Source organism: Nicotiana tomentosiformis, chromosome 4, assembly GCF_000390325.3.
Source record: "Nicotiana tomentosiformis chromosome 4, ASM39032v3, whole genome shotgun sequence".
Classification (NCBI taxonomy): domain Eukaryota; kingdom Viridiplantae; phylum Streptophyta; class Magnoliopsida; order Solanales; family Solanaceae; genus Nicotiana; species Nicotiana tomentosiformis.
Window position 1 is genome coordinate 134,872,961 of NC_090815.1, and position 144,179 is coordinate 135,017,139.

General features: G+C 37.5%; 5 protein-coding genes and 1 long non-coding RNA gene across 9 annotated transcripts; 3 read left to right on the forward strand and 3 right to left on the reverse strand.

Moving 5' to 3' along the window:
* Positions 1–17,073: 17,073 nt before the first annotated feature.
* On the reverse strand, positions 17,074–18,467 carry LOC138910551 (uncharacterized). The gene is made up of 4 exons (XM_070201792.1): positions 18,155–18,467; positions 17,903–18,042; positions 17,387–17,710; positions 17,074–17,187 (listed from the first exon to the last, which is right to left on the reverse strand). The coding sequence occupies exons 1-4, from the start codon at positions 18,465–18,467 to the stop codon at positions 17,074–17,076; spliced, it is 891 nt and encodes a 296-aa protein (XP_070057893.1).
* Positions 18,468–19,932: 1,465 nt separating this feature from the next.
* Positions 19,933–25,278, reverse strand: LOC104114657 (L-ascorbate oxidase homolog). The gene is made up of 8 exons (XM_009625151.4): positions 24,986–25,278; positions 24,733–24,842; positions 22,514–22,784; positions 21,576–21,678; positions 21,127–21,472; positions 20,651–21,013; positions 20,490–20,568; positions 19,933–20,373 (listed from the first exon to the last, which is right to left on the reverse strand). Exons 1-8 carry the CDS (start codon positions 25,121–25,123, stop codon positions 20,161–20,163), a joined length of 1,623 nt encoding a protein of 540 aa, XP_009623446.1. The 5' UTR covers positions 25,124–25,278; the 3' UTR covers positions 19,933–20,160.
* A 22,807-nt stretch (positions 25,279–48,085) lies between these two features.
* On the forward strand, positions 48,086–62,136 carry LOC117275712 (uncharacterized). Its single transcript, XR_004505912.2, has 3 exons — positions 48,086–48,313; positions 48,767–48,970; positions 61,916–62,136. It is a non-coding gene; the product is annotated as an uncharacterized lncRNA (long non-coding RNA).
* A 1,468-nt stretch (positions 62,137–63,604) lies between these two features.
* Positions 63,605–90,450, forward strand: LOC104100120 (ubiquitin-like domain-containing protein CIP73). 4 transcript variants are annotated; one of them, XM_070200295.1, is made up of 18 exons: positions 63,605–63,901; positions 79,503–79,654; positions 79,958–80,075; positions 80,872–80,976; positions 81,077–81,198; positions 81,290–81,358; positions 81,600–81,737; positions 81,836–81,905; positions 81,983–82,137; positions 84,913–85,077; positions 85,158–85,229; positions 85,344–85,467; positions 85,592–85,750; positions 85,932–86,086; positions 86,183–86,332; positions 87,687–88,280; positions 89,829–89,984; positions 90,065–90,450. In XM_070200295.1, the coding sequence occupies exons 2-18, from the start codon at positions 79,526–79,528 to the stop codon at positions 90,125–90,127; spliced, it is 2,544 nt and encodes an 847-aa protein (XP_070056396.1). In that variant the 5' UTR covers positions 63,605–63,901; positions 79,503–79,525; the 3' UTR covers positions 90,128–90,450. The 4 variants fall into 4 exon arrangements, with proteins under 4 accessions (XP_070056396.1, XP_070056395.1, XP_070056394.1 ...); XM_070200294.1 differs by having other exon boundaries at positions 63,606–63,901; positions 79,488–79,654; positions 85,592–85,765; XM_070200293.1 differs by having other exon boundaries at positions 63,606–63,901; positions 85,592–85,765.
* Positions 90,451–97,986: 7,536 nt separating this feature from the next.
* Positions 97,987–102,011, forward strand: LOC104100122 (alcohol dehydrogenase-like 7). Its single transcript, XM_009607292.4, has 10 exons — positions 97,987–98,145; positions 99,081–99,217; positions 99,315–99,361; positions 99,711–100,036; positions 100,309–100,391; positions 100,466–100,541; positions 100,840–100,904; positions 101,228–101,323; positions 101,406–101,570; positions 101,688–102,011. Exons 1-10 carry the CDS (start codon positions 98,085–98,087, stop codon positions 101,805–101,807), a joined length of 1,176 nt encoding a protein of 391 aa, XP_009605587.1. The 5' UTR covers positions 97,987–98,084; the 3' UTR covers positions 101,808–102,011.
* LOC104100123 (neutral ceramidase 2-like) lies at positions 101,948–108,165 on the reverse strand. Its single transcript, XM_070200297.1, has 9 exons — positions 107,869–108,165; positions 106,641–106,849; positions 105,445–105,760; positions 104,698–104,952; positions 103,898–104,156; positions 103,506–103,631; positions 103,314–103,377; positions 102,915–103,084; positions 101,948–102,649 (listed from the first exon to the last, which is right to left on the reverse strand). The coding sequence occupies exons 1-9, from the start codon at positions 108,069–108,071 to the stop codon at positions 102,050–102,052; spliced, it is 2,202 nt and encodes a 733-aa protein (XP_070056398.1). The 5' UTR covers positions 108,072–108,165; the 3' UTR covers positions 101,948–102,049.
* Positions 108,166–144,179: the final 36,014 nt, after the last annotated feature.

The following is a 144,179-nucleotide window of genomic DNA, read 5'->3' on the forward strand; positions in this document are numbered from 1 at the left end:
AGTCTCCTGCTTATAAGTGTGGTGTACAACACACCTATAAACAAGACTTTACTAGACACGGCTTGTAGACTCCCTAGGATAGAACTGCTCTGATACCACTTTTGTCACGACCCAAACCGTAGGGCCGCGATGGGCACACAGTGCCTTACTCAACCGAGCACCAATGTAACATATCCTTCTTATCACACCATCATGGAAAATGGGCCAGAAAGGCCGTCATGAGATAACAAGAATTAAACATAAGAGAATACTCGGCATGGGATGACCCAACAAGATATAGAAGATTATGCATGCGACATACGGGCCTAAAAAGCCGACATGATCATTTCTATACTCAAAACATAAGACGACAAGGCCATACAAGTATCCATATACATGACATCTGTCTACAAGCCTCTACGAGTACATAAATTTCATAAAGTTCGAGATATGACCCCGCGATACTAATAAATACATGTCCAAATCATACAGACCAGATAGGAAACTCCGGAGCAAGTGGAGTGCACCAACACCTTATGCTGAGCTAATAGCCTTCTAGGAGGACTCTCAGCCTATCTATCAGGACCTGCGGGATTGAAACGCAGCGTCCCCAAGCAAAAGGGACGTCAGTACAAATAAAGTAACGAGTATGTAAGGCATGACAATATCTGTTGGCTCCCATAGGGCATAATTAAGATGAGTGTGGCCAATTGTATATAACTCTATTACTGTTTAAAGTCACTCATAATGCTTGTATTTCTTTGTCTGAATTGCAAATAGTGATAATCTTCACTAATTGGGTACCTTGTACCCTTCTTCACCTTGCTTCTTTTACTTGTTGAAACTTGTATCTACCTCATGATTCTCTTATTACTTTAAACCATATGGGTGGATAGATATTCATGCCTTAGGGATCCTTATCAAGAAGCTTACATGTCTTAGTACACACATGATCTACTAAAAACCTCACATTTACTCATCATAAGCTTGATGCAAAATCGAGTTTCTCTGACTCAACTCTTCCACAGCCACAGTCAATCTATTACCAGCTGTCTTTCTAGATATAGGTATCGTCATATTACGAATAAAATAAAATTTAGGAGTTTGAATTCTTACAACTGAGCTCTACCACACGATCTAAAGTAAGAAAAAAGAGTGACAGTCCTAAATGCCATGTAGTCTCCTGCTTATAAGTGTAGTGCACAACACACTCATAAATAAGACTTTACTAGACGCGGCTTGTAGACTCCCTAGGATAGAACTGCTCCGATTTCACTTTTGTCATGACCCAAACCGTAGGGCCGCGACGGGCACCCGGTGCCTTACTCAACCGAGCACCAATGTAACGTAACCTTCTTATCACACCATCATGGTAAATGGGCCAGAAAGGCCGTCACGAGATAACAAGAATTAAATTTAAGAGAATACTCGGCATGGGATGACCCAACAAGATATAGAAGCTTATGCATGTGACATACGGGCCTATAAGGCCGACATGATCATTTATATACTCAAAACATAGGACGACAAGGCCATAAAAGTATCCATATACAAGACATATATATACAAGTCTCTACGAGTACATAAATGTCATAAAGTTTGAGATATGACCCCGTCATACCAATCAATACATGTCCAAATCATACTGACCAGATAGGTAACTTCGGAGCAAGTGTAGTGCACCAATACCTTCTGCTGAGCTGATAGCCTATTAGGAGGACTCTCAACCTGTCTATCAGGACCTGCGGGATTGAAATGCAGCGTCCCCAAGCAAAAGGGACATTAGTACAAATAAAGTATCGAGTATGTAAGGCATGACAATATCGGTTGGCTCCCATATGGCATAATTAAGATGAGTGTGGCCAATTGTATATAACTCTATTACTGTTTAAAGTCAATCATAATGCTTCTATTTCTTTGTCTAAATTGCAAATAGTGATAATCTTCACTAATTGCGTACCTTGTACCCTTCTTCACCTTGATTCTTTTACTTGTTAAAACTTGTATCTACCTCATGATTCTCTTATTGCTTTCAACCATATGGGTGGATATATATATTCATGCCTTAGGGCTCCTTATCAAGAAGCTTACATGTCTTATTAGACACGTGATCTACTGAAAACCTCACATTTACTCATCATAAGATTGATGCAAAATCGAGTTCCTCTGACTCAACACTTTCACAGCCACAGTCAATCTTTTACCACCTGTCTTTCTAGTTGTAGGTATCGTTGTATTACGAATAAAATAAAATTTATGAGTTTGAATTCTTACAACTGAGCTCTACCACACGATCTGGAGTAAGAAAAAAGAGTGATAGTCCTAAATGCCATGTAGTCTCCTGCTTATAAGTGTGGTGCATAACAAACCCATAAACAAGACTCTACTAGACACGGCTTGTAGACTCCCTAGGACAGAAATGCTCCGATATCACTGTTGTCACGACCCAAACCGTAGGGCCGCAACGTGCACCCGGTGCCTTACTCAACGAAGCACCAATGTAACGTATCCTTCTTATCACACTATCATGGTAAATGGGCCAGAAAGGCCGTCATGAGATAACAAGAATTAAACATAAGAGAATACTCGGCATGGGATGACCCAACAAGATATAGAAGCTTATGCATGCGACATACGGGCCTATAAGGCCGACATGATCATTTCTATACTCAAAACATAGGACGACAAGGCCATACAAGTATCCATATACATGACATCTATCTACAAGCCCCTAAGAGTACATAAATTTCATAAAGTTTGAGATATGACCCCACCATACCAATCAATACATGTCCAAATCATACTGACCAGATAGGTAACTCCGGAGCCAGTGGAGTGCACCAACACCTTCTGCTAAGCTGATAGCCTACTAGGAGGACTCGTCAGTACAAATAAAGTATCGAGTATGTCAGGCATGACAATATTTGTTGGCTCCCATATGGCATAATTAAGATGAGTGTGGCCAATTGTATATAATTCTATTACTGTTTAAAGTCACTCATAATGCTTGTATTTCTTTGTCTGAATTGCAAATAGTGATAATCTTCACTAATTGGGTACCTTGTACCCTTCTTCACCGTGCTTCTTTTACTTGTTGAAACTTGTATCTCCCTCGTGATTCTCTTATTACTTTAAACCATATGGGTGGATAGATATTCATGCCTTAGGGCTCCTTATCAAGAAGCTTACAAGTCTTAGTACACACATGATCTACTGAAAACCTCACATTTACTCATCATAAGCTTGATGCAAAATCGAGTTTCTCTGACTCAACTCTTCCACAGCCACAGTCAATCTTTTACCAGCTGTCTTTCTAGATATAGGTATCGTCATATTACGAATAAAATAAAATTTAGGAGTTTGAATTCTTACAACTGTGCTCTACCACACGATCTAAAGTAAGAAAAAAGAGTGACAGTCCTAAATGCCATGTAGTCTCCTGCTTATAAGTGTAGTGCACAACACACTCATAAACAAGACTCTACTAGACGCGGCTTGTAGACTCCCTAGGACAGAACTGCTCCGATATCACTTTTGTCATGACCCAAACCGTAGGGCCGCGACGGGCACCCGGTGGCTTCCTCAACTGAGCACCAATGTAACGTAACCTTCTTATCACACCATCATGGTAAGTGGGCCAGAAAGGCCGTCACGAGATAACAAGAATTAAATTTAAGAGAATACTCGGCATGGGATGACCCAACAAGATATAGAAGCTTATGCATGTGACATACGGGCCTATAAGGCAACATGATCATTTATATAATCAAACCATAGGACGACAAGGCCATAAAAGTATCCATATACATGACATATGTCTACAAGTCTCTACTAGTACATAAATGTCATAAAGTTTGAGATATGACCCTGCAGTACCAATCAATACGTGTCCAAATCATACTGACCAGATAGGTAACTTCGGAGCAAGTGAAGTGCACCAATACCTTCTGCTGAGCTGATAGCCTACTAGGAGGACTCTCAACCTGTCTATCAGGACCTGCGGGATTGAAACGCAGCATCCCCAAGCAAAAGGGACGTTAGTACAAATAAAGTATCGAGCATGTAAGGCATGACAATATCTGTTGGCTCCCATATGGCATAATTAAGATGAGTGTGGCCAATTGTATATAACTCTATTACTGTTTAAAGTCAATCATAATGCTTCTATTTCTTTGTCTGAATTGCAAATAGTGATAATCTTCACTAATTGCGTACCTTGTACCCTTCTTCACCTTGATTCTTTTACTTGTTAAAACTTGTATCTACCTCCTGATTCTCTTATTGCTTTCAACCATATGGGTGGATATATATTCATGCCTTAGGGCTCCTTATCAAGAAGCTTACATGTCTTATTAGACACGTGATCTACTGAAAACCTCACATTTACTCATCATAAGATTGATGCAAAATCGAGTTCCTCTGACTCAACACTTTCACAGCCACAGTCAATCTTTTACCACCTGTCTTTCTAGTTGTAGGTATCGTTGTATTACGAATAAAATAAAATTTATGAGTTTGAATTCTTACAACTGAGCTCTACCACACGATCTGGAGTAAGAAAAAAGAGTGACAGTCTTAAATGCCATGTAGTCTCCTGCTTATAAGTGTGGTGCATAACAAACCCATAAACAAGACTCTACTAGACACGGCTTGTAGACTCCCTAGGATAGAAATGCTCCGATATCACTGTTGTCACGACCCAAACCGTAGGGCCGCGACGTGCACCCGGTGCCTTACTCAACCAAGCACCAATGTAACGTATCCTTCTTATCACACTATCATGGTAAATGGGCCAGAAAGGCCGTCATGAGATAACAAGAATTAAACATAAGAGAATACTTGGCATGGGATGACCCAACAAGATATAGAAGCTTATGTATGCGACATACGGGCCTATAAGGCCGACATGATCATTTCTATACTCAAAACATAGGACGACAAGGCCATACAAGTATCCATATACATGACATCTATCTACAAGCCCCTAAGAGTACATAAATTTCATAAAGTTTGAGATATGACCCCACCATACCAATCAATACATGTCCAAATCATACTGACCAGATAGGTAACTCCGGAGCCAGTGGAGTGCACCAACACCTTCTGCTAAGCTGATAGCCTACTAGGAGGACTCGTCAGTACAAATAAAGTATCGAGTATGTCAGGCATGACAATATTTGTTGGCTCCCATATGGCATAATTAAGATGAGTGTGGCCAATTGTATATAATTCTATTACTGTTTAAAGTCACTCATAATGCTTGTATTTCTTTGTCTGAATTGCAAATAGTGATAATCTTCACTAATTGGGTACCTTGTACCCTTCTTCACCGTGCTTCTTTTACTTGTTGAAACTTGTATCTCCCTCATGATTCTCTTATTGCTTTAAACCATATGGGTGGATAGATATTCATGCCTTAGGGCTCCTTATCAAGAAGCTTACAAGTCTTAGTACACACATGATCTACTGAAAACCTCACATTTACTCATCATAAGCTTGATGCAAAATCGAGTTTCTCTGACTCAACTCTTCCACAGCCACAGTCAATCTTTTACCAGCTGTCTTTCTAGATATAGGTATCGTCATATTACGAATAAAATAAAATTTAGGAGTTTGAATTCTTACAACTGAGCTCTACCACACGATCAAAAGTAAGAAAAAAGAGTGACAGTCCTAAATGCCATGTAGTCTCCTGCTTATAAGTGTAGTGCACAACACACTCATAAACAAGACTCTACTAGACACGGCTTGTAGACTCCCTAGGACAGAACTGCTCCGATATCACTTTTGTCACGACCCAAACCGTAGGGCCGCGACGGGATCCCGGTGCCTTACTCAACCGAGCACCAATGTAACATATCCTTCTTATCACACCATCATGGTAAATGGCCTAGAAAGGCCGTCATGAGATAACAAGAATTAAACATGAGAGAATACTCGGTATGGGATGACCCAACAGGATATAAAAGCTTATGCATGCGATATACGGGCCTATAAGGCCGACATGATCATTTCTATACTCAAAACAAAAGACGACAAGGCCATACAAGTATGCATATACATAATATCTGTCTACAAGTTTCTACGAGTATATAAATTTCATAAAGTTTGAGATATGACCCCGCCATACCAATCAATATATGTCCAAATCATACTGACCAGATAGGTAACTCCGGAGCAAGTGGAGTGCACCAACACCTTATGCTGAGCTGATAACCTACTAGGAGGACTCTAAACCTATCTATCAGGACCCGCGGGCATGAAACGCAACGTCCCCAAGCAAAAAGGACGTCAGTACAAATAAAGTATCGAGTATGTAAGGCATGACAATATCTTTTGGCTCCCATAGGGCATAATTAAGATGAGTGTGGCCAATTGTATATAACTCTATTACTGTTTAAAGTCACTCATAATGCTTGTATTTCTTTGTCTGGATTGCAAATAGTGATAATATTCACTAATTGGGTACCTTGTACCCTTCTTCACCTTGCTTCTTTTACTTGTTGAAACTTTTAATTACCTCATGATTCTCTTATTGCTTTAAACTATATGGGTGGATAGATATTCATGCCTTAGGGATCCTTATCAAGAAGCTTACATGTCTTAGTACACACATGATCTACTGAAAACCTCACATTGACTCATCATAAGCTTGATGTAAAATCGAGTTCCTCTGACTCAACTCTTCCACAGCCACAGTCAATCTTTTACCAGCTGTCTTTCTAGATGTAGGTATTGTTGTATTACGAATAAAACAAAATTTTGGAGTTTGAATTCTTACAACTGAGCTCTACCACACGATCTAGAGTAAGAAAAAAGAGTGACAGTCCTAAATGCCATGAAGTCTCTTGCATATAAGTGTGGTGCACAACACACCCATAAACAAGACTCTACTAGACATGACTTGTAGACTCCCTAGGACAGAACTGCTCTGATATCACTTTTGTCACGACCCAAACCGTAGGGCCGCGACGGGATCCCGGTGCCTTACTCAACCGAGCACCAATGTAACATATCCTTCTTATCACACCATCATGGTAAATGGGCCAGAAAGGCCGTCATGAGATAACAAGAATTAAACATAAGAGAATACTCGGCATGGGACCCAACAAGATATAGAAGCTTATGCATGCGACATACGTGCCTTTAAGGCTGACATGATCATTTATATACTCAAAACGTAGGACGACAAGGCCATACAAGTATCCATATACATAACATCTTTCTACAAGCCTCTACGAGTATATAAATGTCATAAAGTTCGAGATATGACCCCGCCATACCAATCCATACATGTCCAAATCATACTGACCAGATAGGTAACTTCGGAGCAAGTGGAGTGCACCAATACCTTCTGCTGAGCTGATAGCCTACTAAGAGGACTCTCAACCTGTCTATCAGGACCTGCGGGATTGAAACGCAGCGTCCCCAAGCAAAAGGGACGTCAGTACAAATAAAGTATCGAGTATGTAAGGCATGACAATATCTGTTGGCTCCCATATGGCATAATTAAGATGAGTGTGGCCAATTGTATATAACTCTATTACTGTTTAAAGTCACTCATAATGCTTGTATTTCTTTGTCTGAATTGTAAATAGTGATAATCTTCACTAATTGGGTACCTTGTACCCTTCTTCACTTTGCTTCTTTTACTTGTTGAAACTAGTAATTACCTCATGATTCTCTTATTGCTTTAAACCATATGGGTGGATAGATATTCATGCGTTAGGGATCCTTATCAAGAAAATTACATGTCTTAGTACACGCATGATCTACTGAAAACCTCACATTTACTCATCATAAGCTTGATGAAAAATCGAGTTCCTCTGACTCAACTCTTCCACAGCCACAATCAATCTTTTACCAGCTGTCTTTCTAGATGTAGGTATCGTTGTATTACGAATAAAATAAAATTTAGGAGTTTGAATTCTTACAACTGAGCTCAACCACACGATCTAGAGTAAGAAAAAAGAGTGATAGTCCTAAATGCCATCTAGTCTCCTGCTTATAAGTGTGGTGAACAACACACCCATAAACAAGACTCTACTAGACACGACTTGTAGACTCCCTAGGACAGAACTGCTCCGATATCACTTTTGTCACGACCCAAACCATAGGGCCGCGATGGGCACCCGGTGGCTTACTCAACTGAGCACCAATGTAACGTATCCTTCTTATCACACCATCATGGTAAATGGGCCAGAAAGGCCGTCATGAGATAACAAGAATTAAACATAAGAGAATACTCGGCATGGGATGACCCAACATGATTTAGAAGCTTATGCATGTGACATACGGGCCTATAAGGCCGACGTGATCATTTCTATACTCAAAATATAGGACGACAAGGCCATACAAGTATCCTTATACATGACATCTGTCTACAAGCCTCTACGAGTACATAAATGTCATAAAGTTCGAGATATGACCCCGCCATACCAATCAATACATGTCCAAATCATACTGACCAGATAGGTAACTCCGGAGCAAGTGGAGTGCACCAACACCTTATGCTGAGCTGATAGCCTACTAGGAGGACTCTCATCCTATCTATCAGGACCTGCGGGATTGAAACGCAGCGTCCCCAAGCAAAAGGAACGTCAGTACAAATAAAGTATCGAGTATGTAAGGCATGACAATATCTGTTGGCTCCTATAGGGCATAATTAAGATGAGTGTGGACAATTGTATATAACTATATTATTGTTTAAAGTCACTTATAATGCTTGTATTTCTTTGTCTAAATTGCAAATAGTGATAATCTTCACTAATTGGTACCTTGTACCCTTCTTCACCTTAGTTCTTTTACTTGTTGAAACTTGTATCTACCTCATGATTCTCTTATTGCTTTAAACCATATGGGTGGATAGATATTCATGCCTTAGGGATCCTTATCAAGAAGCTTACATGTCTTAGTACACACATGATCTACTGAAAACCTCACATTGACTCATCATAAGCTTGATGCAAAATCGAGTTCCTATGACTCAACTCTTCCACAGCCACAGCCAATCTTTTACCAGCTGTCTTTCTAGATGTAGGTATTGTTGTATTACGAATAAAACAAAATTTAGGAGTTTGAATTCTTACAACTGAGCTCTACCACACGATCTAGAGTAAGAAAAAAGAGTGACAGTCCTAAATGCCATGAAGTCTCCTGCATATATGTGTGGTGCACAACACACCCATAAACAAGACTCTACTAGACACGACTTGTAGACTCCCTAAGACAGAACTGCTCCGATAACACTTTTGTCATGACCCAAACTGTAGGGCCGCGACGGGATCCCGGTGCCTTACTCAACTGAGCACCAATGTAACATATCCTTCTTATCACACCATCATGGTAAATGGCCCAGAAAGGCCGTCATGAGATAACAAGAATTAAACATGAGAGAATACTCGGTATGGGATGACCCAACAGGATATAGAAGCTTATGCATGCGATATACGGGCCTATAAGGCCGACAAGATCATTTCTATACTCAAAACAAAATACGACAAGGCCATACAAGTATCCATATACATAACATATGTCTACAAGTTTCTACGAGTACATAAATTTCATAAAGTTTGAGATATGACCCCGCCATACCAATCAATACATGTCCAAATCATACTAACCAGATAGGTAACTCCGGAGCAAGTGGAGTGCACCAACACCTTATGCTGAGCTGATAGCCTACTAGGAGGACTCTAATCCTATCTATCAGGACCTGCGGGCATGAAACGCAGCGTCCCCAAGCAAAAGGGACGTCAGTACAAATAAAGTATCGAGTATGTAATGCTTGACAATATCTTTTGGCTCCCATAGGGCATAATTAAGATGAGTGTGGCCAATTGTATATAACTCTATTACTGTTTAAAGTCACTCATAATGCTTGTATTTCTTTGTCTGAATTGCAAATAATGATAATCTTCACTAATTGGGTACCTTGTACCCTTCTTCACCTTGCTTCTTTTACTTGTTGAAACTTGTATCTACCTCATGATTCTCTTATTGCTTTTAACCATATGGGTGGATAGGTATTCATGCCATAAGGCTCCTTATCAAGAAGCTTAGATGTATTAGTACACACATGATCTACTGAAAACCTCACATTTAATCATCATAAGCTTGATGCAAAATCGAGTTCTTCTCACTCAACTCTTCCACAGCAACAGTCAATCTTTTACCAGCTATTTTTCTAGATGTAGGTATCGTTGTAATACGTATAAAATAAAATTTAGGAGTTTGAATTCTTACAACTAAGCTCAACCACACGATCTAGAGTAAGAAAAAAGAGTGACAGTCCTAAATGCCATGAAGTCTCCTGCTTATAAGTGTGGTGCACAATACACCCATAAACAAAACTCTACTAGACACGGCTTGTAGACTCCCTAGGACAGAACTGCTCCGATATCACTTTTGTCACGACCCAAACCGTAGGGCCGCGACGAGATCCCGGTGCCTTACTCAACCGAGCACCAATGTAACATATCCTTCTTATCACACCATCATGGTAAATGGCCCAGAAAGGCCGTCATGAGATAACAAGAATTAAACATAAGAGAATACTCGGCATGGGACCCAACAAGATATGGAAGCTTATGCATGCGACATACGTGCCTATAAGGCCGACATGATCATTTAAATACTCAAAACATAGAACGACAAGGCCATACAAGTATCCATATACATAACATCTTTCTACAAGCCTCTAAGAGTATATAAATGTCATAAAGTTCGAGATATGACCCTGCCATACCAATCAATACATGTCCAAATCATACTGACCAGATAGGTAACTTCGGAGCAAGTGGAGTGCACCAATACCTTCTGCTGAGCTGATAGCCTACTAGGAGGACTCTCAACATGTCTATCAGGACCTGCGGGATTGAAACACAGCGTCCCCAAGCAAAAGGGACATCAGTATAAATAAAGTATCGAGTATGTAAGGCATGACAATATCTGTTGGCTCCCATATGGCATAATTAAGATCATTGTGGCCAATTTTATATAACTCTATTACTGTTTAAAGTCACTCATAATGCTTGTATTTCTTTGTCTGAATTGTAAATAGTGATAATCTTCACTAATTGGGTACCTTGTACCCTTCTTCACCTTGCTTCTTTTACTTGTTGAAACTAGTAATTACCTCATGATTCTCTTATTGCTTTAAACCATATGGGTGGATAGATATTCATGCGTTAGGGATCCTTATCAAGAAAATTACATGTCTTAGTACACGCATGATCTACTGAAAACCTCATATGTACTCATCATAAGCTTGATGTAAAATCGAGTTCCTCTGACTCAACTCTTCTACAGCCACAATCAATCTTTTACCAGCTGTCTTTCTAGATGTAGGTATCGTTGTATTACGAATAAAATAAAATTTAGGAGTTTGAATTCTTACAACTGAGCTCAACCACACGATCTAGAGTAAGAAAAAAGAGTGACAGTCCTAAATGCCATCTAGTCTCCTGCTTATAAGTGTGGTGAACAACACACCCATAAACAAGACTCTACTAGACACGACTTGTAGACTCCCTAGGATAGAACTGCTCCAATATCACTTTTGTCACGACCCAAACCGTAGGGCCGCGACGGGCACCCGGTGGCTTACTCAACTGAGCACCAATGTAACGTATCCTTCTTATCACACCATCATGGTAAATGGGCCAGAAAGGCCGTCATGAGATAACAAGAATTAAACATAAGAGAATACTCGGCATGGGATGACCCAACATGATTTAGAAGCTTATGCATGTGACATACGGGCCTATAAGGCCGACGTGATCATTTCTATACTCAAAATATAGGATGACAAGGCCATACAAGTATCCTTATACATGACATCTGTCTACAAGCCTCTACGAGTACATAAATGTCATAAAGTTCGAGATATGACCCCGCCATACCAATCAATACATGTCCAAATCATACTGACCAGATAGGTAACTCCGGAGCAAGTGGAGTGCACCAACACCTTATGCTGAGCTGATAGCCTACTAGGAGGACTCTCAGCCTATCTATCAGGACCTTCGGGATTGAAACGCAGCGTCCCCAAGCAAAAGGAACGTCAGTACAAATAAAGTATCGAGTATGTAAGGCATGACAATATCTGTTGGCTCCTATAGGGCATAATTAAGATGAGTGTGGCCAATTGTATATAACTCTATTACTGTTTAAAGTCACTTATAATGCTTGTATTTCTTTGTCTAAATTGCAAATAGTGATAATCTTCACTAATTGGTACCTTGTACCCTTCTTCACCTTGCTTCTTTTACTTGTTGAAACTTGTATCTACCTCATGATTCTCTTATTGCTTTAAACCATATGGGTGGATAGATATTCATGCCTTAGGGATCCTTATCAAGAAGCTTACATGTCTTAGTACACACATGACCTATTGAAAACCTCACATTAACTCATCATAAACTTGAGGCAAAATCGAGTTCCTCTGACTCAACTCTTCCACAGGCACAGTCAATCTTTTACCAGCTGTCTTTCTAGATGTAGGTATTATTGTATTACGAATAAAACAAAATTTAGGAGTTTGAATTCTTACAACTGAGCTCTACCACACGATCTAGAGTAAGAAAAAAGAGTGACAGTCCTAAATGCCATGAAGTCTCCTGCTTATAAGTGTGGTGCACAACACACCCATAAACAAGACTCTACTAGACACGGCTTGTAGACTCCCTAGTACAGAACTGCTCCGATATCACTTTTGTCACAACCCAAACCGTAGGGCCGCGACGGGATCCCGGTGCCTTACTCAACCGAGCACCAATGTAACATATCCTTCTTATCACACCATCATGGTAAATGGCCTAGAAAGGCCGTCATGAGATAACAAGAATTAAACATGAGAGAATACTCGGTATGGGATGACCCAACAGGATATAGAAGCTTATGCATGCGATATACGGGCCTATAAGGCTGACATGATCATTTCTATACTCAAAACTAAAGACTACAAGGCCATACAAGTATCCATATACATAACATCTGTCTACAAGTTTCTATGAGTACATAAATTTCATAAAGTTTGAGATATGACCCCGCCATATTAATCAATACATGTCCAAATCATACAGACCAGATAGGTAACTCCGGAGCAAGTGGAGTGCACCAACACCTTATGCTGAGCTGATAGCCTACTAGGAGGACTCTAAACCTAACTATCAGGACCTGCGGGCATGAAACGCAGCGTCCCCAAGCAAAAGGGACGTCAGTACAAATAAAGTATCGAGTATGTAAGGCATGACAATATCTGTTGGCTCCCATAGGGCATAATTAATATGAGTGTGGCCAATTGTATATAACTCTATTACTGTTTAAAGTCACTAATAATGCTTGTATTTCTTTGTCTGGATTGCAAATAGTGATAATCTTCACTAATTGGGTACCTTGTACCCTTCTTCACCTTGCTTCTTTTACTTGTTGAAACTTTTATCTACCTCATGATTCCCTTATTGCTTTAAACCATATGGGTGGATAGATATTCATGCCATAGGGCTCCTTATCAAGAAGCTTAGATGTATTAGTACACACATGATCTACTGAAAACCTCACATTTACTCATCATAAGCTTGATGCAAAATCGAGTTCTTCTCACTTAACTCTTCCACAGCAACAGCCAATCTTTTACTAGCTGTTTTTCTAGATGTAGGTATCATTGTATTACGAATAAAATAAAATTTAGGAGTTTGAATTCTTACAACTAAGCTCAACCACACGATCTAGAGTAAGAAAAAAGAGTGAAAGTCCTAAATGCCATAAAGTCTCCTGCTTATAAGTGTGGTGCACAACACACCCATAAACAAGACTCTACTAGACACGGCTTGTAGACTCTCTAGGACAGAACTGCTCCGATATCACTTTTGTCACGACCCAAACTGTAGGGCCGCGACGGGATCCCGGTGCCTTACTCAACCGAGCACCAATGTAACATATCCTTCTTATCACACCATCATGGTAAATGGGACAGAAAGGCCATCATGAGATAACAAGAATTAAACATAAGAGAATACTCGGCATGGGACCCATCAAGATATAGAAGCTTATGCATGCGACATACGGGCCTATAAGGCCGACATGATCATTTATATACTCAAAATATAGGACGACTAGGCCATACAAGTATCCATATACATAACATCTGTCTACAAGCCTCTACGAGTATATAAATGTCATAAAGTTCGAGATATGACCCCGCCATACCAATCAATACATGTCCAAATCATACTGACCAGATAGGTAACTCCGGAGCAAGTGGAGTGCACCAATACCTTCTGCTGAGCTGATAGCCTACTAGGAGGACTCTCAACCTGTCTATCAAGACCTGCGGGATTGAAACGCAGCGTTCCCAAGCAAAAGGGACGTCAGTACAAATAAAGTATCGAGTATGTAAGGCATGACAATATCTATTGGCTCCCACATGGCATAATTAAGATGAGTGTGGTCAATTGTATATAACTCTATTACTGTTTAAAGTCACTCATAATGCTTGTATTTCTTTGCTTGAATTGCAAATAGTGATACTCTTCACTAATTGGGTACCTTGTACCCTTCTTCACCTTACTTCTTTTACTTGTTGAAACTTGTATCTACCTCATGATTCTCTTATTGCTTTAAACCATATGGGTGGATAGATATTCATGCCTTAGGGCTCCTTATCAAGAAGCTTACATGTCTTAGTACACACATGATCTACGGAAAACCTCACATTTACTCATCATAAGCTTGATGCAATATCGAGTTCCTCTGACTCAACTCTTCCACAGCCACAGTCAATCTTTTACCAGCTGTCTTTCTAGATGTAGATATTGTTGTATTACGAATAAAATAAAATTTAGTAGTTTGAATTCTTACAACTGAGCTCTACCACACAATCTAGAGTAAGAAAAAAGAGTGACAGTCCTAAATGCCATGAAGTCTCCTGCTTATAAGTGTGGTGCACAACACACCCATAAATAAGACTCTACTAGACACGGCTTGTAGACTCCCTAGGACAGAACTGCTCCGATATCACTTCTGTCACGACCCAAACCGTAGGGCCGCGACAGGATTCCGATGCCTTACTCAACCGAGCACCAATGTAACGTATCCTTCTTATCACACCATCATGGTAAATGGGCCAGAAAGGCCGTCATGAGATAACAAGAATTAAACATAAGAGAATACTCGGCATGGGATGACCCAACATGATTTAGAAGCTTATGCATGTGACATACGGGCCTATAAGACCGACATGATCATTTCTATACTCAAAATATTGGACGACAAGGCCATACAAGTATCCTTATACATGATATCTGTCTACAAGCCTCTAAGAGTACATAAATGTCATAAAGTTCGAGATATGACCCCGCCATACCAATCAATACATATCCATATCATACTGACCAGATAGGTAACTCCGGAGCAAGTGGAGTGTACCAACACCTTATGCTGAGCTGATAGCTACTAGGAGGACTCTCAACCTATCTATCAGGACCTGCGGGATTGAAATGCAGCCTCCCCAAGCAAAAGGGATGTCAGTACAAATAAAGTATCGAGTATGTAAGGCATGACAATATCTGTTGGCTCCCATAAGGTATAATTAAGATGAGTGTGGCCAATTGTATATAACTCTATTACTGTTTAAAGTCACTCATAATGCTTGTATTTCTTTGTCTGAATTGCAAATAGTGATAATCTTCACTAATTGGGTACTTTGTACCCTTCTTCACCTTGCTTCTTTTACTTGTTGAAACTTTTAATTACCTCATGATTCTCTTATTGCTTTAAACTATATGGGTGGATAGATATTCATGCCTTTGGGCTCCTTATCAAGAAGCTTACATGTCTTAGTACACACATGATCTACTGAAAACCTCACATTTACTCATCATAAGCTTGATGCAAAATCGAGTTCCTCTAACTCAACTCTTCCACAGCCACAGTCAATCTTTTACCAGCTGTCTTTCTATATGTAGTTATCGTTGTATTACGAATAAAATAAAATTTAGGAGTTTGAATTTTTACAACTGAGCTCTACCACACGATCTAGAGTAAGAAAAAAGAGTGACAGTTCTAAATGCCATGTAGTCTCCTGCTTATAAGTATGGTGCACAACACACCCATAAACAAGACTCTACTAGACACGGCTTGTAGACTCTCTAGGACATAACTGCTCCGATACCACTTTTGTCATGACCCAAACCGTTGGGCCGCGATGGGCACCCGGTGCCTTACTCAACCGAGCACCAATGTAATGTATCCTTCTTATCACACCATCATGGTAAATGGGCCAGAAGGGCCGTCACGAGATAACAAGAATTAAACATAAGAGAATACTCGGCATGGGATGACTCAACATGATTTAGAAGCTTATACATGCGACAGACGGTCCTATAAGGCCGGCATGATCATTTCTATACTCAAAACATAGGACGACAAAGCCATACAAGTATCTATATAATGACATCTGTCTTCAGGCCTCTACGAGTACATAAATGTCATAAAGTTCGAGATATGACCCTGTCATACCAATCAATACATGTCCAAATCATACTGACTAGATAGGTAACTCCGGAGCAAGTGGAGTGCACCAACACCTTCTGCTGAGCTGATAGCCTACTTGGAGGACTTTTAACCTGTCTATCAGGAACTACGGGCATGAAACATAGCATCCCCAAGCAAAAGGAATGTCAGTACAAATAAAGTATCGAGTATTTAAGGCATGACAATAGTATATAAAAGACATGAAAGAAACATGTAGTAAAGAACTCAACTTGTAATTCTGAATAGCTCTGTGAATCATGAAAAATTTATAATGTCATGCATGTGCATATAAATGCCATACCATGCAAAAGTATATGCGTACATAACATCATCAAGCCTCTGAGGGCATCCCATCATATCATCTCAGCCACTGTGGGTGAAATTATCAGCATATACCAGCTGATCAGGTAGTGGTGCGTATATAATACCATAACCTTTCCCTCATACCCCATATACATATATTATATGCGTATATAACGTGATCTGGTCATAGGTCAGTATACATCTATAAATGAATGTAGTGCATAATGAAATAAGTCAATAAGATTTTTCGAAATGTCATGAGATCAATGAACAGAAAGTCTTGATCTTATTTCTGTCAATTGCTTCTCTCAAAATGTACAGCCCAGCATTCTCCTTACTAATTCCCTTCACCCTGCCACTGTAAAGGTCCTAAAACAAAACAAATTCAGGGAAGAAATTGACTGAGCATGAGAGTTCCCTGGTTAACTTGGACACTGACAACAAATTGAATTTGAAGTCAGGTATGAACAACACATTACTAATGGACTCAGTTCCAAATAGGCAGGATTCACCAACCTATTAGACTGTAACCTTATCTCTTGTAGGCAGATGTTTTTTCCTTAGAAACCTTCCTAGTATGAGCTACATCTTTCAATAAGTTTTCAGTTGCTGCTATGTGATATGTAGCACCTGAATCGACAATCCATTCATTTGCAAAACTAATAGTCATTAAGCAAGTAGCAATACCTGCCATATTAGCTTGGGCATCAGAGTTATCTTTGCTCAGTAGTCCTAGGATTTGTTTGTATTGCTCCTCGATAAAGTATGGTCCTTTTCCATCCAGAGTAGTCTGTAAATCAGCAGCTGCTGAATAACTTTGGGACTGAACATCAGCACTTCCAGCATTTCCACAGATATTATTCACAGCATTGATAGATTGTTGATTTCCAAACTATCATCCAAAATTGCCATTACCTCTACGAAGCTGTCCACTAGTGTTGCTATTGTTAAACTTCTTTTTTCCTTTAAAATCTCCAGGATATCCTATGATTTTATAGTAGTTTTCCGTTGTGTGACCTCTAAGTCCATAATGTTCACATTGCATAAAAGGTTTCTTTCCCCTATAACCTTGACCCATGCCAACTTGCATGGCCATTGGATCACCTTTTTTTTTACCCAAAGAGCTCAAGCCAGAAGAGGAATGCTCAGACTCATCTTCAATTACCATAGCATATGTCTGATTAAGAGATGGCTCATTGGATTTTAGCAAAATTTGTCTCCTAGCTTGATCATAAGAGTCATTTAGGCCACTTAGAAATTGTAGTAACATTTGTTGTTGTAGGTGTTCAGCATACTCTCTCGAATTAGAAGCAGGCATCATACTCATTTCACAAACCTTTCAACTTAGTGAAGTAAGCAGAGACATAATATGTTCCTTGAGATAAAGTAGCAATAGCTCTGTGAATTTGAAAGATCCTCATGCGATTGACCTTATCAAATCGTTCTCTTCGATCTTCCCAGACCAAATGAGCATTTGAAGCATATGCAATTCCACTAAGGAGTTCTGTTAACATTGTGTTCATGAGCCACAAGAGAACAATTGCATTACACGTTTCCCACTGTTCATGCAACTCTGTCTCACATGACTCATTTGTGCAAGTGCCAGTCACAAACCCTAGCTTTCTCTTCCATAATAATGCGATCTTCATCGTCCTGCTCCAAAGGCCATAGTTCTTAGATCTGTTAGCTTCACAGGGATTAGAACAACGCCAGGAGTGTTCGATGGACTAAGGTATAGTGGATGTGCACAGAAAATTATTGTTTCTGCCATTGAAGAATTCAATTTTGAAAAATCACTCACTAAATGAAGGATCGATAAACTCGAGGATACTATAAATCACACTAATGAATTTGCGCGGATTATCAGTAGCTCTCGCTCTAATGTGCACTTGAATGACAAGTCCTTTAATGGAGGAAGCTTCAAGAGAGGAGAAGAAGAGAGCATTTTTAGACAAAATGAAAGCATTTGATTCATTAAGGACTGTACAGGTGGTTATATACAGAACTCCACTAACCGACTCACTAATTAACTTAACCAATGGGACGCTGCAACATCACCATGACTAACTACTGCTAACCAACTATTAACTAACAGACTAACATCACAAATGCAAAGTAACAAACTAACAAAACAAGTCATAATAAATGTGGACTATAAAAATAAAAATAAAAATAAAAATCAAACAATCAATTAAAGTGGACAAGAGAGAGTATGCAGTTATTTCTATGATACTTAGGTGAAATTGAGTTGCTGTTTGATTAACAAAATTTTATTTATGACTTTTTGTAATACTTAAACAAAGTTATGTGATTTTTTTGGTTACAAAAAATAGTTTTAGTAATTTATACAACATTAAAAGTAGCTTTTACTAGTGAATTAACTCAATTATAAGGTTGACCACTTGACCTTCCATATATAAATAATGCAGTCACCGACAGCTGGAATCCAAACTAACTGGGTTAGTAACCAAATAGAAACATAAAGAAGGAAAGAGAAAGAAACGCTAATTATCCAAACACTTAAAAAGAAGATGGTGTTTATGGAGGCGGCTAATGAAAATGGTTAGTATAAATTAATGCTGAATTTCTCAAAGTTAATGTTGGGAGAGCCGTAAAAGTTAAATGCTCATCAAATTTGCCATCAAATTTGGTTGAGGATTCAATAACTAGTCGCTTGTCAATGTTCAAATACATTTATTATGAGCATTGGTTAGGTTGTGAGTACTTGTGACCTACAAAATGTTTTTGCCACATATTCAAACTTTTTATGCTATGCTAGATTAGAACTTTTGAATTTACCAATAAAAAGTAAAGCAGATTTGTCAACGAGCGATTCATCCTCTAATAGGAAGTAACAAGAGAGTTAATTTGCTGTTTTCATCTCTTTTTCTCTCTTCAAATCTTGAAACATATGTTGGACTATTGGAGCCCAAAAATCGGTAAACCATATGTTTTGACCATAACTTCTAGTCATACGAAGTCGCTTTTATTAGGAATTGTTTTACCCGTAATATAAGATTTTCCAACGTGAATCTAAATTTAGTTGGCCAACAATGCAAATACCGAAAAAGAAAAGGAAGTAAATGTAGAAAGCATCAAATCTGCATATAGTAATGGAAAAAAAACACTTCATTTTAATACAACTAAAAACAATGAGGAAAGAACCAAATACAAAGTTCCGTGGAAAGAAAGAATGAGACCTTGAGTTAAGGTCATTCAAATTAGCAGCTAGTAGTACACCAATGGCCATAGTAGTAGTAGTAATAAGATATTACTTCTAAAACTCGCAATAATAAGGACTGTATAAATAAAATTCCTCTCTATTAGAATTGCAAGCTTTGCTTAAAGTGGTCGTGTGTGCCGGCCAGCCACTTTGCCACAAAGACGAGCGTTCCTTGGAATTGGATATTCGTCTCTCAAAGACGTTGATGTAGTGTAAACTCTCATGTATAATTGTTGTCCAAGGTATTGTCGTGCCCAAAATTCAGTCCTTAGGTTCCACATTCCTACATTGTCCAATGCAATATATATTGCAGTCCATGACTTGGGATACACCTGTGAAATTATAGCGAGTAAAGTTCCAGTGATCATATGTGAAATTAACTAGTGTTCCTTGCCCCTAAACAAGTGACTTCAAATTCTTTGATTTTTTTTGTTCTTTTTAATGTTACCTGAGTTGTGTAACGTGCAACTGCATCACGAAGATTGTACCCGTTTCTACTAGCTTGAGTCCACTGCCCTCCATCCATCCTGCATATAACATCAAAATTAAATCAAAAACAAGATTCAAATAACACGCATATGATAACAAAAATCATTGATCACTACATACCCTACAACCCAAAAAGAGTAGCCATTAAGATGCCAGCTTTGGACGATGTCCTCAGTGTTCTCGAATACAATCTCAATGAATTGCCTGTAATCAGCGCCTAGAACAGACGTGTCTAGGAAAATTCCTCCACCACTTGGAGCATCAGATATGCTTCCAACGCGGAATCCACCAACTTTGAAGTAGTCCAGAAGCTTGAGAGGAGTATCAAGTGGCACAAACGACACGCTGTTGACTGCATATCTCTGCTTGCCATTCACTTGACCAGCTGAGCTAGCAAGTCTGATGGTTCGGGTTGTGTTGATCATACCATAATGGTATGAACCTTGTGGATTTGGCCTTGGTCCACTTGCTGACAAGTTTGTCCTAAAATACATAATCAATAACCAGGTTATACGAACAGTTAATGTTTATCAGCTACTTTTAATCAGCTAAGCCAAACAGCTTCCACATATAGGCTCAGTGGAAGTTGGCCATACCTGATAGAGCGGGCTTGGTTAAGGGACCAATCAATTTGGATGGTAGGACCACCAGGAGGAGGACCGGAGACGGGGGTGTTAGAGTTGCTATAGTGAAGTACACCGGTGGTGGTCAGGACTTGAGATGTAAAACGCGACGAAACAACAATGTAGTGGTCTTTAGCTTCTTGATCAGCTGTAATGAGGACAGAGTAGGTTTGCCCAACATGAACATCAAGTGAGGAATAGGTAGTTTGCAATGTGTGCGTTCCCTCTACTTCAACTAATTTCATCCTGTGTCCTTCAATACGGAAGTTAAGTGAATTTTGTAATCCAACATTGGATATCCTCAGTCTATAAGTTTTCCCTGTTATAAGAAAAACTCAATGTTAGATTTTTCAGAAATGCGATAACATTAGGCTATGAATTTTCACAGATTTTAGTAACCAATATTCATCAAATTTTTTTACCTTGCTCAACTGTGAAAGAAACACCATTAGGTCCACGTCCATTGATAAGAATGCCATCAGGGAAAGGCAACTTCTTTCCTCCATCAAGAATTGCTTTCAAGGCCTGTATAATAGGATATTCAAATAATAATTTTGAGTTTCTATCACTGAATTTTTCCTCGTGCAGAGGGTCTACTGGAAACAACCTCTCTACCTTCACTGTAGGGGTAAGGTATGCGTACTCACTATCCTCCTCAGACTTGTGGAATTATATGTAACTTATTTTTTCACTTTATTTAATTTGGTATTGTGATAACATGAGTTGAGGTTAAATAGGAATTGAGAATTCATATAGACGACAACTTATTTATAACTAAGGAATAGCTGTTGTGGTTGTTGTAGTTTCTATCACTGAACAATGGCTATATTTTTATTTGATTTAACTCAACTCAGACTTATATATCTACATTTCTTTTTCCAAAACAATAACCCTAGCCCTTAAGTATTGGAAGTTATAACTTAGTTGACAAGTCTAGGATCAGATGAACATTACAAAACCATACTTCTTTTTGTGTTTAAAGTAATTGTAGAGATTTACATCTTTTTGACTCTGCTCAATCATATTAACTCAGTATAAGAAGTTTGGTTTGAGAATTAAAAGAAAAGGTATAATTTCCTGTTGATGTCTCCTATGGAGCCCGCAATAATAAAAGACTTAGTCAAGGACAGACCAAGCAAGTAATGGCCCACGAGAAAAAGCACACTATATTCCAAAAATGCAACAAGCCAAACAACATTACTACTTTACCTTACCGACACTCAAGACATTAGACAACCCCTTGTCCACATAACTATTTGTACATACAATATACAAGTGTCCCTATGTACTTACAAGAATTAAATGCATTTTAACGAGTTTAACTTTTTATACGTTAACAGTATAAAATAAATATTCGTACCGTATGATTCTTTTTGTACCAATCTCCAATGAGGAGAGTGTAATCGTCTGCAGGATCCGGAAAAGGGACGGGGATTCTTGGTCTGCTGAGAATTTTAATTCCTCCAAAACCACCAGCAGCTTTGTGAAATGCAAGAGAAGGAAAATAGTAATAACTCCCTATTTGATCTTTCATTTGTAAAATGTATGTGAAATTCCTTCCTGGTGGTATTGGGCAGGTTGTACCGTATACTCCATCTTCAAATGAGTTTCTCCTGTTTTGTATTCCATTCCTACATGTATGTTCCAAGATGTCAATTTAAATCTTTAAATAAGGTAATTCAGAAAATATTGTAATATAGTAGAAGGGCATTGATTTATCTAATATTTAATATTTAATAAGATTGTAGGGTCAGAAAATAATAGAAACAAAAGAGCTGAAATGGCCAACACATTTCAAGGACAAAAGCACAATCCTCAAAAAGACCAGAGGAAGATGTATTTGACACAGAATTAGCAGCAACTTTTCACATGGATATCACATGATCTACCGACTAGTTATATTCAATCTAATATTTCAAACACTCATCATTTGCTCAGCAGACGAAAATAACCATGTGATTTTGCATATATAATGAGAAAAAATCCACGTTATTCAATTTTATTTTTTCCTTTAGCGTCCAATATTTGAAAAATTCACTTGCTGGATTAATCTGAATTCATGCTAAATAAGTTGTTACGGGAATATAACACTCTCTGATATTAAAATTTATATTTTTAAGGCTCGAATTTGAGATCACACCACATTTCAATTATGGGATCAAAAACATTGTTGCTTGCATCGCTGTTTACAACAACAAAACAATCCAGTGAATTTCTACTAGTGATGTTTGGGGAGGGTAGGACATACGCAACCTTATCCTTCCACGTAAGGGCAAAGAGGCGGTATAAATGAAAAATAATTTGAAAATTATACAGCTGGATAAGTGACTAAAATGTGGCCAAAAATCACTAAACACGATGCGTGGCGTATAAATTTAGACAAAAGTCAAGATCCAAAAACCAATTCATAATCCGACAATGTTGATGTCAAGCCCATGTGGTACTTTCTATTTTCGTTGTTAGTTGAATCCAGCAGTGAAGCAAGTGGTGAACTTGTCTTCCAAATCCTATCTAAACTACAAAATAACTAATTCCACACCAAATTTTCTGCACCAGTGAATTTCATTGTCACCAAATCAATCGATTTTAAGATCAGATCTACTACTTGTTCTAACTTGTATGTCACTTCTTCTATTTTGAACTTATTCACTAGTACTAAATCTACTAAACTACAAGAGATTGAAGTTTACCCAAATCAAATTATTTCTTTATAATGACGCAATAATAATCAGCTAAATGAGAAGGAATCAAATGAAAAGAAAAACGAAAGACTCGCTTATATCCAACTAGACTCTTTTTTGCTAGTATTTGGGCAGAGTGTACCATTTTCGACTTTAACCACATTTACTTATTTGAACAATATTTAGAAAAATGTAGATCTATACTAATATCCATTACCATAAACTAGCACAGTCGCTATACAAAACAATTTATATCCACTAATTTAAGAATCTCCAGTCTGCCTCTCGTATTAAAAGGTTGACAGACATATAAGAATACATGATCTAAAGTCAGTTGGTTTGAAAATACGTCTATCTTATTGAATATATATATTTTAAATTTTATGCTTTTATATATATTTATTTTTCAGCAAAAAGTAAAAAATTTAGTTGAACTTAAATAACTCGTCCTAAAACCGCCTTTAACTAAAGAGTGAGATCTGACTACAGAAACTTTAGAACTAGACACCTACCTAACTAGATCGAAAAAAATTAAAAACAATATACCTAAAACAATGGAAATGAATGGACATGAGAATTGTAAAGCCCCGAGGCATATCAAAACTTACATATAGGGAATGGAGTTGAATTAAGAGACGGAGACTGAATTTAAAATTTATGGATACGAAATTTTAATTATTTTAAGTTATTAGATTTTAAATTAATAATGGCCAAATCCGAAACCTATGCACTAGCTCAGGCCCTGGAATTCAGGACCCAAAATGTATTCAAATCGTGATACTTTGAAGACCAGCATTATCATTTTGCAAGGCATTTTTCAATATGACACATGATATATTATGTACTAATTACTTAATTAATGTTTGAAATGTGAGAAAATGGAAGATTAGTAAATTACCAGGAAAGAAGAAAAGGCTCGTCCAAGCTGTTGAAAACGTTGATAATGAGATTGTCATTAGTAACGGAGTAAATATCAGGACCAGGAAATTGGCCATTGATCAAAATTCCCTACACAAACAGAAAACAAAATCACAATTTGATGAGCATATATGATCAAAACAACCCGAAAAAACCAGATCCAGAAGAGAAAACACACACACACACACACACACACACATTCTATTTTAAGAAACTGAGGAAAAGAAACCAACCTGTTGAGGAACTCCAAGAGGATAAATAGTGCCATAAGTAACATTCCACTCGAAGAATCTATACGGATCCTCTGCTAATGTATTCGCAATTAATCCTACCACTAAAAATGCCGCTACTGCGAGTTTTAGCGGCACCATTTCTTCTTCCCTTTTTGTTAGACTGAAATTTGCTATATTAAGAAATAAACTGGAAATAGAAGGATTTAAATGAAGAAAGAGTGAGTTGTGGAACAAGGGGTTGGGGGGGGGGGGGAGTGGGTTGGAGGGAATTAAAGTGAAGGTGATGAAAAGGGCATGGTATATTTAAAAGTGCGGTACAGACTACTACTAAAAGTCAAGTTGGCCTAGCAGTATGCGGCTACTAACACATCGCTACGCTAGATATGTGATTAAATGGACGAGATCTCTTTATCATATTTTAATTAGATATTTAACTTAGAATGATAGTGATAAACTGGACGAGAATCCTTCGCGGTTATTTAGATGTCTAATATTCCAGCTTTAGAATGACAATGACGAGCTCCCTTCACCATTAGTCACGTATTTCAACCTTAGAATGATCATGATGAAATGGACAAGATCACTTGATTGTTAATCAAATGTCTAAGATTCGAGCTTTAGAATGACAATGATTAAATAAACAAGTTCCTTTCACCGTTAATTAGATATCTAAGGCTTGAACATGAGAATGAAGGTGATGAACGTACGGGATCCCTTTATCATTAATTAGATATCTAAAATACGAGGCTCAGAATAATAATGATGAAATGGACGAGAACCCTTCACGATTATTTAAATGTCTAATATTCGAGCTTTAGAATGATAATGATCAAATAGACGAATTCCCTTCACCATTAATCACATATTTCAACCATAGAATGACCATGATGAAATGGACAAGATCACTTTAATTTTAATCAAATGTTTAAGATTCAAGCCTTAGAATGACAATGATTAAATAAACAAGATCTCTTCACTATTAATTAGATATCTAAGTTTTGAGCATGAGAATGATGGCGATAAACGTACGAGATCCTTTCATCGTTAATCAAATGTCTAATAGATTATTTGGCAAGCTTCTAAAAGCAGCTTAATTTGAGATGTGCTTTTTTCAAAACTACTTTTGGTGAGAAATAATTTGTATTTGATTAATTGATGTGAAACATGGTTATGAGCAGTTATTAGTGTTTGACCAAGTTCTTAAAAAGGATTTCTAAGAATATTTTTCTCAAAAAAGTACTTTTGAGAAAAAATTACTTTTTTTTCTTCTCCAAAATTGCTTTTGCTTCTACTCAAAAATATTTTTTTCTTCTAAGAGCTTGGCCAAACAATTCAACTTTATACTTTTTTTTATTGTTCGAAAAAATTCGGCCAAAGAGGCTATAAGATTCGAGCAATACTTTTTTTTTGGTCAAAGGTATTTTTTTTCTAAAATTAAGGTGTTGGGCCAAACTTTTGAAAGGGAAGAAAATATTTTTGAGGAGAAACAGAAAAAAGTAGTTTCTCTCTAAAAGTGTTTTTTTGAAAAAAATCACTTAGAAGCGTTTTTTTAAAACTTGGTCAAACACTAATTGATGCTTAGAAGAGTTTTCTAAATTAATTAGCCAAATATAAATTATTTCTCGCCAAAAATACTTTTGAAAAAAAATATTTATCAAAAAAGTAAAATGTGGCCCTAAGTGAATAGTAGCCGTGAAAAAGAGAGGGAAATATTGTGGAAAATTTTCAAATTTACAACTTCAAGTCTGTAACTGAGGAAACCAAGAAATATGAGAAATTATATAAAAAGGCTGTTTGATGTGTCGGTGATGGGGTCCACACGGTACTAAAAACAGTAGTAGTAAATATATGACCCCTCCACATGCCTACTACTGACTGCTGTCTTCGTTTCCTTGGTCCGGCTTATTGTCTGCTGTTACAATTTGGAAATCTCAATAAAGACATATAATAAGAAATTACCTGCGAAATCCAAAATTTTATTGCAATTTTATTCATTTTCAGATATAAATTCATACTGAGTTTATTGTTATCATTATTTTTGTTTCATGTTTAAAAGTCTGAGTTCAACTAAACTGTATGGGTCAAAATTTATCGTCGAGCATTTAGGATGAGGTAGCGAGGGATGAGTCAATCGAGGTCGATCAGAAACGGCGAAGCTTGCCGTCACGATGGCAACAATGGCCGAAGTCGAGCACAGTGGAAAGGGCTATAACGGCTAGTTTTTAGAATAATATAATAGGAAAAATATTCTAAAGAATATTCTGGGCACACATACTATTAAGGTTTTGTAGGGATATGTCATATATAAAGAGGAAAAAGATAGGAAAGAGGAGCATGTGATTTTCACTGGATAAGAACAGAATTCTAAGAAAAATTTTCTCTCTTGTAAAAGATACAAAGATTATTTTTTTATCAATATTCTTGTTTATATTATTCCACATTTTTCTATCAGATCCGAAAATAGTTCGAACATTCTAGGATTTATCTATCACTTATCATTGTCACGAGAATCAATCATCCGGTTCATTCATCATTGGGTGAAACAATTCTTTAATTTACTTAAATGTCATTTATTGTCATTTATTGGTATATACACCTCCATTATTACTCATAACTTTTGGAATATTTAATGTATGTTATTGTCAATTTCCCACTGAGTCTGTTCCACATTATCCACGTATTCTGAAATTGCGTCTAGAGATATTATCATTAACTAGGTTTAACCCATTATTACACAAACACTATAGTTTTAACTGAAAGTTATACTTTTTGATTAAACATAAACCCGTTAAAAATAAATAGCATACGCGTTGATAAAAAAAAAATTGCAGACTTTATAATGTGATTATATCAAACAAAAGTACGAGATGATTACTGAAGTGTTTGTTATTGTTTGTATATATGTTTATTCAGAAACTGTGATAGTAAGAGGCCACATTTATCCAGTAAATAGTTACTGATATACGCACAAACCGATTCAAACAATATTATTTTTTAAGGAAATAATTATATTCACAATTGAGTGAAAGTTTAAAATGTCCTACTAATTTTGATTTGATAAAACTAAACATCTAAATGAGGCAAGTACATAACCTGTAGTTTTCGAATCGAATCTCGTGGCTAAGTGTTATCTTTCAAATTACATTCGCTCTAATTTTTTCCTATTTCCCATCGGTGTTGGTAATTATATTGTTGCAATTTGGATTTGCATCAGAAAATCGTACAATAAGAAGTAAAGTGCTCCCTAATAAAAGTGATTGCATGCTTATGACTCAAATTGAGACCTTTTATTAAGGATGAAAGAATAATTATCACTATATCACAACTGTTATTGGTATGGTAATGGTGGTACTTTCGGGGTCGTTTGGTAGGATGCATTAGATAAAATATTGCATGCATTAGCTTTGTATATTCATAATACCTTGTTTGGTACACCTTTTGAACTTATGCATTAGTTATGCAAACATTAGTTATACACCTTATTTGGAATTATTCTATGCATAACTAATGCATACGAAACCATGGTATTAACAATGCAATGAGTTTTAATGCATGCATTAGCTTAGTTAAAGATAAAATTATCCTACAAAATTTATGATTGATTAAAATATATTATTATATTAATGCGAGTTTGAAATAATCCAAGAAAGTGAAAAATAAAAGTATATCCCTAGTAAATAAATAAATACTTAGCATATTTTCTTTTTTATAAATAAATATTTAGTTCTATACTACAATATATGTAGACAAATCAAATAATTTTTTTAAAACCTTGTTCATATAAAAACATTCTTAAGCATATGTTTCTTTTGAAAAAATAAAGTGATGGATTAGTTATGAGGGTATTTTTGTAAACAAACAATTCTTTTAGAAATTGTGCAATGCTTTAATACATCAAATCAAATAATGGATATAAATTATTTAAGCATAACTAATGCCAGTATAACTAATGCTAGCACAACTAATACATCATATTCAGCACTATTCTTATACACGCTATCAAATTACCCATCACATTAATTTGACAATTAATGTTATGTGTAGTTGATTTTTCCCTTTTTTTCTATTTTGGAACCACATTTGGTTGTGGAGTTTGGAAAGAAAGGAGAAGCAAAGTGCGATGGATGTAGTCATAGGAAAGTGCATGTGATGAGTTAAAACACATCTCACTTTTCGATGATTGATTGCACATTTGCTCTTTTCCTTTTACTTTCCTTTCTGACTTAAAACACCTCATTTAACTCACCCCAGTCCAGCCGCTTCCAGCTGCCATTTTCTCTCCAATAATATTTAGATCACAGAATTTAAGTCAACAATTATTAAATCCAAGTTTACTGGGAGTAGTTTTATTGGTATAGCATCTTGGCACGAAATTTAAAAAAAAAAAATTTTAAATTTGTGGTCTTAAAAGTTTAAGGGATAAAAGTTTTACGGGACCATAATATTTTTGCGGTCATAAAAATTTTTCATTGAGGGTAAAATGAAGAGTTTAAAGTTGAATTATTTTCAAATTTAGAAATGTACCATTTATTTTGAAACAGAATAAAAAGAAAAGTACATCATCTAATTTGAAATAGATGGAATAATACATTTGTGGGAGTAGTCTTTGACAATGTACGGTAGTGTACAACAACATACCCAGTGTAATATTATAAATAGAGTATGGATAAGGTAGCATGTTCGCAGACATTAACCCTACCTTATTGAAAGTAGAAAGGATATTTTCGATAGACTCTCGACTCAAGAAAAACCTAATCACATCAGTATGTACTATAGTGTATTTGATCGTTTTTACGATGTACTCCCTCCAATTCAAAATAAGTGTCTACTTAACCATCTACACACTCCTTAAAAAAATACTAACTCTTAAAAAAATTAGGTAATTCGACTGAATTATCCCTAATTAATTTCATGTTTAATAATATCATAGAAAATTATAGTAATTTAAAAGACTATTAAGAATACGTCGATAAAGGTAATTCTGAAAAAATAAGGTTAATTCTTTTCTTGATTTGATAAGTGGACTCTTATTTTGAACCAACAAAAAAAGGGCTAAGTGGTCACTTTTTTTTTGGAACCGGAGGGAGTATGATCATTCTTTTTGGTTTATAAATGATATGACTGTGATAATACGTTTTACCCGTATAAAAATTTAGATTCTTGCGATTTTACTATTGCCCGCATGCCAAAGACTGAATACATGTGAAGAATTTGAGTCCAATTAATAGCTTGTTTCGCCACGCTTTTAAAATCTGTTTATTTTGATAAATATTTTTTTTCGAAAGTATTTTTAAAAAAATACTTTTTGTGAGAAATAGTTTATGTTTTGCTAATTAATTTGGAAAGCACTTTTGAGCAACAATTAGTGTTTGGCCAAGCTTTTAAAAAGTGTTTCTACGTATATTTTTCTCAAAAGTACTTTTCAAAAAAGTATTTTTTTTTTTAGAGAAACTATTTTTTTCTACTTCTCAAAAACTGTTTCTGATTCTGCTCAAAAATATATATTTTTTCCTTGAAAAGGCTCCAAACAACTTAACTTTGAGAAGAAAAAAAATACTTTTAACAACCAAAAAAAAAAATTTGGCCACCAAAAAAGTTTGGCCAAATTGAAGGTATTTCCTAGTTAAGAAACCTTTTACCTGAAAAGCAGGGACAGAGATTTGACGTTGAACTTTGTACATGTAAAGTTCACGCATTGACATACGATGTCACTGTAAGAAAACACTAAAAATACCCAAAGACACACAGAGATAGTAACTATATTCTAATCACGTGGTGAATGTATTGAAAAAATGAATACATGAAATGGATTTTGTCTTTCTATTCAGCCAAATGTTGATTTTTTAATAAAATGAATCTGTACGTGTTCGCATGATAGGTAAAGACGTAAAGTTTATGTTTTGAATATTAACCGCCCAACTCCATCCCCATAAAAAGAAATACTTCTAGTTATTCCAAAATGTTGAACTTAAAGTGCACGTTATGCTATGGACAAATACTTTCTTTAAACCGAGCTTTGGACATAGATTTGGTTGAATTTAAAAAAAAAAATTTTGAAGTTGTGTTGAAAAATAATTTTTAGAAGTTAAAGTTGTATTTGAACATGTATTTTATTTGAAAAAAAGTTAAAGTTTTGTGAGTGGAAAAAATATTTTCACCCAAAAACTGCCCTAAACTAATTTTTGAGAACTTGAAAAAAAAAATCAATTCAATGAACAAACAGTGTTTAAAAAGAAAATAGCCAAAATTTATGGTCAAACGGGAGTTATGTTTCAATACCATTAATACGACAGATGGATCTGTGACTGTCAACATATAAAAGATTGCATAACGAAATCAAGCAAAATAAGGGGTCTTTTTCTTGTGGCTGTGAGAAAGAGGAGAATTAAGCAAATTACATAGCAGAAACTAGAAAGTTTACGATGAAAATACATCACATCATATGGTGAATTAATTAGGAGAAGGCATAAGAAACATTCTAGTTGAAGATTTTATTTTAAATACAAAAGGTTCATAAAGGAAAAGAATGTCTTAAACTTCCTTTAATTGCAAAAGGCAAGAAAAATAAAAAAGGAGAGAACATAAGTATGTACAATGATTTGCAAACAGTTGGCCGTGGTATTGATTTTGTAGAGACTTTCAAGGTAAGGCAACATCCTAGAAACTTAACTAGCTAACTGTATTGTAGTGCCCCTTTATAAAATGGCCAAATTTGCAAATGCCACTTAATGCATGTGCAATAATTGCAGACACCATGAGTTTTTTAGCCTTATTCCTGATAAAAATACAGCCCGATGCACTAAGCTCCCGCTATATATGGGATTCGGGGAAGGGCCAGACTATAAAAGTAGATCTATTGTATGCAGACTTATCCTGCATTTCTACAAGAGACGGTTTCCACAATTCAAACCCGTGACTTTCTGATCACGTGATAACAACTTTACCTAGTTATGCCAAGGCTCTCCTTCGGAAAGCTTAATGACTAATGATCAAAATAATTAAAAATTAAAGGAATTGAAACTTGAAAGAAATACACATGTTTGCTTTGCTGTAACGGCAAAGGTAGGAAATAAGAAACAGAGATACACATTCCTTTCTTTTTTAACAGAGATACACATTAGTAGATGTGGAACCAGTCAATGTTTTGATAATACTAGGACCCAAATTGCGCAATCAGTGGCCATTTTCGTGTCCATGTGAGAGAAAAAAAGAACATGGCAATGAAAATGAAAGATTTTGGACTCATGCTTAGATAGCCAAAGGAAAAAAACATTATAGTAGTACTTGCAAATTCAGCACTAAGAACAACATCCGAATTGACATGATGCTTGTGTTTGATTTACTAAAATGTCCTTAAAAAATTGACTTATTTTGTTTCAGCTAGTTATAGTCCCAACCCAAGCAAAATGACAAATGTACTTCAACACCAACCCCTTCAAGGATCGTGAAATTATGCTATGACAAGATTGAGTTGGTCTAATGGTGAGCACCCTTCACTTTTAACTAAGAGGTTATGAGTTCGAATCATCCCAAGAGCAAGGTGGAGAATTCTTGGAAGGAGGGAGCTAAGGGTCTATCAGAAATAGCCTCTCTACCCCAAGGTAGGGGTAAGGTTTGCGTACACACTACCCTCCCCAAATCCCACTAGTAAATTATCCCCACTGGTGAGATTATATTGGGTTGTTGTTATTGTTGTATAGCTGGTAAAAAAATGTTCAAAATAATTCTCAGAGGCACAAGTCACATGAATCTCTGCTACCCTCAGGCCGTCAAAAGAAAAAGATGCCTTCCAACTATTGAAGTTTAATCCAGTTCTCAGAGCAATTAAAGATCATGCTCTTTTAAAATCAAATTTTGCTGACCTATGTTTTAAACCAAATATGATCCATTGGCTTTCAACAATGAAGTATACAGTACTAAATATATCACAGCAAATTAGTGGCCGAGCCAGAATTTTTCTAAGGGGGGTCAAAATATAAATAAGTATGTTAAAATTGTCAAAAAGTCCCACATCGGTGGATGACAATTTTGAATAGAAATTTCACTCTATAAAAGGAAGCCTAATGTTTAGGATTTAAGTACACCTCTCATTTGCCTTTGTTATCTTCTTAAGGCATTTGTATCTTCTCTCTTTAGTATTATTTCACTTGTAATTTTAGAGTGGAATAAAATATTAATTGTGTCCGGGGAAGTAGGCAAAATTGGCCAAACCTCGTAAATTCTGGTGTTCTTTTATTGTTGTCTTATTGTCTTGTTTATTATTTAGTAGTTGTCATAATTTTTGGTATAGTAGTTATGACTCATTCACACTATATACATTTGGCTTCCGCAACAACTGGTATCAGAGCCAAGGTACTGTCTAAGTATGCTCTGTGGTTACAGTATAGTCTGATCTTCCACATCAGAAAAGATCTATCTTGGTAACTGAGTCAAGGTTCTGCCTGAGTATGCTCTGTGGTTGCAGCTTAGTCTGATCTTCCACACCAGAAAGGAAATAATCTTGATTTGTGTCGTCAGCTACTAAATAATATTTGTGTCAAAATGGGAGACGATAAACAAGAAGAATCTACATCAAGTGTCAATAATACGTCATCGTTGGCATCTTCGCTTATGATAAGAATTGTGTTAAATGCGAAATTTGCAGTAAAAATTTTTGACGGGTCAGGACATTTTGGGATGTGGCAAGGCGAGGTTCTAGATGTTCTTTTTCAACAAGGGCTAGATCTTGCCATTGAAGAAAAGAAGCCAGATGTTATTGGAGAAGAAGATTGAAAAATTATCAATCGTGTTGCTTGCGGTACCATTCGATCCTACCTTGCTAGAGAGCAGAAATATCCATACACAAAGAAAACTTCTGCAAGTAAATTATGAAAAGCATTGGAGGATAAATTTTTGAAGAAAAACAGTCAAAATAAATTGTACATGAAGAAGAGACGGTTTCGCTTCACCTATGTTCCTGGTACCACAATGAATGAACATATCACCAGTTTCAATAAGTTGGTCACAGATTTGCAAAATATGGATGCAACTTTTGATGACGGTGACTTGGCCTTGATGTTGTTGGGGTCACTTCCTAATGAGTACGAGCACCTTGAAACTACTCTACTCCATGGAAATGACGAAATTTCTCTCAGAGAAGTTTGTTCGGCTTTGTACAGTTATGAACAAAGAAAGGGAGAAAAACAGAAGGGCGGAGAAGGAGAAGCACTAATTGTGAGGGGTCGTCCTCAAAATCAAACGAGGACTAAGAAGGGAAGATCCAAGTCGAGATCTAGACCCAGCAAAGATGAATGTGCCTTTTGTCGAGAAAAGGGGCACTGGAAGAAAGACTGTCCGAAGTTGAAGAATAAGGCCAGACATAACAATGGAAAGGCCATTATGGATTCAAATGTAGCTGATTGTGATGATTCAGACTTCTCATTAGTTACAACAGAGTTATCAACATCATCAGACATATGGTTGATGGACTCGGCTTGTAGCTATCATATGTGTCCCAACAAGGACTGGTTCGTGAATTTTCAAGAAGGAGAATATGGAGTCATCCACACAGCAGATAACAGCCCTCTTACCTCATATGGCATTGGTTCAATAAGATTAAGGAGCCATGATGGAATGATCAGAACATTAACAGATGTTCGATATGTACCGGGTTTGAAGAAGAATCTCATATCTGTGGGAGCCCTAGAATCAAAAGGGTTCAAAATCTTTGCAGAAAATGGAGTGATGAGAATATGCTCCGGTGCACTAGTGGTAATGAAGGCCAATCAGAAGAACAATAACATGTACCGCTATCGTGGTAGTACAGTTATTGGGATAGCGACAGTGACATCCAATGATGACAAAGAGGCAGAAGCAACCAGGCTATGGCACATGCGCTTGGGACATGCTGGAGGGAAATCCTTGAAAGCTCTATCTAATCAAGGATTGTTAAAAGACGTAAAGACTTGCAACTTGGAGTTTTGCGAGCATTGTGTCAAAGGGAAACAGACAAGGGTTAAATTTGGTACATCGATCCATAATACTAAAGGCATTTTGGATTATGCACACTCTGATGTTTGGGGTTCTTCCAAAATACCTTCATTGGGTGGGAAGCACTATTTTGTAACCTTTGTTGATGATTTTTCCCGAAGAGTGTGGGTGTATACAATGAAGAGGAAAGATGAAGTGTTGGAAATTTTTCTCAAATGGAAGACGATGGTGGAGAATCAAACAGGCAGGAGGATCAAGTGTATTCGCACAGACAATGGAGGTGAATACAAAAATGATCATTTCAATAAGGTCTGTGAAAATGATGGTATCGTCCGACACTTCACTGTCAGACATACACCACAACAGAATGGAGTGGCAGAACGTATGAACCGGACTTTACTGGAGAAGGTACGGTATATGTTGTCCAATGCTGGCTTGGGCAAAGAATTTTGGGCTGAGGTAATTACATATACATGCCACCTCATTAATCGTCTACCATCTACTGCCATTGATGGCAAGACACCATTTGAAAAATGGTATGGAAAACCTGCTGTAGATTATGACTCTTTGCATGTGTTTGGCTCAATTGCATACTATCATGTGAAAGAGTCAAAATTGGATCCGAGAGCAAAGAAGACTATATTTATGGGGATTACTTCTGGAATCAAACGATACCGCTTAACAGAGACAAGGAATATTATATTCAGCAGAGATGTTACCTTTGATGAATCTGCCATAACAGATAAGGTGACAGTTGAAGATGTCAAACAAACTAGTGGTGCATCAAAGCAGGTGGAGTTTGAGGAAAAATTTATTTTTCCTACGCAAGAAGCAGAGGAGAAAACAAATGAAGATTACCCTCTAGAAGAAGAGCCAGTAAAGAGGGAGATTCCAACTCAGGAACCTCGACAACAACTTGAATCAATAGCAACCAACAGGCCAAAAAGGACAATAACGAAACATGTTCGTCTCATAGAGACGGTTGCTTGTGCAACCTCAATTGTAGCTGATGGTGTTCCTACCACTTATAAAGATGCAATCCAAAGTTCAGAAGAAGATAAGTGGAGGATTGCCATGAATGAAGAAATGCAGTCCCTTCATCAGAATCATACATGGAAATTGGCCAATCTCCCGAAGGAAAGAAAGCAATTGGGTGCAAATGGGTATTTGCAAAGAAAGAAGGATTTCCTAACCAAGAAGATGTTCGCTACAAAGCAAGATTGGTGGCCAAAGGATATGCTCAAAAGGAGGGAATTGATTACAATGAAGTATTTTCTCCAGTTGTAAAACATTCCTCCATTAGAATTATGTTGGCTTTGGTAGCACAGTTGGATTTGGAACTAGTTTAGATGGATGTAAAAACTGCGTTTTTACATGGAAACTTGGAGGAGGAAATCTACATGACTCAGCCAGAAGGATTCAAAGTTGCTGGAAAAGAAAATATGGTATGCAAACTTGAAAAATCATTGTACGGATTGAAACAATCTTCTAGACAATGGTACAAGCGATTTGACAAGTTTATGTTGCGGCAAGGGTACAAGAGAAGCAAATACGATCATTGTGTGTATTTGCGCAAACTTAATGATGGTTCCTTTGTATATCTTCTCCTATATGTTGATGATATGTTGATAACTTCCAAGAATTCGGAAGAAATTGATAAGTTGAAGATTCAACTGAAGGAGGAGTTCGAGATGAAGGATCTGGGTGAGGCAAAGAAAATTCTTGGCATGGAGATAATAAGAGATAGACGTTCAAAGAAACTCTGTTTATCTCAGAAAGAATATTTGAAGAGAGTACTACAGCGTTTTGGCATAGATAAGAAGACTAAGCCAATTAGTACGCCACTTGCTCCCCATTTTAAGCTAAGTACTACTATGTCGCCAAAGGATGAAACTGAACATGAGTATATGTCAAGGGTACCATACGCAAATGTTGTTGGTAGCTTGATGTATGCAATAGTTTGTACGAGACCTGACATTTCACAAGCTGTTGGAGTTATTAGCAGATATATGCATAATCCAGGAAAGGAGCATTGGCAAGCTGTAAAATGGATTCTACGGTATATTCATAGTACTGTAGATATTGGGTTAATTTTTGAGCAGGAAGACAATCGGTCTGTAGTTGGATATTGTGACTCAGATTTTGCGGGTGATCTGGACAAACGAAGGTCAACTACTGGTTATGTGTTTACTTTTGCAAAGGCACCAGTTAGTTGGAAGTCTACTTTGCAGTCAACAGTTGCTTTGTCTACAACAGAGGCAGAGTACATGGCTATTACGGAGGCTGTGAAGGAGGCAATTTGGCTTCAGGGGTTGCTAAAGGAGCTTGGTATTGAACAAAAAAATATTACAATTTTTTGTGATAGTCAAAGTGCTATTCAATTAGCGAAGAACCAAGTTTATCATGCAAGGACGAAGCACATTGATGTTCGGTATCATTTCGTACGAGAAATCATAGAAGAAGGTGGAGTCACGGTGAAGAAAATTCATACTACGGAGAACCCTGCTGATATGCTGACAAAAGTGGTGACTGCGGTCAAGTTTCAACATTGTTTGGATTTGATCAACATTGTTGAACACTAAAGATTGAAGATGAAGACACAACCAAAATTTGTTATTGAGAGAAAATTGAAGATGTGGAATTTTGCCAAGGTGGAGATTTGTTGAAATTGTCAAAAGTCCCACATCGGTGGATGACAATTTTGAATGGGAATTTCACCCTATAAAAGGAGGCCTAATGTTTAGGATTTAAGTACACCTCTCATTTGCCTTTGTTATCTTCTTAAGGCATTTGTATCTTCTCTCTTTAGTATTATTTCACTTGTAATTTTAGAGTGGAATAAAATATTGATTGTGTCCGAGGAAGTAGGCAAAATTGGCCGAACCTCATAAATTCTGGTGTTCTTTTATTGTTGTCTTATTGTCTTGTTTATTATTTAGTGGTTGTCATAATTTTTGGTATAGTAGTTGTGACTCATTCACACTATATACATTTGGCTTCCGCAACAAAGTAAGCATATAAAAAAATGAAGGGGAGTCAACACAGAGTATATATACATAAAAATAAAATATTTAACCTATCTACGCGGTATAATTTTCCGACTAAGGGGTGTCATTTGACTCCCCTCGCCAATGAGTGGCGGAGTTCTAAAAACCTAATCTTACATAGTTCCTTACTCTCTCGCATGTCACACCTATTTCAACGTGCAGAAATCTGCATACATAAAAGATGACCCAAAAGGTAACAGCATTCAACACCAACTAATGCAAAGAAAGAGAGTGAACACTGCAGTAGTCATAGAGCTAGAAACAGCTGAGCCAGGACAGCAACTGTTACTTTAGGGGTTACTTTAGGGACGTATAAAGTGAAACCAACAACTACAATTTGGACAAAAAACCAGTTTAATCCCACACGTGAGTGGGGAGAGTATTATGTACGTAGAGTTTACCCCTATCTAAGGAATGTAGAGAGATTGATTCCGATTTTTCCTTGGCTTCGTAAATGAAAGTGAAACCATCACTACATGAAAAGGGAAAACAAGAGGGGGGGGAGGGGGGGAGGACCATACACTACGGAGTCTACTAGGAGGATTAAAAATTATTGGCGCATTCAATAAGCTTCAACAATACAAAAAACAACTCAAACTGTCATAATACAACAGTAATCGGCATTCGGCAACAAGAGCTCTCAGACTGAAGATAGACAAAAAACAATTCTAATCTTAGTCAAGAATTAACTGCATATTATGAATGATGATAAGTAGCAGATATTTATGAATGATTCTGCTTTAGTTTGACTGAGCTGAATGTGCATTCCAGACGTGACATTACCACCCCCAAACTTAAATCCGTGATACCAGAAAATAGTCAACAAAATTAAAATTTCAAACTAATTATCATTACATCTGCAATACCTAAAAGTAAATCTTCATAAACTTATTTTACTCCCTTGAGTAAAATTAACTTGCAAGATGGAAACTTCAATTTGAATATTTATTCACCTACCAACACAGAGATCGATTATCTTTCACGATACATCATCTAGAAAACCACATAACATAGTCCCAATCAGCTGCAAAATATATTTCTCAGCTTCTACCAATAGATTATTTGCATCGTTTAAATTTGATGATAGACCTTTCAATGTCCAGAAAATAGAATATAGTTTCTCTGTGTTCTTTAAACGAGTTGCGAGATTAAAGAAGTATGCCAATTGGCAGATGTCTTGAATCATTATAGCTCACTCAAATAGAACATGTCCCTAGAGAACAACTCCAGTAGTGGAATCCCCAGATTTCACATTCCTTGGGAATACCATATCATTATTTCAAGACAAATTCTGGATTTCAAGCAAAAATGACCACTGTACTTCCAAAACCTTACTACACGTCAACACCAACCCCCTCAAGGATCGTGAAATTATGCTCCAATCCACTGTTGACCGTCACCATTTTTGTCTTGAATAGCTGGTAAAAAAAATGTTCAAAATGATTCTCAGAGGCACAAGTTACATGAATCTCTGCTACCCTAAGATGCCTTCAAACTATTGAAGTTTAATCCAGTTCCCAGAGTAATCAAAGATCATGCTCTTTTGAAATCAAATTTATCTGACCTATGTTTAAAACCAAATATGATCCATAGGCTTTCAACAATGAAGGATACAGTACTAAATATGTCATAGCAAATTCTAAAACCTAAGCTCACATAGTTCCTTCCTCTCTCGTGCCTACTCCACCGTGCAGAAACAACAAACTGCATACATCAAAGATGACCCAAAAGGTAATAGCCTTTAACACCAATTAATGCAAAGAAAGAGAGTGGACATTGCAGTAGTCATACAGCTAGAAACAGTTAACCAAGGACAGCAACTGTTACTTAAGGGATGTATAACATGGAAGTGAAACCATCACAACATAAAAAGGGGAAAAAAGAAAAGGGGAGAGAAAGAGAGAGAGAGAGGACCATACACTACGGAATCTACTAGGAGGATTAAAAATTACTGGTGCATTTAATAAGCTTAAACAATACAAAAAAATAACTCAAACTGTCTTAATACAACAGTAGTCAGCAATAAGAGCTCTAGGACTGAGGATAGACAAAAAGCTTTTGTAAATCTTTTGCATTTCTTTTTGTGTTATCGCTACCATATTTTATGGGACAATATGGGATTGGACAAGAAGATTAAAATGTAAAATGTCTTGACAAAACAATTACACTAATCCTAACTAAACTACGGCAATTAAAATGGGCAGCAAGAATCGAGGTGGGAAGCACATAAAATAGGATAATACTATTAAGGGATAGAAAAGGGGAACAACATGCATATGAATAAGATGCAACAATCTGTAGAATGATTTGACCAGAAAGTGGAATACTAAATGGGAAAAAAGGCTTCAGCAGAAAGGCATTTAAGTCAAAATGGAAGACACAGCAATAAGTCAAAATCTAAGAGAGCAGTATAATGCTTTCTCATACAACTCATAGTAATGTTAAAACAAGTTAATACACTTTTATATTATCAAATCAAGTGGTGATTCATAATAGTCACAACAAATGTTGCCACTCTCTATGGCCAATTCAAAACTAATGACGCCTCGTGTCAGAAGGGATCTTTCAACCTCTTATCCAATTTTTCTCCTGCTAACCAGAAACTTGGATGGAGGATAAATTTCCAACAAAATCAAAACCATCAACATGCTTGAAGGCCCAGAGTCCAGACAAACGGATAGATACGGAGAGTGCATACCTAAACTCGGCCAAAAGTGCATAATTTCAAAATTTTAACTACATTTCTTATTGTTGTCTAGTTTCGATTTTCTGTTTGCATTACTTAGTGTTAGTTTTGTATTTTCGCTTTAGTTGTCAAATTGGTTTGTTTGTCGTTGCCCCTTCCCTTTTCCACGGTGAACCGAGGATCTACCGAAAACAGCCTCTCTGCCTTTTAAAAGCAGGGGTAAGGTCTGTGTACACTCTACCCTTCCCAGACCCCACTTGTGGGACTACACTGGGGGTCTATTGTTGTTAACTACATATCGAATTGACCATGGTACGGCTGACAATCTTATAACAAAACGTAATCATCAACTACGATGAGAGTTAATGTTGGAGGCTTCAAATAAAAGATGCGGGAAGCTAGGCTCAGATGGTTCGGGCACGTACAGAGGAGAAGCTTGAATGCCCCAGTAAGGAGATGTGAGCGGTTGGCTTTGGCGAGCATGAGAAAAGGTAGAGGGCGGCCCAAGAAGTATTGGGGAGAGGTGATCAGGCAGGACATGGCGAGGCTTCAGATTTCTGAGGACATGGCCCTTGATAGGAAGGTGTGGAGGTCGAGCATTAGGGTGGTAGGTTAGGAGGTAGTGGAGCTCTTTTCTACTTCGTACTGGGTGAGAGGCTAGTCTAATAGGGTTGTATCCTAGACTGCTAGTAGTTATTGTTGTGTCCACACTTTTCTTCCACTTTTCACAGTATCGAGCCTTTCTTACGTGTTACTGTTATTGCTTTTCATCTCCATAGCCAACCTGATGATCATTTTAGAATGTTGCCACTCTCTGGTATTCCTTTTAAAATCACCTGTTGTTGCGATCACCTGCTAGAATTATGCATAAGTGTTTCCATAGCATTTCTTGAACAATGAACAATACAATACCATCGAACAAATGCTTAAAATAAAAGGAATTGAGTCTGAAATTTTACACCATCAGTGTAATTTAATCTGCTACAAGTGGTTACTTATCATTTATTATATGTTACCAATTAGTGCTTATTACCTGCAGTTACCTTTTAACTAACCTAATTGTGTAATATTTTTTACACCGTCAATGCATAAAACATAAACTCTCATAAATTTTGAAATATGTGAAGACAAAAATCTTCACGTTTAACACTCTATGTCAGTCTACAATACTCCTAAATCCTAAAATCCATAAATTCTGTTAATAATTGAACATCATATATCAGATGTATATGAAATATAAACTCAGGTAGAACAACACTACTCAACTGTTTTCAACTGTCATCACTCATCACCAAAGAGGCATTGAAGGCGTGCAGCAAAAGTACCAGTGGGCTCCACAGCAGCTTCAGCAAAGAGGCTTTGCTTGATATTATTCATTCTTAAAACAAGGCCTTCTTGTTCTTCCTTTAACGAAGCGTTATCCTCCATCAGATCATTTATGCGGTACTTTTGCCCAAGCGATCGTACGCTAAGAAGAAGGATTCCTGTCATGGCGAAGAATTGTATGAAGCTGTTTTTCCTCTTCATTGCATTTGCGAAGAAACCTAACGATCTCTTATGGCTCTGATAGCGACCTGCAGTGGCGGAGCTCGACGGTGGTGTAGGGATAGCCATCGTCGGGAATGGAATTCGGCCGGTTTATAAAATGGGAGTCCAACAATTGCCGCATTGACCGTATATATTTAGTCAACTTTTTGCAACTCTTTTTGTGTTAGAACCTGTTTGGCGAAGTTTTTATTTTTATTTTTATTTTTTTGGTAAAAAAGTACTTTTGGGAGTAAGTACAAGTAATTTCTGAAAAGTCGAAAAAAATAGTTTATTTCTAAAAATAAAAGCAGAAGCATTTTTGTATTGTTTGGATGATTGTTACATGTCGTTTCATAATGTATTGTATTTTTTATTAATATAATATTTGGATAGATTGTATCGTTTGTCGTCATTTCATGATGTCACATACCAAAAATATGAAAAATAAACTTGCAACATTACTAAGAAAATATTAGATACGAAGTAGAAATATTATATAAAAAAATATGGTAAGGGATAAAATATGATTATTTAATAATAAAAAGGGGGCAAAATGAGAGAAAAAGGCAAAGTAACGACGCCACCACACCAAATATGTTGTTACATAAAGTGGCATTTTTCGTCGTTACGTAATAACGTATTTAACGATACGATACAATAAAATTTAAGTAGCAATCAAAACAAATATTGTATTTAAAGTAACAATACGATACATGTAACAACCCATCCAAACAAGTTGTTAAAGTACCCCCAATCACATAAACTCGTCTACACTCTCTCTCTCCCGAACCATCATCGGCGCCTCTATATTGAAGATCATGGACAACAAGTACAAAGAGAGTTGGAAGGTTCACAAGCTAAAGGAATTGAAGAAAATAATGTTTCGTCGAAAGTCGACAAGTTGGGAATGTTATAACATGTACTTTTGTGGTGAGACCAGTGTGTTTAACATGATAAGCAGGTTATGTTATGAGTTATGTTAGTCGTGTGTTGTGTTTTGAAGTCAAGCGAGTGGTGAAACAAAAGTCGATGAAAGTCACCATAAGTTACGTTCATAAGTTTTACTGAAATTTTGGGTCAAATGTAATTGTGATTTTCTCCCAATATACTTAGCTATCGTTTGGCCATAGATTCCCAAATTTGTTTTGAAAATTCTGATTTGGGTGAAGTTTGATTTGAAGATGAAAATGTGTTTGGACATGATTTTTCAAAACATATTTCACTTTTTATTTGAAAAAATATGAAACGTGACTTATGGGTACAAGCTCAAAAATCTATCACAAATACCCAATAGTACCAAACAAACAAACTTGTTATCTTGTATATACATAACCTTCATTACTCAGATTACACATAGGAAGTCATTACTCATATTACACATAGGAAGTCATTACTCATATTATAATCATGCCTACACCACAACGTACAACTAAAATAATTAGCATCAGCGTTTCATGCATTAGAGTACAACATAACAAAATAAAAATAACAGTTAGCTCAATTTTTCTTTAAGTCGTTAAACCATTCAACTTGATTTTTTTCGGTCATATGAACGAATATCTTGCGAAAGTTGGGGTTAAGCAAGAAAGGCATTGCTGGTGAAAAATTTTCGTCAGCTAAATCATGTTTTTGCAAGACAAAGTGCAAGTGGGTAGTCACAGCTTCCTCAGAGTAGATATCAATCTCAGTTTCTTTCGAGAGCAGATACAAAGAAAAAAGCAGGAACAAGAGCAGAAATTGAGGTGATTATTTAAATGTGGGCTCTTTTACAAACTATAAAAGTCTGGGGTAATATTTAAAAAATATAATGGTCATGTTTTTGCCCAAAATCAGCAATTGAGGTAATTTTTGGGATTTGGGATCTTGCCAAAATATGGGCAAAATCTATGGCCAAATATGTGTTTGCCAAATAAATCCCAAATTTATTTTGGCAAAACTCATGGCCAAACGGGACCTTAGAGTTATGGGGTGTTCCACCCATCAAATTGAAGATCTATGAGTCTATTTTCTAGTGCATTAAACCATTTGTCAATACGATATCGGAGTAGAGAGATATAGGCATTTTTACGAGACTGCGCAGACTGTCACCTACTTGCTTAAATGAGAATCCAAAAATAGGCCAGTTCGGGTCGTCCAAAAATGGACCAGTTCGGGTCGTCCAAAGAGGCCTTTAAAATGGCGTGGGATAACTATTTTTTAACATGGTATTTAGTTTTTATCCAGTATTTTTAATGCTGAGCACAAATAGCCACTACTCTATTAAAATTAATACGAAAAGACTTTGTTACCCTTTCTTCATGAGTGTTGTGTAAATATTAAGGACATAGTGTCCTTAATATTTACACTGCACACATGAAGTTAAGGACGTCGTGTCCTTAACATTTACACTACATATATGAAATTAAGGACATGATGTCCTAAAGTTTAACAATGGAAGGTGCAAATACATGACACTTTGTCTTTAATATTTACACAACATTCATGAAGTTAAGGACACCATATCCTTAATCTTTACACAACACTCATAAAGTTAAGGACATTATGTCCTTAATATTTACACTACATACATGAAGTTAAGGACGTCGTGTCCTTAACATTTACACTGAACATTTGAAGTTAAAGACATAATGTCCTAAAGTTTAACAACGGAATGTGAAAATACAAGACACTTTGTCCTTAATATTTACAAAGTATTTATGAAGTTAAGGACATCATGTCCTTAATATTTACACAACACTCATAAAGTTAAGGACACTATATCCTTAACATTTACACTGCACACATGAAGTTAAGGACACCATGTCCTTAACATTTACACTATACATATGAAGTTAAGGATACGAGGTCCTAAAGTTTAACAACAAAAGGTGCAAATACAAGTTAAGGACATTATGTCCTTAACATTTACACTGCACACATGAAGTTAAGGACATCGTGTCCTTAACATTTACACTGAACATTTGAAGTTAAGGGCATGATGTCCTAAAGTTTAACAACGGAATGTGCAAATACAAAACACTTTGTCCTCAATATTTACATAGTATTTATGAAGTTAAGGACATCATGTCCTTAATATTTACACAACACTCATAAAGTTAAGGACATTATGTCCTTAACATTTACACTGCACACATGAAGTTAAGGACACCATGTCCTTAACATTTACACTACACATATGAAGTTAAGGACATGAGGTCCTAAAGTTTAACAACAGAAGGTGCAAATACAAGTTAAGGACATTATGTCCTTAACATTTACACTACACACATGAAGTTAAGGATGTCGTGTCCTTAACATTTACACTGAACATTTGAAGTTAAGGACATGATGTCCTAAAGTTTAACAACGGAAGGTGCAAATACAAGACACTTTATCCTTAATATTTACACAGTATTTATGAAGTTAAGGACATCATGCCCTTAATATTTACACAACACTCATAAAGTTAAGGACACTATGTCCTTAACATTTACACTATACATATGAAGTTAAGGACATGAGATCCTAAAGTTTAACGACAGAAGGTGCAAATACAAGTTAAGGACATTATGTCCTTAACATTTACACTGCACACATGAAGTTAAGGACGTCGTGTCCTTAATATTTACACTGAACATATGAAGTTAAGGACATGATGTCCTGAGTTTAACAACGGAATGTGCAAATACAAGACACTTTGTCCTTAATATTTACACAGTATTTATGAAGTTAAGGACATCATGTCCTTAATATTTACACAACACTCATAAAGTTAAGGACACTATATCCTTAACATTTACACTGCACACATGGAGTTAAGCACACTATGTCCTTAATATTTACATTACACATATGAAGTTAAGGACATGAGGTCCTAAAGTTTAACAACAGAAGGTGCAAATACAAGTTAAGGACATTATGTCCTTAATATTTACACTACACACATGAAGTTAAGGACATCGTGTCCTTAACATTTACATTGAACATATGAAGTTAAGGACATGATATCCTTAATATTAGCACATGGGTATTTTTGTCCGGGCGGGGAAAAAATTATTAAGTACTGGCTAAAAAATAAATACATTTTAAACGGTGGCTAAAGATTAAAGACATCTCTAATTAGTGGCTAATCATGCACTCCCCCCTTCATATATTAGACTGATAATAAGGCATAATAACCAGACATAAGCTCTACAAAAATCCTCCCAAAACTTGCTCACAAACCCTAATTGATTTTCTTTCCCTTTCAAGCTCTAATTGGATGTAAAACATAGAGTTTGAAGAACTAAGATATGAGCTGAGTTATCCAACAAATAAGGTAAATTTACTTCTCTCTTTCATTCATTTTGTCTGCTGTAATTTCATGGTAAGTCGTTTTACATTTGTAAGAACTCACGGGACAGTGATCGAAAGTTGTGAGTTCGAGTTATTCACTTGTAACTGACTATTTTGTGGATTGTTTTGTATTGTTGTTAAGCTGCATGTTTTACTACTATTTCGTGGAGTTTTGGAGGAGGAATGGTGTGGAGAAACACCACATAAATGCAGGGTGGAGGTCTGATCGTTCATCGTAAAATTTTCGGGTTGTTTGACACTACTACGGTGATCGTTTTGTGTATGAAGAGATTGGGGTGTGTTTGACAGTTTTGTAGTATTTTATGGTGTATATAAGGTTGGAAAATAATGTATATATGTTGTTATTATTGCGTTCTTGTATTGTTGGTATTATATTGAATTTGGAGGAAGTAAGGATTATAAAGGAGTTGCTCGCCGTTTTAATACAAAATAAGCTTGTCGTTCGTTGTGCGATAGTTGTACCTTTCATAACTTAATGATATTATTATTATCGGTGTTGTCTATTATGGTGCGAAGAGGCGAGTTCAACTTGGTGATTGGAAAGATTTTGATAAGATATGTTAAGGCTAATTCATTCCTTCATTTTGGCATGGTCTCGTAACTACATGTGTTTGATAACGAGGCATAAAGAGAAGTTTATACTCCCGAATTTATATACATTATCCTAGTCTCATAAATTACAGTATTCTCCCTTATTGAGACTTTATATTCAATTGAGTATTGTCTTCTTCTAGTCAAGAGAACATAGGGTCTATATATATATACAATACTACAATATTTTTACCACCATCAAGCTATAATCGGTGGGCAGGCCCCTATTGGGCAACCTCTGATCAGATGGTAAGTTATATACCGAGCCTACTGTGGACGAGCACCTATGAAAGAGCCTAGGATAGCCGAGATACAGATCCTAGTATGGCCGAACACCTACGAGCGAGCCTACTGCGGCCGAGCAGTTACACGTATCGAGCCTTATAGGGCCGGGCATTTATTTTACTTACTATATTAAAGGAGTTGAATCAGTATCAGGAGGTAAGTATATCTCCAGATCATTTTTGACTCCCAGTTACTTTCAGTTATTATATTATCAGTTCAGTTTGAGCTTTCAGATATGTTATTGCCTTACATACTCGGTACATTATTTTGTATTGACGTCCCTTTTTCTAGGGACGCTGCATTTCATGCGCGCATGTTCAGATAGACAGACGGGTAGACCTCCCCAGTTGGTGTTTCCCCAATTCAACCTGATCGGTAAGCTTCAAGTCCTTCATAGTTATCGGGTTTAAGGTTTCGTGTACATCTTCTATATGTATGTATATATGTTATGGGTAGGTCAGGGCTCTGTTCCGATCACAATACATCCCTCCGTAGAGACTTGTAGACATATCATGTCAGTTAGTGTAGTATGCTAGGCTTGTAGGCCTGGTATGTATATTTTATTAGTTTGTCAGTTGTAGTAGTTATGACGACTTTGTCGCCCCAACTTTATATTGATGTTATTATGACATTATATGTTCAGAGTCCCTTAGTCGCAAGTTGGTATGCTAGGTTAGGTGAGGCACCGGGTGTCGGTCTCGCCCTTCAGGTTCGGGGCGTGACAAAACCAAATCATCATGGTGGCACCGGCAGCGTCAACACCGAAAAATCCCTTTAAGGCTAATACTAGTCTTGCTAATCCTCTAGGGTTTCTCAAATGGTGTTCGAGTTCATCGGCAGAGAATTGAAGATGTTCGTCTCGTGAAAGACAAGTTGGAAACCGATTTTGTATGTAAACTTTCACAATGCTACTTCTATTCCTTTTGATATGCCTGATTAACACTAATTTAACTTTTCGATGATGTCTGAAGTTGGTCCTATCCCATTGATCTGTCGATATATTTGTTGATACTAAATTTCAGTTTAATTAAACTTTGGTTGGATCATGAAATCTTATAGTAGCAATTAGCAAAATAGTTGTATCAATTACTTCAATTTCACATTATAAGACCAACTAGCAAAATAGTTGGTCCTACTGAAGCAGTTGTTAAAGAGTTGGGTAGTTTCCTCAACACATTGGCAAGGAATGAGACCTTATGTCCTCTTAATGTATTTGATAGGAGGAAACTATACACAAAAAATGATATCTGGAAATATATCAAGACTTGAAGTTCCCAGCATTCAATAGTATGGATGATATTTCATGTTTTTTATTCTAACCTAATTGCACTAAATTTATAGGAAAAATATGACACTCCTGAAGAGGCGAAAACATGTGTTTTTGAATCAATTCAGACTACCCGGAGAAAGTATAAGAATTAGTTGAAGAAAAATCACTTTGAAACATATGAGAATGACGAGTTTCGAATGGAGAATATGTAGGTAAATGTTTCGAAGTCTCACTTCAAGGATCTTCTTGAATATTGAAACTCCGATCCTGCCAAGGTAATTACATCCGACTTTTATGTGACCTACTTTTTGCACGATACATATTTTGGAGCTTTGTATATTCTTAGCCTTTTTCTTACTGCTTTGTATACTCAGTTTGTGTTCCCGATACTCTCATTTCTTCATCATATATCCACTTTGTATTCCTACTAGATGGTTAGAATCTAAAATGTAATGACTCAGTTGTTGCAAAGGTTGTTAAATCATGGTATCACCATGTCTATGTTGTTTCTAACAGATTAACCTTGTTTGACACACTGTGCTGCTGTATATTTTAAGCAAAACCAGGTCTTCGGAAGATGCTTCCTACTTTAAACTAGGAAAGAGCAAGATTTATTGTTTGAAGATGTATCTGACTACAGCTTTGGTCTGTAGAATGAGTCAGAGAAAATTCTTATATGCAATCAGCCTTATTCTTTTTTTTTTGGTAAGTATGTATAATTCACACGAACAGCATGAAACTGCCGATGATACAAAAGTACATAGGACTATCTCTCTTCAACTCAAGGATTAAGAGAGTTCATCGTTGTGTCATAAATGATTTACAGTTTTTAAATTGCACCAAAAAGCTAAAAACTATAAACATCTAAACTTTTTCTTTCCTTCTGAGTATCTAGTCTTTCTTTATCTCCGAACTTTGCAATGTATACAGAAGGTGGTAGTTCAATAGAGAGTTCTATCGGCTTCCTATGTTTTTCCCTCCCATTTATTTATAGTTTCCTTTAAAGGCCCTTCACTGCCCATTGTACTCCTAAGAGATAAAGGAATAACTCCATATTTGCTTTTAGCCCTTTCCAATTCTGGAAGACAATGTAGAATCAAATGGTTTATAGCATCATTACTAGTGTTCCTGCTTTAATCTGAGTCTTGGTTGACTATTCGTCTTAGTTGAACCCTGTAGTTTAGACCTGTTCAATTTGAAACTGGACTGTGCAAGTGCAATATTTCACACTAATCCGCTTCATTTTTTTTGTTGATTTATACTGCCTGGTTGTGCATTGTTTGTCATAAATATATTATTCTACATTGAGATGCAGTAATTTCCTATATTTGAGACAAAAATATTATCTTTGTGATGGAGCAAATTGTCTCTTGGATTGCCTAATCGAAAAATTTATAATTTGTACCATGTCTAGATGAAATTCTCCCTTTAGACTAGGCTGGTAGGTCTTGAATATTGTAAAACCAATTAACATCACTGATATCAGCCCCTTTATTATATCTACAAGTTTATTTGCTAAAAGATATACTGAAATTAAGATTTTATGTAAGCTGACGTGAAAGAAAAATATGAGTAGTGTCGGGGTTAGTCATTGTAAAATGTACTTGGACTTGTTCTGTCTTCAAAGTAGTCTACACGAACAATTCATTTCAATATCTCTAAATCAGAGCTCTCTGTTAGCTGAGTTCTTCGCCATACCGAAATGACGGACGTTGTTATTACTGCTATTTTATTATATTTGGAGCTCCAATTTGAAATAGAACAGTGCAGTTGAATGTTACTCTATGCGTGCTTCAATTATTATGGAGTTTCAAGATTAGAGAAAGGATGATAAACATAAAAGATTTTTACATGGTTCTTTCCATAACCATGTAACTAGAAGCTAAGAAATAAAAAGCAACCTATCAAGAAAGCTAAGAAAGGTAAAATTTGTAATCTATCTTATGTTGTTTGTGGACCTATTGGTAGGTTTGCCGTGGATGCTATGATTGTGTTATCACAAGCTGGTTTTTGTATCAGTTCATGATTTTCATAGCTAATACTTTCGCATATTATTTTAATTACTCCAAGTCAAATCCAAGTCCTAATAAATTGGGGTTGCCGCATAAAACAGTGTATATTTGAAGTTGTTTTCCATTTCAGTTGGGGATGAATTCAATTCATGGTCTTACCCTTTAGCCCCTTTGAGTATTTTTGCTAATGTTGTTGAATTGTGAGCTATGGGGGTACTTATGGTTGAAGATGTGATGGTTTATCTAAAAAGTAGTCATGTTCTTGAAGCTTTTGGTGGGTTCAATGTGTTTTTCTATGGTCTCGGTGTCACGACCCAAATTATCCTTTCGTAAGGGGTCGTGATGGCACTTAGTCTTTACGACTAGGCAAGCCTAATATTACGAAAAATATAAAAAAATACAACATTTTAAAGATAAACAGCATATTATAAATAGCCAAGAGTAGCACCAATCGGCATATACAAAATAGTTTCCCAAGACCCGGAATATCACTAAGTCACAAGCTGCTATAATCTATATAACTCTATACAAAAGTCTGAAGATAATAAGGAAAGTCTCTAGACGGGGGAGTAGAAGGGGACTCTGAAAATCTGCTGATGCAAGCAGAAGTACCTTGAAGTCTCCTAGAATCAGCAGCACGCACTAACTCCAAGGCTGATAGCTTGTACCTGGATCTGCACACGAAAACATGTACAGGAAAGGGCATGAGTACACCACAATGGTACCCAATAAGTGTCAAGCCTAACCTCGGTCGAGTAGTGACGAGGTCAGATCAAGGCCCTACTGGAGTAAAATATAATAAATTAAACAGTAAAAGATATAAGTAAAATTTACAGTAACTCACTGGCCCCCTCTGCCCTCGCACCTGCAACATAAGGGCCGCACCTGCGGACATCTCTTCCACTTCTACGCATCTTGCGCATTTGCGAACAGCCTTGCGCATTTGCGGGCATCGTAGATGCGGAACTTCCTCGCACCTGCGACCCCAGGCCAACTCTCAACTTTCTTGCATCTGCACCTGCAAGCCTCGCTTCTGCGAGGCCGCCCTGCGGACTCCCCACCGCAGGTGCGAAAACACCAAAACCAGCATAAATCATAAATTCCTCTAAGTCCAAGCTTTCACCCGTTAAGCATCCGAAATACACCCGAGGACCCCGCGACCTCAACCAAACATACCAACCAATCCTAAAATACCATGCGAACTTAGCGGAGCCTTCAAACCACGTCGAACAACACCAAAATTATAAATTAAGCACGGATTCAAGCCTAAGAATTTAAAATCTTCCAAATTCTACAACTGACACCGAACTACATCAAATCTAGTCCAAATGACCTCAAAATTTACGCACATGTCACAAATAGCACTACGAACCTACAGCCACTTTCGGAATTCCATTCCGAGCTTGATATCAAAATTTCCATTATCAGCCGAAATCGCCGAAAAACTAACTTTCGCCAATTCAAGCCTAAATTGACTACAGACCTCCAAAACACATTCTGGACGCGCTCCTAATCCCAAAATCACTCAACGGAGCTAATGGAGTCGACAGAATTCCATTCCGGATTCGTCTTCATACAGTTCCGACCACGGTCTAAACTCTAAGGCTTAAACTCACAACTAGGGACTAAGTGTCCTAAAACTCTCAGAATCTCATAACCAATCACTCCGGCAAGTCCCAAAAGTAGAAAAAAATATGGGGAAAGCAGATATTAGGGGATCGAGGCTCTAAATCTCAAAATGACCGGCCGAGTCATTACATCCTCCCCCTCTTAAAATAACTGTTTGTCCTCGAACAAGTATAAAGACATACCTGAAACTGTGAAAAGATGAGGGTACTGGTTGCACATATCCTGCTCGGTCTCCCAAGTCGCCTCCTCGACCGGCTGACCCCTCAACTGGACCTTTACTGAAGCAATATTCTTTGACCTGAGCTTTCCGACTTGCCTGTCCAAAATGGCTACTTGCTCCTCAACATAAGATAGACCTTTATCCAACTAGACTGAGCTGAAATCCAATACATGAGTCGGATCACCGTGATACTTCTGGAGCATAGACACGTGGAATATCGGGTGAACTCCTGCTAGGCTGGGAGGCAAGGCAAGCTCATAAACAACCTCCCCAACTTGCTACAATAACTCAAAAGGACCAATGAACCTCGGGCTCAGCTTGTCTTTCTTCCCGAACCTCATGACACCCTTCATAAGCGATACCCGAAGCAAGACCCGCTCACCCACCATAAATGGCAAATCACGAACCTTACGGTTTGCATAACTCTTCTGCCTAGACTAGGCTGTGCGAAGTCTCTCCTGAATCACCTTCACCTTATCCAGGGCATCCTGGACCAAATCTGTACCCAACAATTGGGCCTCTCCCGGCTCAAACCATCCCACATGGGACCGGCACCGCCTACCATACAAAGCCTCATATGGTGCCATTTGAATGTTGGACTAATAACTGTTGTTGTAAGCGAACCCTGCAAGTGGCAAGTATTGGTCCCATGACCCTCCGAACTCCATCACACAGGCACAGAGCATATCCTCAAGAATCTGAATCGTGCTCTCGGACTGCCTGTCCGTCTGAGGGTGAAAGGTTGTACTCAGCTCTACCCTAGTACCCAACTCCTGTTGTACGGCTCTCCAAAACCGGGATGTGAATTGTGTACCTTTGTCTGAAATGATGGATACTGGAATACCATGAAGGCGGACAATCTCTCTGATATAAATCTCAGCCAATCTCTCTGAAGAGTATGTAGTCAACACCGGAATGAAATGGGCTGACTTGGTGAGCCGATCCACGATCACCCAAATAACATCGAACTTCCTCAAAGTTCGAGGAAGGCCAACCACAAAGTCCATGGTGATCCGCTCCCACTTCCACTCAGGAATCTCTAACCTCTGAAGTAATCCACCTGGTCTCTGATGCTCATATTTAACATGCTGACAGTTGAGACACTTGGCCACAAAGCCATCTATATCCTTTTTCATTCTTCTCCACCAATAGTGCTGCCTCAAGTCCTGGTACATCTTCGCGGCACTCGGATGAATGGAGTACCGCGAGTTATGGGCCTCCTCAAGAATCAACTCCCAAAGCCCATCTACATTGGGCACACAGATCCGGCCATGCATCCTCATCACACCGGCATCACCAATAGTTACATCTCTGGCATCACCTCGCCGAACCCTGTCCTGAAGAACTAGAATATGAGGATCATCATATTGGCGCTCCCTGATACGGTCATAAAGAGAAGACCGAGCAACCACACAAGCTAATACCCGTCAAGGCTCTGAAATATCCAATCTCACAAACTGACTTGATAAGGCCTGAACATCCAAGGCTAAGGGCCTCTCAGCTGCCGGAAGATATTCCAAGCTCCCCAAACTCTTTGCTCGGCGACTCAAGGCATCGGCCACTACATTGACCTTCCCCGGGTGTTATAATATAGTGATATCATAGTCTTTAAGTAGCTCCAACCATCTCCGCTGATGCAAATTAAGGTCCTTCTGCCTGGACAAGTACTGCAAACTCCGGTGATCAATGTAAATCTCACAGGGAACACCGTACAAATAATGGCGCTAGATATTCAGGGTGTGAACAATAGCTGCTAACTCGAGATCATGAACCAGTTAATTCTTCTCATTCACCTTCAACTGTCTAGACGCGTAGGCAATCACCATACCGTCCTGCATCAATACCGCTCTGAGGCCAATCCTCGAGGCATCACAATAGACAGTGTAGGACCTCGAACCTGTAGACAATACTAATACTGGGCTGTAGTCAAAGTTGTCTTGAGTTTATGAAAGTTTTGCTCACACTCCTCGGTCCACCTGAACGGAGCACCCTTCTGGGTCAACCTGGTCATAGGTGCTGCAATTGATGAAAATCCCTCCACAAAGCGACAGTAATATCCCGCCAAACCAAGGAAACTGTGGATCTCCATAGCTGATGACGGTCTAGGCCAACTCTGTACTGCCTCCACCTTCTTCGGATCTACCTTGATCCCATCACAAGACACTATGTGGCCCAAGAATGCAACTGAATCAAGCCAGAATTCACACTTGGAAAATTTTGCATATAACCTCTTCTCCCTCAAGGTCTGAAGCACGGTCCTCAGGTGTTTCTTATGATCTTCCCGAGACCGGGAATATACTGGGATGTCGTCAATAAACACAATGATGAAGGAATCAAGATAAGGTCGGAATACACTGTGCATCAAATACATAAAGGATGTTGGTGCATTGGTCAGCCCAAATGACATGACAAGAAACTCATAGTGACCATATCTGGTCCTGAAAGCAGTCTTCGGGATATCCGGCTCCCGAATCTTCAACTGATGATAGCCAGAACGCAAGTCAATCTTGGAAAACACCCTGGCACCCTGTAACTGGTCAAATAAGTCATCAATACGAGGCAATGGGTACATGTTCTTCACTGTAACCTTGTTCAACTGCCGATAATCAATACACATACGCATAGAACCATCCTTCTTCTTTACAAATAATATTGGAGCACCCCAATGTGACATACTGGGCCGAATGAAGCTTTATCAAGCAACTCCTGCAACTGCTCATTCAACTCCTTTAATTCAGGAGGAGCCATATGGTATGGAGGAATAGAAATAGGATGAGTGCCGACAACAAATCAATACCGAAATCAATATCTCTATCGGGCGGCATACTTGGAAGATCAGCTGGAAACACATCTGGAAAGTCCCTCACTACTGGAACTGACTAGACTATAGGGGTATCAATACTCACATCTCTCACAAAGGCCAAATACGCATCACACCCCTTCTCAACCATTCGTTGAGCCCTAAGAAATGAAATGACCATGCGGGGAGTATACTCTAAGGTACCTCTCCACTCAAATCTCGGCAAACCTGGCATAGCCAGCGTCACGGTCTTAGCGTGACAATCAAGAATAGCATAATGGGGCAACAATCAGTCTATGCCCAAGATAACATCAAAATCTACCATAATGAGAAATAATAAATCGGATCTGGTCTCAAAACCACTAAGAGCAATCAAACACGACCGATTTACGCGGTCCACAACGAGAGAATCTCCCACTGGAGTAGATACATAAATAGGAGAACCTAAAGAATCCTGAGATATCCCAAAATATGGAGCAAAATAAGAAGACACATATGAGTACGTAGAGTCTGGGTCAAATAATACTGATGCATCCCTATTACAGATAGGGACGATACTTGTGATGACTGAATTTGAAGCAATGACCTCTGATCGGGCTGGAAGGGCATAATACTTGGCCTGAGGGCATAATACTTGGCCTGACCTCCCCCTCTAGGGAGACCTCGACCCCCCCAAACTCCACCTCGAGCTGGCTGAGGAGGTAGGGTAGCAGCTGGTGCTGGAAGAATGGACGGAGGACTCGGTGGAGCACGTGGAGGCTAATAAGTCTGTGGAGGTGCACCCCTCATGGCTTTGGGGCAGTCTCTAACCATGTGACGAGTGTCACCACTCTCAAAACAACCTCTCGGAGGACGCAACAGCTGGGACTGACTCGGTCCTGGCCTGCTGGACTAGCCGATAATAGCACCTCGAGTAGGAGGCATACTGGATACTGGCGGTGCATAATAGGGCTCCTGAGGTCTAGGAGGAGCCGGAACACCGCTGGCAGATGGAAGAGCTGAATGAACATGGCGACTCACAAAACCCCTACCATAGCGTGATGCTGGTGCACGAGCTCCTGAATAATGACCAGTCTCTCGAGACATCTTGGCCTCTCTCTCCTCTCTGTCCCGGGTGAACATGCCCTCCACTCTTTTGGAAATGCTCACTGCCTGCTGATAGGTGATGTCCATCTCCAACTCCCTGGCCATACTGGTCCGAATACTGGGGTGGAGTCCCTCAATGAAGCGACGAACCCTCTCTCTGACTGTAGCAACCAGAGCCGGTGCATAGCGAGCTAACCCACTGAAACTAACTGCATACTCCGACACAGTCATAGAACCCTGACGCAACTGCTCGAACTCTGCGCGCCAAGCATCCCTGAGGCTCTGAGGAACATACTCACGCAATAACATCTCTGAAAGCTGAGTCCAAATGAGTGAGGCTGCCTCGTCCGGACTACTCAGCTCATAGGCACGGCACAACTGATATGTTGCTCCCCTCAGCTGGAAAGCGGTGAAAGAAACCCCACTAGTCTCCACAATGCCCATAGTGCGGAGAATACGATGACACTCCTCAAGAAAACCCAGAGCATCATCTGAAGCTAGTCCACTGAAAGTAGGTGGGTGGTACTTCTTGTACCTCTCAAGTCTGAGCTGTTATGCCTCAGAAGTAGCTACCCTAATCTCATGCTGACCGGAGCCATTGGGGCATAACAATATACTCTGGGGGCCTGATCAACCTGGACCCTCTGCTCAGGGGTGCGGGCTGCGAGAGTTTGTGCCCCTCCCCCGGCCTGAGATGTAGCGGAGATATCGAAAATAGGGATCCCCGACGCTGGCCCTCCAGCTGGAGTAGCAATAGGGATCCCCGACGCTGGCCCTCCAGCTGGAGCTGCTAGGGGCTCCTCTAACGCAACTCTCGCAGGTGCTAAGGTTGCATCGCGTGGTCGTCTTCTACCCCGACCCCGGCCTCTGGCAGCTCTGGTAGGGGGCTCGGGGTTCCTGATCGTCGGTCCTCCCATTGCGGGTCCTCACCATATGTGAGAAAGAATATAATAGAATCTTAGAATTTTTTGGTGTCAATAACTCGCACGACAAGGAAACCAAAGAAATATGATTGTTCTTAAAAGTTACATAGCCTCCCGAAGATAAGTACAGACGTCTTCGCACCGATCCACGTGACTCTAATAAATCGGCTTGTGACTCGCGACTCCTACGAACCTAGTGCTTTAATACTAACTTGTCACGACCCAAATTATCCCTCCGTAAGGGGTCGTGATGGCACCTAGTCTTTATGACTAGGCAAGCCTAGTATTGCGAAAAATATAAAGAAAACACAACATTTTAAAGATAAACAGCGCATTATAAATAGCCAAGAGTAGCACCACTCGGCATATACAAAATGGTTTCCCAAGACCCGGAATATCACTAAGTCACAAGTTGCTATAATCTATGTAGCTCTATACAAAAGTCTGAAGATAATAAGGAAAGTCTCTACACGAGGGAGTAGAAGGGGACTTCGAAGATTTGCTGACGCAAGCAGAAGTACCTTGAAGTCTCCTAGAATCAGCAGCACGCACTAACCCCAAGGCTGATAGCTTGTACCTGAATCTGCACATGAAAACATGCACAGGAAAGGGCATGAGTACACCACAATGGTACCCAATAAGTGTCAAGCCTAACCTCGGTCGAGTAGTGACGAGGTCAGGTCAAGGCCCTACCGGAGTTAAATATAATAAATTAAACAGTAAAAGATATAAGTAAAATTACGGTAACGCAGTTAAAGAAATTCTCAAAAATTTAACAGTTAAGGGAGCCCTCGACTCAGAACAAGGTAAACACAATGGAGAAATCTCTCGAGATACCGTTCCGTAGTTTCAAATGAATATGCAATACATGAGGGATCTCCCGGAATATGTCTGTAGTCCCAAAGTAAATATGCAGTACTGAGGGATCTCCCGGAATACGTCCGTAGTCCCAAAGTAAATATGTAGTACAGAGGGATCTCCTAAAATACGTCTGTAGTCCCAAAGTAAATATGCAGTACATGGGGATCTCCCGAAATACGTTTGTAGTCCCAATTTAAATATGCAACGCAAGATGAAATGACATGTATGACATCGAGTTATACGGTTTATACTGGACACAGATAAGGCAAATAAGGCTTAACTAAACATGACGCACACAATGTCAATTAGGCAGTTAAAACACGTAAGCATGCTTTTCTAGTCTAAACTACACAATTAAATATATTAGTACAACTTAATAAGAGAAACAATTTATGATTTAAAAAGGTTAAACAATATTTTTGCAATAATAACCCGTGTACGTACTCTTCACCTCACGTACACGACGCCCACATACCAAATAATATCAAGATATTCTAAGGGGAAAGTCCCTAACATAAGGTTAGGCAAGCCATTTACCTCGAACCGCTCAAATCAACTTGATATCACGTTCTTGCCACGAGTATTCGACTCCAAATGGCCCGAATCTATTCAAAACAGTACAATACCATCAATACGTGCTAATGGAATGAATCCCACAAGAAAAATTACAAAATTAGGCCAAAACCCGAAATTGGCTCAAACCCGGCCCACGTCTCGAAACCCGACAAAATTCACGAAACTAGAAAGCTCATTCACTCACGAGTCTAACCATATCAAATTTACTAAAACTCCGACACCAAATGGTCCTCCAATCCACAATTCATACTTCTAAATCCCTTGCCTCCAACTTCCAATTTTCACCTTAAATACACATTAGCTATGTGGAAAAACACATGGCAAAGCAAGATTATTGACCAAAAATAAGCACAAGGAACTTACCTCAATAAATGCCTCGAAAATGCTCTCAAAAATCGCCCTAACTCGAGTTTGCAAAGCCAAAAATGATAAAAATCGCGAAGCCCTTTGGTTTTAATCACTACCCAGGTATTTCCGCATCTGCGGAACCTGGGCTCGCACTTGCGGGTGCACTTGTGCGGAAAATGTGCGCATCTGCGTAACTCACTTGCCCCCTCTTCCCTCGCACGTGCAACGTAAGGGCCGCACCGGCGCGTGCGCCTGCGGACATCCCTTCCGCTTCTGCGCATTTGCGGGCATCGTAGATGCGGAACTTCCTCGCACCTGCGACCCCATGCCAACTCTCGACTTTCTCGCATCTGCGCCTGCAAGCCTCGCTTCTGCGAGTCCGCACTTTCGGACTCCCCACCGCAAGTGCGAAAATACCAGAACCAGCATAAATAAGAAATTCCTCTAAGTCCAAGCTTTCACCCGTTAAGTATTCGAAACACACCCGAGGCTCCCGGGACCTCAACCAAATATACCAACCAATCCTAAAATACCATGCGAACTTAGTCGAGCCTTCAAACCACGTCGAACAACATCAAAATCATGAATTAAGCACGGATTCAAGCCTAAGACTTTAAAATCTTCCAAATTCTACAACTGACGTCGAACCACATCAAATCTAGTCTGAATGACCTCAAATTTTACACATAAGTCACAAATGGCACTACGAACCTATAGCCACTTTCGAAATTCCATTCCTAGCTTGATATCAAAATTTCCACTATTGGCCGAAATCGCCGAAAAACTAACTTTTGCCAATTCAAGCCTAAATCTACTATAGACCTCCAAAACACATTCAGGACGCGCTCCTAACCCCAAAATTACTCAACGGAGCTAATGGAGTCGACGGAATTCTATTTCGGATCCGTCTTCGCACAGTTCCGACTACGGTCCAAACTCTAAGGCTTAAACTCACAACTAGGGACTAAGTGTCCTAAAACTCTCAGAATCTCATAACCAATCACTCTGGCAAGTCCCAAAAGTAGAAGCAAATATGGGAAAAGTAGATATTAGGGGATCGGGGCTCTAAATCTCAAAACAACCAGCCGGGTCGTTACACTTGGTGTAGCTGTTTATGCACTTGAAAGTGTTGGAATGGTATCTAATCATCTTAATAGAAAGAAAATTTTGTGAAGGCATGTATTATTTTTGGAAAATATGGCTAGTGGTTTTAGCAGTGACTTTTGTGGCATTGTTGGTATACAATTTTGATGATTCTTGTCACTGGTTAGGAGCAATGTGTGCATTATTCTTGTCTTGGTGTTGCCTCCTTTGTTTCATGTGATTGTATTCAAAGATGAGCTAAGATGGCATGGTTTGGCTTGTTTCCATTCAAGGCCATTGATAATAGGTTTTGTATAATCATGGAAGTTGAGTGAGATTCATGATCATGTCTGTTTGGTTTCCATTGCAACTGGTCATAGTTTGATCAGACGACCATTTGGTTCTCCTCTTATTATTATTATTAGTTTAAGTATATATTATGGCCTAAGACCTGTCCTAGATGTGTATTTATTCTTTTTCATAATGAAGTTGTGACTTTTGAAACATTAGAGAAGAAACTATTTTAAAGATTAGTCCATTGTTTTGTTCAACATTAGTCCTGGCCGGTTATTTGTCAACGACTCTTCTTTTTCTTTGGTTTTTGCTCTATTCATATAGATATGCTTGCTCACTATTTAACTGAAACTCAATTAGATCTTGCAACTGATCAAGTTGAATGTCATGTTCTTTTTTTTTCGTTGCCCTTCTTTTACAATGTTTTGGTGCTGCTTGTCCATTTCGAGAGTTGTATGTAGGGGTGTCGATGGTTCGGTTCGGTCGGTTATTTTATAAAATTTGTATCATACCAATTTTTCGATTATTTTATTATGTATAACAAAAATTAGACTTTTCGAAACCGTTACAATCATGTCGGTTTCTCTTTGGTATCGGTATGGTTCGGTTAATTTTCGGTATTTTTTAAAATATCATGTAAAATTCACCAATAGAAGTAGAATGCGATAACATATGTCCTTTATAAGACTTAGCAAAACTCTCTAGACATATTTAAAGGGTGATGAATTAAAAAAAATGGCTAGAGTATAGATCCATCAACTATTCTACAATAACGTAAAAGAAACCAAGCAAATGCAAAGAAAATATAAATCACACAAGTGGAAAGATATTAACCAAACCGAGACTCAAGAATAAAGTATATAGAAGATTAAATATTCAAAAAGATAAATCTAAATTATATGAAAGGACATATATTCAATACATTGTAGTTTGCTACTCATAATCGCTAGAATATTTTGTGTCTTGCTAATGAAGATACTTGAAATAACAAAAGTTTAAGTAGAAGTAGCATAATAGGTTTTAGGAATTAGTATTGAGTTTGATTATTTGTTGACTTGTAACAGTTTTCATAATTCCAAGGTCCGGAGAAAAATTTAATGCATTATTATTTTTAAACTTTCTATATAATATATTTTCCATATATAAAATTTATTCGGTACAGTTCAGTATCTTTTCGGTTTATTTTTATAAAATTAAAAACCAATCCTAATTATCGGTGCGGTTATATATTTATATAAAATTATACGGTTTCTTTAAAAGAAACCTAGAAATCGGTTCGGTGCATTACGGTACGGTCGATTTAGTCGATTTTGAAATATCCATTGACACCCCTAGCTGTATGTTAATTTTTATGGAAGGATAATGACTTTACTTACACTCTTTTGTAGGTGGAGTATATGAAGAAACAGAAGACGAAGGCAGTGGAGATCTAGACCTTACTTAAAGAATTTTGAATTAATGTAGATGCATGGTCTAGGAATGTTCGTTATCAACATTTTAAAACTTACTCTTAACTCTTGAATTGTAAAACTTATGTACTTGGAGTAGAACATTTTACTTTTATGAATATTATTAGCTTGTTAGACAATATAGACCATGAATAGTTTTATTTTGTTATTTATATAAATTTTAGTGTTTTATAGTTTATTCTATATGTAAATATTTATTTACAACAAGGACAATATTTTCGTTTCAATTAAACTGTTGCAATAGCCTACCAGAACCGTTGCAATAGGAATCATACGACGTTCCAATAGAAAATGTAAATCGTTGCAACATGACCTGCAAACTGTTCCAAAATGGTCTATAAACCGTTGTAATAGCTTAAAGAAATCATTGCCATATCCATAAATAGTCGTAACAATATCTTACATAACTGTTGCATTAAACGATATGGTAACGGTTATGGTAACGAACTTTAACCATTGTAGTTGATAAAAACCGTTCCAACAGAGTGAGGGAAAACCGTTGTGATAGACCCCATTTATAGCAACCGCTATGTGAATCGTTGCAAAAACCGCTCCTTAAGCTCTATTGGCGCGCGAGGAGCGGGCGCTACTCCGTTGCAATAGCTCTATGGCAATAGTTTACCTGTCTATTGCAACGATCTTCCATGCGTTGCCATAAGCGGATTTTCCAGTAGTGGTTTATAAGTCTCATTATGCTATTGCGATTTGTATGTCGTATTCTGCCATATAAGTCACATTTTCAATTGCAATTTATAATACGCATTTTGCGATTATACGTTGCATCCGACCAATGCGATGTATTGAGAAGATGAGGTGCCTCAACACCTTATTTGGAAAGAAAAATCAAAGGTTTTGGGCATGTAGCTTTCCTCACTCCCCTTCGTCGGACGTTGCTTGTGTTGAGGGTGTGCACCTGAAATTGGGCTTGAAATTCTCGCCTTACTAACAAGCCAATGTTGATCACGACTACTCTTAAAAAGCTCTTATAAAGATGAAGATTTCGCATGGAGAAGTGGGCATGTCGCATTTGCTGAATACGATTTATAGTCGAATTTGCTAGATGACCGAGGAATGGAATATTAAAAATCTAATCATGTTTATACTATATCGTTAAGGTTTATAATGAATACCTTGCTATATCGGTCTTCATAGATCAATGAATGGGTCTCAAGCATAGCCTTGTAATACGACACTAAACGATTTTTACATAGTCACTATATGTGAATGCACAATACTAGTGTTTTTTACTTTCACTCTCATCAAAATTAATTGATAATCAAATATGCTTGAAAGAGTGAGTTGTAGAGCGTTAACTGATTTTCTAAAAGGTTAGTCATTGATATATAATTACACGACTATAGGATATTTCACAAGTGATTCGCTTACATAATTAATGTTATAACCTCAAGCAAGTCTTGAAAAAGAACAAATCAACGTCCTAATGACTCATTTCCTACAAGGAGAAGGAGAATGAAAGAAGAAAATAAGAGAAAAGGAAGAGAGAAAGTTAGTTATACATTAGGAGGAACATGCCCACAATCATAATTTATAAACACAAAAAGGAAAATATATTTACACTCAAATAAATTACAAACCCGGCAACAAAGTCAATGTGGATTGGACTGGGTTGTGGTGACCCGAATACCCATGAAACCATATCCGATAAAAAAAGTCTAGATCTTTCTGGAACAGTACAACAAGCTGGCAAATTCTAGATTCGACCCTTGTTGTGATACCACAAAAAACCGCGATTCGCCTCCGATTCATATTTACGTTATAGCTATATCTTTGGCCAAAGTTGACACCGTCCTCCTTCACAAACTTTGCTCATCCCGATCTCAATCTCCGGCAAAATCCAGTTTTTAAGTTTCCGGTCGTTTTCTCTCACGCTCTCTTTCTCCCGAGGCAAGAATCTTATTGTATTCCGTTGGTGATTTTTAATGTTAAAATCAATTCGTGAATTAGGTTAAAATGCTTTGTATTGTTTGATTCTATATATGTTTCAATCTCAATTTGTTTATTAAATTTGTTGCCTTTAGTGTTTTACGAGCTAATCTGCGCTCTTGTTTGTATGATGTGTATAAAGTTCTGATGCTGTACTAATCACTAGTATATGTTATTCCCCGCCAATATTGCTGTATTTGTAAATATTAATTCTGCAAAATATAAGTTAACGTAATGAAACAATAATAAATTCGAGCCCACTGAATTCACAGTGTTTCCTTAAGGAATTTAATCCCCTCCTAGTACCCAAGGTAATGGATTATTTCCTCCCAGGATAAGAACGAATAACACACTGGTGTAGCGGTACTTCAAACCCCAGTGTTTCAGCGAACACAAAGTTCGGTAGCAAATCACACTTACAGTTGCTTTGTTTGAAGTTAAAAACAATGCAGAACGAAGGAGTATAAACTCAGAAAATCGTATGGAAATGCTGAGAGGAAGGAGTGCAAATGTATAGCCAATTTGTTGAGCGAATTGTGTGTTGTGTGTTGAGTGTCTTTCTTCAACATCTGCTGCACATATATATAGCAGCAAAATGTTGAAGAAGACCAAACGTCCACCCTCCATGGTGGAGCAAGCATTACATGTTTGTGGAGCAAGCACTTCATGTTTGTGGAGCAAGCACTTCATGGTGGGAAGAGCATTAGGCGGCTGCCAAATGGTCAATACACGGATTGGAAAATATCCGTTACAAATACGGATAATCTTACATTAATATTTACTATTAACAAATAAATTTGGTCCAAAAAATTAATCAATCAATCGATCATTTGACCAAATTCAAATCCAAATCCAAAGCCGAAGCCGAAGCCGAAGCCGAAGCCGTAGCCGTAGCCGAGCCGAGCGAGCGACGACGACGACGGCGCGAGGCTTGCTTTCTTCTTAACTCTTTAAGAGCTACAAGAAGAGCAATTATATATATACCCACCAAAAATGTCTTCCTCTTCCAATATGGGACAATGTCTCATTGTTAAGAGGGGAAAACTTAAAATTTTACTTAAAATTTCATTTTCCCTCCATTTCCCATTCACCCTCATTTTAAGAATATTCATCTTAAAATAATTAAGAATATTCATCTTAAAATAAAACCTCAACAATCCCCCACATGAATGGGGAATGGCTATATCACGGAAGTATGCATGGAAAAACTGTGTGATTTACAAGTAAGGATTAATCGCATCTGGATAAGTAGGTTTTCCTTTGAACTTTCCGTAGTAAACTTATGTCGGATATACTCGGTCAATCGGTAGATTTGATATCTTTGAACCGTCGATCTTTGGTGTATACCTAGACAACCATAAGTCACACAATCAACCCTTAACCGTCTTTGGTTCTCATTGTTGTGTTCGTTTCAGCCATGAACACCGCCTGGTTTCATAAGTGCGTAGAGAACTGGCCTTACAAAGTTCTCCTTGAAGCGGCTCACACTTCACACTTACATAGGTGATTCCTAAACGTGTCATCCTGTAGATACACTATTTGATATACCCCGTATCAAATTTAGAAATCATTAAAAAGCCTTAATGCTTTATCCTTGGTACTGAACATTGTCTCATCACGAGAACGGACTAAAATTTTATTTGACAATGTTGAACCGTCATTAATGACTTTGTTTGATCTCCTTGAACCTAGATCTTGGGATCTCCAGTCTTCTAGGTAGAGTTACCGCCACAATGACTTGTTCTCGGCCATAGCCCCATTTCCCTTGATGATTTCTCAACTACCTCTCTAGTTAGGCCTTTTGTAAGTGGATCCGACACATTATCACTTGACTTTACATAGTCAATCGTGATAATTCCTCTAGAGAGTAATTGCCTAACGGTTTTATGTCTTCGTCGTATATGACGAGATTTACCGTTATACATAACGCTCCCAGCCCTTCCAATTGCCGCTTGACTATCACAATGTAAGCATATTGGTGCCAACGGTTTGGGCCAAAATGGAATGTCTTCCAAGAAATTTCGGAGCCATTCAGCTTCTTCACCGGCTTTATCTAAGGCTATGAATTCAGCCTCCATTGTAGAGCGGGCAATACATGTTTGTTTGGACGACTTCCAAGATACCGCTCCTCCACCAATAGTGAATACATATCTACTCGTGGACTTAGAATCAGTTGAACCGGTGATCTAATTTGCATCACAGTATCCCTCAATCACCGCAGGGAAATTACTGTAGTGCAATTCAAAGTTCTGGGTATGTTCTAAATATCCCAAAACTCGTTTCATTGCCATCCAATGAGATTGGCCTGGATTGCTCGTATATCGACTCAGTTTACTTATAGCACAAGCTATATCTGGTCGTGTACAATTCATGATATACATTAAGCATCCCAATACACGAGCATAATCCAATTGTGATATGCTTTGGCCTTTGTTCTTTGCTAATGCAAGATTCACGTCAATTGGAGTCTTTGCAACTTTAAAGCCCAAGTGCTTGAATTTTTCAAGTACTGTCTTAATATAATGAGATTGTGACAATGCCAGACCTTGAGGAGTCTTATGGATTTTAATTCCCAGAATTAAATCAGCAACTCCCAAGTCTTTCATATCAAACTTGCTATTGAGCATACGCTTAGTAGCATTTATGTTGGCAATGTCATTACTCATTATCAGCATATCATCCACATATAGGCAAACAATGACTATGTGATTTGGAACATTTTTAATGTACACACATTTATCACATTCATTTATCTTAAAACCATTTGACAACATTGTTTGGTCAAATTTCGCATGCCATTGTTTGGGTGCTTGTTTTAGTCCGTAAAGAGACTTAACAAGTCTACATACCTTCTTTTCTTTACCTGGAACCACAAACCCTTCAGGTTGTTCCATGTAAATTTCTTCCTCCAACTCTCCATTTAAGAAGGCAGTCTTAACATCCATTTGATGAATTTCAAGACCATACACTGCAGCTAATGCTACTAACATCCGTATGGACGTAATTCTTGTAACTGGAGAGTATGTATCAAAGTAGTCTAGACCTTCTCGTTGTCTATACCCTTTGACTACGAGCCTTGCCTTGAATTTATCAATAGTGCCATCATCTTTGATTTTTCTCTTAAAAATCCATTTAGAACCCAAAGGTTTATTTCCAGGAGGAAGATCAACCAATTCCCATGTATGGTTGTTCAATATGGATTCTATTTCACTATTGACTGCCTCTTTCCAAAACAATGATTCCGAAGAAGTCATAGCTTCTTTAAATGTTTGAGGCTCATTCTCCAATAAGAAAGTCACAAAATCTGGTCCAAATGAAGTAGACGTTCTTTGACGTTTACTACGTCTTGGATTCTCCTGATTACATGTACTTTCTTTTGTTTCTTCCCGAGGTCGTTTAGATCCTTTACCAAACGACTCACATTCCTTTTTATACGGATATATATTTTCAAAAAACTCAGCATTATCTGATTCTATAACCGTATTATTATGAATGTCGGGATTTTCTGATTTATGAACCAGAAATCGGTATGCTTTACTATTTGTCGCATATCCTATGAAAACACAATCAACGGTTTTCGGTCCTATCTTTACCCTTTTGGGTTTAGGAACTTGCACTTTTGCCAAACACCCCCACACTTTAAAATAATTCAAGTTGGGCTTCCTTTCTTTCCATTTTTCATATGGAATGGATTGTGTTTTGCTATGGGGCACTCGATTTAATATTCGATTAGCCGTAAGAATGGCTTCCCCCCACAAGTTCTGTGGCAAACCAGAACTTATCAACAACACATTCATCATCTCCTTTAATGTGCGATTCTTTCTTTCCGCAATCCCATTAGATTGGGGCGTGTAAGGGGCTGTTGTTTGATGAATAATTCCATATTCTAAACATATTTCTTCAAAAGGAGATTCATATTCACCACCCCTATCACTTCTTATCATTTTTACTTTCTTGTTAAGTTGCGTTTCAACTTCATTTTTGTATTGCCTGAATGCGTCTATTGCTTCATCTTTACTATTCAGTAAGTAAACATAGCAATATCGAGTACCATCGTCAATAAAAGTTATGAAATACTTCTTTCCACCGCGAGATGGTATTGACTTCATGTCACAAATATCTGTGTGAATTAAGTCTAAAGGATTTGAATTCCTTTCAACTGACTTATAAGGATGTTTAACATACTTAGATTCCACACATGTTTGACATTTTGATTTTTCGCATTCAAACTTGGGCAGTACTTCCAAGTTAATCATTTTCCGTAAGGTTTTATAATTGACATGACCCAAACGTACATGCCATAAATCATTTGACTCAAGTAAGTAAGAAGAAGCTGAAATATTATTATTATTTTCAACAACCATTACATTTAGGTTGAAAAGGCCCTCGGTGAGGTAACCTTTTCCCACAAATATTTCATTCTTACTAATTACAACCTTGTTGGACACAAAAACGCACTTAAAACCGTGCTTAACAAGAAGTCCAGTAGAGACTAAATTCTTTCTCATTTTGGGAACATGGAGGACATTGTTCAAAGTCATGACCTTGCCAGAAGTCATTTTCAGAAATATCTTCCCATATCCTTCAACTTTTGCTGTTGAAGCATTTCCCATATAAACTGTCTCTCCGGGTTCAGCAAGAGCATAGGTAGCAAAAGCCTCTCTAACTGCACAAACATGGCGAGTGGCTCCTGAATCAAACCACCACAGTTTAGGATTTCCCACCAAGTTACATTCAGAAAGCATGGCACACAAGTTATCAACATCATCATGGTTTACTACCATGTTTGCTTGACCTCTTTTCTTGTCTTTCTTCGGAGCACGACACTCCGTAGACTTGTGTCCGGTTTTCCCACAGTTGTAGCAGTTTCCACTGAACCGCTTCTTGCTTGGGTTGTATTTCGGACCAGAAGCCTTCTTCCTCTTTTTGTTAGCTTCAACAATATTTGCTCCCATTATTGTTGAATTTCCACGGCCTCTCCTTTCAGCAGCTTTATTGTCCTCTTCGATTCTCAACCGAACAATGAGATCTTCAAGGGACATTTCCTTTCGTTTGTGTTTCAAATAATTTTTGAAGTCCTTCCACAATGGAGGCAACTTCTCAATCATTGCTGCTACTTGGAATGCTTCGTTGATGACAAGACCTTCAGCAAGTTGATCATGAATAATCACTTGCAATTCCTGGACTTGGGTAATAACAGATTTGCTATCTACCATTTTGTAGTCCAAAAATTTTGCGGCAACGAATTTCTTCATCCCGGCATCTTCAGTTTTATATTTCTTTTCAAGCGCATTCCACAATTCTTTTGACGTCTCCACGCTACTGTATACATTATACAGATTATCATCCAGTCCGCTAAGAATATAATTCTTGCATAAAAAATCAGAATGCTTCCACGCTTCAATCACGAGAAAGCGTTCATTATCTGGAGTTTTATCTGGCAGATCAGGAACATCTTCCTTGATGAACTTCTGTAGACATAACGTAGTTAAGTAGAAGAACATCTTCTGCTGCCAGCGCTTGAAATCAATCCCGGAAAATTTTTCGGATTTTTCTGCCGGTGCCAACGCCGGTGTTCGGCTTGTCGATGCGTTGGCAGTTACCATCGGCACAGCTTGGTTTTCGCTTTCAGTCATCATTTTTTACTGTAAAAAAATGACACAAACAAACGTTTAATACACGTTTTCAAACTGGAGTAAAAATCACGTAGATTTTAATATCCAACAAAACGCCACTAAGGCTTAACTCTCCAAAACGGGAGTACACAAAACCACAAAGGTTTTAGTTTGCAGAATAATAAGAATAACACAAATACAGAAATAAATATTAAATTCCTTAAGATTGTTATTCCCGCCAATATTGCTGTATTTGTAAATATTAATTCTGCAAAATATAAGTTAACGTAATGAAACAATAATAAATTCGAGCCCACTGAATTCACAGTGTTTCCTTAAGGAATTTAATCCCCTCCTAGTACCCAAGGTAATGGATTATTTCCTCCCAGGATAGAACGAATAACACACTGGTGTAGCGGTACTTCAAACCCCAGTGTTTCAGCGAACACAAAGTTCGGTAGCAAATCACACTTACAGTTGCTTTGTTTGAAGTTAAAAACAATGCAGAACGAAGGAGTATAAACTCAGAAAATCGTATGGAAATGCTGAGAGGAAGGAGTGCAAATGTATAGCCAATTTGTTGAGCGAATTGTGTGTTGTGTGTTGAGTGTCTTTCTTCAACATCTGCTGCACATATATATAGCAGCAAAATGTTGAAGAAGACCAAACGTCCACCCTCCATGGTGGAGCAAGCATTACATGTTTGTGGAGCAAGCACTTCATGTTTGTGGAGCAAGCACATTCATGGTGGGAAGACCATTATCCGGCTGCCAAATGATCAATACACGGATTGGAAAATATCCGTTACAAATACGGATAATCTTACGTTAATATTTACTATTAACAAATAAATTTGGTCCAAAAAATTAATCAATCAATCGATCATTTGACCAAATCCAAATCCAAATCCAAATCCAAAGCCGAAGCCGAAGCCGTAGCCGTAGCCGAGCCGAGCCGAGCCGAGCGAGCGACGACGGCGCGAGGCTTGCTTTCTTCTTAACTCTTTAAGAGCTACAAGAAGAGCAATTATATATATACCCACCAAAAATGTCTTCCTCTTCCAATATGGGACAATGTCTCATTGTTAAGAGGGGGAAACTTAAAATTTTACTCAAAATTTCATTTTTCCTCCATTTCCCATTCACCCTCATTTTAAGAATATTCATCTTAAAATAATTAAGAATATTCATCTTAAAATAAAACCTCAACAGTATATGCTGTCAGTTTCTCAACGTTTTCTATTAGCAAATGGGAAAAAGAGTTTTAGGCAATACAAATACCAGTATTTATCTTGCATCGTGGGAGTTATGAGTAAATCTTGTACTTGCAAATCAATCACTTTGACCTTAATGTGTAGTATCATTTTTCGATAACCGTATTATCCGGGTTAGATTGTGTGCATCTCGACTAATTCCATGGGATATGTGTCACCGCACTAGCGCAGATACCAGGTAACTCTGTCCACCAAGGCTTGGACATAGTGGCGGCAAAATGGTTAAAAGAAAACTATTATCCACCCATATAATCCATTAAAAAATGGGTTGTATAATGAACTTTTAAAAAACAGGTCAAATATGGATTAAAAACCATATTATCCACTTAGAAAATAGATAACCAATGGATAACTAATGAGTTTAACTTTTACATTTGTAAAACATCAAATTGGGGTTTCCTCAAGTTTGTGTGACTAGAAATTCTCCCAAAAGTGATCATATTCAAGAAGATTCGCCGGTTAACCCTTTTTTTATATCTATATTAAATATGGGTCGGGTCGGATAATTTATCCATTTTTGTATTACCTGTTTTCGACCCGTCCATATCCTACCTGACGGCCCGTTTGCCACCCCTACTTGGACATATGAGAAGAAATCACCTAGTTCTTTTGCCTCTGCTTGATTTGAACCTGAGACCTCATTGCTTTCAACTCACTTTATTTACCACTAGGCCATAGCCTTGGATGCTCAATGTGTAGTATCATTAATATATTGGAACTTTTATTTCACTTTTGGTTGAATCTAGAATCTTTTGTACGCTACCAAAGTAACCTATTGGATTTGAGTTACTGGAATCTCATATGAACTGCGACCTAGCCAATTGAAGCTGCATTCACATTTGTCACTAGGTTTTTGGCTAGAATCTGTAAGTGGGGGTCTGCAAACCCATCGACCATCTCCATTTAGCTAATGCAATTCTTTTCCTGATAGTGGGTCGCATATATAGGACCAACATGGGTAGTGGTCATGGACTAAAAGATATTTAGAAGTTCAAAAAAGTCCATTTACAGTTCAGACTATTTAGGTTTTTTTTTTTTTGATAAGGTAAATTGTATTAATCAAAAGGGAGAAAAAACTCCCGCATACAAAAATTATACAAAAAGTAGAGAATTTACATCAGAACATGATTCTCTACAAATGACGCCCAATCTTCTACACAAGTAGGGGCTACATGTGTGCACCAAAAAGCGATCAAAGATAAAAGACTATTCTTAAGGTGTGGAAACGGAGACTCAATCCCCTTAAAAACTCTCCTATTTCTCTCTCCCCAGACTAACCACATGAGAGCTAACGGGGCGAACTTCTACGCCTTTTGCTTGCTTCTTCTACGGAAACCGGCCCAGCTATATAGCATTTCCTTTACAGTGTTTGGCATCACCCATTGAACACCAAAAAGATTCAGGATTGCCCTCCATAAACCCCAGGACACAGGGCAATGCAGCATAAGATGATCAACTTCTTCCCCTGAGCTTTTACACATGTAGCACCAACTACCATGTGTAATTCCTCTCTTTCGCAGATTTTCGGTTGTCAAGATCACTCCCCTCGTTGCTAGCCATGCAAAGAAGCACACCTTCGTGGGCGCCTTAGGAATCCATATCGATGAGTATGGGAAAGTAGTCTCCTGTCTCACCAATATACTCTGGTAGAAGGACTTTACGGTGAACAAACCATCGCCGTGCAATCCCCATCTCCAAGAATCATAAGATGGATGGGGCATATCTTGCCCGTATAGCAATGCCAACAAATTTTGGATCTCCGCAATCTCCCAATCTTGCATGTTCCTTCTAAAAGAGAGGTCCCATATTATCCCCTTTCATGCTCCTTGCGAATTTGTTGGACCATCAATTCCTTCTGGTTTGAAACTCTGAAGACGTGGGGGAAAGAGACCCTTAGAGTAGCCTCTCCACACCACCTGTGATTCTAAAAGCTGATTCTCCTTCCATCTCCCACCTTGTAAGTGATGTTGCCATAGAAAGCTTCCCAGTTCTTCATGATGTTCCTCCACATGCCACACCCGAACGGTGCTGTGATTGCCTTGGTCCTTCAACCCCCTCCCGTGGAATCGTATTTTTCTACTATGACCTCCCTCCATAGAGCATGCTCTTCTACCCCGAATCTCCACAGCTACTTCCCCAGCAAAGCTCTGTTGAATACCCTGAGATCTTTTACTCCAAGTCCACCCTACTTCTTTGGGGAAGTGACTGTCTGCCAATCCACTAGATGAAACTTTCTAGTTCCATTTGCCGCATCCCAAAGAAAATTCCTTTGAAGCCGCTCCAGTTTTTCTGTGATGCTCACAGGTGCTTGCAACATGGATAAGTAATAGGTAGGGATATTCGACAAAGTGCTTTTAATAAGCACTTCCTTACCGCCTTTTGACAAATACCGTTTCTGCCAGCTTGCTAATCGTTTTTCAACCCTTTCAATGACTGGATTCCAGACAGTAGTATCCTTTTGCAAAGCGCCCAATGGTAGACCCAGGTAAGTAGTGGGAAGAGAGCCCATCTTGCATCCGAGAACATGAGACAAAGCATCAAAGTTAGCAACCTCACCCACCGGGAAAATCTCACACTTGCCGAGGTTGATTTTGAGTCCCGATACTATCTGAAACCACTGCAGTACCTGCTTCAGGCAGGTCAACTGATCCATATCGGCATCATAGAAAACCAGGGTGTCATCCGCAAAAAGCAAATGAGAGACCCTTCGTGCACTGAGCACCCCGATCGGAGCTGAGAATCCTCTCATGAAGCCTCCACTCGCTGCACGATCCATCATTTTACTCAGAGCTTCCATCACTAAAATGAATAGCATGGGGGATAGGGGGTCACCTTGCCTGAGCCCCCTGGAGCTGCCAAAGAAACCACACGGGCTACCATTAACCAGGACAGAGAATCTGACTGATGAATTGCAGAACTTGATCCATCCCCTCCATCTTTCCCCAAACCCCATCCGCTTCATAATGAAGTCCAGGAACTCCCAATTGACATGATCGAAAGCCTTCTCAAGGTCCAACTTGCACAGTAATCCGGGTTCTCTATTTTTCCTTCAGGAGTCTACAAGTTCATTTGCCAACAGAGCAGCATCCAGGATCTGCCTACCTTCCACAAACGCATTCTGGGAGGACGAAACAGACACGTCAAGAACCTTCTTGAGTCTGTTGGAGAGCACTTTAGAAATAATCTTGTAAATGCTCCCCACTAGACTGATAGGCCTATAGTCTCTGATGCAAGATGCGCCTTCTTTCTTAGGCACAATGGTAATAAAAGAAGCATTGATGCTTCTCTCGAAAGCACCATTCAAGTGGAAGTATTCGATGGCTTCCATCAACTCCCCCTTAACGGTGTTCCAGCAAAGCTGGAAGAAGGCCAAGGAGAAACCATCAGGCCCAAGGGCCTTATCACCAGCACAACTCGACACAGCATCGTGCACCTCCTCCTCCTCGAAAGCTCTTTCTAGCCACACACTGTCTCCCTCCCCTATGTGGTTGAACTCTATTCCCCCAAAGTAGGCCTCCAACTAACTTCCTCTTTGTATAAGTTCTCATAAAACCCCACTATCGTCCCTTTTACCTCCTCCTCTCCCTCGATCCTCACCCCATCTACAACTAAGGACTCTATGAAGTTTCTCCTTCGATTTGCAACCACAACCCTGTGGAAGAACTTGGTATTCGAATCCCCCTCTTTTAACTAGAGCGCCCTTGATTTTTGTCGCCAACTAATCTCCTGAGCTATTGCTAACTCGACTATTTCACTCTTAACCTCCCCCAATCTCACTTTCTCAGGTTCATCTAGCTTCCTCGCCCCTTCCCCTCTCTCTAATACCTCCAATTCATGCATAAGCTCCCTTATTTTGACCTCCACCCTCCCGAAGACCTCCTTATTCCACCTAATAATATCTCCCTTGAGCAATTTGAGTTTCTTCGACAGACGGAATGAGGGTGACCCTGATACCCCGTAGCTGGTCCACCATTCTTGCACTTTGTCACAAAATCCTGGCACTTTCAACCACATGTTCTCGAACCGGAAGGGAGCACGGACCTCCCCCCCTGCATCCATCTATCAAGATGGGCAAGTGATCCGAAGTCAGCCTAGGTAAAGGGATCTGCAACACAATCGGCACCAGCTCATCCCAGGAGGACGATATCAGAAATCTATCGAGTCTGGATCTTGAGTTTGAATCCTCCGCCCTGCCCCAAGTAAACCTTTCCCCTGACAAAGGAAGATCAATGAGAAAGTGATCATTGATGAAGTCAGAAAACTCTTTCATGGCCCTCGAAATCAAATTGCATCCTAATCTCTCCTCCGGGAATGTAATCGTGTTAAAGTCTCCCCCCTAGAACCCATGAAATGTCCTATTCCCCCATAATATTGGCAAGTTCCTCCCAGAAAGACACCTTGGACCCTTCCCCTACCGGCCCGTACACTCCCCCAAATCCCCACTCCACCCCACTCACTCTATCTTTGACGAGAGCTGCCAAAGAGAAAACTCCCTTCCTAATCTCCTTTACCTCCAAGCTTCTATCATCCCGCATAAGTAGAATGCCCCCGACACTTCCCGCTGCTGGGACCCAATCATATTTCACCCAACTACCTCCCCAGACACTTCTCACGATCGCATCCGACAAAACTTCCATTTTGGTCTCCTGAAAACAAACTAGGTTGGCACCCCACTCCCTAACTCCCACTTTGATGATGACCCTTTTGTTTGGGTCATTCATCCCTCTGACATTCCATGAAAGGATCTTAACTTCCATAAGCAACAATAGCCCCCATTTCCCCACCCCTCTAGCCGAGGTCCCTTTCTCCATGTCACACACTCGACCCCTTCTCTGATACACCACTACATCACCTATTTTCTTTTGATTAACACCTTTACCCAACTCCCTCCCCGTGCCTTCGTAACAAGGCTGTTTCTCAATCTCCCTCAACAGTTCTAGCACCCTATCTTTCTTCCCTTCAAAAGAAACACCTAAGAACTTCCCAAAGTTTAATAGTTTATCCTCCATCCATAAGGACAGATCCCCTTCTCCAATCCGTGACGAAATTGGACATGCGTCTTCTGTAATTACCTTTTCCTTGTCCCTACCGGAGGAATGCAAGACCATAGCATTGCTAGTAATAGGAACTCTGGGTGCCAACCTCGGGAATTAATGCCTCTCTTGGAGGAGATTGTATTGTAATCTCAGCACATCTAAGCACAGTGGGAGATGAGGGAGCGATGGAGCTGGGTCCATCAGAGGCGGGGGGCCGTGGAATAACACCGCCAGCTTTAGCCGGTGCTGCCCCTGGAACAGTGGCCGAAGAGGGGCACAAGTCCCTAGTGCTTGGTGAAGAAATAGCACTGTGTGAGGCATCATTGGCAGAATAAGGAGTGACTGCTCCCATATGTTTAGGAGCCTTATCGGACGCAGCTTGATATAATCTGGGCCCCTTTGGATCGATTCTAATAGAATTGGGAAAAGTTGCTGGGCCCATGTGTGGAGGCCCAGGCCTATGCTTGCTGAAATCTTGCCCGACCCTATGATAGTTAAAAGAGGATCGACCCATTCTACCTTTCCAGCCCGCATCACTAACCCATTCACGTCTTTTCCTCCTGTTAAAATTTTGTCTTCTTCTCCCAAAATCAAACCTCCCGTCACTTCTCGATCTAACGTCTGATTCCAGCTTAGTCCACTGATCCGGTGAGTCCTCCCCTCCCCTCAGAAACTGATTTCCCCTTCCCTTCTATTTGACCTTTCCTTTTCTTCCGCCAAAATCACAAGCATAAAGATAGGGCGAAATTCAGGGCTCAACCAAACCCTGTAGCTCAAGTAGCCATCTTCCACCACAGTGGAGATAGGGATTCTGCCCCCTTTCCTCACCACAATCCTTACTCGCGAGAGATCGTGCAAGCTGCAAGTGACATCAATGAAACCCCCACAGATTTCCCCAACCTTCTTGAATAGGTCAAGACACCAGAGATGCACCAGGAGACCCACCATGTTGACCACCAATGTTTCGCCAGCGAAACGAGGGTCGAGACACCCATCGTGCTCCACCCATCTGTCTAACTTTAAGAAATTCCCATCGAACCACCTGTTTCCTCTGACAAGAATTTCTGAAGCTTGAGACTCGTCGACAAATCGAAAAAGATATTGCGTGTCCCCCAGTTGCGATATTTTCAGCCCGTCCTTGACGTTCCATGCCTATGCTGTCCAGTTCCTAACAGCTTTTGGAGGACCAACCCATTTGGAGAAAGACCCAATCAAACAAGAGTCCAAAAAACCTTTACGCCTGAGAGTGTACTCCTCGGACAGCGAGAAGTGTGGCTCCTGCCCTACGTCAAGCTTTCGCTGGCATCTTCCCCCAAGTTCGAGGGCTGGCCAAGATGCAGCTTTGCTAAAAAACTTGCTTTCCAATTTTCTAGATTCTAGGGAGAAGTAGGAGCTTCTCTCTGTAGAGTCCGTCATAGCTAAACCAAGAGCCTCGCGAGGAGATTGACTGAAGAAGAGAAAGTGAGAGGGAGTAAAATCTGGCCGGAAAAAGACACCTCCGTCGCCGGAAAATAGCAAAGTGGTCGGAAGTTGGAGGTTGATGGATGGGTGAGGTCGGAACAACCTCGCAAAGAGGCTGTCTGAAGGAAAAAAGTTGGGATCTAAGGTGTCACGCGCCGGCGCGTGGGCTAGGGGTGGTCGGAGATCTGCCGCGCGTGGCGGCGCGTGGGGTGTCAGTTCCCGGTTCTTTTTGGGGTAGTGTCGCGACAGGGTTGGCTCTCGGATGGTGGTGGTGAGGTCCTAGGATTCATGATTCATGGTGGTGGTGAAGGGGTGGGTTGGGGTGTCTGTGTGCTACAGTACCTCGGAGGCAATAGTCTCCAGAAAGCTGCAGAAAAGACCATCAGAAAGCTGGACGAAAAGACCGGATTTCCCTCTTAACTGCCATAGTATTATATGTGAGAAACATTAACAAGACATCATCTTGGAATACTTGGTAGAAGATAGTTTAAACAAATCAGTGAAATAACGCAAACTGTTTTGCAGACATCTGGAGAAGCATTTAGGCTTTTTAACCATTGTTTTTAAGTATGTAATAAATGAAGGCCCATTTGAGAAATAAAAGTTGAAAATTTAGGGACTATGTGGAGAGTACCAACTCGTTCTATTTCTAATGATAATATTATACGTTTACTGATCTTGGTTAAAGAGTCATTCCTTTGACTCGTGATAAGCAACAAGTACAAGACTAAAGGAAGTAGGTGTTAAAATATTGAAAAGGAAGACAAAACTAAAGATGTGGCAAGATTTCTTATTATTATATTGTCCACCATGGTTATAAATGGCAAACTTATGTTCTTTTCAGTATTTGGTATGTCTTGGACCATGCCTAACTCCATTTCAGAAATGCTGAAGTGCTGGACCAGGGAGGGTCTATGCAAGAAAGCTCAAAAGACCTGGAACACTGTTCCTCAAGTTATCTGTCGGCGGTCTGTCTGGCTTGAAAAAAACAGTAGAATTTTTGAAGGCAAAAGAAAAAATTTACAGTGCCTTAAACTTAATTGCATTTTGTTGATCGGTTTTTGGTGCAAACTGGTTTTTGTACCAGATGTAGATGATATTTTAGACACAATTGCTGATTTGCACAACCTGTAATTAGGCCTGTTGCACTAGCTTGGTGCAAATATTTATATAATAAATTATTTACCCATAAAAAAAAATGGCAAGCTTATGTTGTATGGAATTGGCACGTCATCTGCTGTACCCTATGCTTCGAATACAATTGGCAGGTATGAAAAACTCTTACCGTCTTATGACCTGAATAGTCTAATATCTTCCAAGTAGTTTTTTCCTTGACATGTGAGAGTGAAAGTTGTCTTATTATTTGGCACCAACCGGTTGCCACCAAGTATAGACAGGCTGAAAGTTGAGCTATAGAAAAGTGTGTGTACGAAGTTACTATAATTAGTTCATTCTTTTAAGAAGCTATTGGTAATTGCAAAGAGAACCCATATCCCTTAGGCTTTGGTTCAACAACAAAAGTTGTGCAATGTGGAATGCAATATGTGCTAGGTGCACACCACGAGTTCAAAGCTTGGCTGTTCGACCGAAGTCTGCTATTTAAGTGGAGAAGACTAAAGGGACAAGTCCATTGTCCCCAAATTTTCTCGGTTAAAAAAAAATTGACAAGAGAGTAAACAAGACCATGCCCTTAGGAAAATGTCCCAAGAGTTTGCCACGTCTTCCCTTGTGTAAATTTCGAGCTATTCTTCCCCAGATCTGTGGATCATTCACTGTATTCTTCCCAAAAAACTAAGATGAGCCTGCTAAGGTCCATAAACAATGTGAAACGGATAATTAGTGGTATCTTTAGTCTCGCCGCACAAAACATATGGGCAGTATAGTTTCTCCTTTTGAAACCAGAGTGTTGTGTGTGTGTGTGTTGGGGGGGGGGGGAGGGATTCAAGATAGCTGCTGGTCGTGAATTACGATTTACTTTTTGTATCTGACTCATTCACTATTATTTCCCATCCTTGGTCATTTTCTATTTTTCAGAATGGATGCACTTCTAAATTATCTGTGTTAATATTTTAATTGATTTTGCGCTTTTGCAGTCGCTTCTTGGTATTAGTTTGTCTTAACTATTTTACGTGGTGTTTTAGTAAAGGCTTACCATCCTTCAGAGTTTTGCTGTTCAGGTAGTTGTTGTTTCTAAAGTATCATGGCTGAGCAACAATCAGTTGAAGGGTCAAGCACAAGCAATGTTTCTAGTGGAAGTTCTGAATCAACCGTGGAGCTCAATATCAAGACCTTAGATTCCCAGACACATCCTTTTAACGTGGATAAGAATGTAAATTTTGTTACTTATTGTTTCTGTTGCAACTTATGCTGAAAAAGAGTAACTACCATCATGCTTATTCGGTTGGATGTGAAGCTTTCTTAAACTTGTGCTGATTTTGAAAAGTATGATTGTTTCCCCTTTCTGTTTGCCAGAAATAATGTATTGACATGTAGAAACCTTTTCTCAAATAAGGTCCTATCAATATGAAGTTGAATGTGAATTTTAGCAGTTGGAATCTTTTATCACCCACGTGCACGTGCACTGTACCGCTCTGATATATCTCTTCTTGGCACTATCATATCTCAATGTCAGATGCAAGTTTCAGCCCTGAAAGACAGAATATCAAGTCAGATTGGTGTACCTGTTGAGCACCAAAGGCTAATTTTTAGGGGCAAGGTCTTGAAGGATGATCACCTTCTTTCGGAATATCGTATCCTATCAACTGGGAAATTCAAGTTTTCCCACTTTGTACATCTAAAATATTTTTTGTCCTAAACTCGACAAGTCTTTGGTGGGAATATTGTTTTCTCTTTAAAATTTGTTGGACAGGGTTTTCTGTTAAATGTTGTATATGTGCATTTGGGTTCTTACATATCTCTTGAGGTAATTTCTAGGATTTCATCATTTCGTGTAAGCTTATTCCACCTTTTTTGTTTCTATCATCTCATAGCTGATTGTTAAATGCTTAAACATAATCTGAAATAATTTTTTTAAAAAACTGTAAAAGAACTGTTAGCGTGATTAGGCAACTGCTACAACCCGAAATACCATTTTTTGTCTGAAAACTTCAACCCTTAAAGTCAAATTTTTGATGTGCGCCTAATCCGCAAAGCAAGCTTAGGAATGAATCTAATAGAAATTTTGGTGTCCTTCCCCCTTGGGGTATTGATCTCAACAGGGTAATTCTAGTTGACATTTGACACTGCCACCAACCCAAACCTTTCTTCATTGCTTTTTTCCATTGGTCATCTAGAGGTGGCCAAGTTAGTAATTAATTTTAGCGAGCTGTTTCCATCTAACAATTTGATTGACTTCTCACCTCTAATTTTTATCGTGGCTATGATTAATTTTAGGGACTTTTCTTTGGCCAGCTGATTAGATGCAAACTCCAATGCTTTGTTAAACAGAGTTTTACAGATTTGCCCGATTGGGTGTAATATTTTTGCAAAAATGGAGTCTGTCATCTATGATTTTTGGGTTTCTTGCCAAACCTTGACTCTTTACAGATGTGGAAAATGGGGACACACTACATTTAGTACTGAGGCAATCTCAACCGCAACCTTCATCGGTTAGCAGCACTGGACAAGCCACTACTAACAATGTTAGCAGAGGTAAAGGTTGTGTGATTTGAAATTTAGGCTTTAAGGTCATTTGGCTGAATTTATTGGTCAGATGAGTAACAATCAATTTTATTATCTTTGAGCATCACAGGACAAGAGTCTCAACCTTCTGCTGGAGGCTCACGGCGTGTCGGGCAGATTTCACACAGTGTTGTCCTAGGAACTTTTAATGTTGGAGATCAGGGGGAAGGAGTTGTGCCTGATCTTAGTCGGGTGCGTTTCATAGAAGTTGCAAGCTTTTATAATCAGTGTAATTTGAGTTAATTTGGGAGAATCTCATAACAGAAAATGTCCAACTTTCTAGGTTATTGGGGCAGTTTTAAACACTGTAGGGATTGGGAACATGACTGGTGGCCAGCTTCCTGGTGTGCAGGTCCTTTTCCCACCTTTTTCTCTTATATTTCAGATCTCTTAGATTTACCTGCTTCTTTTATATTTTACTGGGATTTCTCTATTTTGTGATCAGCCCTTTCAAGTTTCAAAACTACAGGACCCTCACTAATATGTGGCTTTTAATTTTGCTTACGTTCACCTAGCAAGGTGCTGTAGAATTGCATCTGCGTTGTCCACTGCTTCCTCCCTAATCTTTGCTTGGTGGGTTGGTTTGTGAATAGGTCAGTGCTCCAGTTCCTCCACCTCAAGGAAATGAGAGTCAAAGTCAGCAATCTGGGCAGGCATTTGCTGGTCAATCTTTACCTCAAGTAGTTCAAATTCCACTGGGGGCAGCATTAGCTGTCCCCTCAATTAATTCAGTAAGAATGTCTTTCAGATATTGTGTTACTTTCTGTCTCATGTTGTTCTTGGCCATTTTTGACTCATTTCTTTTCTCTTTTCTTTTTAAATGTTGAAGCCCATTCCTGATTCCTTGCACACGCTTACTGACTTCATGAATCGCATGGAGCTCGTATTCTCACAGAACGGTGAGAATTTTTTTCATTTTTGCTTCTTCTCTTATGGTGGAGTAAATCTCTAAATGACTTCGCATCCTCTTACCCAGGTTACCCGCCAAACCAGTCACCTAATACTGCAGCAGATTCACCTGCAGTACAGTTGCCTACAAATTCTCATGGCTTATCGACTCCAGAGGCATTGAGCACTGTTCTGCATCATGCAGAGCGTCTCTTTGGCGGTCATGTCATTGCGGCATTATCTGTATGTACCGTGACCCTGATGATCTCTTTTTGTTATTAATGTTCTGGTCCATCCCTGTATCCTCACATTCTAGTATCTGCAGGGTTATAGTGTTACCTGTTAAGAAATCAACAGGCAAGAAGCATTTTTGACTATGATCAATAGCACATGCTGTGCAATGCACATGTTTTTGGCTAATCTGGAACTGGAATCACCATATGTGGCCTGAGTTCCTAGCTTGAGTTTCTCTGTCTTGAATTATTCACAAGCTAGAGCGATTATATTTTGCTAAAATCAAAACCGTTCTTGGAAATGACTATTCTTTGGCTTGAAAGGACCAAAGTGCAAAAGTTCTTTAATCTCTGTCAAAGAAAAGGGTTTGGGTGGTGGAGATAGAGTGCAAAGGTTTAAATATTAAATAATCATTTTTGTAAAAGTCACTCTCTCCGTTGAGAATTGGGTCCAGCACTAGATCATTTGTTTTCTATCCTGCAACATGTGTAACACTTCAATAAGCCTATAAAAATCTTAAGATCTTAAATTCTAGCTTTCTCAATTGCCTCGCAATATTAGGAGTCATTAACACACTGATATTTTTTTCTGATAAGGTAATAAATTTCATTAAAAAAGGGCAAAACATGCCCGTATACAAGGAGTATACCTAAAAGTGGAAAACCTTACAAAAGGACATGGTTTTCTACGAATGACACCCAATCTTCTATACAAATAGGAACCTCATGGGTGCACCAAAAATAAACAAGGGAAAAGAGGCTACTCCTCAAGGCTCTCCTATTCCTCTCGTACCAAACAACCCACATGAGTGCTAGGGGTGGCAACATTCCAAGCTCTGCGTTTTCTCTTCTGTCTTCTGAAGGCCCAACTAAACATAGCTTCTTTCACCGTGCCTGGTCCAATTATTTGGATGTAGATTGGAGATAATGGGTGGATTAGTTAAGATCACTTGGGAAGATGGGAAGAAATTACAGTAATGGCAGTTATTGAGCCTGGATGGAGAGAGATAGAACCATTTTCTGTGGCAGCGTTCTCTGGTTTTTCCGTGTTAATGTATCTCATATAAGGATGTGCTCATTTAGGGTAAGTTTGCAAGGCCCCAGGAATTGTCCTCCTGATGCTTGTGGATTACTCTTTGATAAAACAAAGGGGGCAGACTAGTTGCCACGAGGAACCCCATGATACAGAAGAGGGACAGAGGGGGAAGAGGATAGGTAGGTTTAGAAGAGTATTTCTTGTTTTCCAGCTAGAGTCTTTTTTATACAGAAAGAATAAAAGGGTCAATCATATTCATGCATATAAATGTAGGCATATAAAAACTTCCCCAGCTATGGGAGGGTTGAGCTCTGCTTGATAGTTGCTAGCTGCAAACCTCAATCAAGCTGCAGTTGCTTGCAAGTTGGCTAGGTTCTCATGCTGAGACTAAACTTGCACCATATTGACATGATAGTAGAATATCAGTCCTTTGTGCTTTTAATGGTATGGATGATAATGGATCCTTCTTCTCTGTCTGTTCTTACCCTGTGAAAAATGGAACGATATGCTCCACGTCTGTTGAATCATGTCTTGACTACAACCTTCCCGAGCTGTAATGATGATAGATTATCACCATGTTTGGGCTCAATAAGCAGTGTATCAAAGGCGAAAACGCAAAAAAGCTCTAAGGTCCATTGGGGCTTTAAGCGCAAAGCGCAGTTAAAGCGTGAGCTTTAATGAAAAAGGCGCAACTGAAGAAAAAGTAAAAAATTGTATATGTAGTCCAAGACCAATAATTATAAGCATGAATAACAAATATATGGACAAAGAAATTGAAAAAAATTATGATAAAGTGAAATATCAATTGTTTAGTGTCGCCTTTTCAAGATTACACTCATTGGCAAGAAAAAGTATGCCTTAGAGCCTTGATGTGTCACTGAAGCGCATCAAGGCTCTTCACTTTATGCCTTAGTCCAAGACCAATAATTATAAGCATGAATAACAAATATATGGACAAAGAAATTGAAAAAAATTATGATAAAGTGAAATATCAATTGTTTAGTGTCGCCTTTTCAAGATTACACTCATTGGCAAGAAAAAGTATGCCTTAGAGCCTTGATGCGACACTGAAGCGCCCACAAAGCGAGGCGAAGCGTTCAACATGTTTTGAGCCTCGCTTCAGGGCTTAAGCGCGCCTTTGACAACACTGACAATAAGTAATTTACTTGATAAATTATGAGGATACTAAATACAGTGCTCGGATATATCTTTAGAGGGAAGTTCCTTACAGCAAATCTCTCGTGCTCACGCCTTGGACAAGTTGCATGATGTTCACCTGTTTTTACTGCAACAGCATGCATGCATGGGACCATACTGTAGATATTGCTCTTGTTCTCTATTCTCTAAAGACGTGGAACTTGATGGGTCAAATAGCGTTCGTCCAATTGCGTCCCCATACTGTGAAATCTCGTAGCATTAGATGCAATATGTCTGCAGCCTTACTCCTGCATTGCTTTGGAGAGTTCCATTACCTTCTGTCTCTGATGGAGTACTTTTACAGTTCCATTAAGTATCACTAATAAGATATTTTAAGTGGCCATTGATAAAGCTATGGTTCCTAGAATTAATAATCACATTCACTCTTTTTCTGCTGTAACTGCCATTGTCCAACTTTTTACTTTCTTTTGCATTGTCAACTTGCTCTTATCTAGCCGAACAAACAGGTGTTAGTTACATGTCTTTCTTTCTGAAAAGTTATTCTCCTTCTCTCTCTCTGATTTTGTTTACTAATCGTCTGCCACTTTATAGCAAATTGCAGGACGGTTGGAACGGGAAGGGGGCTCCAGTGATCCTGCAGTAAGGGGACAGGTGCAGACAGAATCAGTGTTAATTGGTCAAGCAATGCAACATTTAGGTGCCCTTCTACTAGAGCTTGGGAGGACGATATTGACTCTCAGAATGGGACAGTCACCTGTATGTCCTTTTCTTCTCTTATTGGTGGCTAAGCATTTTCTGAAAATGCTTTCTTACAGTCGTTAAATTGCTCTTTGCAGGCCGAATCTTCAGTAAATGCTGGTCCTGCTGTTTACATATCTCCCACAGGGCCGAACCCCATAATGGTTCAGGTCTGTTAGACAGTTAAAAGTAGAGAGATTAGTCTAGGTTTGCAATCTGAAAAATAGGTAGATGTTCCTTTTTTAACTTTTCATCCCGTGACTTATTGCTCTTCTTCGATGCAGCCTTTCCCCCTTCAAACCAGTTCACTCTTTGGTAGCTCAACTGCTGTTCTCCCTAATCCTGGCCCCTTTGGCGCTCTTGGGATTGGTAGTGCTCCAAGGCATGTCAATATTCATATACATGCCGGTATGAAAAATCTTCTAGTATAGAATATTCTGTATTTTGTTATCGTTTTTCCTTATTTTCTTTGGGGCATTGCAATTAATTGGGAGGAAATGTGTGTAACCTTTCTAACTATGGGTGCTTTTAGCACCTATAATTTCTGCAGTTGGTGCTAGGGCGACCAATGGAGATGGAGCACAGGGTGAACGTGGTAATGGAACTGACTCTGGCCAATCAAGGGCTTTGCCTGTCCGAAATATAATGGCTACAGCTGTTCCACCAAGGCCTGCTGTTATCTCAGTCTCTAGTATGCCACAACCTGGTACATTTTTGGATATTAATGTTCTATAACAATATATTATTGTATCTGAACTTATTGTGGGCTGAGTGCGTCTTGATAACACATGTAAACATCTATACTTTGTCATTGGTTGATAATGATACATGTTGGCGATATACTCTCTGAAGTGCTTTTCTGTATTATGAAGGCCAATCAGAGAGCTCAAGTGGCCTAGAACACACTACTGTATCTGGTGCTGTGAATGATACTGTAAGCACTCAACTAGGTATCACATCTGCAAGTGGGATGACTGTGCCTGAGCCGCTACTGGCGCATGATTGTCCTGGAAGAGAGGATAAAATGGTCGGTGCTAATACGGTGCTAATAAAATGATTCTGTGACCTGTCTTTTTTTCCCTAGTACGACATATCTAGGCCTAATTAAACTTGTAAATGCCAGGGTCAAGGTCAATCAAGCGAAATGTCTTTTGGTAAGCCAGAGGCCTCAGCCAGTGCAGGAGGAGCTCAAAGATCTGGTCAGGAGTTAGGTAGTCCTGATGAATCCTCATCTGTGCCCCTTGGCTTAGGGTTTGGAGGTTTGCAGCCAAAGGTAGGCAAGCCTTTATGATGCTGCTTCCCGGATATGTCTGATTATTTGATTTGGCTGGAAGATGGAGTTATAATAGAATATTCATTTTTATTTACAATATAGTAGACTGTTTGAAAGGATATGTGATAAGGAGTTAGAAGCCTCTAACCAATTTATATTGGAGTGATGGCATTCACCAGTTTCTGCCGCTTCATTGTCCGTTGTAATTAATGAATGATTTTGTGTCTGCTGATTTGTTTAATGCTCATGTTCCATGAAGTGCTAGGTCAAATTTTCTTGAGTTGCTTTCATGTGCCCTAAGTTTGTATTTTCTTTTGTCTTGTCAATTATTTATTTACCTTAAATTTAGCATTCACATCTCGCTCAAGAGTTTTAAAAGTTGATATTCTATAATAAATAAGCCTGCAACTTGTGATGTCGGGTCAGGGGAACATCACAGGTTCGAACCCTGCAACAAACAATAGCCTGGTAATTAAGGGGAGAAGGGTAGAGGGACGAGCCCATTATCTATCGAGTTTTGAACTGTGCACCAATGACCCTCTGAGATTTCTCAGTTATTAAAAAAAAAAATTCTATCAGTACCGGTGTGGTCCGGCCCTTATTATGCGGGAGCATAGCGCATCGGGCTGCCCTTCTTGTTGCTATATAAACTAGAAGATAGAAGATTCGGACTTCTGGATTTGAGTCAATTTTCTTGACCATCAGGGTTGAGTTAGTGAACTTGTAGTTTCTTCTGCTGTCTTGATGATCATTTTCTTTACATGTATAAAAATTAGTTGAGGAGCTGGAGCTGCCCTTTTAACGATTTGACCCTAAATCTTAAATCAATATGTTGAATTAGTGTGTACCGGGGTTTGTCAGGACGATGCTTTTATTGTTGATCTCACAAGTCATAACTGAAGAAATCTCAGAGGGCCATCCTTATCAAAAAAGAAATCTCAGAGGGCCATCGGGCTGCCCTTCTTGTTGTTATATAAACTAGAAGATAAAAGATTCGGACTTCTGGATTTGAGACAATTTTCTTGACCATCAGGGTTGAGTTAGTGAACTTGTAGTTTCTTCTGTTGTCTTGATGATCATTTTCTTTACATGTATAAAAATTAGTTGAGGAGCTGGAGCTGCCGTTTTAACGATTTGGCCCTAAATCTTATATCAATATGTTGAATTAGTGTGTACCGGGGTTTGTCAGGACGATGCTTTTATTGTTGATCTCACAAGTCATAACTGAAGAAAAAGTCAGATTTGTGAATGCTTTCTGGAATTGTTTCAACCTTTCACGACTTTCTGTTTCTTGTACTGCTTTTCAATTTTGGTCCTGGACTTGACTTTTTTTTTTTGTGGACCTACACATTAGAGACGAACTAAGCAATCCAGACCTCATGGAAATAATGGTGATGGTTCAACTAGCGACAATCAAAATGAACTACCTAAACGAAATGGGCAACAAGTTTTGCAGTCTCTTGCAGCGCTTGCAGCCAGGGAAAATGACACTGCTATGCCCTCAGGGACACACTCAGATAGGGGAGTTACGGGGACTATTGCCACAGGAAACCGAAATGTTGATGGCCCATCAGAGATAGCGGATGCAATGTCAAGTGTCCTTCAGAGTCCTGCTTTAGATGGTTTGTTGAGTGGGGTTTCACAACAAAGTGGGGCTGGCTCTCCGGATCTCTTGAGAAATATGATGCAGCAACTCACTCAAAATCCAGCAATGATGAACACTGTCAGTCAGATAGCCCAGCAGATTGACACCCAGGATCTTGGAAGCATGTTTTCCGGGCAAGGTGGTGGTATGGACTTGTCTAGGATGTTTCAGCAAATGATGCCAATTGTCTCTCAAGCTCTTGGTGGCATTTCAGCTATGCCTCAACAAATTCCTAATATTGCACAGAGGCCTGGTGAGAATGCCACTATAAGAGTGGCAACACCAACCAGTCAAAATTTTCAGGTTTGCTCCTGTTAGCTAGCTATTTTGTTATAGATATTCAATCATTCTGTTGTATTTCCCCATACTGATATTAAACTGTTCATAAGGTTCCAATAGTATGGAACTGGAATTCTACTTCGACCTGGCTCAGAAGCCTAGATTTGTTTGATCTATTTTTTGTTTTACTTTATCGAGAACAGGATTTTGATTTATTTTCTCTATTTTTTGAAATTTGAGTATTTTGTCTGGTTTCCTTAATTTCTTAATTGTGTTCTCTGCTTGCAGGTCATGAGCTCCTCAAGTTTTTTTTTTTTTAAAAAAAAAAGTAGAGATCATGAATATGATAGGTGATAATTTAAAGTTTTTGGCTTGGGATCTAAGGTCTTAGATGTGGAATCTTCTAAATGTAGTTGTTACCTGATGACAACAATGGGCTTTCTTCTAACAACTAAGAAGAAATGGATACAAGGATCATTTTAGATTATTTATGTCCATCCAGGCTGAACAAGGGAGGAATAGCAGGGTCTTAAGGACCTTCCCCCTCAGAACATAAAATTTAGGGGCCTAGTCACCAAGGGAGCAAAGTCAGAAAGGGCCACTGTTCGCCTCCTGGGTAGGGGTTTACCATAACAAAAGTAAAAAATGCATGAACTAAGAACTGTGCATGACCATGGGAGAAACAATACATAGAAATGTCTTGAGAAATTGAGAAAACGGTGGTGTTCACTTTCTTGTTTTTCCAGCTCTGGGAGGTGTGTGTTGTTTTGGGGGGGGGGGGAGGGTATCTCTTTGTCTCCCAAACTTTATCTACTTCGTTTGAAACAGTTATCAGAATAGTTGAGAGGTATCTCTGTTTCTATCACTGTAAGCCTATTATGTTATATTTATTAGTTTCTGGCTGAATACCAAGATTTTTAAGGAAAATAATTTTGTTGAAGTCAACTGTCTCGAGGAAATCTTTGTCTGTTTTCTTTTTATGACATTATCTACTGCGTAGAATCTGGAGAGGGGGGGGGGTCACATTGACTCACATTTAACTGTATGCATGATGCTCGCCTTAAAATTTAATTGGTGTGGTTCATGTATGAATATTGATCTAATTTTTGACATTTGTATTTAAAGTTTATGTAACAAATATTAATGAACTTGCAATTTAGAAATCAATGAATTTTGAAAAAAAATCATTTATGTTTGTAAGTTAAGACATGCTGGGACATTCCATGTTATGAAGTCTGACAGACAATGAGATGGAATGAGTACTTTGGTTCCCAAGCCTCTTTTTTAGTGTCCTTCCCGTTCTTCCTTTCATGTGACATTCCTGTTTGATTTCTGAGTAGGTCTCTAAGGTTAACTAATTCCTCATTTTATCGTATTTGTTGTGTTCCTTCAGGTGTATCTTTGCTGCTTAACTTGCCTGCATGTTGAACCTTTCATATTATAGGATTACTCTGCATTTTGTTTCAAGAAAGCTACTGCTTCAAGACATTGCAAATATAATTAATTCTTACATTCCCTTTGCTTTGATCAAATTGCAAATTAAGCTTTACATTTCAATTGCAATCTTTTCAGATGGACCTTCATGAGGTGGCCCAGAGAATTGAGAACAATAGTCCACCTGCAGAGATTTTTCGGTCTTTGCTTCAAAGTACGGAATCTTTACAGCGTAGTGGAAGTACTGATCGAAGTCTTGTTGATGAACTGTGTAGTGCGGAGGGCCTAGCAAACGTGAGTAGCTTGCTGCATTCAGAATTTGAGTCTGATTTTTGATTAGGGTGTGATCTCATTTTTATGTCCAAATCCTGCAGGAATTCATGCAGATGCTGCGCAGTGATGTTTCCCAGAGATTCCAGGATAAACAGTGCCAATAGGAAACATTTTTTAATCTATTTTTCCGCAAAATTTGATTTATTTCCAATAGAATGTTAAGTTGCCGTTTGTTTTTGGCCTCAAGTCAACTATCGATTATGATAGTCTCTCTTCTTTTTTGGGGTGTCATGGAGGAAAAATATCATTACGCTATTCTGGTGTGTATATACGCATGGGATAGTTATTATTGCTAGTTCTGTGTTAGTAACTTATAACGCCTGCAGTACAAGAAAGAGTTTAGAACCGGCTAATCAGACTTGCGGTGGAGTTTATGTATCTTTCGATGGTGCGAGTTTTTTCTTAAGAAACTCCATTTTGCGATGTAGATTCGATCTTTTCCCTTTATTTGGGGCCTGCTTGCAAGTTTTGCAGCCCGCCTCTGTCATTATCCAAATCAGGTTAACTGTTGTAGATTTGGCCGCTAATTGACAATGTTGTGGGTAGGGGTGTTCGTGGTTCCGTTTGGTCGGTTTTTTCCTAAAAAGAAACCAAACCAAGTAAGTTGGTTTTTCAAATATTGGAACCAAATCAAATTAATTAAGTCGGTTTTTTATCGATTCGGGTTTTGTCGATTTTTCTGTTTTTTTGGTTATTTATCACGCACTATCAAACACATATTCTGGTGATTACATTTTCAATGTAACACTATCAAATCAATTGCTCTTTGAGAAAAGAATGTAAAGGCAAAGAATTAGATTATTATAATAGTAAAGAATTAAACTAAAAATACAAATGACTAATATGTACCATAAAATTTTAGAAATTTTATATAAAAATATACATATGTATATATATATGTGTGTGTGTGTAATAATAAATTTAAATAGTTACTTTTATAGTCCGTTTAGTTTGGTTTTTTTCGCTTATGTTTTGTTTTTGAAGATTTAACCTAAATAGCCGCCCACCTAATTTCTTAAACTTAAAATAGCCGGCGGATGTATAATATATGAATAATTCATATACAATATATGTATAGCTATGTATAATTAATGTATACTATATGTATACCGACTATAAAAAGTAAACATTAAATCGGAGCGGCTATTTGTGTAACAATCCCTATTTTTTTTTTATTAAAATCAAAACCAAACCAAATTTAATTGGTTTTTAAAATTCAAAATTAAAACCAAACTAAACCTAAAAAGTATCAATTTTTTGATCGATTTAATTTGGTTTTCGGTTTGATTCGATTTTTTAGGGTTTTATGAACCCCTGGTTGTGGGGATGCAAAGTTTGTGACAGAAGAAAATGGACTTGAGGTAGTAATCAATTGGTGCATGTGGCAGTGAAGTTGGGACATCGAAATCAAGGGTTTGGTGGAATGTCCAGTTCTGAAATAAGTGCAGATTATCTTGTCCTATACGTCGTGATACAATAACAGTAAATACGTCTGTGTATCGGCTTCTCACGGTAAAGTTGACTGTATCGGTTGTATAGTCGGTCATCTCTATAACCGTATTCTATATAATAATACTTTACTATAAAAGTCAAGTTTTTTCGGAATTAATTTTCATGTTATGTTATAATATATGTTCTTTATAACAACACTTTACTATAACATCCAAAAATATTCGTAATAAACGAGGTTGTTATAGAGAAGTTTGACCGTAATATTTGTTTCACTCTCTCTGTCTGAAGTATGATTGAGTTGATGATGCAATGACATGTTGACCACAAAAGAAAGAAAGAAAGCAACTCGGCTGTCGATTGTTTGAGAAAACCATCATCCTTTAAACTTTCAATATTTTAGATTGATCTATACTTCAAAAAGTTTGCAAAGGGTCGAATCCATCAACTTAAAATTTGGGATTTGAAGATTTTATCTAATAGCAATCCTCCTTGTCAAAATCAAATTATAGATCCGGTATTTAGGGCCGTTTGAACATAAAATTTGATGGAAGATATTTCCAAAATTTTTTTTTTTTTATCGAAATCAACGTTTGTTCATAAAATTTTTAATTTTCACTTGAAAATGTATTTTAGAAATTTTCGAAAATTTGAAAAACTGCAAAAAGATGTTTTTAAAATTTTCACTCAAATCACTCACAAAATTTCAAAAACAACCCAAACTGAAATTTATGTCCAAACACAACTCTAAATTTCAAATACCATTTTCACTTGAAAAATTTTTTCACCATTTTTTCAAATTTTACAATTCTTATGTCCAAACGCCTACTTAGTCCACCTCATCAAATTTTACAGCGGTCAAGTAAATCAAGTTCACAAAAAAAGAGTAAATTCTTTAACACCAATTAATGTATCGTATTCTTTCGACTAGATCATGATCATAAGAAAGTATTGAAAAATCTTTCTCAAGTGAAAGTACGTGATGCTGATTTAAGGGATTTTTACTTTCTTATACTACATATGAAACTTTATTACCCTCCATAATCAAGTTTTAACTTAATTACATGGTCATATACAATTTATCAATTATATACAAATAAGTTTTAAATGAGTATCCCTTTATATTAGGAATTAAATAAGGAATATCAGATATTTCCCTATCCCTTTATACCTGCCCCCTCTTTCTCTCCGCGTCTCTCTCTCTCTCTCTCTCTCTCTCTCTCTCTCTCTCTCTCTTCGTCTCTCTATCTCTCCTCTGTTTTCTCCCCATTTTTTTTTCTTTTGATGTTCTCTGTTTTTTATACTTTCTTATTGTATAGAGTTTTAATAGAATTCATCAATGGATTTCAATTGTTTTACAATAGAGTATAGACTTAGAGTTTTAACTTATCAATTTCCTTTCATGTTGCTCAATTGATGTTCAAATTAAAATTGTCAATCAATAAATTTTGAAGGTGTTTTGATTCTTCACCATGACATCCATTAAAAAGTTTCGAAACTTTGAATTCGAATTTGGATTTTCAAAAACTATTATTTATTTGGATTGGGTGTTGTTGCAAATATTTAAGAATATTTTTTGGAGTTTATATCTCAAGTTTGAGCGCGTTTGGTGAAGATTAGACTTGATTTTGGCTCAATTTCAGATTGAAAATCGAAGAAGAGAAACACATGACATACAATATACTTACTTGATTTTGAGGGTGTTTGGTGAAGTTGTATTATAAGCAGCTTATTTTTCTTTTCTACTTTTCATGTGGGACTTTGTTCACACACTCCCAACAATCTCCCCCTTGAACTAAGTTCCACATGACCCATCACTATTTATGAGCTAATTTGGAGATTAACTGTGTACCACCCACATGATCCGAGTATTTACGGTCACTGAAGCTTAAGCCCGAAGCCCAAAGAGAGACCGTGTATGCATCTTTGAAACAATGGGTAAAGGTAGTGAACTGGGCCCATAAACGGGCAAAGGCATTAAGTCTGGCCCTACGCCATCACTTCGCCATGTCCATACTCATCTCGCCAAACCATTGGCTCTGATATCATTTGTTGCGCTAAAACGACTCAAAGATACTCTTAACATGGTGTGATATTGTCCGTTTTGGGTTAAGTCTGCACGGTTTTTCCCAAAAAGTTTCATACCATTAAGAGTATCCAATTCATTATAAGAAGCTTATTTTTCTTTTCTACTTTCTATGTGGGACTTTATTCACACACTCCCAATAATATGTTAGGATCGAAATAATCAGGTGTCACGCGGAAAGTAGTAAAGCAAACCTTAAACGACGATAAATCAGACAAAAAAGAGAGAAATATACCAAAAAAGACACAAACATTTAACGTGATTTGGTCAATGACCTACGTCTACGGTGGAGATGAGCAATCAACTATATAAAACGAGTACAAAATATCGAGAGAACAACCTCACGAAGAGGCAAACACAAGTGACACATTAACACTTGTCCCGAAAAGTCCTTCCTCCTAAATAAGACTTTCAAACCACTTATGGCTACATTGTGGATGGTGCTAAATAAGAAGGAAAAATCCTCAATTTATAGAAGTCCAAACATTTTCCTCCAAAAAAAGGACTAGCCTAATATGAAAGAATTACAATTTTCTTATCGAAAAAGAAAAACTCAATTATGAAAAATGTGTTGTCCTTCCTTCAAGAATAGAAAAACTAATATAGTAAGAAAATCAAGGCAAACACCTAACAATTTTTCCAATTGGCTTGAATTTTCTGACAAAATAATCTTGATCCACCTTCTTCACATAATCTTCAATAGGCCACATCTCCAAATCTCTACCACAAAATTTGTCTCAACGCGAGTAGTACTCTAATCAAATTTCTCAGACAAAAATCATGATTATCGTCAAATAAATTGCGGCTAGAACTAAACTTGCCTAGATGAACCTGTCTCGAATATCGCTCTGATACCACTTGTTAGGATCGAAATAATCAGGTGTCACGCGAAAGCTAGTAAAGCAAACTTAAATGACGATAAATCAAATAACAAAATATAATTATAACAAAAGAGACAAACATTTAACGTGGTTCGGTCAATAGCCTACGTCCACGGGGAAGATGAGCAATCTACTATATAAAAGAGAGTATAAAATATCGAGAGAACAACCTCACAAAGAGGCAAATACAAGTGACACACTAATACTTGTCCCCGTTCTCCCCCCCTAAACAAGACTCTCAAACCTCTTATGGCTACATTGTGGATGTTGCTGAATAAGAAGGAAATATTATCAATTTGTAGAAGTCCAAATATTTTCTTCCAAAAAAAGGACTAGCCAAATATGAAAGAATTATAATTTCCTTCTAGGAAAAAAAATTCAATTATGATAAATATGTTGTCCTTCCTTCAAGTAATATGAAAACTAAAAATGGTAAGAAAATCAAGTCAAACACCTATGATTTGTTCATTTTTCTCATTTCGTTCATAAGTTTAAATTCATTTTTCTTTCTTGAACTGAATCCAATATTTTGTGCAATTTCCATATCACTGCATGTGTACCCTATCATGGATCCATTTCTGTATGACGTATATTGGTTTTAATTATTTCGTTTAGTGGATAGGATTATTTGCTTTAAATTTATCCAGATGACCTCTTTAATAGCGCTACATCTTGCTGAAGTCGTATGAATTGCCTTGCAAGCACTACATAAATCTCATTATTGTCAAAAGAATTATTAAAAAGTAACAACGAATTCGTTTTCGTCAAAATCAACAAGTCAGGGGCGACCCAACTATATTTGGGGCCAAAAGTCATACTTCAACGAGGGGCCTTAAATTTTTGGTATTACAAAAAATAATTTAGTAAAATTTTATTTAAAATTTATTTTTCTAACTTTTTGAGATACAAAATTAGTAATATTTTACTTACAATCGATCTTTTTACTAGGATCATATATGTTCTAGGATATATAATTAAGAACAAAAGATGTAACGTGGGGAAAGCTTGAAAAAAAAGAGTGTTGGCAATTGCTTTTTGCTATCTTATTTGAGAGAATGATTTACGAGACAAAGAACTTGTGAGTGTAGAGAGGCCAAAAGGAATATAAAAGATTGAAGTAAAATATGGTTTGAAGAGAGAGTGATAAAGTGGTAAAACTAATGTAGGCCATGTGATAATAATGATAGTGTATAAATGAGGTAAGAATACACACGTAAAGTTTATGCTGGAACTTTCCGTGTTGCAGCAACATAGTGATTATTTTTCAATGACTTTGCAAACGCTGACTATTTTTTAATTATCAGTCCGAAAACTGACTAGCCTATACTATTTTCACCCTCAATATCTCTAGCGATCCCAAATTATATTTTTTCATGAAAAATATGCTTTTTCTTTGATATACTAAATATTTTTAAAAGAAAAATTATCAAATACAACTATTTAATATTAGAAATTTTGGGGCTCCACATATGCGGGGCTTCAAGAAATTGCTTGACTTGCTTTACCATTGGGCCGCCTCCGCAACAAGTGACAGTAATTTATCTAATGATTCTCTTTTACTCCTTCCTCTATTATGTGCAAAAAGATACTATGAAAACTTGTTTAAGACTTTTAATGTAATACTGCTCATTCTTGACAAATGATATGAATGTTAAGTGTTGATAATATATTCTGAGGCTAATTTTAAGACACAACAGCAGTATGCATTTGAAATTTAGAGATCCATCATAAATATTTAGATTAGGTGCATGGTTTTAATGCGGTAACATTAATTCAGTTCATCAACTAAGAAAAACTTAAGTTTTCTAGTATTTTTAGTGCTGCACTTGCTGGCAACGGACCGACAATATGAGCGGCGGATTCAAAATTTAAATTTTATGGATTCAATCTTTCAGATTTTTAGCATTAATCTTATCATATTTTTGAAGTTATGGTTTTGTATCTACTATTTATTAATACAATTTTAGTACATTTTTTCACATTAACTTATGCCCTGCATCAAAAGTGTTGGGTTCAGATAAATCAGGTATATGTACTCTACATCCGCCTCTTAACAATATGATAGGATGAATAAAAACTTATCCTATCAAATATTTATATCAGATCAATAAAAACTCTACATCCGCCTCTTGACAATATGATAGGATGAATAAAAACTTATCCTATCAAATATTTATATCAGATCAATAAATGTTTGATATGTACTTGAATATGAACTTCTCTAATTTAACCACACGTTAATTAAAATATATTTTCAGCTCATTAAATCACTTAATTATAATTGATATTATTTGACGTAAATACGCAATATGAATAAATATTTGGGTATTGTATGTGTGTAATGTGTTATTGAGATGTATTGTAATGGGTGAGTCCACGTATATGTGGTTATACTCACTTTGTTTGACTTGATTTAATTCCTACAACTGCCTCTTATAATAGCACACGCTTGATTAGACTTAATTTACTTTGAATCGAACCTTAAATAGTAAATATTTTAAATCTGTCCGACATAAATTTAAATTAGCCAGACTAGTGAGGTTTAAATGTCGAGTGTTAAATGGAAAAAAGGAAAAAAAGAATTTTTGAACATGCTGTCACTATATTTACATATTTCAGCACCTAAAATTATATAGATTTCCAGTTTACTTTCTTTGCTGTCACCGTAAAAACGCCATCCCGAATGACAGCAAAGTTGGTGTTTAACGTTAAAAAATTTACTCGTATTCGATATTTTCATGAAATCATATTAATACATCGTGGTTATGTATGTGGTTATAAATTGAGGTGAGAGTGTGTATTAATTTATCTATAGTGATAACTATCATGTATTCATTTATGTAAATATCCAGATAAGGTTTACAATAATTCAGAAAACGAAAATGTCGGTTTTCTGTTACAATGACAGCAAAGAATAGTAACGTTATCAAAATGACCCCCCCAAAAAAATTAAAAAAAATCGAGTCGTTTATCACTTTACCGTCTTTGTTATTATTGTACTCAATCCGAAAATGGCATTTACAGGCTATTAGATTTGGCGAACATTTCAATGATATTCGGCAAGCTTTGTCTTTTTACTATTTCACTTAAGTGTGACTCCTTTTCTTGCTCTGTATTTCAACGTGTAACATGTAATTTGCTTTGTTTTTTATATTACTAATCCAACTTTTCATAATTTAGATGACATGTTAGTATTAAAATGCTCGATTTTTCTAAAAATATTATCATACTTATATTGGATTCTAAAAAAATATATTATGGAAAATCCGCTACACATCTAACGACGTTTTTAATGAGTCTGGGCACATACCTATTAGTATAAAATTTATTTTAAATTGTGTGAGTATGTTTGACACTGTTTCACATATAATTTTTTTAAATTTCAAATTTATGAAACTGTTCAAATTTTAAATTTGATACTAGAAGCTATTATCTGGTTTTACAGATTGATGTACTATTCTTTTAGTATTACTGTTTTACAATTACAATAAAATAATATATTTAATTAGTGGATAATGATCAAGTATTCTTGCCTAGCTGCAGCTTACCATTGACCCTATAAAAAACCAAAGAAGTGAAGGTAACAACTCACTCAAAGAGAGTTAATCTCTGACTCTAATTCCGTGCTTTGCAGTATTGATAAAAATGGCTTCTACAAACCAAAACGGATTTAGCAAAACGGCTGGAAAGCCTATTCGTTGCAGAGGTAATACTCTGTTAAATTTTCTGCTATATATTATCTTTCAAAATTTGATCTTTTGGAATCCTGAAAAGAACTATCTATTTGAAATTTGCAAAGCATAAAGTTTGACAAAAAATAGGCTAACTATGATGAATCTTTGAATGGATAAATATGATTCTTATATAGTCTACTCAACTAGTTTTCATTGAGACATTTGTTGATTGACATGGAATCTTGAAAAGGAGTAGTAGAGGATTTTTGTTGACCAAAATTGTTCCTTTACTTTGAATTCCACATTTCTATGGTGAATTATGTGATACATCTCATTTGAAGCTTAACTGTCGGTATTGAATGGTGCGATTATTTCATCTAAAAGCTTAAATGTTAAAAAGAGAGCATACTTTTAATAATTTCGTTAGGATGATCTTTGAATGGATGAAGGGGAGTCTTGGAGCAACGGTAAAGTTGTCTCCGTGTGTCTTGTAGGTCATGGGATTCAAGCCGCGGAAGGAACCACTAATGCTTGCATTTGCATAGGCCGTCTACGTCACTCCCATTGGGGTGCGGCTTTTCCTCAGATCCTGCATGAATGCGGGATGCCTTGTGCACCGGGCTGCCCGATCTTTGAATGGATATATAGGATTGTTGTAGTCTACCCTACTAGTTTGCACAGAGGCATTTGTTGATTGACATGGAATCTTGGAAAGAAAGAGAGGGATTCTTTTAGGAGTTTAAGTTTTATGTAGTGTATAATTTTACACATTAGGGTCACTAAAAAGTAATTGCACGTAACTTTATTCAATCAATCTTGATTCGTGACCTATACTTGCAAACAATAAGTATCGTGCTATAAGAAGTTAATTACATTGATGGTGTAATATTTTCTTACACTGTCGGTATACATCACTTAAATCCTTTTTGTTGATAAATATTGCTGTTTTACTTGAATTGTGCTGCAGCTGCGGTGGCAAGAAAACCAGGAGAACCACTGGTGATAGAGGAAGTGATTGTGGCTCCTCCTAAAGCGCATGAAGTTCGACTAAAAATCATTTGTACTTCTCTCTGTTACAGCGACATTACCTTCTGGAAGATGAAAGTATGGAATTTTTATGTTTATTTCCAAGTTTAGTCTCTCCTCAGTAGAATCTTTTGTTTACTAAATTTTGTATGAACTGATTTTGTATTCTTCTTAGGAGTTTCCTGGATGCTTTCCAAGAATCTTGGGCCACGAAGCTTTCGGGTAAATTCTCTATATTCCCTGTCAATATGTTTGAGTTATATTTATATGCAAATGATATATGTCACTTTGGATAGTGTTTTTTTCTTCTTATTGCTTATTACTCTTTTGCTGCCGAGTATTGCTTTTCTTGAGCCAAGGGTCTACCGGAACACAGTCTCTCTACTTCCACAAGGTAGGGGTAAGGTCTGGGTACACATTACCGTCCCTAGACCCCACACTTTGGGAATATACTGAGAATATTGTTGTTGTTGTTGTTACTCTTTTGCTGGTCAAAGTCGAGGCATTGATTCTTATATATGCACCAGTAAATATGACATTCTTTCTGATACCAATTCTTACTGAATTTAAGGATTGTGGAGAGTGTTGGAGAAGATGTTGAGGAGTTAAAAGAAGGAGATTCAGTTGTACCTATATTTTTGTCCGACTGTAAGGAATGTGTAGACTGTAAATCCGAGAAAAGCAACCTTTGTTCCAAATTCCCATTTGAGGTATCTCCATTGCTACATAGAGATGAAACAAGCAGATTCACTACCGTTGAAGGAGAAACTTTACACCATTTCCTGTTTATATCAAGTTTTTCTGAGTACACAGTCGTAGACATTGTTAATATAACAAAGATTAATCCTGAAATCCCACCTAACCGGGCATGCCTCTTTAGTTGTGGAGTATCAACAGGTAATTTCCTGATCCCTTTGTCTTCTAATTTTACATGTTATAATCATTTCTAAAGTTAGTTGCATTCTGTCTCGAATTTTTCTTAGCACTTGAAATCATCATTTTAGTAGTTTTACACTATTAGGTTACCTAACTGTTCATAAAAAGTGAGATTGGTAGCTTGGAAATAAAACAAGTTACTTACTATTTACACTATCAATGTGTATAAATTAGATTAATATAAGAATACATGAACAATTTCATGTCTGATATTATCTAAATTGAGCTTTCAGGAGTAGGTGCTGCTTGGAAAACAGCAGATGTGGAACCGGGTTCAACAGTAGTGATCTTCGGTTTGGGTGCAATCGGATTAGCAGTACATACCTCCTCCTCCTCCTTGCTTTTGTCGGTATTAATAACCTCTTATGCTTAATCCGGAGGAATTTTCAGGTTGCAGAAGGAGCAAGGCTATGTGGTGCTACCAGAATTATTGGTGTAGATATAAACTCTGATAAGTTTGAAATAGGTAGGTACACTAAATGTTCATTGTACAACAACAAAAAGGGAAGCCCGGTGCGCAAACCACCCCTCGTTTACACAAGGTCCGGGGAAGGGCCGCACCCTAAGGGGTGTGATGTAGGCAGCTTACCCTGATGCAAGTATGAGTGGCTGATCCCACGGCTCGAACCCGTGACCGACAACTTGACCGTTGCGCTAAGGCTCCCCTTCATTGTACAACAACAACAACTAACAATAACAAAAAAGATAATATTCGTCTTCCTCTTCTCCTTTTTGCTTATTTTTATCTTTCTCATTTGACACAGGGAAGCAATTTGGAGTGACTGATTTTATCAATTCCAACAACTGCGGGGATAAACCTATTAGTCAGGTGGGAAATTAAGAAAGAAGATTATGCTTATTTGTGAATGAGTGCAAAAATCATGGTTGCAGCTTTTATTCTTACAATATGGAATTTATTAACTTAGAAGCTTGACCCCTTGCCTCTTTAGCTGAGGGTCTAGCGAAAACATCCTTTCTGCCCTCCCGGGGTAGGGGTAAGGTCTGCGTATACACTACCTTCCCCAGACCCCATGCTGTGGGAATATACTGCGTATGTTGTTGTTGTAGAAGCTTGACAACTTATAATTATGTGGCAATGATCCTTAGCCTATGCTAAAACTCTCATAATGTTTTTGCTTTTTTTATGAGCAGGTGATAATTGAGATGACTAATGGAGGTGCTGACTATTGTTTTGAATGTGTTGGTCTGGGAACACTTGTGCAGGAAGCGTTCGCCTGCTGTCGAAAGGTCTCCCCCATATAACTCTTACACTAATCAACAAAATAATGAGAACAAATTCATACCTAATACCTTTGGATATAAAATGCAGGGTTGGGGAATAACAGTAGTTTTAGGAGTTGATAAGCCAGGGGCACAGCTGAACTTGAACTCTTTTGAGGTTCTTACGAGTAAGAAAACTCTCACAGGAGCACTCTTTGGTGGTCTCAAACCAAAATCCGACGTTCCTATCCTTGTTAAACGTTATCTTGATAAGGTAATCAATCATACTTATGTTTGTTGCGATTCTTTTCAAGGGACAAGCTGCATTTCAATTATAAAGTTGTGGGATTCATTTGAATAACATTAGTCCTCGCCTTTTTCGTGGCTTTAGGAATTGCAATTGGACAAGTTTGTGACACATGAAGTGAATTTTGAAGACATCAACAAGGCTTTCGATTTACTTATTCAAGGAAAGAGCCTACGCTGTGTTATTTGGATGGACAAGCTGTGATTTATTTTACTGCAGCCTATGCCAAAATAAGTATTCCCTTGTTCTTTAGTTATTGAAGCTCACCTCTCAAAATCCATGTTACTCCCCTAAGAAAAAAAGCTCCTGTAATAGATGAACAGTATGCAATTGTTTTTCCAACATTAAATTAATATCTGTTATTGTGGGAATAAAAAACATCATCAATGCCAAAGTTCTGTTCTTACACTTGCATGTTTAAGTTGGATTTCCTGTGTCTTACTATCCTAAGACACAGTAAAAGCACTAGATGCACCAGTATAATACGAGTTTGGTGATTCATTCGTTTTCTTTGTTGATCCAAAATGCCTTAAGCGATAAACGCCATGATTAGCCTCGTCTGGTACTTCCCATTCAAGTGTAGCATAACTATAACTATTCACATGAGCAGTAGCATTTGCAGCAGCAGCAGCAGCAGCAATAGCAGTAATATTTTCTGCTAGCCATTTAAAGATCAAGCAAAAATCGTCGTCATCATATGCAGGTATCCAGTTTTTGCCTTGAAGCATTTCCACAACAGCAAATGTGCCTTCAGTAAGTAAGTCATATCTTGGATTTGCACTCCAGAATGTAGCAATTGCTTTGTCACCCTTTTTAAATGTTCCTGATTTTGGTACATTTATGTCTTGTTTAATATCACCAAAATTTATGCCTTGTGGAGGTGAGTCACCAGTAGGATTTGGTAGTAGACTAAGTTGAATTGACAAAAGATCTGGAGGTGAAGGTCCTTTAGAAATTTGTTCTCCTTTTGCCATAGATTTAGCTAACTTCTTGAATTCTTGAATATATGCTGATAATGTATGGGGACCATATAGGGTAGATGCAGCCTGTCCAAATTTTTGACATTTTAAAATGTAAAGAAATTTAAGGTTATAATATGCTACCATTATATTTTGACATGTTACTTTATTTTTTAGGTGAGCCATTAGATTTAATATTGACAGTTACATGTTATTGTACATCACCTGATATAAAAAGAGTTATATTCCGATTGTGAAAAGTATCGTTATAGACACCATATTCCTTTGCCATATGGTTCAAACTTTATTATAAATACAAACTAGTTCGAGTCAAAAGTAAATGCATTAATACCTCGTATCTTTGTTGCTCGTATTCTTCAAAAGTTGTTATATACTGTGAGTAAGCGTTGGTTAGGCCTGCTATGACGACCTCAGTTTGGTCGTCAAATTCGCCATTTCCACTGCTTATTAGTGTTTCTTTTACTGCCTCTCTTAATCGACGACCAGCCATTGTTGTAAACTCTGTGTATATGTTGTGCATAATTTAGTAGTATTACCTTTGTACCAAAAAGAATGAGAAGCCCCAAGAACTAACACGTGAAATTGTACATTGTTTCTTAGTAATTATTTTGAAAAGAATCTACATATTTAAGAATCACTTAAAACGTGGAGTAATATGCAAGTATAGATCATAATTTTTGTAAAGATTTATAGTTAGTAATTATTTAGAAAAAGTCAGTCAAATCATTACCTCCTGGCACAGAGAGAATGATGAGACTTCCCAGCCTAATAATTTGAATTGGAAGTATTGCTGGCTGCCAAAAAAGTAAAAAACAACTACAAGATTCATCAATAAATTTACTCAATGACAAATGAAATCAAGAAAATAATTTTCTAATGCAGAATTTTCTATTTTTCCTTTTATTTTCTTTCTGGGCCTTACCGCCCACGGATAGGGCCAAGACATTTCTCCAGTGTCCAGCAAAACAGTCTTGGGCTTTTGACAGTCCACTTGATATGGGCTTGGTTCTCTTAACACATCTCTTAGCTTTTTCCAAAATGGATTGATCTGAAAAGCACATCAAAGTTTCAATTTAAACCATAATCAGACTTTCAACTTTATTCATAGAGAAATAAAAGTTTTAATTCAAGAAGAATTAAGCTAAAAATCCGCCCACCTAATTGCTTAAACTAAAAATAGCTGGCGGATATATAATATATCCATGTATAAGATTTGTATAACTGTATATAATCTGTGTATTGGCTAGAAAAAGTAAATAATGAATCAGACTGACTATGTTTGTAAAAATCCCTTAATTTAAAACTAATCCTGACCTCGGTATCGCCTTGCTGGAAACCAAAAACACCAGGCCCATCAGTAGTTCCAGCAGCAAATCCTGGGCCCAATGCTGCAGGGCATGTTTGGACAACCTTATTTCCTTCTAATTGAACTTTAATATTTGTAAAGTTTAAATAAACATGGCGATAATCAATCTTCCCTGTTAATTCTTGTTTAGCTGAAGTGAAAAGCTCAACAGCCTTTTGAAACTGTCTCTCTCCAATAATCTTTGTACTCAAGATTTCATATGGATATCTGTAGTTGAAAAGCCCATTAAAAATTAAAGCCTAATTTAACCAACAGACGGAAAAAGGAAGTGAAAATAGCACGTGCTAGCTAGTTTTCGGACTGGTAATTAAAAAATAGCCAGCGTTCGCAAAATCACTGAAAAATAACTATTATTTTGCTGAAACACGTAAAGTTCCAGCATAATATGTTGGATTATCTTATATATAAATTTCCAGCATATTATGTTGGAACTCCAGTACACGGAAAGTTCCAACATAATATGCGCAATTATGGAACTCCAACGAATAAACTTCCAGCATATTATGTTGGAACTCCAGCACATTATGAAATTCCAGCACATTATGCTGGAATCTCATATGTAAAAAATTCAAACTCCAACATATTATACTAAATTTTTCCGGATTTTTAACGGTGTTTTTGTTCAGATGTTATCTTTACATGAAAAAGTAGCTAAATTTCAATTTATTTTAAAACTGTAGCTATTATTCAATTACCAATTATAAATCTGGTTATTTCTGATTTTTTAGAAGTACTCTTTAAGTCTTACCCAGGCCCACGGCCCACACAGAGTTGGTCATTGCCATGACAAGAAGAGTGATTAAAATCACAAGGTAATCCACTGTCAATGCAAAATGCTCCACGCACATTTGGGCTGACATCTCCAACATTTGATTGGCAAAATGCTCCAACAAATTTCAATTCTTTGTTCTTCCTCACCTTAAACCCTTGGCTTGTTGTATTTGCACAATCTTTTCCTCCTGTGGCCTTGATTGTGGATGCTTTATCGAACAAATCTTGGTTTCTACCTGATCCACAAAGAAATTTAAGTTATATATGTTGACGGTATACAGAGTTTATACGCTATTAGTGAATTTTAACCACCGTTAACATGTTAGTCACTTTTTTTTTTGAGGTTATTAATTAGTAATATTTTTATCATAAAATTTATTTGTAGTTAACTAATAGGTACTTGCACTAATTAACTCAAGCTCAAAAATCTAGCTCATGAGGTAAAAATTATCTAAAATAAATAAATAACGAGATTTCAACTTATTCCATCTACCAATGTGTGACTTGGTATTCCCCTCACGACGGACTAATAAACAACTGAAGCATAAATAACACAACCCATCATTGATAAACGCAACAACATGCATGGATCAACGGCTCAGATTGTTGGAATTGAGTTAGACTCAACGTTATAAATATATCTTAGTATATACTCTTAAAATCAAAACATGAAAAAATATTTATTGAAGTCTTGTGTTCATCACAAACTAAATGAATATTATACCTACCTATCACCTTAGAGTAAGTGGTAGAATTTGTTGAGGAATTTTTCTCCTGAGAAGCAAACCAGTCCTCAAAGAACCTAGCAGCTGCACCTTTGTTATCTCCACTGATAAGCTTGTTATTTCTGCTCATTGAAGTTCCATGTGTTGCAAACCAGTTGAATGCACCAACACTTTTTCTAGTCTCTCCATCCACAAATTTCAAAAGGGTCATTAGAGTATCAACATTGTTAAGATATTTGGACCTCTCTTCTTTAGGGTTGAATAGATATGCACTTGGACTCCTGTTTATACCTGCAGCTGCATTCTCTAGATCCCCTACATAACCATAAAAAAAAAAAGGATTTAAAATTCCATCGAAGGGTAGATTAGTAAAGAGGATAAAATAGATTAAATTACGTATGGTCACTGAAATTAAAATTACAAATTATTTTTTGTATTCGAACTTTATACACTAGTATAACATTTAATTCACTAAAAACTTTACCAACTATGACAACTATCATAGAATTTTTTTGTCACATTAAAAAAAAAGATAGAATTTTACCAATTAAAACAGTAAAGTGACTAAACTTTATCCACTAGGCCATTATTACGACAAAACTTACCCATCAAAATTATTTTACTAGTATAGTGATAAAGTTTGTAACTTTAATGTTATAGTGAGAATATGGTACTGTATTTACACCTACAAATATATGATATAGGAATAGTTCAACGTAGTGAATTTGACGGAATTCTTTTTTTTAAGGAATTGCAACTATCCATTACAAAACAAAAAAAATCGTTTTTACAAGTAAATACTCAAGACGCAAGTAGGCTTACAAGGTTTGCTTGAAAATACACATACAAGATTTGCTTGTTACTAATATAGTCTAGTCTCTATTACTTTAATGTGATAAAAATGAATTTCTGTGACTTTCTTATTATAGCAGGTGAAGTTAGTAATAATATGTGAAACTAACTCCAATTTAATTACATCCATATAGGGCACTATCAACAAATATAACTTAAATATTAACCAAGATATCAGAATACGCCCTTTTTACTTTTTTTCCCCCTTAATTTTATCATATATGTTCTATGTTTTAAGTAAAGACTACAATAGTTAATCGTACATTCAATGTTAGTGAAATAAAGACCCAAAATCTTGTACGTTATATTTTTTTTAGCAAGAAAATAATGATTGATTTCTTACCTTTGTTGATAAAGATGGAACCAGGCTTTAGATTGTCATGAGCTTGGACAATGCTGTGTTCAATAGCAGTAACAATGGCCTCAAATGACTGAGGAACAAAGCCAAGTGAAGTTACAGTATAAGTCACGTATTGCAAGTAACCTCCTGGACCAGCATGAGTATGTGTCCCACTTATTGCAACATTATCTTTACTGTATAAATTTCCATACCTTCATATGCAAACAAAGTATATTAAGAGAATTGTTTAAGATAATTTTTTCTGCTTTTAGCTTTAGTTGTGGTAGTGAAATGGGATACGTATCGCGCAGCAATTCTATGTTACATAGATTTCTCATTATACGTACTTAATGTGTCTGCAACGAATTAATGTGACATAGGAGTGAGTACTTAGTGTTAACCTTCTTAAATGCACTAAAACATTAGCCCAAAAGAAAATTTGCATAAATAACTATTACTTCTCTAGTTCAATTTGCTCCCTCCGTTTACTTTTACATGTCTAATATGCTAAACATTGCTAAAAATACATTTTTACTTTTACTTATCCATTTTCGCAAATCAGGAGAAAGACAATATTTTTTTTTCTAGCTTTACCCTTATCATTAACACTCATTCCCTAAATCATTTCCTAAGACTTTTTGAAATGCTATCATTATTATGGGTAAAATTATCAAATATACACTTCATTTATTTTTCTTAAAAGAAGTGTGCAAAGTCAAAATTGGACAATTAAAAATGAACGGAGTGAGTATCTTAGTTTGATTCGGCACCACGTTTAGGAAATAAATAAAAACTTTTAAAGTTTACGACTTTAAACATATCATAACATTTGTGTGTCTATAAGAAATTCTCATTATTAAGGGAAAACGATAAGTTTAAAGTTAATTATTTCAAAATATAGAAATGTGTTATTCTTTTGAACGAATTAATGAGAAAATAGTGCCAAATCAATTTAATTTATCCTCCATTTTACATGATACACTTTTTCTTTTTAGTCTTTTTTAAATAAAAAAAATACGTACCTTTCTATATTTGAGAATTCTAACTATATACTTTTTATTTCACCTTAATGACATGCTCTTTTTTTTTTGCCATAAAAATGACATGACATATTTAAGATCAAAATTTCTGAAAGTACTTGGAATATAGTATGTTCAAAATGCTTTCTTTTCCTTTTCTTTTACGCTTTACGTTGTGGAAGTAATTAGTAACTAGAAATTATGGTACGTACATTGATTTTAGTCTCTCAAGTACTTTTATTGTCACAAGTTGTGAAGCCATCCCAGCATCAAGGTTAACGAAAGCAAACCTCGAACCTTTTGAATTTTCAGCAACAATGAAAGTCCTAGCTCTTAACCTGAAATGTATACCGCCAGTAACTTGATCAAAATTACCATATCCCATCATGTTTACTTGAGCAGCTGGGCCAGTCATGTCATAACTCCCAACTCCTATTAAGTATTCCCCATTGACACTTCCAATTATTGAACAACCTAAAAGCAGAAAAATACTTAATAAGATCTCTGTTTTTCTTCTCATTTTGGTCTATGAAGGAAATTGTCTAGATAGCTTTCAGAATATATAAGGGTTATGTTGGTGAAAAGTTGGGAATTCCTAGGAAATACTGGAGTTGTTGGGATTAAGTGACATAAAACTTAGACGTTTTGTTTTTAAATTTCACTATGCTTCTTAGGCATGTCCGAACGTGAAATTTAGGGAAAGCTGTCTTGTTTGTTTATGTTGGAATTGTACCTCTTTTTACGGCTCGTATTTTAGCTGTTTGTTTTTTCAGTTTCATTTGGATTAGACTATGCATTTAGAGAAGATTGACAAATCGGTAACGACGGTAAGTCAAGATTTTTGAGAGAAAGAAAAATTAAATAAAAAAGGGAAAAAACACCAGGATTTATCTATAAACTTGGTGTTTTCTTTTAGCTCTTACATTGATAGAATGAGTTGTATGAAGAATTATTTTGTCATATCAAATATTACTTGGTGTAATATCCACATTTAGACGATATGAAAATAAGAAAATAACGGGAGTGATGACTAAGAAGGAAATCACTCAAATGAAAGTGATTGAGTCAATCAAATTGGCATTTCCAGTCAAATTGGCCAGTACTTATCATAAAACTTTGGAATAATTGCACCTCAGATTTTTCGGTATCCAGGAAAATAATTTTTGAGAAACCACTATTGTTTAGTGACTATTAACTTCCTATAACTATCATATACGTAATTACTTCATATAGCTACTTTTTAATTATTACGCGACTGTATTCTATGTATTCGCGCTACTGTATTCATGAATACAGTAGCGAAATTCGCCTAAAAAATAGGGGAATTCAGTTGTTTAATAACGGAAAGAGGATCAATTAGCATGTATCACTCCTAATTTAACTCAACAAAATTAATTCTACATAAATTTCGCTGCTACTGTGCAGTATTCCATGTATTCATGCGACTGTATTTAGTAATCAAGAAATAGGGTGTATACCGTTCTATTCAATTCGACTGTATACATTGTATTCAATTCACATATATTTATTATTCACTATTATATATTGTATTCAATTCACCGTATTAAATTCGACTGTATTCAAATAACAAAAATCACAAAACACAGTGATATTCGATTGTATTAAAAAAATACAGACTTTCGGAATACATAAATACAAGCAAAAAAATAATATATTTATATAATAATATAATGTATTTATACATAATACAATATATTTGTATCATTGTATGTGACTAAATAGCAAAGAAGAAAAGAAAGTTCGCCGGAGATGGCATTTTTCGGCCAAGCAAAATACTGTATATATTGTATTAAAGCTAAAAATGGAGACGGACAAAAAAAATTACATATAAAAATATAATTTAAGCAGCAGCATCCCCCCCCACCCCACAAAAGTACACATATGCCAATTTTTGGTGCGTAGCCATTTTTTCTGTGAAAGCACAAGAAGGGAACAAGCTACATGTTGAACCAGCCGCCTAAAGCACAACAACCAGTTTCTTCTACCATAGCTCCGCCGCCACTATTCCACTTCTCTCCGATCCAAAATCACCATTCTTCCAACGCAGCTCTGCCGACACCTACTTCTTCGAGTCACCGGAGACATCGAATCTCCGGATGACGCCGACGATTCTGTTGATTTGAAAGAGAAGAGAGAGGATTGAGAATTTTGTTGTGAGAGAAAGAACATGATTGGCGTATTTCATGCCTCAATGGTAGGGTATATAATAAATACCTAATTTGCTATAAAATAGAAAAGGTAGCTATAAGTAATAATATTTTAAAATTATTTTGGTTTATAATAAATAGAGTGTAATAGTAATGACCCAACCGGTCATTTTGACTTTTAGAATCCTGTTTTCCTAAATAAAATTTTCCGTATATGCTTTTATTAATTTATGACTTGCGGGGATGGTCGGTTCGGGATTTGAAAGTGTTCGGGTTAAAATCGGAATACTTAGTTCTTTAATTTGGCTTAAAAGCCCAAGTTTGACTTCGGTCAACATTTTGAGAAAATGACCCCCGAATCGGGATTTGACGGTTCCAATAGGTTCGTATGATGATTTTGGACTTGGACGTATGTTCGAATCGGGTTTTGGACAACGCGGAAGCGTTTCAGCGCTTAATAGTGAAAATCAACTATTTAAAGGTTTAAGGTTCTTAAATTTTTTGGTTTGGAGTAGGTTTTGGAGTAAATGAGGCCCGTTCGGAATTTCGAGCATAAGAATAGCTCTATATGCTGATTTAAGACTTGCACGCAAAATTTGGTGTCATTCCGAGTAGTTAAAGTATGTTTCAGCGTATTCGGAGTAAGTTTGAAGAATTTAAAATTTCTGAGTTGAATCAATTTGGTTTGAGGTATGATTCTTAGTTTTGATGTTGTTTTACACGTTCCGAGGGTTTGAGTAAGTCCGTTTTATGATTTCAAACTTGTTGGTATATTCGGGTGGGGCCCCGGGAGTTAACCGGACGAGGCTCGAGCCAATTTTTGAAATTGGAGCAACTGCTGAAGGCTCCAGCTTCTGCTGCAATCGCACATGCGGTTGGGAAGTCGCAGGTGCGAGTAACGCCGGTGCGAAGGAGCAGGCGCAAAAGCGAAAATGGCGCAGGTGCGAGGGCATTGGTCGCACCTGCGGACGCGCAGAAGCAGCCCACTTCACCGCAGGTGCGAAGCCAGGCCAAATGGAGAAATGCGCACCTGCGAGGCTTTTTCCGCAGGTGCGGCTAAGCCTCCACAGGTGCGGAAATGATTGTTAGGCAGAATGTTAAAAGGGGGCGAGGCTCAGTCATTTTAGTCCGTTTTTTCTCCATTTTTGGGCGATTTTGGAGCTTTTTGAAAGAGGATTTTAACTAGCAACTTGAAGGTAAGTTAATTCTACACACTTTGAGTTAAATACATAGACTATGAGTAGATTATAACCTGTAAATTATGCAAATTAAGGGTTTAGATGAAAAACTTAGGTTTTGATAAAAATAAAATTTTAACCACGAAAATGGTTATGGAATTGGATGAAAATTGTATTAATTGTATCCTCATTTAATTAAAGCAATAAAATTATGTTGTAATTGGTTAGAGGAAATGGTAAAAGATTGAAATCTCATATACTTGAAGTTTTGTTCAGAATATTTAACTGTTGTAGAAATTTGTACATCCTCATGTGTTAATCTCAAATATATATATATATATATATATATATATATATATATATATATATAATTTTTTTCTCATTCCGGAGGTTCATAAGAAAATGTCTTCCTTTCTTTTGGAGCGGGCCGAATGCCTCGGCAGTATAGATACATCTATGGATCGCACCGCACGTCCCTCGACAGTGTACACGACACTCTGGATCGGGCCGTACGACCTCGGCAGAAATCATGCCTAATAATAATAATTACACGATACCTTGATATTTTAGTTGCAGCTTGTGAAGTTAATTTGATAAATTGGAAATTATTAAAATTTAAGAAATTTATTTATTTCTGCTTGTTTAGAAAATTATTGTTGTTCACCTAAAAAAATCATGTTTAATTATATAATTCTATTGTAATATTATTGACCCATAGTGAGTGTCAAAGTCGACCTCTCGTCACTACTTCTTCGAGATTAGGCTTGATACTTATTGGGTACACGTTGTTTACGTACTCATACTATGCTTGCTGTACTTTTTGTGCAGCACCCGAGACGTACTATCGGAGGACCTATCGGAGTGCACCCACGTTATCTAGAGGCTTAGTGGTGAGCTGTCTTTCTGAGCCGTTCTGCAGCAACTAGTGCCTCTTTTTGTATTTGTATTCTGTCTATTTTATTTCAGACAATATTTAGAATTTTGTATAATCTACTAGATGCTCATACAATTGTGACACCAGGTCTTGGCACATACTAGTAGAGTTTTTGGATTTAATTATTTTACTTGGGTTTTAATTTATCTTATTTCTCACATTGTCTTAATTTTTGCAAGTACTCCGAGTTTTAGTACTCGGATAATTTTTAAAGAAATGAATATATGTTTAAATCATTAGTTGGCTTGCCTAGCTGGGATATTGGGCGCCATCACGACCTATAGGTGAGTTTGGGTCGTGACAGTAATAGTTTGCTATAGGAGGTAAAATTTCCTTTCTCTTTAACACATCTCTTAGCTTCTTCCAAAATGGATTTATCAGTGAAGCAAATCAAATTTTCATCCTTAAACACAACAAAATGTTAAGAGAATGTATTAACGTAAATAACCGTCACCCAACTGCTTAAACTAAATATAGTTGACGGATGTTTAATATTTGTAAAGTCATATATACTATGAGTATAATCGGGTATAATTTACATAAATGACTAAATAAATAAATAGTAAATTTGGCCGGTTATTTGTGCAAATATCCCAAGTTTTTTTCATGATTATAGAAAATGAATTGATCCATGATCTTGGTATCACGTTGCTGGAACCCAAAAACACCAGGCCCATCAGTAGTTCCAGCAGCAAATCCTGGGCCCAATGTTGCAGGGCATGTTTGGACAACCTTATTCCCTTCTAATTGAACTTTAATATTTGTAAAGTTCAGATAAACATGGCGATAATCAATCTTCCCTGTTAATTCTTGTCTGTCTCCAATAATCTTTGTACTCAAGATTTCATCTGGATTGTAGTTAAAAAGCCCATTAGAAATTAAAGCCCAATTTAACCGGCGGACGCAAAAAGGAAGGGATTTTTTCGTTCCTATACAATATTTTAAAGTTATTTACCAAAATTATTCTAATTTTATATATTACCGCCCTAAACAAGGATTACTTACAAATTATATATATATTCCACCTTAAAAGGCTCATAATCTATTATTAGTGCCTTTAATCAAGGAAATTTAGTTACACCTTTTTTTTTCCCCTCTCATCTCTTTATTCTTGTTCTTCATCACTTAGCCTATATTTTCTCTCTTCTCTAGTCGATGGTTGTGACATAATCCGGTGCTTCAGTTCCTATTGGAATCTTCCTAGAGGTGTTTAGCCCAATATTTGAATAGTTAAGAAGTCTGGGAGCTCTGGAGTGCTATCTCCAAATCTACCCAGCAGTCATCTTCTAATATAGTTTCTCTCCTACTTCAAATGCCAAACTTCCAGACCTATCTTATGCTAAAGAAAAAGAATATGTGAATAGTAACAAAGAATGTAGCAATTTTTGCTGCTACAGTGTACATGATATTTATACCAAGAGACACCTTAATCACAAACCTTAGTAATGTGGTTGTAATCTTGTTAATAAATACTTAAACTTGAACTATATATCCCACAACTTTGCCTAAAAATTAAAATCGGCTCTAATGACGATTTGTCGCATTCCCATTCTTGGTGTCTCCTGGCTCAGGTACCAGTCATGAATTTATTCTTCACTTTTCTTTCCTTAATAATCAACTGAGAAAAGAACAATATATGGTACATAAATATACAAATTAAAAATAAATTTCGTATAAATTTAATGCAAATTTTAATATCTACAACAACATACATAGTAAAAATAAATTTCATACAACTAATTATATATTATACAACTTATTTATAATTTATCTACAACTTTCATACATTATTTCTATCTAGTTAAATACAACTACAATATCATACAACTTGAATAAAAATTTTATACACATTTTATACAATATGTTTTTTTGTATGTTTTGTATCTGATTTGTATATATTTTGTATGTGGTGTGTGCTTCTTCCTCTCTAAAATTCCAATCAAAACTTACTCTCTTAATGCAATTTTGATACATATCAACAACTTTATGTAAAAATATAGTATTTATAACTTAAATACAAATTTTATACAACGATTCATACATTATACAACTGTTTTTCAACTTTCATACAATATTCAAATTAAAAAGTATATATATAACTACAACATAATACAATTTAAATACATTTATAATATAACTTTACTATAATTTTGTAAGTATATTGTATGTCATGTGTTCTTCTTCTTCGAGTTTCAATATGAAATTCAGTCAAAATCAAGTCTAATCTTCACTATAACACCCTCAAAATTGAGATATAAACTCCAAACAATATTCTCAATTGTTTGCAACAACACCCAATCCAAATAAATAATGGTTTTTAAAAACTCAAATTCGATTTCAAAGTTTCAAAGATTTTTAATAGCTATCAATGGTGGAGAGTCAAATACTTTCAAAATTTATTGATTGACAATTTCAATTTGAACACTAATTGTACAATATGAAAGGAAATTGCTAAGTTAAAACAATTGAAATCTGTTGATGAATTCCATTAAAATTCTATACAACAAGAAAGCATAAAAAAACAGAGAACATCAAATGAAGAAAAATTGGGAGAAAACATAGAAGGAGAGTAGAGAGACAAAGAGAGAGAATGAGAGACAGAGAGAGAGATACAGAGAGAGAGTGTGTGCAAGTATAAATGGATAAGGAAATAACTGATATTCCTTATTCAATTCCTAATATAAAGAGATACTCATTTAAAACTTATTTGTATATAATTGGTGAATTGTATATGACAATGTAATTAAATTAAAATTTGAGTAGAGATAATAATAAGGTTTTAAATAGTGTATAGAAATGTAAAAATCCCAAAAATAAGTTCTCTTTAAGTCTTACCCAGGCCATGGCCCACACAAAGTTGGTCATTGCCACGACAAGAAGAGTGATTAAAATCGCAAGTTAATAATGCAAAATGCTCCACACCACATTTGGGCTGACATCTCCAACGTTTGATTGGCAAAATGCTCCAACAATTTTCAATTCTTTGTTCTTCCTCACTTTAAAACCTTTGCTAGTTGTATTTTCACAATCCTTTCCTCCCGTGGCCTTGATTGTGGACGTTTTATCAAACAAATCTTGGTTTCAACCTGAGCGATAAAAAAATTTAAGTTATATACGTTGATAGTGAAAAGAGTGTATACACTATTAGTGAATTTTAAATGATGATAACTCGTTAGTTACTATTTTTACAGGTTACCAATTAATATTTTTATCATATAGTTTTTGCTGTATGTATAGGTAACTACACTAACTCAACCCCATAAGTTATTCATGAAGAGATAATTGCCCAAAACAAAATAAGGAGACCACGATCTATTTGTCACGACCCAAAATCCCACCACATGCGTCGTGATGACACTTAGTCTCTAAGACTAGGTAAGCCGAATATAATAACAATTCAAGCCATTTTTTATAGACAAGTGTAGTATGAGTACACCACGATCGGTACCTAGTAAGTATCAAAACTAACCTCGGTGGAGTAGTGACGAGGTACAATCAAAATACTTACTAGTCAAATAATCTGTAAAATATAGTAATATACAATAGTATTGGAAAACAACTAGCAATGATAACAACAAAATCAACTAGTGATATAAACAACAAGGCGACAAGAACATCATAATTATTGCTCAAACGAATAAGGAACACAAGTACAACCAATTAATCAAGTCCTTAAAATATAAATCCTTCACATATAATTCTTTAAGATAAATATCTTTCGAATATACTTCTTTTGAATAAATATCTTTCGAATATACTTCTTTCAAGTAAAAGTCACCATGTGACACCTCATTTCACAATCATAAAAAAATTACGGGTCTCAACCCACTTTTATATTTCCACGGTACCTCGTGCCCATATTTCTATCATAACCGCTCGAATAACTCACGTGTGATGACCCAAAATATCATCTTTAAATTTAATAAGTAATTCTGAATTCTAAGACCTCGAAAAGCACCATTTATTATTCCTCGACTTACGTGCGCTGTCCGTAAAATTTTCTGAAAATTTTTCATGTGAAAAATAGATTAAAATATGAAATAAAGTTTTAAAACTCAACTGAGCTGACTTTGATCAAAAGTTTTAGCAAACGGACCCGGATCAGTATTTTAACAGTTCCGATAGATCCGTATCGTGATTTGGGTCTTGGGCGTATGCCCGAAATTTAATTTGGAGGTCCCTAACTCAAGTTATGACCATTTAATGGAACTAGCAATTTAAAGGCTAAAGACTTCCAAGTTTGACCACGAGGTTGACTTTTTGATATCGGAGGCGGAATTCGATTTTGAAAATTTGAATAACTCTGTTATGTCATTTAGGACTTGTGTGACAAATTTGAAGTCATTCCGGATTCATTTAATATGTTTTGGCACGAGATTTGCAAATGAAAAAGTTTAAAACTCAAAGTTCGAATCGGGGTGTGAATTGTAATTTCAGCGTTCAGTAAGTCCGTATTATGTTATGAGACTTGTTGGTTATTCAGACGGGGTCCCAAATGCCCAGAGTGTGACTCGAATCGAAATCGGAACAAGAATTGGACTTAAGCAAAATTTGAAATTTTGCCTTCTGTTGTAATCGCACCTGCAGATTTTTGACCGCAGGTGCGAGCTCGATAAAGCGAGCCTTCCGTCGCAGAAGCTGACTAGGGAGGCTGGGCAAAGGTCCGCAGGTGGAAACTTGCACTCACCCGCGCGTCCGTAGAAGCGGACTTGGCAATCGCAGAAGCGGAAGGCAGTGCAGGTGTGCATTTTTCCTCCGCAGGTGCGAGGCCTCGCCTGACAGCCCCATTTCGCAGATGCGAGTCCAGGCACCGCAGGTGCGGAAATGCATGGGCAGTGTATATATCGAAGAGTCCGATATTATTTTCACATTTTGGTCGTTTTGAGCTCGGTTAAGGCGGATTTTTGGGCGATTTTCACGAAAAATATTGGGGTAAGTGTTACTTATCCTATATTGATTATATTTCATGATTCCATACTTGTTTATATCATGAATCCGTGAATTTATGGAAGAAAAATTAGATTTTTCTAAAATCTTCCAAAAACGAAAAATTTAGATTTGAAGTTCCATTTGATATCGGAATTGGATAATTTTTGTATGGTTGAACTCGTAGCGGAACGGGTGTTCGGATTTCGCAAGTTTTTTCGAAATTTGAGATGTGGGTCCCACTGTCGAATATTTTAATAAATTTCAGATTTTTATCCGAAAAATTAGTAAATCCATATGGAATTAATTCCTATGATTCGTATTGAGTATATTGAATTGTTTATGAATAGATTTGAAACTTTTGATGACAAATTTAAAAGGAAAAGCTGTGGTCGAGTAATTGATTGGAATTTGCAAAGCGAGATAAGTGTCGTGGTTAACCTTGACTTGAGGGAATAGAACCCTTAAATTATTTGTTATATGAAATACATGTGAACGACGTATAGGCGAGGTGACGAGTGTTTATACGTCGTCAAATTAATTGTTTGCCTGCTTACTTGAAAAAATCATAAATTAATTATTATAATAATTGTTTCTCTCCTATTCTTTGTCAAATATTAATTGTTGAATTCCTGCATTAATTGTTACATGCTATTTGAATTATGTATTTTAATTGTTATTTGACATTTAACATATTAAATATTAAACTGCCTATTTTTTCCCTGATTTCCATAATAATTTGCTATTTGTCATTGTTTGTTTCATAATTAAATCATAATTATTGTATGCTTGTTGTCTTATAATTTTATATTAATTGTTGCATTTATTGGAGAAATTTCTTCTATAAGAATTGGTAAATAAATATGTTGGAGGAGTGGGTTACACGCCGCAACATAATTAATTATAATGAATATATTGGAGGATTGGGTTGCACGCCGCACCAGACTTATTAAAAGTCCATATTGGAGGATCGGGTTGCACACCGCAACAGACTTATTAAAAGTCTATATTGGAGGGTCGGGTTGCACGCCGCAACAAACTTGATTAAAATAAATATATTGGAGGAGCTGGTTGTACGCCGCAACAGAATTGAATGTCAATATATTGTGAGAGTGCGTTGCACGCTGCAACAAAATTGAATGTGAATATATTGTGAGAGCGGGTTGCACGCTGCAACAGAATTGAATGTGAATATATTGTGAGAGTGGGTTGCACGCTGCAACAGAATTGATGGAAATGATAATTGGTTATGACTGCTGAGTTGGCTTTAATTATTATAAATGAGTTACCTGATTTATTTCTATTATTGTTGTTGTTACTAATATTGCGTACAGGTAATGTAAGTGACCCCCCTTAGCCTCGTTACTACTTTGTCGAGGTTAGGCTCAGCACTTACCAGTACATGGGGTCGGTTGTACTGATATTATACTCTGCACTTCTTGTGCAGATTTCGGAGTTGATCTCAGCGGCGTGCCATAGACTTGCTCGGATTTCAGCTACTCGGAGGAGACTTGAGGTATAACTGCATGGCGTCCGCAGTTCTGAAGTCCCTGCCTATTTTACTTTAGCTGTGTGTTTATTTCCATATAACTTTATTTTATTCAGACCTTTATTTGTATTATTCTAGAAGCTCGTGCACTTATGACACCAATTCTGGGATGGTATTTAGACATCATTATTTTTGTGTATTATTCACTACATTTCTGACTTTACTTCCGCATTTGTTCTTTGATTACTAATAAATTTAAAAATTATTTTAAAAATAGATAATATTATTCTAACGTTGGCTTGCCTAGCAAGTGAAATGTTAGGCGCAATCACGGTCCGAAGATGGGAGTTTCGGGTCGTGACATCACATGTCAATAATAAAATCATCATATTTTCCCCGCACCTCATGCCCATATTTCTTTCATAACCGCACGGACAACTCAAATACCAAAATATCAATGTATATAAGATCCGCAGGATCAATTTATTTTCAATAAAGTAAGTTTATAATTTTTTTAAACCAAGTAAGAAATCATCAAAGAAATGAGTTTATTTTTTGAACTCGTTTGGGTGAAGAAAATGACATTTCAATTAAAATAAATCATCCGATGACTACTAATTTGGGTGTAAAATTTACCAAATTAAAATATAATAACAATTTCTTTTATTCAAAATAACTCAAATCTCGAAAACCAGTAAAACCCATAAACACAAATCCTCAGAGTCTTTTACAAAGAGACAAAACCAACACAATACAACAAGGAATACAAAACACATAATAAAATCAAATAATATATCACGGAAGAACAAAAGAATTTACATATCACAAAAAAATAAAATAACCAAAGATAAGTGCAGCCATAGAAAAATATCAACAAAGGGCACTTCCGAGGTACCGCCTCGTAGTCCCAACACAAATATCAACAATAACAATGCCCCCAGAACATCACAAGTCATTACAAAGCAATCCCTGATATAGCCCACCTTGTCTCGCCACGTGCACAATAATATAGTAAATGCCCGCCTTGTCTCGCCGCACGCGCATAATAATATTCCACCTTGTCTCTCCACATGTGCAAACACACACATATAGCCCGTCTCGTCACGCCGCATGTGCATATATCAATAGTAACAATTGCACGGCAGAAACCTCGTGCAAACACCCGAACAATCCTCCCAACAATATCATGTGCCAATATTACAACATCTCATGAATTGTACCTCAAGTGCTCAAATATTACAACATATCACAAATTGCACATCGAGTGCTCAAATATCAAAACATATCGCAAAGTACATCTCAAGTATTCAAATATTTCAACTTACCACAAAAATCAATAATACATCATTTTTCACAATAAGGAGCACATGGCTCGACCATAATGTGCACAAAAAACCTAATAAAAATATCCGGGAGCGAACAACTCAACAAAATAATATTTCACAATTTAACACTTTGCCTCAAATATCATTTACGGCCTTTATAACTCAATACCAATTGCAACAACATGAACTAGAAAGTAATTCATAAAGGAACAATGCCTTCTTTAATCTAAATATTTGGCAAATAGATTAATGCCTCCTTTTAAACTTACATAATAAATTATTTATAGATGAAAAATTCATAATGTGATTATTTTCAAGAAATATCAAATCAACAACACACGGAATTCACATAAAAATTCAAGTGACAATAACACCAAATTATCATATAAAATACAAATTCGACAAACAAGGAATGATGAATAACAAATCAAGGATTTACTAAGTTCCAACAATCTTTCAATTTAATACATAAGGGCGTCTACGAATTTCAACCAATGTAATTTGCACATATAAACCAAGTACGTACTCGTCACCTCGCGTACATGGTTTCAATTACACAATTTTCACATAAGACTTAATGCCTAAGGGGTAATTTCCCCCACTCAAAGTTAGGCAAGATACTTACCTCGTTTCGCAACAAATTTTATGATTCCAATAAACCTTTTCCTCGCGAATTCGTGTCCAAAAGATTCAAATCTAGTCACAATAATTCAATAAACTCAACACGAATCGTAGGAATTAATTCTATATGAATTTGCTAAATTTCACAATTTAAATTCGAAATTAACTCAAAAATTAATAGTGGAGCCCACCTCTCGGAACCCGATAAAAGTTATAAAATATGAACGATCATTCAACCACGAGTCCAACCATACAAAAATTATCGAATTCAGACATTAGATTGACCTTCAAATCTTCATTTTATATTTTTAGAAGATTTTATAAAGATCTGATTTTTCTTCCATAAATTCATGGATTCATGAAGCAAATAAGTATGGAATCATGAAATATAATCAATATAGGATAAGAAATACTTACCCCCAATATTTTCCTGTGAAAAATCGCCCAAACATCATCTAAACCGAGCTCCCCAAACTCAAAAATGAGTAAAAATGACAAAACTCCCTGTTTTATGGGGTTTTTACTGTTCGGGCGCCACATGTGGCGTGGGGCGCTATTTCCAGAACCTTTAAACATCCCAGCGCCAGGGCTAGCGCCCCACGCTACTCTGGGCGCCGACGGCGACGGAAAATCGTTCCCCACACGGAAATGGGCATAACTCTCTTATACGATATCCGAATATGATGATTCTTTCTGATATGGCTCCGAAATTTCAATACGGATCTAATGCTTTGATTAAAACTGAATTTGGTGCTCATTTGCATAATTTGATACCACGTATTCTTGAAAAATCGATGTCGAAACATTCTATGTTCGATGCCGAAACATAGCAAATCAAGTCCGATTGACTTCAAATTTTGCACACTAGTCATAAATGACATAAGAGACCTATCAAAATTTCTATAACTGGATTCTGACCCCGATATCAATAATGTCGACTCACGATCAAATTTCCAAACCTTCAATTTCCAACTTTCGCCATTTCAAGCCAAAATCAACTACATACTTCCAAATAAATATTCGGACACACTCTTAAGTCCAAAATCACCATACAGAGCTATTGGAATCATAAAAATTCTATTCCGAAGTCGTTTGCTCAAAAGTCGATTCTCTGGTCAACTCTTTTCTTTTAAACTTCTTAAATAAAAATTGTTCTCCCAATTTGATCCCAAATCGTCCGAAAATCAAACTCAACCACACACGCAAGTCATAATACTTATTACGAAATTGTTCGGAACCTTAAGTCGTTGTACAAGGCGTAAATTCTTAAAACGACAAGTCGGGTCGTTATACTATTCCATCAACTAATGTACCTCTCATACGACTAGGATTAGACAACTGGAGCGTAGATAACATAACACGAGGACCCAACATTAAGGAACACAATAACATGGGACGATGTGTCTGGTTCTGATATTACGACTTCTTGAGCTTGAAATTAAAACAAATTTCACCAGTTCCAAATGTAATATTTTTATTATATACCTCCATGGCAGAGATTAAGATACAAACATAAACATAATCTAGAGTTAAAAGTTTAAGGAAGCGTACTTCTCAACTCCATTGACATAGTAATGACAGTGATTAGTGATTAAGTATGAGACCAACTTCCACGATTTAATAGCTACACACTTTCACAACCCGAAGAACTTGACTGATGGGACGTCTATCGTTACCACGTATTCAAGAGGCAAAATACACTAGTATTTTTCTTTTATAGCTAGGGAAAGGGGGTTAACCTCTACTTATAAAGAGTGTTTACCCATCACATGCTAGTTGTTATTGTGCCTCACTTATTCACACACATAATATTTAATATTAGGCATTTTATTTATTCACCACTTATGTCACGACACTATCTTTTCAGACTATAACCAATTAACGCAATGCCTAAATTCTAACATTCTCCCCTTTGGACGTCAGCGTTAGTTGAGAACACAAAAAATAATTTTCAAAAGAAAATTGAGTTTAAAAACACATTTTAAAAAAGATTTATGACTACATAGTGGTCACATTACTCACATAGTCAAGGATAGAATGACCATGTAACAATCCATTCAGTCTCAATGGAGAACACTAATAATAAACCATAGTAGGCATTACACCATTTCAAAATAAATTGGAGTCGAGATATCACTATAATTTTTAGGCCAACTAAATATTGCTCCCTAAACCTTTTTAGACTATAAAATCAAATAACTCCTAATCTGTGTTTATTTTCTTCTTATTGGCAGATCACTCGATCGTCTACTAATTCTAGCATATATCACTAAGGTTAATAATTTATGTAAGACATATAAGAATGGTAACTCATTATTTGGACAGATCGCTCCATCTTCCTCGGATTATTTTTATTTTTTGCTAATTTTGGACTTAACAATCACTCCACATTTGAGTGTAGTTGAATAAGGTCTAAATCCCTCTAAATTTTACCTTGTGATGTCTGTAGTACGAATTGCAAAAATAAAAAAAATAAAAAAAATAAAGTTGTCAATAATAAAGTAACCCATGTTGTCCTTCAAAGAGATTGAATGACTCATGCCCAAATATAAAACTCTCCGTTGCCATTTAGAAGCAAATGAGCATAGTTACCAGAAAGATCATCAAGTGATATTAATTATAGTTAGACAAACGTTAGTTAATTAAACTTCAACAAAATAGATAAAGAAAGCCAAAAAAAAATAAATATATAAACGTTTATCTCCCTCATTCCCCCTCTTCATTTTTATCACCTGAAGCATTGTATTACCCACGTAATTTAAGATGGAGGAAGTAATCCCAATTCACCAAATTTATGATTTTTTAAGAGTTTAATGCCATACCTAACAGAAAATAAAGTATTTGACAAACTAAGAATACATCTGAAAAGTCACCTTTAAAAAAAAGATAGTATGCTTACACAATAAGATTACAGTATCCGTCAACCATCAAAAAGCGAATGAGAGCAAAATTATGTCCTCCACAAGCTAATGCATAGTATTCATGTCTTTTTCATTTCATTTCTTCCCTAACTTCCACCCCTTCGTTCCCCATTATATTTATGTTAGTATTAGCTTTTAATAGGCTGAATGTGGTCTTATATTGAGTTATTCAATGTAAATAACTCTTCATATTCTCCAAGGAGGAGATTGTTTGTTAAATATAGAGGGTAATTTAATCGTTTAACTTTTTTGAAGGATATTTTAGTAAAATGACTTTACCTAAAAGTCTTCATTCTTATAATATAAATTAGTTTCTGGACACACGTGTTGCACGTGTATGCCTTATTAATTAAAATAAAATTTAAGCGTACATAAATAATATCACCAAATTTGTTTTAGCTTAGAATAAAAAATAAAAAAATTGCAAATTTTTTAAAATCATAATATTGATCCTATTTAACTAACTGAATAAAGAAGAAAAAATTGTTCAACAAAATTATCCAGTGGGTGGTAAATATTAATGGAAGTATGAATAAGCAATTAACTGTTTACCTACTAAATGCATATTGGCATATCAACCAAGATCACCTAAGTAACCTTAATTTATCCAATTACTTGTCGAGATATTTATCATTTAATTTGTACGAACCAACTTGCTCCCACGTTTGAATATCGAAGAAATAACGAATAATTCAAAAATTGAGACGACAACAATTACTGAGAACAACAACGAAGAGAAAATCGATACATGAAATATGATTTCAATCTCTCTGTCCATAGTGCAGGGTCTGCATATCCCATAGTGCCAAACTTAAGCTCACTGCTCACCAGAAATTAGTGCAAAGACAAGTAGAAAGAACTTTATACCCAAAAGAATTATAGTGAAGATGTCAATCTATCATGTTAGACAAAGGTAGCTTCATATCAGAAAATAATATTTTGATTTCTTTCAGTATCATATCATTACGAAATAAAATACTCAATAATATTTACAAAACTGAAATATGAAATAGTTATAACATAGTTTTTCTAATTCATGGAAACTGCAACTCTGCAAGTACGACATCCATCCGTCTGTATTACTATTTTGATATATAAATTACATAAAAGATTATAATTAGTTCATGAAAAAGAATATCATTTGTTAGAATGAATTAATAAGATTCTAAAAATCAATCTAAACGTACTGCAGAATACGAATATTCTTTCTTTTGTCACGCTACCACCTACTTGGTGATCATCTTTTTTTATTATATTTCCATTTTAAAATCTTTTATGGCAACCATTCCTTATTAAAAAAACTTTAACCGTCTGTTTCTTAGAATTATCACTACTTTTTAGATACTCCAAGAAAGATAAAATAAATCAATATTCTTTTCTTCCCTTTTTTCCCCTCTCTTGTATTTCCTTTTTCATTTTCTAAATAAAGGACTGCCATTCTTTAGAGGAAAAGGGGAAGTGATTAAAAATAAAATGATTAAAAAACGATATGGAAATCAAGGCCAAGGTCTCTTTCCGGACCGAATGAGGAAAAGAAAGAAAAAGAGCACAAAAGGTTAATATGTTATTAGCTACGCACGATTCATGATGATTGCTGTTGCTCAACGCTATTGAATGATAGACAGGAAAGGAGAATTTGGCGTCCTCAATCTTTGTTATCCACTGTCCAAGCATATACATAGTTGCAAAAAATTTAGGTCCTTTTTCTCAATAACAAATATGGCAATGATAGAAATGAAATTCAGCAAATTTAGCTATAAAAAAAGAAATTATAATTCAATAGGAGTATTATATAAAAGAAATGTCCCACCTTGAAATGGAATAATTCATCCACTGCTTTATCTCTACGCAGTAAGAAATTTCGAGCTTTCATATATACCACCGAGTTCTCTCTTCTATATTGAATTACTTTGGTTCAAGAGTTCGTTCAAACGTGTCATGACCCAAAACCAACTGTCGTGATGGCGCCTATAATGGAACTAGGCAAACCAACTACTCAACTAGTTCAACCAAATAAAAACTTTGAAAATTTAACGGAAGCAGTTAATATTTAAGAAAAACCCTTTAAAAACTGAAATAAAAACCACAACGCAATGCAAATCTCTCCCAAAAATCGGAGTGTCACCAAGTACATGAGCATCTATACCAGGATACAACTTACTACAATGTTTGAGGAATAAGAACTGAAATACAAATAAAGATAATGAAGGAGGGTTAAGGCCTGCGAACGCCATGCAGCTACCTCGCTAGTCTCCGAGATCTCGACTCCTCACTCAGAAGCTGCCGTAACCGGAAGCACATGAATCTGCACACGAGGTACATGGTGTAGCGTGAGTACAATCAACTCAATAAGTAACAAATCCAAATTGTGGACTGAAAGTACTGACGAACTCAACCGACACAGTTCAATACAACAAATAGCAGTGCATAACGTAGACATGCTTTCAAGTTCGATAGATATCTCAAAACAGTAAAAATGGATCAAATCTGAATGATATGAAGAATATAACTCCTCTACTTCTACATGCCAATGCGCATGCTGTATGTGATGCACCATGCTGACAACCTTATGTACTCACACTCTCAAATGCTCAATCACTCGGTACTGTATATGGCCCAGGAAAGATCCATCCCGAAATATATACATCACTGACCATTCATCACCTAGTACCGAGTAGGGACAATCTAGCCCGTGGAGAAGATCCATCTCCAGGTATATAATGCTTCAGACAAGATCCATGTCCAGGAAAGATCCATCCCTCAATATAATCAACCGCGCTCACTGGGGGTGTGTGCAGACTCCGGATGGGCTCCTTTAGCCCAAGCGCTATCATAAATCAGTATAACCATTGCAGCGTGCAACCCAATCCCATAAATACCACTCATAATCAGGACTTCAGCTTCACTCAGTCATCAATCTCTCCAGTCTCTCTCTCACGGGCTCACAATGTCATAATACTAGCCCGAAAATAATGATATGATGTATCAATAAATAACAACAGAGACTGAGATATGATGTGAAATGAATGAATATGACTGAGTACGAAATATCAATGAAATTAGTAAAACAACAGCAAGAAACAACCACTATGGGTCCCAACAGTACCGGCATAAAGCCTAAACATGATATCTAGCATGATTGACAACTCAATTACTTTATCACATGATGAAAACACGGATATCAACAAGATAGAACCACTAGAAAGTGCCATGGAATCGACCAGGTCACAATTCTCACTGTGCATGCCCGCACGCCTGTCACTTGGTATGTGCGTCACCTTAATACCAATCACATAACACAAAAGTTCGGGGTTTCGAACCCTCAAAACCAAGTTTATAAGTGTTACTTACCTCAATCCGAGCAAATCCCTACTCCAATATGCCTTTGCCTCATAAGTTGGCCTCCAAATGACCCGAATTTAGTCACAAGCAGTACAATACAATCAATACGGGCTAAAGGAATCAATTCTACAAGAAATTACGAAGTTATAACTCAAAAATCCAAAATCGGCTCAAACCCGCCCCCGCCCCACGTCTCAAAATCCAACAAAATTTACAAAACCTGAAAGGCCATTCACTCACGAGTCTAGTCATACCAAATTCATCAAAATCCGACACCAATTTGTCATTCAAATACCCAAAATCAACTCTCCAAATCCCTAGCCTCAAACCCCCAAATTACACCTCAAAACGCACACCAACTAGGTGGAAAATCAGTGGGGAAAAATAATTATTGAAGAAAGATGAACACAAGGAAATTATCTCAAGAATCCCCTTGAAAATCCTCTCAAAAACCTCCAAATTCCGAGCTCAAAATGTTAGAAAATGAAGAAAATCGCGGACCCTTATGTTTATATGTTCTGCCTAGTCAAACCGCACCTGCGGTCCCAAAATCCGCTTCTACGGTCCCGCTCTTGTGCTGAAATCTCCGCATTTGCGGAATTCACTTACCCCACATTCCTTCGCTTATGCAATGCACAGTCCGTTTCTGCGGAAGCGCTTCTGCGAACAGTTATCCGCTTCTGTGAAGCTGCCTCACCAAGCGCCCATGCACTTCTGCGATCCAACTCCCGCATATGCGGACACGTAGGTGAAACTACCCGGACGGTCGTTTTGAAAGTTATAGCCCCGATCCCCTATTTACTTCTTTCCCCATATATGTTTCAGCTTATGTGACTTGCCGGGAGTTTTTGTTTTTGGTTTTAGAGTGTTTTGGGACTCTAAGTCCCTAAAACGAAAGTTTAAGTCTTATGATTTTGACCGTAGTTGGAACTGTATAGAGACGATTCCGGAATGGAGTTTTTTCGGTTCCGTTAGCTCAGTTGGGTGATTTTGGACTTAGGGGCGTGTCCGGATTATGTTTTGGAGGTCTGTAGCACATTTAGGCTTGAAATGGCAAAAGTCGAATTTTTGAAGATTTTGACCGGTAGTGGACTTTCTGATATTGGGGTTGGAATCCGATTTCAGAAGTTGGAGTAGGTCCGTAATGTTAAATATGACGTGTGTGAAATATTTGGGGTCAATCGAGCGTGGTTTGATAGGTATCGACATTAGTTGTAGAAATTTGAAAGTTTCAAGTTCATTAAGTTTGAATCGGAGGGTGATTCGTGTTTTTAGCATTTTTTTGATGTGATTTGAGGGCTCGATTAAGTTTGTATGGTGTTTTAGGACTTGTTGGTATGTTTGGTTGAGGTCCCGGGGGCCTCGGGTATGTTTCAGATGCTTAACGGATTGAATTTGGACTTATGCAAATTGCTGAAGTTTCTGGTGTTTTCATACCTGCGGTGGGGTGACTGCAGGTGCGTACTCGCACGTGCGAGAGGAGGATCACAGATGCGGGTTGGAGGAGTTTGGCCTGGGGTCGCAGGTGTGACATGAAGGCCGCAGGAGCGGAGTCGCTTCTGCGGAAGCTTGAACGCAGAAGCGGAGAGGCCTGGGAGGTTTGGGATAGCAGGAGAGGAAGTGTCTCCGCAGAAGCGAGATCGCAGGTGCGATCCCTGGTCCGCAGAAACGGAAATGCTGGATATAACACTTAAATGCAAGGATTCGCGATTTTTGCTCATTTTAAACATTTTGAACTCGGGTTTGGCGATTTCTTGAGAGCATTTTCGAGGGATTTCTTGAGGTAAGTCCCTTGTGCTTATTTTTGATCAATAATCTCGCTTCCCCATTTATGTTTTCACCTAGTTAGTGTGTATTTAAGGTGGAATTTGGGAGCTTGAGGCTAGGGATTTGGAGAATTTGATTTGAGGATTTGAGGGTCGAGTTGATGTCGGATATTGGCAATTATGGTATGGTTGGACTCGTGAGTGAATGGTTATTCATATTTTATGAATTTTACCCGATTCCGAGACGCAGGCCCGAGTCGACCTTTTAGGACGAATTTCGGAATTTTTGTTAAAGTCTTGATTTTATTAATTAGATTAATTTTTTATAGTTGTATTTATGGTATGTAATTGATTTTGGCTAGATTTGGGCCATTAGAGTCGGATATTCATGGAAAAGGCATTGTCACCAATTGATTGAGCTTGGTTCGAAGTAAGTGGCTTGCCTAACCTTGTGTAGGGAAAATCCCCTTAGGATTTGGTATTGTTATGATATGTGAGCGCCGTGTACGCGAGGTGACGAGTGCGTACACGAGCTATTTGTGGAAAAACCTGATTTTTATTGAGTAATAGCCTGTTTTCATCTTATCTGAGTATACTAGTATGTGTAGTTATCCTGTTACCCTAGAATAGCATGTTTATATGTCCTAATTGCCTATTTGAACTCTTTGAAGCATGTTTAGTAAGTACTGTTTCTTCCTTGACTTGTCCTTAGCCTAAATTGTAGGTTTTCTCGCTGTAACTGTTATATTCATTTGTTTGAGTTGCGTATTTATTTTGAAACTACGGGACAATATCCCGGAATATTCCCATGTACTGCATATTTACTTTGGGACTACGAGGCGTTTACTCGGGAGATTCCTCTGTACTGCATATTTACTTTGAGACTACGAGGCGGTTCCTCGGGAGTTGTCCCTGCACATTTACTTTTGAGACTATGAGGCGGTTCCTCGGGAGTTCTTCCTGCACATTTACTTTTGAGACTACGAGGCGGTTCCTCGGGAGTTCTCCCTACATATTTACTTTTGAGACTACGAGGCGGTACCTCGGGAGTTCTCCCTGTATATTTAATTTTGGGACTATGAGAAGGTATCTCGGGAGTGCCCCTGTTATTATTTCTTTGTGAATACTTGTTGTTGTCTTCTCCATTTTACTTCATGTTTATTATGGCATATATCTTATTATTATATACCAGTAGGGCCCGAATCTGACCTCATCACTACTCTACCGAGGTTAGGCTTGGCACTTACTGGGTACCGTTGTGACATACTCATGCTACTCTTCTGCACATGTTTTGTGTGCAGATCCAGATATTTCTTATCAGCCCCGCTACTAGCTAAGAGTGCTTGCTACTGTACGGACACTTCAAGGTATATCTTCCACGTCTGCAGACCTCGAAATTCCCCTCTATTCTCTTCTATGTCATTTACTTTTCGTGTTTTTTTTATTAGACTATGGTGTATAGAGATTTTAGTTTCTTTATGTAGTTTGTGAATTATGATGTTTCGGATTTTGGGAATACCGTGTATTAATAGAGTGTTGGTTATTGTACATGCCGAGCGTCATTGTTATCAGTTATCTATTGCAGTTAGTTGTTAAGTTTTCCTTCCATTTGTTTATTTACGCATTTTTTTTACACTTACCTAGTCGTAGAGAGTAGGTGCTGTCACGATGTTATACAGAGGGAGAATTGCGTCGTGACAAGTTATTATCAGAGTCCTAGGTTCATAGGTGTCGTGAGTCACAAGCAAGTTTAGTAAAGTCTCACGGATCGGTACCGAGACATCTGTAATTATCTTCAGGAGGCTTTGGAACGGTAGGAAAAATTTCACTTCTTTGATCCATTGTCGTGCGAAAATTGTTGACTTCGAAATTCTAAACTTCTGTACTCTATTCTCTCACAGATGGTGAAGACATGTATAGGCGGATCTGATGACCAGGCACCCGCGCCCCCTGCTAGAGCCGCGAGAGGCCAGGGATGGGGTAGAGGCCGAGGACGTCCACGCGGTGCAGTCAGAGCACCCGCACGAGCTGCTACAGAGGTGCCCCCAGTAGATCCAGTTGGAGGGCAGACACCTGAGGTACCTATTGTTGTACTAGACCTTCAGGAGACTCTAGACTAGTTTCTAAGCATGTTCAGCACCTTAGCTTAAGCTGGATTGATTCCACTTGCTCCTGCCACATCTCAGGCTGGGGGAGGAGCACAGACTCCCATCGCCGGTATTCCAAAGCAGCGGGCTCAGGTCGACCAGATTCCAGAGATTTTACCGATGTAGCCGGTAGCTCCAGCTCAACCCGAGGTTAGGGCAGCAGCTTCTGAGGCGGAGCAGCTCAGACTTGAGAGGTACAAGAAGTACCACCCTCCTACCTTCAGTGGATTGGCGTCAGAGGATGCCCAGAGTTTTCTGGAGGAATGTCACCGTATTCTCTGTACTATGGGTGTAGCGGAGTCAAGTGGGGTTTCCTTTACTACATTCCATCTTAGAGGAGCAGCCTATCAGTGGTGGCGTGGTTATGAGTTGGATAGTCCGGCTGAGGCAGCTTCACTTATATGGACTCAGTTCTCGGACATGTTTTTGAGAGAGTATGTCCCTTAGAGCCTCAGGGACTCATGGCTCAAGGAGTTTGAGAAATTACACCAGGGTGCTATGACTGTGTTAGAGTATGCAGTTCGTTTAAGTGATTTGGCCCGACATGCACTGGCCTTGGTTGCCACAGTTCGAGAGAGGGTTCGTCGGTTTATTAAGGGACTCCACCCCAGCATCCGGATCAGTATGGCCAGGAAGTTGGAGACAGATATTTCTTATCAGCAGGTTATAAGTATCGCCAGGAGATTGGAGGGCATGCTTTCCCGGGATAGAGAGGAGAGAGAGGCCAAGAGTTCTCGAGAGACTGGTTCTTATTCTGGTGCTCTGCCCCAGCAACTTGCCATGATAGGGGTTATGTGAGTCGCCCCGTTTATGTAGCACTTCTAGCCGCCAGTGGTATTCCAGTCCCTTCTAGGCCCCAAGATCCTTATTATGCACTGCCAGTATCTAGTGTGCCTCCTGCACGGGGTGTTCCCAACGGCCAGTCCAGCAGACCTGGCCCGAGCTAGTGAGCCAGTCACAGTAGTCACGCCCTCCGAGAGCTTATTTTGAGTGTGGATACACCCACCATATGGTGAGGGATTGACCCAGATTTAGGGGGGTGCATCTCCATAGACTTCTCAGGCACATCGTGCTCCACCGGGTCCTCAGGCTATGATTCCAGCACCAGCTACCGCCCCACCTGCTCAGCCAGCTCAAGGTGGAGGTTGGGGAGGTCGAGGTGGCCCTAGAGGGGGAGGCCAGGCCAGATATTATGCTTTTCCTCCTTGTACAGAGGCAGTTGATTCCGACTCTGTCATTACAGGTATTGTTCCGCTCTGTCATAGAGATGCGTCGGTCTTATTTGATACATGCTCTACATATTCCTATGTATCCTCTTATTTTTCCCCGTATTTGGGCGTATCTCGGGATTCTTTGTGCTCTCCTATTTATGTGTCTACTCCTTTGGGAGATTCTCTTATTGTGGACCGCGTGTATCGATCGTGTTTGATTGCTTTTAGTGATTCTGAGACCAGAGCTAATTTATTATTACTGAGCATGGTAGACTTTGATGTTATCTTGGGCATGGACTGGTTGTTGCCCCATTATGCCATTCTTGATTGTCATGCTAAGACCGTGACACTGGCTTTGCCAGGATTACCGCGATTTGAGTGGAGAGGTACCTTAGAGTATACTCCCAGCAGAGTTATTTCATTTCTTAAAGATTAATAAATGGTTGATAAGGGGTGTGACACATATCTAGCTTATGTGAGAGATGTCAGTATTGATACCCCTATAGTTGAGTAAGTTCCAGTAGTGAGCGACTTTCTAGATGTGTTTCCAGTTGATATTTTGGGCATGCCGCCCGACAGAGATATTGATTTTGGCATTGATTTGTTGCCGGGCACTCAACCCATCTCTATTCCTTCGTATCGTATGGCTCCTCCTAGGTTGAAGGAGTTGAAGGAACAGTTACAAGAATTGATTGATAAGGTCTTCATTCGGCCCAGTGTGTCACCTTGGGGGTGCTCCTGTCTTATTTGTGATAGCGGAGTCGCTTCTGCGGAAGCTTGAACGCAGAAGCGGAGAGGCCTGGGAGGTTTGGGATCGCAGGAGAGGAAGTGTCTCCGCAGAAGCGAGATCGCAGGTGCGATCCCTGGTCCGCAGAAGCGGAAATGCTGGACAGAACACTTAAATGCAAGGGTTTGCGATTTTTGTTCATTTTAAACATTTTGAGCTCGAGTTTGGTGATTTCTTGAGAGCATTTTCGAGGGATTTCATGAGGTAAGTCCCTTGTGCTTATTTTTGATCAATAATCTCGCTTCCCCATTTATTTTTCCACCTAGTTAGTGTGTATTTAAGGTGGAATTGGGAGTTTGAGGCTAGGGATTTGGAGAATTTGATTTGAGGATTTGAGGGTCGAGTTGATGTCGGATATTGACAATTATGGTATGGTTGGACTCGTGAGTGAATGGGTATTCATATTTTGTGACTTTTACCCGATTTCGAGACGCGGACTCGGGTAGACCATTTAGGACGAATTTAAGAATTTTTGTTGAAGTCTTGATTTCATTAATTAGAATAATTTCTTATAGTTGTATTTGTAGTATGTAATTGATTTTGGCTAGATTTGGTCTATTCAGAGTCGGATATTCATGGAACATACATTGTCACTGATTGATTGAGCTTGGTTCGAGGTAAGTGGCTTGCCTAACCTTGTGTGGGGGAAATTCCCTTAGAATTTGGTGTTGTTATGATATGTGAGTATCGTGTACGCGAGATGACGAGTGCGTACATGGGCTATTTATGGAAAAGCCTGATTTTTATTGAGTAATAACATGTTTTCATCTTTTCTGAGTATACTATGTAGTTATCCTATTACCTACATGTCCTAATTGCCTATTTGAACTCTTTGCAGCATGTTTAGTAAGTCATGTTTCTTCCTTGATTTGTACTTAGCCTAAATTGTAGGTTTTCTTGCTGTAACTGTTATATTCATTTGTTTGAGCTGCGTATTTATTTTGGGACTACGGGATGATATCCCAGGAGATCCCTCTGTACTGCATATTTACTTTGGGACTACGAGGCATTTACTCGGGAGATCCCTCTGTACTGCATATTTACTTTGGGACTACGAGGCATTTACTCGGGAGATCCCTCTGTACTCCATATTTACTTTGAGACTACGAGGCGGTTCCTCGGGAGTTCTCCATGCACATTTACTTTTGAGATTACGAGGCGGTTCCTTGGGAGTTCTCCTTGCACATTTATTTTTGAGACTATGAGGCGTTACCTCGGGTGTTCTCCCTGTATATTTATTTTTGGGACTACGAGACGGTATCTCGAGAGTGCCCCTGTTGTTATATCATTGTGCAGTGTTGTTATTGCTTTGTGAATACTTGCTGTTGTCTTCTCCGTTTCACTTCATGTCTATTATAGCATCTATCTTATTATTATATACCAGTAGGGCCCGTACCTGACCTCGTCACTACTCTATCGAGGTTAGGCTTGGCACTTACTGGGTACCGTTGTGATGTACTCATGCTACTCTTCTGCACATGTTTTGTGTGCAGAACTAGGAACTTCTTATCAACCCCGCTACTAGCTGAGAGTGCTTGCTGCTGTACGGAAACTTCAAGGTATATCTGCCGCGTCCGCAGACATCGGAGTCCCCCTCTATTCTCTTCTATGTCATCTACTTTCCGTATTTCTTTTATTAGACTCCGGTGTATAGAGATTTTAGTTTCCTTCTATAGCTTGTGACTTATGATATTCCGGGATTTGGGAATACCGTGTATTACTAAAGTGTTGGTTATTGTACATGCCGAGCGGCATTTTTATCAGTTATCTATTGCAGTTAGTTGTTAAGTTTTCCTTCCATTTGTTTATTTCTGCATTTTTGTTAGGCTTACCTAGTCGTAAAGACTAGGTGCCGTCACGACGTTATACAGAGGGAGAATTGGGTCGTGACAGCAGGTGCGGAAAGGACATTGCACCTGCGACCTCTGCCAGCCTCCTTCTTGACCGCTTCTGCGGCCCCTTCCTCACTTCTGCGAGCTCGCATCTGCGATTCTCGATCCGCAGGTGCGATTACCCCAGTAGTTGTAAATCTTTAGCAATTCTTCAACTTCAAACCTTGGCCCGTTAACCACCTGAAATCAACCCGAGGCCCCCCGGGACCTCAACCAAACATACCAACAAGTCTTAAGACATCATACGAACTTAGTCGAGCCTTTAAATCACCTCAAACAACATCAAAAACACGAATCACACCCCAATTCAAGCCTAATAAACTTTGAAAATTTTAAATTCTACAAACGACGCCGAAACTTATCAAATCACGTCCGATTGACCTCAAACTTTGCACACAAGTCACAAATGACACCACGAACCTATTCCCACTTTCGGAAATCCAATCCGACCCCGATATCGAAAAGTCCACCGCCGGTCAAACTTTTCAAATTTTCAACTTTCGCCATTTCAAGCCTAATTCTTCTACGGACCTCCAAATCACAATCCGGACAAGCTCCTAAGTCCAAAATCACCTAACGGAGCTAACAGAACCATCAAAATTCAAATTTGAGGTCGTTTACACATAAGTCAATAGCTTTTCATTATGAGACTAAGTGTCTCAATTCACTCCGAAATCACTCCGGGCCCGAATCAACTAACCCGGTAAGTCATAACAGCTATAAAGTACAAATGGAGCAGTAAATGGGGGAACGAGGCTACAACTTTCGAAACGACCGGCCGGGTCGTTACAAAATGATAATTTTTTTTTTTTTTGAATTGTGTAACAAAAAAATGAAAATTGAAGGAAGCGGGACGAATAAAAATTTGTCACAATGATGAAAAAAGATATACACCTTATAACTCCATTAATTATCTATTTCTTACCTTTCACGTTTTTGAGATACTTATAATTTTATTATATCATTAAATAGCAATGAAGAGTGTGACTGTTCAAATAGATTTTTCCTTCTGTAAATGTATCTGGCCTATAATTTGTTATGAATACGTCAAAACACTTCAAATTCGTCATCTTTGTATTAATAAAGAGAAATTCTTTTCTAATTTAATATTTCGATAACGTTATTTAAGTGTACACTTACATCTTTGTACGAAAATGTTATTGGATTGGTTTTTGATTGAGGGGGCAAAAGTATCATTCGGTTTTATATGAGCATTTTAGTTTTTCAACTTTCACTTTGAATGTTCTCAATTATAATATAATATGATATGATGACTTGAATATTCTCACTTATAATATAGTATGATATGATGATAAATAAATAAATAAATATGATATGAGTAGAGTAAATATATAGTGCAGCGTACATGCACAAGTGAAACACAAATTCACTTATAAAAAAACTTTCCCTGGGTAAACACAAATTCCTTTCTGTGTTGTTTGGAGACCTATTTTATCAGCTTTGTTAAATTATGGACAGGGAGTTGGAGATGGACATTACTTATCAGCAGGCAGTGAGCATTGCCAGGAGAGTGGAGGGCATGTCAAAACGATAAATCGGATCGTTACAATGGCTAATAAATCATTGTCAATGTCATAATGTATACCTACGAGCAGTTAGTAGTTATTGGTGATAGAAATACTGAATCATTACTGACATCAAAAAGTTTAGAATGTAAATAAATCATTATTGCTTACCTTTCGTCTAATCCAAAAATACAAAAGTTTAGGGCTATATTTTAAATTTGTTTAAAAACCAAACGATAATAGTTTGGGCTAAAAACAACTCTTGAACTGGTTTTGGGATTTGGGTTTTGAGATTTGAAAATTTGCCAAAATATGGATAAAATCTATAAACAAACATGTATTTGCCAAAAAAATTTTGTTAAAAGTTTATCAAAATCTATGGCCAAACGGAGCTAAATCTATCTTAATATTTTTACGAGAACAACCTCAATATTCATCCTTCTTTCAAAATGAACATCGGAATGGATAAATCAATTCAATCATATTATTGAAATGGTGCAGAAAATAATTAATGAGAATTCGGTGGAGAATGGATAAATCAATTGAAGTAGTTCACCCAAAAAGAAAAATCAATTCAAGCATTGGTCTAATAATGCAGAAAAGGGTGGGAATTGTTTGGCAAACTATGAGAGAGTATTAAATGATTAAAAGAAATACGGCAGCAATGCAGAAAAGCAAAAGGTGAAAAATATTTAAGAAAAGGCAAAAGAAAATAAAGCAACAAATTCGAAGTTCTTACCATCGACATTTGAAAATTACTCTGTCGGATGTCGAAGACTCCGGTATAAGTTAAAGAAAGAATTGAGTCCAGGTCATAGATAAAGGATTGAATTGTTAGAAGATTATATCATGGATATTCCATAGCATCCATGAAAAGCTAAAGTAATGACTAATACCATGAGCCACAGAGTGGAAGATAGCTTAAGCCTACATAAAGGCTGATCAGAAGGAAGAGGAAACTAAAGAGTTACAACAATCAAGTAAATCAGGAATTTGATTATTAGACCCAGAAAATTATAGAAATCATGATTGAGAACATTGCAGGATCACCCTTAATATCAGAGGTACAAGAGAGATAGTACAATAACCATATTCTATAACGGCCCTACGAAAAAGCCAGTTAGAAGAGTACGAACCTCATAAGAAGTTAGTATGAAACTTTCACCGGATCGTGTATGCACCAGAGTTGCAAGTATTATAATAGAGCTTAAAGTTGTGGATGTGAATTATACCTATGTGGAAGGAAGGTCATGAAGGAGATAGAAAATGTGATGCGAGATTTTAAGGTAAGTAAGGTAAAGGTGAACAACGTATGAGATACTCATATGCAGAAGGTTATGTATAGTCCATACTTCGGATAGAAGGTTAGAAGCGCTAGGATTCAGTATCCAAGAATGATAGCGGCATCATCAATGGCATATTTTCTAGCCTATGATTTCTAGGTATCGAGAAGTCTAATTAAGAGAGTAAAGAAGAGTTAGAGACTATGTGATGTCTCGCTTGATGTTCCGGGATGACATAAGAAAATCTATAATGCAAGCAAATTGAAGGAAGGTTGCGAGTTGTATAAATATATATGTGTAGGTCGCAAGCTAAAGTATGGGTAAGCGACAAGGTATTTGGAAGACAGGAGTAAGGATAAGAAAGGAAAAATGAGAAGGTGACGAAAATGGATAAGTCCTCGGGATTAAGCCCATGAAAACAAAAGAGCTGATAGTCTCTCTAAGCTATAGAAAGCTCAGTATAGCCTGAATGAACTCAAAGGAGTCTAAAACTAATAACATTTAGAAGAGATAGAATGCTGCCCTGGTAGTAGAATAAGGGTATAATTGTGTTAGATAAAGGATGACATTTGGGCATTCGATTGAGTAATGATTTCATAAATCATACAGGATTGAAATACCCACGTAAGGTAAATCATATTGGGATGCTATGAAATATGGTTATGAAAGTATAGTATCGTATCGCCCCCGAGTGGATCAGAAAAATTACTTCAAATATTCCTCGATGCAACGTGAGCCCTAGTGAGTACGTAAGAGGTTTCAAGTTATCAGTGGTAAATTGTAGATCAATATTGAGGTGAATCAACAATGAATGGATAAAAGTTACAAAACATGAGATGAGATTAAGTCGTCATTCTTAAGATGAACAGTAATAAAGAAGTGTTAAAAGACTTAGCTTCATCCATATAGGATGAGCAACGAGAGTAACCTGGATTTTGGTAGCAGACCTCAGTAAAGATAAATCTAAGTAAGAGTTATGGGATAGTATGGCCTACTTAGATGTAGTAAAGCTAATGACGCCTAGAGGGACAACTTGTCATATTTCTGTATATGTTCACAAAGTGAGTCCTAGATATTGGCTAAAAGCTGGAGGGAAGAGTCGCATAGGCACACATACAAGGAAAAATTCGTATATGCTGCATGACAGAATGTAGCAAAAGTTACAAGATTGGAAAGATTTCGATCATAAGTCGTGGTGTGAAAAAGAGGCCTAAAGGGAGGAATGCCTTAGATTTTGGATTTATTCACAGAATAGTTGCCTAGATGGCAAGGAGAGTACTAAAATATCCGAAAGACATAGGTTATGAAAATAATAAGTGCATTAGTCAACATTCGAGGACGAATATTCCAAAGGAAAAATGATGTTACACCCCATGTTTTCATACGTGAAAGTACGCCATAAGTAAATTGATGAAAGCTCGAAAATGAGATGTTACATCCCGCATTTTCGTACGTTAAATTTTTGTCGTAAGTTAATCGACGTAAACTCGGGAATGAGATTATTTTGATATTATAAATATTATGCTATTTCAAACAAGTGATGAGTAAATTCGTGAAGGTGAGAGGATAAGCAAATCGAAAAAAAATGAATTTCGTCGAAGTTTGACATTTTGAGATAAAATACGGTTCAAGCTACAATAACCTGTATTTATGGACTAGTTCCATATAAGGTACCACATGACCATAATAGTAAGATGTATAAAGTGTGTTAAAAGTGAGTATTATTTTAAATAATTTGAGATAATTCTTAATTATGTGGGTAATTGGTTAATTATTAGATAATGGGAGATTAACTAGTTAATTAAGGAGTTGGTGGGTAATTAATTAAGGCTTTGGATAAGCCTTAACGTGGCAGCCCATAATGTCTTGATCAAATCATATATAATGAGTCTTATTCTATGAAGCAAGATGACACATTAAGAGAGATTGGTGGATAATTAATTCAAATATTTGGATAAGGTTTGATGAACCAATATGGCAGCAAGATTTGATCAAATGAGTGACCCTTTACTCATAAATTAAGGTGGCACATCTAAAGATTTTTGAGGCTTAGTCATTACAAAGAAGTGGGGCCCACAACCTAAAATTTCAAAAACATCTTCCTACATCATTAAGGGGGAGGTGTATGAGCTAAAGTAACAGATGAAATACTTTTCCTAAAATCCATTTCTTTGTTCATCATTTTGTGAGAAATTTAGCTTATATATGAACAGTATCTCTAAACGTACACTATGCTAAATGTACGAATACGGAAAGGAAAAAGGAGTGCGAATCTGGATTGGTTGAGACGCAATTATAAGAGAGTACGGTACAATCTTTCTCAAGAATATCATACAGAGTTTTTCCCTACTTTGACCCACCGTTACGTGTTTTGTCGCAATTGACGTGTGTTAGAGGGATTGTCAAGAGAATCGGTTCAGGTATGTTAAGGCTATCCCTTCTTTCCTTTTTGGCATGATCCATACGATACAAACGAAACGAGCAAATGCACAACTTTCATAAATGACTCCATTCATAGAAGTACTATAAGGGCCTATGTTCTTGATACCCCATGTGTCCTATTGTTCTATCATCTATTTATGGGTCTCAGAAAATACGTAAGTTGATAAAGTTTATTTCATGACATTAATCAAAGGCATAATGGTCTTATGACGTTTCGAGAGATTTGTTTTGACGTACTTCTTATGCATTTTATGCATTTATACATGTACATTGACCCATGACCGGATGGAATTATATACGCGTATATAGATGTGTGTATATATATATATATATATATATATATGGGATATGAAAAAATGTTACAGCGTTATATATGCACCACCACCTGATCAGTTGGTATACATTGATGATTTGCCCACAGTGGCCGAGATGATATGATGGGATGCCCAGCGGCTTGATGATGTTATGAACGCATATACCTATGCATGGTATGATATTTATACATATATGTATGATATTGTAAATATGAAATAATTCACATAGTTATTCAAACTTACATGCTGAGTCTTTTACTCCATGTTTCTCTCATGTCTATTATTTACTGATTGTCATTCCTTACATACTCGGTACATTATTTGTACTGACGTCCCTTTGCTTGGGGACGCTGCATTTCATGCCCGCAGGTCCCGATAGATAGGTTGAGAGTCCTCTAAGTAGGCTATCAGCTCAGCGGAAGGTGTTGGTGCGCTTCATTTACTCCAAGGCTACTTATTTGGTCAGTATGATTTGGTCATGTATTGATTAGTATGGCGGGGCCATGTCCCGACCTTTATGATATTTATGTACTCTTAGAGGCTTGTAGACAGATGTGATGTATACAGATACTTGTATGGCCTTGTCGGCCTATGTTTTGAGTATATTAAGGATCATGTCGGCCTTATAGGCCTGTACGTCATATGTATAAGTCGGTATATCAAGTTGAGTCACCCTATATTGAGTATTCCCTCATGCTTTATTTTAGTCATTTCATGATAGCCTTTCTGGTTCATTTACCTATAATAGTATGATACTAAAAGATAAGTTACGTTGGTACTCGGTTAAGTAAGGTACCGGGTAACTGTCGCGGCCCATCGATTTGGGTCGGGACATCGATACCAATATTCCATGGAACTCGGGCCACCGACCTTCAAGGTCGGTCAAAAGAATTCCTTTTACCTTAATCATGCTTCTACACAACTATTTGTCATAGCGGTGGGAACATCTTAGAGATGAGAATAAGTCCCGATCAAAGTACTCCTTTTCGGCAACTTGTTCGGCATATTCTTTAAATTTTTTCGTTTGATACAGAAGCCATTTTTAAGCTCAAAGTACCTACAAAAGGAGTAAACATGTTAAAAACTTACATGGACACTTAAAGCATTGTATTAGGAGGTATTTAGGCCAAAGAAAGTGACCAAAAGGCCTTAGGATCAGAATTGTCAAAGCTACTATTTTTTCTGCCTGGGCTTTAATGAATCGCAATTGCAGAAATGGGCACGCGATCGCGAAGAACAATTTTATTTCTAGCAGACTTAACCTTACGCGATCGCAGAAGGGTAAACGGAATCGCTATGAACAATCTTGGTTCTCAGCAGAATTAGTCATACACGATCGCGGAATTGGGCATCGCGATCGCGATGGTCTTCTCCCTCGCCCAGTAACAGTTCATTCAGGCATTTCATCAAACATACCATGGGCATTATATTTTCATAGCAATTTCACATAGTTAAAGCACGGATCTAGCCCCTAATTTTTCAAGAGTTAAAGCTCAATCACTCATCCAACCTCACCCAACAAGCAATCATGTAAAGCACACAAGATTTCTACTAAAAGCAAAATTTAACTCAAGCTCTAAAACCATGAAAATATGGCTGCCCTTCAATTATTTCACAACAAGAATTGGGAAAAGTGAGAAACCACTTAAGGATGACAAGTGAGTAATGTTATGGTCTTGAAGCAAGAGGAGGATTGGAGATGGTTTCCAAGGGTTAGGGGAGTAGGGAGTGTTGTTACTGTGTTTTGAGAAGAGGTGGGATTTATTTTTATTTCCAGTGCTTTAAAGTTCAGAAACTTACTTGTTATTTGCGATCGCGTTTCAACAAAAGCGTTCGCGTAGAAATAAATTACCAATCAGGTGCGATCGCATTTGTAATTTGGCGATCGTTTAGCGATAGGGAAATTTTTGTCTTGCTCAAACGCATGTCATTTTATGCGATCGCGAAGCTCAACAGTTCTGCAGTTTTCTTCAGCTACTGGTTTTTGACTGTCCGATCTCCCGACCTGCTCAAATCAACTCCAAAAATTCCAAAACTTGGCAAATTAGTCAAAAATAATATACTAAGCGCCTCCCACCAAGCGCCGCATTTAACGTCATGGCATGACGCGAATCAACTATACCACTTTTCTCAACACTCGAAAGATATGAACTGAGAACCTAACTTGGAATCAAGCTTGTGACCATGAACAACGGGGGTGGGGGGTGGGGTGGGGGGGGGTGGTAAGTAAATGATCAAGCCAAACTTTATTTTCGTCATTTTGCATTTCTTGGCTTTTATGTAAGGAATGTCATTTTGCCTTCTTTAACTTTCAGATTGTAAAATGTATGTCCTTTGCCTTTCCTCTTCGCAATCCCTCACTGATTCGTGTAGTTCAATTCTCATATCACTATACAATTCCAATGTTGAGAAATGCTTGGAATGTGACATCCAGCCTCTAAATTGCAATTGTTTCCAAATTTTGACATCCTCTTGGTCCCCCGAACTAGAGTCAAATTCAACTATATTTTCAATTACACCGGTTGACTCTAGTTCTATATTTTTCATGACATCACCAACAAGCATGGAGTCGGTTGGAAGGTGTTCAATTCTTGATTCCTTAAAATAAGGCTCACTTTCTTCCTCGAAGTTGGACTTTTCTTGAGCTCTTTCCACACTCTCAACCGATATTTTTATTTGAGCTTCCAAAGTGCGAATATTCTCATCATTTTGAATCAAAACTTGTTTCAAGTCATCGAGTGCCAAGTTGTGCTTCTCCTCATTTTAAAGAATGGAATCCAGCATGAGCATCATCCTCTCATTTTGAGTATTTGAGAGTTCTTCTTGATTTTGGTCAAGTACAAAAGAAGGATTTTTGGCTACAACCTCTAAGGAAGGTTCTTGGATATCATTCACTTCCAAGGCTTTTTGGACCTCTAAAGCTTCAAGCATTTCTCCCATTTGTGAGTTCAACCTTTCAAGCGCCAAATTATTTTGGAGACTATTCTTCAAAAGCTCTTCCAAAGCATTTTGCTCTTTGTTTTCTCCTTCAAGTAGGCATTCCAACATGAGCTTGAACTCTCCATTTTGACCATACTCAATTTCTTTCACTTCCATATCCCTATATTTGTTATTACAAAAAGTAGAATCATAATAACGGGGGTTCGGGGAAGGGAAGGACAATTAAGCACAATTATCCCAATGACCATTTTGACTACCACACTTATCACAAATACTCTACTCATGGGATTGAGATTTTGCGCACAATCTGCCCCCGGGAGAATTTAAATAATTTTGCCACGAGTGCGGTCCTCCACAATAAGGACAAGGGTCATCAAAGTATGAACAACTACCATCCGGCTAATTTTCATTATGCGATGCCATTTTTCAAAACTAAGAAAATAAACACGAAATAAAAAAGGAACAACGAGAAAAATAAACAAAGATAAGAAAAATAATTACACAAATATTCACAAGTTTGGACCAAAGCACTTACGCTTATTGCTCAAAAAACCTAAATACGCCAAAGTGTTCCCCGTCAATGGAACCAATTTTGATGACGCCCAAATCCACTACTAAAAAGTAAATGGATACGGTCGCATGCAATATAATTTACCTAACTATGAGTCGGGGTCGAATCCCACAGAGAACAATATGTAGGAAATTAGGCATGTAAGAGAATTATCACTTATTATGCTAAACCAAACACTTATAAATATTTGAGAAAATATTTAAAACTAATTTTGAAAATATAAACTAACCTAGAAAGCAAGTAAAATGATCAATAGCTTCAAGCACGGATGCATTGGGAATTACACTCAAGTAACAATCCAATGTATTTCTAGATTTTACAAATATGAGCGATTTTTTTATTAATTAGCCTTGGGTAATAATTCTATATTAGATTCTTTCAAAAACTAACAAGACTTCCTAATTTAATTATCCCTATAATAATTCAGAGATTAAGCACACCCGAATAGGGTTTACGCCTCAAGTTCTTGTTAATTAATCTTTTCCAACCCCGGATTATTTTTTCCAAAATTAATTCGAAGTGCATGGGCGATTCCTAGGGTTAGATAATCCCTTTAGAAACATTTAATAATAAGAATAATTAATATGAATATTCCCATAAACAAGATTTAAATGCTAGAAAAAAAATACTATACACTTATATATTCAATACAAAGTAAGCAAATGAAGAATTGAACATAAATGGGTAAGAAATTCTCAACCAAAAGCTCCAAATCTTCAGGACCCAAGTGTGTGTGCAAG

Bases quoted from the DNA above. Each gene is read 5' to 3' on its own strand.
- LOC138910551 (XM_070201792.1), bottom strand. From the start codon at position 18,467: ATGAAGATCGCATTATTATGGAAGAGAAAGCTAGGGTTTGTGACTGGC. The intron at 18,043-18,154 runs GTTTGTGAAATG...CTTATGATCAAG, and splicing joins TTACTTCACTAAGTTGAAAG to CTAGGAGACAAATTTTGCTA. The intron at 17,188-17,386 runs GTTTCTAAGGAA...GTTTTGTTTTAG, and splicing joins ATGTAGCTCATACTAGGAAG to GACCTTTACAGTGGCAGGGT.
- LOC104100123 (XM_070200297.1), bottom strand. From the start codon at position 108,071: ATGACTGGCCCAGCTGCTCAAGTAAACATGATGGGATATGGTAATTTT. The intron at 105,761-106,640 runs GTAAGAAATCAA...ATGGTTATGTAG, and splicing joins TTCCATCTTTATCAACAAAG to GGGATCTAGAGAATGCAGCT. The intron at 102,650-102,914 runs GTATTAATGCAT...AAATTTGGACAG, and splicing joins ACGAGCAACAAAGATACGAG to GCTGCATCTACCCTATATGG.
- LOC104100122 (XM_009607292.4), top strand. From the start codon at position 98,085: ATGGCTTCTACAAACCAAAACGGATTTAGCAAAACGGCTGGAAAGCCT. The intron at 98,146-99,080 runs GTAATACTCTGT...ATTGTGCTGCAG, and splicing joins AAAGCCTATTCGTTGCAGAG to CTGCGGTGGCAAGAAAACCA. The intron at 101,571-101,687 runs GTAATCAATCAT...TCGTGGCTTTAG, and splicing joins TTAAACGTTATCTTGATAAG to GAATTGCAATTGGACAAGTT.
- LOC104100120 (XM_070200294.1), top strand. From the start codon at position 79,526: ATGGCTGAGCAACAATCAGTTGAAGGGTCAAGCACAAGCAATGTTTCT. The intron at 80,076-80,871 runs GTATCCTATCAA...GACTCTTTACAG, and splicing joins TCACCTTCTTTCGGAATATC to ATGTGGAAAATGGGGACACA. The intron at 85,468-85,591 runs GTATGAAAAATC...GGGTGCTTTTAG, and splicing joins CAATATTCATATACATGCCG to CACCTATAATTTCTGCAGTT.
- LOC104114657 (XM_009625151.4), bottom strand. From the start codon at position 25,123: ATGGTGCCGCTAAAACTCGCAGTAGCGGCATTTTTAGTGGTAGGATTA. The intron at 20,569-20,650 runs GTATGTAGTGAT...TGTTATATGCAG, and splicing joins TACTCTTTTTGGGTTGTAGG to GATGGATGGAGGGCAGTGGA. The intron at 20,374-20,489 runs GTAACATTAAAA...ATAATTTCACAG, and splicing joins TTGCACGTTACACAACTCAG to GTGTATCCCAAGTCATGGAC.